Here is a 144179-nt window from a genome sequence, read left to right on the forward strand (position 1 = left end):
ACTTTTCAAATATAGGGAAATAAACAAACACTTGGCGCCCCCCTGTGGTCACCCGAGGTGTTTGTGTAGCACCTATCCCGTTGTGAATGAGCTGAAACAAACACTCATTACAGTACACACTGGACTAGTCTCTAAAACTCAACTGTATACTTTAATACAGATGCATTTAAACCCAGACTTTTAGGATCTCGTGGTCACAGATCTTCTCAAAACACCATCAACCTCTTTTTCAAATTGATGAAGAAGTTTAAAGTCGCAGAATCCTCTGTACAGTAAACCCGTGGCCAGTGTCTTCATAGCCTCCTTCATTTGCCACAGTGAAGGTACAGTGACAGTGTGTAAATCGCCATTGAGTTGAGCAGTGACCACTGTTGGGTCGAGCTTGGGAATGACCAGATCCGTTAGTGATTCGCGTTCATCGTCAGATTGGTTCGTATCAGTTTGTTGCATTACACGCACGTGGCTGGAAACACTTTCGTCCTCGGTTTGGTCACTTGGTGTCTTTTCTGAAGGCAACATCCCATGTACGACTCTCTCCCGGATTTTAAAGCGTCTGAACCAGTCTCCGCTTGACCGGAAGTCACGGAAGCCCATCATCCGAGCCAACCGAGTCGCTTCTGAACGAATCATTAATTCATTGACTGTGATGCCCTTCTCACGAGAATGATCGATCCATCTCCAAAGCGCGCCTTCCAGTTCCCGGGTCTTTGTAGATGTAAAATCCATCCTTGGTACCGCCGTATTATTATTAGATGTCAGATTTTTTCGGCCGATCTGGAACATCGCTCGTATTACTCCCTCCCGGGTTTTAAAGCGCGTGAACCAGTCTGTGTTCGCCCTGAAGTTACGGTAACCCACCGTCATGGCCAACCGAGCCGCTTTTGAATGAATCATTGATTCATTTACGTTAATACCGTTCTCACGAGAATGATCGATCCAACGCCACAGCGCAGCTTCGATTCGATGCGTCTTTCTGTCTGTGGGGTTTTTCTTGTGCCCTTTAAACCGCTCTGCCGCTTTATTGACGGATTTTGGCTCTTCCGGTTCGTCTTTCCCATCAAACATCTTCTCTCGTATTACTGCCTCCCGGATTTTAAAGCGTGCCAACCACTCTGTGCTCGCCCTGAAATCGCAGAGACCCATTTCTGTAGCCACCTGAGTCGCTTTTTTACGAATCATTAAGTCATTAACTGTAATACCGTTCTCGAGACAAGTATCGATCCACCTCCAAAGTGCAACTTCTACTCGAGGCGTCTTACGAGATGTAAACACAGTCCTAGGAAGTTTAGACTTGGCAGTTTTCATGTCCCTATTCCGGAGCCAGATAGAAAGCAGCGGTCCCGAGACGTTTAGAAGACGCGCGGCAGCGTTCTGGGACATTGGAGGAAGCTGGTCGTACTTCTCCAGGAGACGTTTTTTTTCCTGAATTGATCTACGAACATATTTCCTCGTGGCCATGTTTGGGTGCTTTTGAAAAGCGATGGAGATTCGGACTCTCGAGACGATTCTTATTTTCATCGAATCAGTTGAACCGATTCGGTCAGAATGATTCGTTCACGAATCGCACTGAATCGACACGAGCATTGAGGAGGGGAAAACAAGCATTTTACAAATAATAAAACATAATGGGAATGTGTTTATGACGAGATTGTATGACAGTTTATTAACACAAATACGAATTATTCAGCGTTAATTGTAAATATGTGTCCCAATTCATTTGTTATCCATTCCTTTCTTAACAACGTATGTCATTAAGGACCTAGATTTGAATAAACACCCATGTTAATATATAACCACTATACAACTAAAGTATGCGTTTATAATTTACTTGAATTCATCATTTTAGAGGGTGAGATAATCTCCTAAGACCCAGGAAAACAAAGTCTTTTGAATTTAGTATTTTTTTAATGACGTTACATTGTTTATTGCATAAGAAACACATTGATTTTTTTTTTGTTGAAAGATTATGATTTAGTCATATGTTATGCTTTGTCCTCAGGTGGACACCAGGGGCCTGTACCATGATGGTAGTTTAACAAACTCAGGGTTACAGGATTAGTTTCAAGTTGACAAAACCAAACCAATCTATTCAGGCTTTGTTGGTCCCATGATGCTGATCATCAGCTTTCTCTGTCAACTCAGGCTTTGATCCTGAGTTTAGGATTTTAGCTGTGACATCAGTAGTGAACAGCCAGTCACACGATGTGGATCAATGAAACTGACATCTACTTCTCGTGAGAGAAGCAGCGAAATTGATTTCTCTCTTTTTCAGAATATTACATGATTGAAAATATTAAAAATTTAAACAAATTTACTCAGGAAGAAGAAAAGAGCTGTCTATGAAAGTGGACAAAAAATCTTACTTAGTCAGTGCAAGTAAAAGTTGTGAAGTTAGTTTAGTTGATATATAGAGAGAATTGAACATTTAACTCACATGTAGTCATTTGTATAGCTTTATTTATAGATTTTAAAGCTTATTTGTATGACCTTTATATCGGCTATTTATATTAATTTTAACTATGTGCCTATTAATGATTGATTAACTAAAATTATACATGTGCAATTGATTAAGGGTATAATAATTACTTAAATGATATCTAAGTCATTCAAAATTATTATTATAATAAATAAGCATTGTTAAAAGCCAGACACTTTAGTCTTTAAAAACCATTTGCTATGTAGTGACCTTTAATTTGGAGTAGAAACAGGGGAAGTGACTTCACTGCATCAGAGGTGTGTCACTTTGCTCACAGCTGATTGGTCTAATTTCAGTTTGAGATGTCTTATCCAGAACATAACCTGTCCTGGACCAGGTTAGCCATGAAGCGTAAGTTACTATGGAGATGAACACTGCTAAAAGCCAAACCACTTTAATGTATACCTAAAACCCAGGATTGGCACAATATAAGCTTAAACATATCTGGCTAGCCAGCTAAACCGGCTTCATGGTATAAGCCCCAGGACTCTGTTGTGTAAAAATAAAAAAGACATGAAATGACATGGGTTGTTTTTTCATGCACCAAGCATTTTTCAGGTTTCAGTATTTTTTTTTTAACCAAACTTTGTTTAAAGATGATTCTCAATATAGGTAAAGATATGAAAGATATAACGTAATTAATTGATATACCATTTTACTTTATGCAATATGTGGGTAAAAGGGCCATATTTTCCCATTCAATGCAATCTATACACTTGATCTAATTTGCATATTAATGTATTCTTAGAGCAACTTGTAATGAAAAAAGTAGTGTAAGAATGGGTGTAATAGTTGGCAACATTTTCATAATATCTAATATTTCAGAAACACTGACATGTAATTTATTTCCATATACACTTGTTGTGTCTCACAAAAACATGCTTTAAGTCCCGGAGTCCTCTATAGAGGATGTATGAAACCATTGCCCTGTTTTGTAACAGAAAGTCATTCAGGCATTTTTAAAGACCAAGGAGAAGTTGTTGTCCTGGTGAAACCTAAATAAAAGGGTATCTCTGAAAAGCCCTGAATGTGCTCTTTACAGGACGAATCATCATGACGAATCAATACAAAACATTCAGCGTTTATTTTAATTGTATGCCCCAATTCATTTGTTAAATCCATTAATCCTTTCTTAACAAGTCATTGAAGACCTATGATTTAAATAAACACCCTTGTTAATATATAATCACAATAAAACTGTGTTATCCTTGTTAATATAATCACAATAAAACTGTGTTATCCTTGTTAATCACAATAAACCTAAAGTATGTGTTATTAACCCCTGTTAATATATAATCACCATAAAACTAAAGTATGTGTTTATAAATGACTTTAATTGGTGGTCATTTTAGAGGGTGAGATAGGCTAAGGGAATGAAGTTAAATAATTGCTGAATTGTTTGTTTGACCCGGTTCTTTGAAACAAACTGTTTGAAAGAACCGACTCTCTGAAATGAAACAGACTCGTGAGTGAGGAACACAATCGACATCATCCAAAGGCGCCTAAAGTGGCGTGAATCGCACGCGACGCGTTCTCGCGATGTTTGAAAACACGCATGTGTTGAATTCTCGGTTGAAACAAAGATCTGTAGCCAAATCGTTTACAACCGTTTGGTATTTGTACAGCCATCCTTGATTTAATACACAGGCGGAACATCACCGTGTGCCCAAGAGGGGTAAGTTTAATGAGATATGAAAAATACCGCTCTAGTTAACAAACTCGGAAATACAGTAACGTTGCATTAATTTAATCCTAGAAATTAGTAGATTCATAGATTTATATGTGCATGCATGCAATGCATACTTGTCTGCAACCTACTGTGCTTATGCAAGAGAGCTGCAGGATGTCAAACAACGTATTTTTGTGTGAGTGTGTAATCATTGTTGTATTGTTCCACCCACAGCTTGTATTCAACATGTATCACAACAGCTCACAGAAGAAATTCTGGATTTATGATAAAGAGGAAAGTTTAGATAAATTAAGAGTAGAAGCTAATCAGAAGTACTGTTCAAAAGCCCGATCCAGTGGTAAGGTAAGTCACAATTTGTAGTTCTTCATGAATTCTTTTTACATGCAAGCCTACAAATTATATATATATATATTATATATTGTTGATTGCATTATGGGATTTATATCCCGCCACAATGCACCGTAAACCAATCAGTTACCAATCTTCATCTGTTTTTCAGCCTGGAATAAATGAATCCATGTTTCTTGATGGACGGGAAGAGAAAGTGCTTTTCAAACACTATGAGAAGAGATTGATGGACTTCTGTGCCATGTTCAAGCCTGTGATGCCTAAATCTGTTGTGGTAATCAATATCAGTTGTATATCAGTTAAAGATGGGATCATCTAGTTCTGTTATTCAGGCTTTTTGTATTATTTTTATTTTTTTTAAACAGTGTATGTTTTTCAGGGAACAGCCTGTATGTATTTTCGAAGATTCTATTTGAACAACTCTTTAATGGAGTATCACCCTCGGACAATAATGTAAGCATACCGACAGTTAAATACGTTTTTTTTGTATATATATCTTTTTTTTACCTTCACGCCTTATCTTTGCAGGTTGACGTGTGCATATCTCTCCTGTAAAGTGGATGAGTTTAATGTGTCCAGCACTCAGTTTGTGGGGAACCTTCAGGAAAGCACAGCGGGGCAGGAGAGGGCTCTAGAACAGATTCTGGAGTATGAGCTGCTTCTTATTCAGCAGCTCAATTTTCATCTGGTTATTCACAATCCGTATCGGCCGATGGAGGGTTTTCTCATTGACCTGAAGGTGAGCTTAAAGCCTGGTTGCAGACAGTCCCACTCCAAACGCACGCCATTGGCTGAGGCAATGTTATTATGTCCAGTGTTGGGGAGTAGCAAACTACTGCTAACTCAACTACCTTTTTTCAGTAGCTTGAGAATAGCTAATTTGTTTTTAAAACAGTGTAGCTTTTCCCAGTAGCTAACTACTTTTTCCAGCAAGGCTTAGCACGTGAGCAAAAGCTACATTCCGTTTTGCGTTTTGACAAACCTACAATGCATTGAAGCAGCACAGTGTCGTCGTCTTATTAAGGCCTGTTCACACCGGGACGATTTTCGCGCGCGTTTATCGCCGACGATTAACGCCTCGTGACTAAACAATGGGCGCCAATGTGAGTGTTCACACCGACGCGTAAAACGCCAAGCGTAAAAGCGTCATTTTTAAAAAAACGCCTCGGGTTCGTTTTTTTATTTTGACGCGGCGCGTTAAAAACTGGCCGACCAATGAGATCAGCGCTTTTGTTCACGTGCCTGGAGCTGCTGAAGTGACAGTAAAACACGACTGGGTGGCGCTCAAGCACAAAATCGGTCTTGCCGAGCACACATTGATACGAAGAAGAAGTAGTAAGTAGACAAAGAAGAAGATGGGCTGCTAATGCTGCTTGCCAGTTAGCAAAAAGTGTGTGAATGGTTTTGCCATAGACATAATATATCTGTGGTTTTGGCAAGCACGTAAATACTGTCTCTCCTCTTCTTTTTCTGTGTGAGAAGCGAGTGTCAGAAGCGTAAGTGCCGCAGCACCACCTTGTGTACCGGGAGCGCATCTACTGAATGTGCACGTTCACTCGGCGCATCGCCAGTGGAAATCGCTTGGGTGTGAACACTCAAGACGCGCCGAAAAACGTCACGAAAAACGCTGGCGATAAGCGCGTGCGATATTCGTCCCGGTGTGTACAGGCCTTTAGACCACAAACTAAAATTGTGTATTTAGTTATTTGTAATATACAATGTCATTGTAAAAAAAGTAGTTTAAATGTAGCTAGCTACTTTTTGATAGGAACTTGTAGTGTAGCTAACTACTTTTTCAGAAGGGTAGCTTGATTTGTATCTTAAAGCTACACTGTGTAACTTTTTTAGTCTATTCTTAGCTAAAAACACTTAGTTCTTTGAAAAATATATGTGCTCATTAATGTATATTTACTTCTTTCAAGTAATAAAGTATTCTCGTAAGTTTATAATATGCCATTGAAAATACATAAGGTAATGGGATCTAACGGTAGTCGCCATGTTGCCCCTCCATCTTGAAAGTACATTAGCCAAAGAGGGACATACCCGTAAATTCAAGCTTCGCCTTTTGCGTTTCACTCGATGGCACTGTACAAAATTCTCTGCCTCGCGCATGTGCGCGTCAACTTGTTCAGACTTGTCTGGTGCATGTGCAGAGAGTTTTCATCTCAGCAGCTCCAGTAACAGAGTTATACGGAGTTTTCCTGGCTTGTTTATTCCTCAAAAGTCTGTTTTTCCTTGTGTGGTATTTCTGTGCGTTAATAACTCCGTAAGTAATAATAGTTATTGTCATTGTAACGTTAGATGTGTTTCAGAGTGTGTCATCGCGTAATTCAGTTGATGTCACCTCAGAAGTATTTTTGTGTCAACATACAATAGCGTAATGCTCACCTATTTGAATAATCATTCAGTTATTTTGTTATCAACAATGTTTATTCGTTTTTAGAAAATATTTGCTTGTAATGTATGTTGATGGAAATATGTATCAGGTCTGATCGGCATATTAACAATTGTTATACAGAGCGCACTGACTGCAGTGCTAACGTTAAAGCGGCGCACACTTTTGTAACCGGACACCGCTTGTTAGCAGCAGCAGCTCCGCTCCTTTTAATGCAGCTGCATTTAGCGCCTATATATGGTACAATAAGCTCTGGTTTACGGTTACATTATACAAATGTAACTTATAAGTATAATTATACAGTTCTTAACTGTGTATATTTACCATCCTTATTTGTTCTCTCACAGAAACCACATTTATGTACATATCCACGCAAACCTGTTTATGCCTTGCAATTGGATGACTGAATAAACATTACTATCATCAAAGTTCACTCTGGATTAGCTGCAGTTCTTTCTAGCCGAATAATTAGGCCAGTTGAGTTCCAACCATCCCACTGCGCACAGAATATCCCACAGGCACCGTGTCGAATGTGGACGAGGTCGAACTGGAAGCCATGTTAATCTTGGACTAAATCGGCCACCGTAGGAGTTGAAACGAAATCGGAATTGAGAAGAACTGAAACTAAAATTCACTGGATGGTCATATACCTTTTAACCGCTAGATGGGGGAAAATATCACACAGTGTAGCTTTAAAGGTAGGGTTGGCAATGTGTTTTATAAACACTTTTTGTTATACTGGTTGAAACTCAATAATAGAAGTGGTGCAAATATTAAAACATATACATATATCTTCTGTGGAAGTCTCAGGACAAAAAAATGTTTGTCCAATCATTGCGATCATGATACAATGTCCTTCCTGCCTGTCAATATATATTTCTATACCTCCGCGCTCCCTGCTTGCGCAGACATCACATGTCATCAGCACGTAAACAGACAGCAGTCATAAGGAAAAAGAGACATTAGGTTTTTTAACTTTTCTTGTCTCGTGATGCTTTGCAAACTCTGCTCTGTGTTCATGTGTTTTGAAGGAGGCGTGGCTTTGGAGACACTCTGAAGGGAGTGTGGGATCTCATGCTTTTAAAGCTAGCTTGCTATTGCTAGCTGCTCCGAAATAGCTTATCCTGCCTTTAACTACTTTTAGTTTATGAGTAGCTTGTCAAGTTACAGGTTCAGAGTAGCTTCCCCAACACTGATTATGTTGAGCTGCTCAAACGGCGCCAGTGAGGCAGAGATTAGTCACTTCATTTTTAAAAGTTGCTAAACAGATCATTTAAGTGAGTCTGAGTGCATGGTTTCTGCATTCTCAGACCAGATACCCATTGTTAGAGAACCCAGAGATGCTGAGAAAAAGTGCCGAAGACTTTCTCAACAGAGCAGCAATGACAGACGCCGGACTCCTCTTCTCTCCGTCTCAGATCGCCCTCACCGCCATCCTCAACAGTGCGGCACGTGCTGGCCTGAAGATTGAGGCGTAGGTTTCTCCTTCAGCGTTCAGAGATTCTAACACTCGAGATGGCTGGATATTAAAAAGTTTTTTGTTGTTGTTGACATTTACAGATATTTGACCGAATGCATGGGGCTTAAAGAGGATAAAGAGACCCTCTCCAAGATGTACGAGTCAATGAGACGTAAGTATTTGTCCTTTTTTGTTTTACTGTTAAAATGTCACTAGATAGGAGGTGCATAACACTCCTGCAAAATCTTTATAACAGGTCCTTCATAACACGCATTCAGCTGGTAAATCTGAAAAACAGTGGGCTGAAAATTAATCAAAGGTTTATGTCTTTAAGATCCATTTTGCTATGAAATGGCATTTTGAAAATATTATAGACTATAAAAGACCCATTCAAAGCCTTCCATGCTGTAACCCTATGTGGACTTAAAGGGTAACTAAACCCTAAACCAACTTTTTTTAGTTAATGATCTGTAATACTGGGGCTTTATTAATGCTGTTCATTGATTCGAGTAAATGTTTTGACATTTGAGTATAAAGTGTTTTAATTCTATAAAATATGGTGTAAAACCACCAAAGTGCTGCCCTCTTAAGGTTGAACGGTGGCTACTGCAGTTGAATTTTCCTATTGGACGTTGTGGTACATCGTGACGAAGGATGGTACTTCCAACGACTCACTATCCGCGCCCCTAGCACGAGCTCACCACGCCCTCAGAAATGTTTTTCCGAATCACATGAGAGCGGCTTCACTCCCGTATGAACTGTCATGTTACATGAAGTGGAAACTTTATGAATGAAACTGACTTGACACTTGCTTTAACATTGTAATGAAGAAAATACGGTTAAATAATGCAGTTGTCAGTACACGTCAGGCTTTTCTTGCGATATTATTGCCGCCTGTCATGTGTACAGATAATTTTCATACATGAGACGCGCTTTCAAACCCTGACACACAAGTGGTTGCCGCGGATGCGGTAACGAACAGCAATACTGTAACGTGCTGGCGTATATAGTCTAACTTATTTGAGGAAATCTGTTTATAATAGGCTTTTAGGTCTGAACAGCTCTGCTGTTTCACTAGCATCATCGGCATCGGGAGTTAACGCAGTTTGAGCAGCGGCTCGCATTGATAAGGCTCTGGGTCTGTGTCTACAGACAATTCACCCTCCTCCAATTCAGGTGAAGGTAGGAGAAATGACCGCTCTGTTGCAAAGCTGGCGTCACTCCAGTCATTCTCCATCTTTGCGACTCGCGAGTCAGACAGCTGTCAATCAACCCGTTACTGCGGGTCTCAGGTGCACACCCTCCGCTCAGCCCCGTCCTCGGTTCGTCCCCTCTGTCTCCGCTGGGCTCTGCCCACTTTTCCAGCATTTTTCAAAATTTGCCAGTGGGTGGAGTTAAGCTCTGAGCAGGGGTTTAGTTACCCTTTAAAGGTGCGGCATGTAGGATTCCCACAACTAGTGGTCGAAATAGGTACTGCAGTCCAAATTCAAAATATTGGAGATGTTGTTTATCGTTGATCGTTGTTTACCCCACCCCTCCTCAAACTCGACGCTTACGTGAGCACAATTGACAATGAGCACGTTTACATGCACACCAGTAAGCTGATAACTCACAAATATCAGCTTATTGAAATAACCCGTTTTCCCCGTTTACATGCAAACCAGTAAACTGACAGCGCAAGTAAACCGCGGTTACATTACTTTATTAATAAATCTGATTATTTCCTTGTAGTGACGTCAAAAATAATAATTTCCGTATCTGACTCTTGAGTATTCCATATGTTATGTCAGTTGTGATGTTAAATAAACTTTACAACGTGTCAGCAGGAAACTTACGGCTCATTTATTACTCTCTCGTGCAGTTACAGATGAGAGATGAGAACACATTTTTACAATTTTCTGGGTCTCAAAAGAGTCTGCGTTTGTGACATATTTCCTTCTTTCTTTCATGCAAACGCTCGCTCTGTCTAGATGTGTTTAAATCTGCTCTAAGTATGCGTTTCTGTCACCTATCACACATGTGCACTTCAATAAGCCATCAGAAAGCAGGTTAATGCGTTTACATGCCGCGCAAAATCAGGATAAGAGGCAAAAAACGACCTGTTCCGACCGGTTTATGCCGAAGCCGTTTATGACCTTACTCTGATAAAAGAAAACGGGTTACCGCGTTTACATGACCATGTTCGCTGTCGGCTTATTAAGCATAATCGGCTTAAGAACGTGCATGTAAACGCACTCAATGAAAACCACACTGCAAGTTGATTTATCCACGTTTTTATATGCTCTCGTTCATATAGAGTTTTAGATGGATGCCGAGGCTTTTTAGGTCGGGTAGAATCTGCGATCTCTGACCCAGTTTGTTTGCTGGCTTCCATGGCTGCAATACACTGTGTTTTCCGCCAACTGCCAACCTGTGGTGTCAATCCACAGACCTAAACAAAAACAGACGTTCCGTGTTGGAATGCAATGCACATTTCAAAGTAGAATAACTGACTGTAGCATTGTTTTTCTGAGAAACAAGTAGGTGAATTTAGCATGTTTCCTAAATATCTGCAAACATATTATGGTATTTTTATGCTTTAGTAAAGTGAAAAAACTTACACAACATTTACATTTACATTTAGTCATTTAGCAGACGCTTTTATCCAAAGCGACTTACAAATGAGGGCAATAAAAGCAGCTAGAGCAGTCGAAGGGCAACAATATCAGCAATATGCAAGTGCTGTAACAAGTCTCAGTTAGTCTAGCACAGAACAGAAATTTTTAAAAAAAAAAATAATTTTTTTTTAATAAATTAGACAGACAGACAATGAATAGAATGATAAGTGCTATTCTCGATTGGTCAGGTGTTGCTGGAAAAGATGTGTCTTTTGACGTTTTTTGAAAATGGCTACAGACTCGGCCGCACGAATTGAGATAGGCAGGTCATTCCACCAGGTGGGAACGGTCCAGGAAAAGGTCCGTGACAGCGATTTCATGCCTTTTTGGTATGGCACCACAAGGCGTTGTTCACTGGCAGAATGCAAGTTCCTGGAGGGTGTGTAAGTCTGAATGAGCGAGTTTAGGTATATTGGTGCAGAGCCAGTGGATGTTTTGAAGGCGAGCACCAGTGCCTTGAATTTAATGCGAGCGGCTATTGGTAGCCAGTGCAGACTGATGAGGAGAGGCGTGACGTGTGCTCTCTTCGGCTCACCAAAGACCAACCTTGCCGCTGCATTCTGGATCAGTTGCAAGGGTTTGGTAGTAGGGATGGGCGATATGGACTTAAAAATTTATCCCGATATTTTCTAGTATTTATTGCGATAACGATATCAATGACGATAAATGTAGTATCATTCCCCATGTTTTTGGATACAAGTGAAAGCTGCATGCATTCTTGCGAGTTTCAGAAAAACAAACAATGATCTAAAGTAAAACGTACATGTCATCAAATAGGCTCCTATAATACATAAAAAAATTATATATTATTATATATTATATATATATTTAATTAATTATTTTTTTTATGTAAAATTCCACACCAGCCTTTTCAGAAATGGAAAAGTTGCAGATATAATTGTCTTCTGTAAAAGTGCAGGTAATGTTTAAATAGTCCAACTGTGCTAAAAAACATCACACAATACAAACAATAATAATTCAAATCAATGACAAGTTTTACATGTAAACTGATTCTGTATTCATTCATACACTCATGGTGCAAACAGTGGTAAAAATAGCAGAAACAGCAAAAGTAATTATCCCAAAAATGTCTTCAGATTACAAAAAAGTTGAAAATAATGATAGAACTTCAGTAATTTGAGTTGATAAGATAATACCACGAATTCTTCTACTAATAAAAATAAACTGCACTAAGGATTAATGAGCTTCTGGGTTCATGAATATTAATCACGTTGTCAGCGCTCATTCTTACTGATTTGCTGAAATCAAAACAGGCACCGTAATAGGTGCGCGCCAGCCAATGAGATCCCCGTCGGTGCATTCGTTTCTTCCTGTTCATGAAAGGCTGAACAATTCCAAATAAACGCCATTATTTTACAGGAAAATACAAAAAAGGATATTGTTTACATGTAGCACGTCAATTCTGTGTGGTATAAGACTCTCTCGCTCTCTCTTTGAGTGTGTGTGAAACACTGAGCGCTCTCAGTCGCGCGCCTCACACTAGTGTTTAATGTGCGTCAAATACACTGCGCATTCATTGAGTTGAACTGAAATAGTGTGCTTTGCCGATCGATTGAGACAGAGCGAATCTCTTAAGCGCTCAGTCCAAGTGCTCAGCGAGTGAAAATACATCTGTATGTACAGGTTCAGACAGGTGCCCCTCGTTTAGCTATGAACTCTTCCGCAGCTTCTAGTTGTTTTCGCTCTGCACGTGAGATGCGGATTCAGTGCCGCCGCGCAATGGACACCGAGTGCTGTGGGGGGCACCACAAGAAAATTCTCTCTCCAACCCCCGTTCAGCTATACAAATTGACGAACGCAGCCACCGCGGCCATCATAAAGTAATAACGCTTAGGGCATCAAGAGACGGCCAGCGGTGGCACGGTGCGGATGGGTCGCGCTATCAACTAGGCTTTATCGTTATTATCGCGGGAAGACAAATTCTTATCGTGGGGAGAATTTTTACCGGTATATCGCAAACGATAAGATATCGCCCATCCCTATTTGGTAGTGCATGCCGGAAGGCCCGCAAGAAGAGCATTACAGTAGTCCAGTCTGGAGAGAACGAGAGCTTGGACCAGTAGTTGTGTGGCATGATCTGATAGGAAGGGTCTAACCTTCCTAATGTTGAATAGTGCAAATCTGCAGGACCGGGTTGTTGCAGTGATGTGGTCAGTGAATTTTAGCTGATCATCAATCACAACCCCAAGGTTCCTGGCTGTCCTGGACGGAGTTATGGTTGATGAACCTAGCTGAATGGAGAGATTGGGGTGAAGTGCTGGGTTGGCTGAGACCACAAGCAGTTCTGTCTTTGCAAGGTTGAGTTGAGGCATCCAGGCTGAAATGTCTGTTAGGCAGGCAGCGATACGAACACCAACCGATGGATCATCAGGTTGAAATGAGAAGTAGAGTTGAGTGTCGTCGGCATAGCAGTGATAGGAAAAGCCATGTTTCTGAATGACCGATTCCAATGATGACATGTAGATGGAGAAGAGAAGTGGTCCAAGCACTGAGCCCTGGGGAACTCCAGTAGCTAGATGATGTGACTTAGACACTTCACCTCTCCATGACACCCTGAAGGACCTACCTGAGAGTTAAGACTTGAACCACTGGAGAGCGGTTCCTGAGATGCCCATCTTCATGAGAGTTGCCAGGAGGATCCGGTGGTTCACTGTGTCAAAAGCAGCAGACAAATCCAGTAAGATAAGTACTGTGGATTTGGAAGCTGCTCTTGCATGTCGCAGTGCCTCCGTAACTGAGAGCAGGGCAGTTTCAGTTGAGTGGCCGCTTTTGAAACCGGATTGGTTGATGTCCTGGAGATTGTTCTGTTCAAGAAACGTAGAGAGCTGATTAAACACAGCCCGCTCAAGTGTCTTTGCAATGAAAGGTAGAAGGGATACCGGTCTGTAGTTTTCTAAAAGTGCTGGGTTTAGAGAGGGTTTTTTAAGCAGTGGGGTTACCCGAGCCAGCTTAAATGCTGTGGGGAAAGTCCCGGTGTGAAGAGAGGTGTTGACAATGTGAGTGAGTGCAGGAGTAACAGAAGAAGAAATGGCCTGAAGGAGGTGAGTGGGGATAGGGTCAAGCGGACATGTAGTGGGATGATTGGAAAGGATGAGTTTGGAGACATCTCCTTCAGAGAGCAGAGGGAAGCGTGGGTGTGATGGTCGTTGAGATGTGTGTGTCGGTTTGTGGTGTGGAGAATTGGCTGCTGATGGAAGAGGTCTTGTTTGTAAAGAATGATGCAAAGTCATCAGCTGTAAGGTTTGACGAAGGAGGGGGGGGAGGAGGACAAAGGAGCGAGGAGAATGTTTTGAAAAGTGCACGAGAGTTGGAGCAGTTGTTGATTTTGTTGTGGTAGTATGTAGTTTTAGCAGTGGAGACATTAGTAGAGAAAGAAGCGAGAAGAGACTGATACAGGGTTAGATCAGTAGCGTTTTTAGTTTTGCGCCACTTCCTCTCTGCCGCCCGGAGTCCAGAGCGATGTTCACGAAGAACATCGGACAGCCAAAGGGCAGAGGGGGTGGTGCGGGCTGGCCTGGATGAAAGGGGACAGAGGTTGTCTAAGCAAGATGTTCGAGTGGAGCAAAGAGTGTCAGTAGCACTGTGAGTGTCTAGTGCTGAGAACTGAGCAGGTGGAGGGAGTGAGGATGAAACCATAGTGGATAGACGGGAGGGAGAGAGCGAGCGTAGATTACGCCGAAAGGTGATCTGCGGAGGAGTGTGTGTTGTGTCTGGAGTCAGTATGAGGTTAAGAGTGATGAGAAGGTGATCTGAGGTGTGCAGTGGAGTAACTAAAGTGTTGTCTGTGGAGCAGCAGCGTGTGTAGATCAGGTCCAGATCAGGTCCTTTGCCACACAAAGCACCTTTAATGCACACAACACTAGCACTCAAAAATACTACTTGTATTAACATATTAAGCAGCAGAACTGTTTTCAATATTAATAATAAGAAATATTTCTTGAGCACCAAATCAGCTCAGCATATTAGAATGATTTCTGAAAGATCATGTGACACTGAAGACTGTAATGATGCTGAAAATCCAGCTTTGCCCTTCAAAGGAATTTACTACATTGTAATTGGTGAGCGAGACTACTTTCAAAAACATACAAAAAATTGTACCAACCCCAAACCTTTGAATGTTAGTGTATATCATACATTAGATGGTTTGATTCGCCTGTTGTGTTGCAAACAAATTGAAACTTTCATCTTGGACAAACCAGTTACTTTTTTGCTTGAAGCTTGTCTTGTTATTGTGTGCCTGTAAGGGTAATCTTTGGATTATCAATCCTTTGTTATTGGTACATTTAAGGATATAAGGTACTCAGCTGTACTTTTAATATTTTGTCTGTTTTATTATAGGAATGACAAGTCTTGTTAAAGCGTACGAGTTTCCCAAAGCTGAGGAAGTTGATGCCTGCAAACAGAAACTGGAAAGGATTCATGCTGAATTCGCTACAAACTTGTGAGTATTTGTGGGAAAAATAAAATGACACAGTACTTAGACCTTAAACAGATCAGTCAGTTTAAAAAGCACACCAAACTAATCATACTAAGAGTTTTATTCAGCCAGGTTAGTCACTTGGTGTTTTGTATCTAAGATGCAAAAGTTTTTTTTTTTTTTTGGAATATAAAATAGAAAAATAAAAATACATGAGCTACCTGAAATACAAAAAAAAAAAAAAGAATAAAAAAAAAGGTAAATCTGCGTCATGCTTTTCATAGATTTGCTGGGTCATAAAATGCAGCTAAATGTACTGTAGGGAATCCCCTACATCAGCTGTAGATGAAAACAGGAAACGAGTATAAACTGCTGTTTCAAGTCAGTGGTAGTGAATATACACCTTATAATAACATAAATGTATCAGAGTAGGACACAGTACAATGCTTAATCCAGTTTTTGTACCATGGGGATCTTTCATTACAATGATGTATGTCAGAGTGCCATGGAATTAGCATCAGATATCACCACTGTACAATGGTACCACCTCAGTACTTTCTTTGTAAGGGTCTTGGCGAGTACAGGACAATGCAACTACCTGTTCAACAAAAAGACATTGTAGAATCATCTAGATAAGTTTTGCAGTTTTACATAATTCAGGGAATAATAATACACATCAAGAAACTGCCAAATTAACTCCTCAAGCAAGTCTGATAAACACGAACAGGCTGATATAATAAAATAAAGTTGATAGTCAATAGGTCTTTCTTTAATGATGTGAAATGAACCAGGAAGCCCATAATCCATTCGGCCCGTTCTGGGGAAAAGCTATAAAATAAATTTGAGCTGGAGTTTGTTGCTGTTGCTTCGAAAAACAGGGGGGCAGATTATTAAAAGTGGACACATGCACCAACCTTGTGTAATCTATCCTCCAAAATTGAACCGGCCTCACTGATCTTGCGGTTTGAAGATAAAAGCCAGGATGCAGCATCTTGTCAAGCGAAGCGGTTCAGAAGGTAAGATAAGGGATCAGTTGCTATCTTTAGGATCTAAGCCTACCTGCACCTGAAACCGCAGTCGAAAACAGGAAGAGGTTGTATGGTAGAATTTGAGTGTAGAGACGGTTTTTAAGGCTTGCACCATAAGTGCATCTTGCTTCCCTGATGGTCAAGAGCAATGCAGTGCCGAAGTTCTTGCCTGCTACAGATACCAGTCCAGCGTGTCGGCGGCTCCCGTCGGTTAGACCAGTGGTATGAATCCAAGTCCCAAGATCCACGTTTATTTTGCAGAAGTCTCCAAGAGGGGTTGAGTCGACGAGCATTTCCGATTCGCACTCAATTTTGGTTATACTCTTGGAGTGTTCATGATTTTCAGTCTTGGAAAATCCAAGATCTAATTTTCGACAGACATAACCTCTAACCATCTATTTTGATTGCTTATCTGTGAGTTCAAGTTTTGAATCGGTTGGTTTGAGAGATTGAGATTGGCAGTATGTTGCCTATCTAGAGTCAGAGCAAAACTTGGTTCGCGCATCCACCTTCTTCCTTTGCATCTGTTGAGAACAAGTCTTGCTGTCTTTGCTACCAATCCTTTCTTTCAGAGGATCTGGATAGTGGTGGCTACAGCCATAAAGGTACATTCAGTTCTGCAAAATAAAGACAAAATGGGCATAGTGACCTTTCAGGATTATGTAAGTCTTGAGTGATTTATAGTGAGCCATAAGAAATTCCAAGCTCGTTCAGAAGGCCTACATGCAATGGATCAGCTTGTTTCTCAGCTCTGTTTCTTCTTATTCACAATAGTTTTTAAATGCCTATGTTGAGGCTACAGTAAAACGACAAATTGGCACAGACAGAAACCATGTATGATCTATAACTACACAGTTATGAGCTACAGTGATGCACTAGTTTGCATGCTCGGATGTGTGTGTGAGAGCGAGTCGTCAAAAACAGTCACTAAATGAATGCAGTCTTCAGATGATAAGTGTATGGTTCTGATGCTTTCCTCTGTCCACGTCCTTCAGGAAAAGAAAGCATGGATATGAAGATGACGATCACGTTGTGAAAAGGCAGATGGTTGCTGAGGAAGTAAGTTTAGATTTGTTCCTCAAATGCACATCTTCTGGCTGCCGCTTGAAGCTTATGGATTTTCTGTTTTGCAGGAATGGACTGATGAGGATTTGGATGCATTGTGATGATGAAATCGTTTTTAAATCGGCAAAATCCTCGACAGTCATTTTATGAACCGCTTGAGTGATTCCATTTGACACTCGCCGTCATTGAGAGAGGACGCATTTGAAACTTAATTGTAAATATTTCAGGAAAATGTCATGCAAGTCTGTGGAAATAAAATATATTTTTAAGAAATACTTTTATTCAGAAAGGATGCAATTAATCTTTTATGTTGTTACCTGCAAATCTTTCAAATAAGTGCCATTTGTCTGAACTTTCTATTAATCAAAGAATACTGAAAAAATGTTTAATGGTTTCTACAAACATATTAAGCAGCACAAATCAGCATATTAATATGATTTCTGAAGGGTCATGTGTCACCGAAGACTGGAGAAATGATGCTTGCAACAACAGTCTTAGCTTTTAAATATATTAATCTCTTACAGTACACTTATTACAGTGACAGTCGTCTTAAAGAAAATGGGTGTTCTGTGTTCAAATTCAAATGACATGTCACAAATGCTGTCGATAACCATAATAATGGTTCTTTATTTAAAATCAAGAACTGAAAACGAAGACAAACACTAGAATATTTTTCCAGCACAACAGCGGTCTTATTTTCAAAAGCTGTATTCACGAGCTGATCTGAGACATAAGCCAGTCAGTACTTTATAAAACATGTTTAATAAGTGCATGCATTCCTGATACAATCTTTACTATTGTAAATTTTACTGATGTAAACATTTTTTTTTTTTTACCTTGAACGTTTCTCCTGAGAACGTGTCTGGCTTTGAATTAGTCTCAGGGAAGACTGAACCAATCAAACAAGTACAATATGGAAAACAAATCAGGTTACCTCAAATTATATACTCATGATTCCAGCAAGAGAATTTATTGTTCTGATATAAAAATCATACTCTCTGAGGATGATAAAAAGAAAAAAACAAAATCCAGTCTACAGCACAATTCAAACTAAACAGAACAGGGAAAAGGACAAAGAACACTAGTCTGAGCACATTTTGCATATTCATAGCCATGTAAATCAGTAACAAATTACAGTATAAAAATCATTTTAGCTCGTAATCCAGTTATAGAGAAGAATCGTCGCAGCCTTGTGTCAGTTCAGTTTCAGATCAAGCAGATGAAGAGATACACTTTGGCAACATGTATTCAAAAACAATTTTCTGTAGACTTAATGAGTCACTGGTTGGTCGACCCATCTGTTAATATGTACCCAATATACTGCGAGCAGTCAAACCGAACGATTTGGGCGTGTGATTATAAAGTCATTGGTGTCAGACTCCAGGAGTCCAGCCGTTTTGTTTTGCTGCTGTGGTTTGCATAGTTCTCGTGGCACAGACAATGAGGCGCAAGGCAAAGGGATGATGGAAGATATGGGGAGGGTGGGAGCTGACATGGGGATGAGGGTGGAGCATGCTGGGGTCCCATTGGCTACTCCAGGAAGACGGAGACAAACTGACAGACAAAATGACCGAGGTGGAACTACCTGTTGCTGTTGGACATGGCATAGTGCACCTGTTTCTGCTGGAGGAGCTCAGTGATGGCCAGCAGCTTTTTCAGAACGTGCTGTGAAGAAAAAGAGACAACGGGCATTATAATCTTCACCTGCTGGGCTAAAAATGTCACAGCGAAGACTTGTTGTTACGACTTCTTGTGATGGTGACAGTCATTTTCTGATTCTCTGGTGGCAACAACAGTATTTTGCACATAGTGGGTGGCATGTCAGACTCATCGAGCTTCAATGATAGAAATGGCTAGACTGAGCACAACGGAACTGAAAAGAACACCGGGATCATGGGATGCGTTTTTCAAAGTTGACTTGCACCACATATATGATTCTCAACCAGGGGACCTCGTAAACTTCCAAGGGAGCCTCAAGATGACTTGCATTTTTTTTTTTTTTTTAAATGAATACAAATTTTTGGTAACACTTTATTTTACAGTGTCATTGTTACATGTACTTGCCATAGTAATAACAGTAAATTATGCATAACTACATGCAACTAACCCTCAACCAAATCCTAATCCTACCCTAACCCTATAGTAAGTACATGTAGTTAATTAATATTAATGAGTACTTAAATATATAATTACACTGTAACAATGACACCTTAAAATAAAGTGTAACCCAATTTTCTAGGTATGCCAAGCTCTAAAATATTTTATTGGGTTGAAATTGTGAAAATATTTGAATTGAGAAATATTTTCTTATTCAGTATATCATGAAAGACTATAAAAATCATAAAATGTATTAAAATAATGTTGAAGAACATTCATCTCTTAGGCCCCGTTCACACTGCAGGCAAAAGTGGCCCAAATCAGATTTTTTTGGGGTCAAGTGACCAGGTCAGACTTCTTCAGAGGTAGTGTGAACACTCAAATCTTGCCCAGATCTGATTTTTTCAAATCAGATTCAGACCACATACATATGTGGTCCTGAATCAGACCCAGATCTGATTTTTTTCAATGCGGCCGCAGTGTGAACAACCAAGGCGGATTTGATGCGACTTTTAAGTCAATCTACGTCGACATTTGTCACAATTATGCGCCGGCGAGTTAGCCCTAGACACAACAGACACAGACAGTAACATTAAAAACTTGACTAGATATGGAGAACAGCGATGGAGCGAGTCACTGGAGGGAGAGTGAGGTGTTAGCCCTAATTAGTATATGGGGAGATACTTCAATTCAAGCTAAACTAGAAGGATCCTACCGTAATCGCTCCGTTTTTTAAAAAAATAGCACACGAAATGAAAGAACGGGGACACAGAAGAACGTGGCTTCAGTGCCAAAGGAAGGTAAAGAGTCTTAAAGGTTAATTTAAAGAAGCAAATGATTCTAACAACCAAAGCGGTCGTGGTCGCATCACCTGCCCATTTTATAACGAGATTAGCCGTGTTATGGGCGATAAACCCAGCTGTCAGCCGTTAAACCTGCAAAAGGCCAAAATAACCAATTTTGCTCTCTTTCTCTTCGTTCTTGTCCTCTTCAGCACCTGCTCATTAATGTTACGGCTTCCATTACACAAACATTTTGAAATAAAAGCGAAAATGCTTGCTTCCTCCATAACCTCCCGAACTTTAGTGCAACAGCGTGCTGGGTCTGATGTCATTGTTATTGTTCTTTTGCGCATGCGGGTTAGTTTGAAACCTCAAACAGTTCACACTGGAATCAGATATAGGCCACATTTTAAAAGGTAATGTGAACAGTCAAACAAAAAAATCGGATCTGAGCAACAAATCAGAATTGAGCATTAAGACTTGCGGTGTGAACGGGGCCTTAAAAACGTCTGGAATCATAACATGTAATTCAATATTTTAATTACACATTTTTGTATTATTTATATATATATATATATAATATCTAACCAATGAAAAGTAGTAAAAAAAGTGTGTGACTTGACTCCTCAAACTGTCAGTAAAAGTCTCTATCATGAATGAAGTGCCACATGCAGTTTGGACCGTCTCTGCTTGTTTGCAATGCAAGAGTAAATAAAGAACTGGTTATTTGAATAAGTTGAGAATTTTCTTTACTCAAGAAACATTATATATAAAGTCTAATGTTATATTTATTTCGGGAGTGGAGAAGAGTGTCTTAGTCTAGCATTTGTAGTCGAGTCATAGCCAATATGGTTTAAATAGCCTGTGTGTAGCACACTTCATCTTTTTATAAAATAAGATTTTGGATGACAGAAAAAAACTGAATGGCCACATAGCTACAATAAACTTTAAAACATGCATGTTGATAAAAACTTAATGCGATGCACTTAGGGCCTCAGATGGGGCCGTTCTAACAACGGACAAAACTCAGAAATTCGCTGATCAAAAAACTCATAACACCATTTGAGATTGATTTTGTAAAATAAAATAAAATAAAAAATGTTTGACACATAGCAATGTGTCCTACCATTTATAAAAGCCACAATATCAACTTTGATGACGCAGTTTAATTATTACAAAAAAAGATTTTTAGAGATTTTTATTATTATAAAATATTATGTTATATATAATATTATGCTGATTTTGTGAATTGAAGGTACAGTATTGTCACATGGCTCTTTGGAATACTTGATTTTGACTGGCCAATCAATACATTCTGTGGTCAAATGTTTGTTTGTTTATTTATTACATTTTTAACGGCATGTTAGCATCAGGGCTATTTACATGGCAAACTCAAGGTCACAATCCATAAAATTTAAATGATTATATAAAACATTTCAACTAGATGTAAGATAGAAAATCCAAAATACATTCAGGTGATACATTCTGAAATATGGTGATACATTCTGAAATATTCCATGTAAACATGTTTCTGAATAAAGCCGTTTTCCAGCAGTATCATAAAAATCACAGTCCAACAGAATATGTTTAACAGTCGGTCCAATGTTTGTGTAATGACCGCTAAACTATATACCGTCTTTGAAGGTTTTCACTGGTAACCTATTTTCTCCATAGCTGTGCTAGTTTCACGTTTCTCAAAACAGCCCTTTTCTTCTAATGAAATAAAATAATTTCAGCTACTATTTGACAAGTAGTTGTGTAATAAGCATGATAACGTAAAGTCAGTCTATACATTCATGTCAGGGACAATGACCAGCTGACTGTGCATTATGTTTTATACATTTCTTACCATCATGCATCATGATAAGAGACACATACCTGCTGTGCTCCTCTCTCGTTGCTGAGGGTGCGGAGTTCATCAGAATGAATAGCACAGATCTCATGCAGGGCAGCAAGGTCACGGGACAAATCAGTCCTAAAGTGCTCGGTAGATTCCGGAAGATCAGGAACATTCTGGAGAGACAGCACAGAGAGAATGTTATAGGAAAGCTACTTCACACAGAGCTCATAAACTGAGCCGCAGGCAACCCATGCTGCTTTAAAAATGGATACAGGGCAGTTTACCCCCAGCTCATCCAGAAACATGATCATCCTTTGTTTGTTGTTCTTGATGAAAGGGTTCACCCCCTCCATGTAGGGCTCCTGCAACACAAACGCATCACAACAAACGTTGATATGCCACTGCTGTAACATTAGTATTCACAGACTCGTTGATGTTTATTCAGGGTAACTCATTTTCTAACACAGCGTGAAAATCAAAACACCTTAGCACCAAATTCCACCAGGTTGGCCAAGTTCTGCACAGACTTTGCTACCAGGGTGAGCGTTCGACCTGCTGTGGAGGAGGGAGGGTCTGCAAATACAAGACACATTTTCATCATTGTTAGTATTATAATAAACTAGCTGTATTACCAATGTTAATTTTATTTTTTACACTATTGTCAATTTTGAAAAAAAAAAAAAAAAAGACCTAGTCTTTGACCAAAAAAGACTTGCGCTGCATTCAAAATTGCTTACTGTCTTGAGTATAGCCTAGAAATCTAGACGGACCCTAGCGGCAGAAAATGTATTTTGCCGCGAGTATAGTCTAGAAACTCGGTAGACATGAGAGCTGGAAAAACCAAACTCTGGTCAGGCCAATCACAGCGTGTGTAGAGTCGGTGGGCGGGTTTAACATAATGACGGCACGTCATGGAGTTGCGGAGGTTCCGCGTGCTACTCGTAAACATAGAAGCTGACGAACAGCGGTCTTTTGAATCGGCTTTGGCCGCGACTCTGGAAGACTTGGAGTTAAGCTTTTCTTTGAGAAAAGAACAAAGAACGGCACTGAAGTCATTCTTAAGAAAAGAAGATGTTCAAAGTGTTGCCTACCGGATACGGCGAAAGTTTATCAACTAACAATAGCTCGGCTTCACCTTCTTCTTTGGTTGGTTGTGGCGCTCATGGCGCTATCCAATTGCGTGCAGAGGGAATTTGAAAGACAACTGTTTATCCCGCCCCTCGGATTGAGCCCTGTCAATGGTGAGTTTCCAGACCCAACATCTTGATGTGGGTCTGGCTTGTCAGGCTAGTCTGAGTAGGTACTACATTTGAATTTGTACTTTGCGACCGTTAAAAAAGTATGTTCTATATAATGTGAATGTAGGTAGTATGAATCAGAGCCCGTCTACGGAGAGCCTGCCCACTCCCTATTAAGCCCTGTTGTACAGAATTTTGGTTGTAGTACCACCAGAGTTCCACTGGGGGCGATCGCCATGAGTGCAAAATGAATGGAAGTCAATGGGGCTTGACGGCTAAATTTGTCTCTTTCACCCGATTGCCGTTGAGAAATCTCAGAAATGATTGTAGATTTTGCAAGTTCAACATGGGTTTTAGGTCGAAAGTTGAATGAACGAGTACTTATGTCCTTTTGATTTCTTACAGGTTGAGTTGTTGTTGTCCATAACACGCTAGCATTCTGCTAATGAACGCTGATTGGTCAGTGAAGGACTGATTACGACCAGAGATCCCGCTTGATGGCATCGTGTCATCTGAAGCAGGACCAGAAACAAACAAAACAAAAACTCTTCTAGCACGTGAGTTACCTGTGTCAGCTGTGTTGTCGATGCCTCGAGAGAAAAGAAAGTGCAGAGCGCGAAAGCACCAGAGCGACTGAAGGATTGCCGTTAAGCAGTATCTCTGGTCGTACATGTGTATGACGTCATTGACACTTTAAAAGACTTTTTAAAGCAAATAAGTGACTCTAAAAAATCTAACACCCAGCAATGTGTAATTTATTTGCATTTCCTTTCGAATACAACATTCAAATTACTAGATAAAAAATTATATCCTGAGAAAAGTGGATTTTTATTGGTATAGCGCCATAGACCTCCATTCATTCTGCACTCGTCCTGTGAGCGCCCTCATATGGAATCAGAGAGGAACTGCAACCAGTTCAGAAGCCGGAAGTTCAGTGAGAGTGAAACTTCTCGCCATTAGACATTCTCTGGTATGAATAAAATTTGGACGTACTCCATCAGCCATGTTGTTACTGTCACGTGACCTATCAGCGTCAGTTGCATCGCTTCCAAGCCTGTAGTGCTTCAGTCAGAAATTGAAGCTTTCACGCCTCGATCGCCCCCCGGTGGCCGGTCCCAGTATAGCTCCTAAACCCCGCCTCTCCATGTATTAGAATGGGCGCGAGACACACTAAACAATTTAATTACACTTCAAATAATTGTTTCCTAAAGATGGTTTCTGTCATTTTAGGCAGTTTTTATTACAATAATTTCATTTCAAGTGTTCGTTTTTTAAATAAGTTTAGTTTTAGTGAGTTATTTGATGCTATAAAAACGAGGGGTGTGACGTCATGATTGACAGCTGAGATTGACGGCTTCTCTGAAACTTGTGAACTTTTGAAACTTGAACTTGTCACTGAGGCACTAACTGACTTTTTTCTGGATTTTTGGGAGGAGATTGGAGCTTTAGCTTTAATTTCTACACTTCCATAACTGTTTATTTCACACCAACATAATGAATTGTTCTGCATCTGCGAGAGTGTGGGCGGGCTTTTGATAATCGCGCCTCTACTTCCTGTTCTCTACTGCGCAACTCTGGTCCCGAGATCGCTACTGCGCAGACTCGGTCCCAAGATGTCAGCGCCGTGAGCGGGCCTATGAAAGCTTCAACTTTGGTCAGCGGAAGTCAATGAAGTCGCGTCGTCCATATTTTTTTACGGTCTATGGTCGCTTCACTGCCATAAATCCTCCCCTGTGGCCTCATGGGATAGTAAAGTTTACTTATGTGCACTTCAATCTGGCTGGAAGTAGTAGGTCATCTGGAGACTTCTCACCTACTGTTTTATCACTACTGTGTGAATTCGGACACACTACTCTGTTGACATACTGTTTTTTGCATACTATAGTAGGGAACTATTTGAACTAATTTCGGATGCAGCGTAACACCGTGTCCTAACTAGACGCGATGCGATAAGATTCCAGCCTCAAGCAATTTGTCTGTCCACACCAGACGCAACGCGACTACGAGATGTGACCAAATCAATCAAAAACCACAGCCAATCAGAACAGCGTGTGTGCGGGCTCTCGCTGCCAAGTGTATGACACCAGAGATTAATCTTGACGGCACTTGCATTTATGCAACATCACATGATTTGCAGCTGTTCTATTGTGAAGTATACTTTGGCCTTTATAAACAGTGTTGATATTCAGCACAATAGAACAGCTGCAAATCATGTGATGTTGCATAAATGCAGCCTATAGACATAAATCCTATACTTCATGTCCTAAAATAAGAGGCTTATAATTAGTATGATCAAGTATTAGGTTCTTTTTAGAAGTCAACTAAATCAACTATATTGTTTCTAGATTGTTCTTTATCTTTGAAAATCATGCAATATATTACAGTGTTATTTTTGCCTTGTCATATTTTAGCCAAAAGTGTATGTACATTTCATTCAAAGTGCATTACAATTGAAATAGTTATATTTTTGTTATGATCTTACATTTTTGTTAGGAAGAACCCTTTGTTAACAAATGCATTTAAAAAAAAAAAAGTGCAATACATCCACTTTCCTATAAAAATATGAAATAGCCTGTCAACTGTCACTATGACATGTTTATGTGTTTACACATTTGGACCGTTAAGTGCTCTTCTATCTGAAGCTCTAACAGGTGCAGACTGAAATATCGGAGTGGGTACTTGACCTAAATGTGTTCCATCTGGAAAAAGGAGCATGTGATGCAAGCTGTGCACTCACCAGCGATGATGTTGAACATTCTGGGGTTGAGAATGGCAGGGCAGATGAGCCTCAGGAAAACGAAACCACTGGGGGACAGAGACAAACACATTTTGGCACTTTGCAAGATGTTCCTCTGTAAACATGCGTAAATGTAGCTTGACAGCTTGCTACCTCACAACTCTGGTCCTCATTGTAGTGTTGGTAGACCATTTCTGCTGCACAGACTTCTGAAGACAGCCATAAATGTACCTCAGGGTCCTTGAAAGGGAGGAAACAGAAGCTATGAATACTAAGACTGTAAAAACAGCATTGTACCGTAACAAAATTAAAAATAAAAATCAATGTAGCACTACATGGACAGGATGATAATACCCTAGGGATTTTAGTAGGGATGCACTGATATAAAAACTCTGGCCAATATGATAAGCTGATGTGTTATGGCTGATGACCAATAAAAAGCAAATGTTAAAAAGTTTTAGTATTTTGTCTAACAATCAAAACTTGATATTCTGAAAATAAGAGGATTGCAATTATTATTATTAATCAAGTATTAAGTCCTTTTTAGACGTTAACTGGACAAATGGAATCAACTATATTGTTCTTTATCTTAAAATCATTGTAAAAGCACTAACAATATATTGCAGTATTATTTATTTATTATTATTGTCTTATTTTATCCAACAGTATATGTAGATCACATTCAAATTGCATTACAATTTAATAAAAAATACATTACAAATAGTTACATTTATGATTTTTTTTAATTTTTGTTAGAAAGAATTTCTAAAACTTTGCAGTTAAATGTTGCAGGTAAATTTGTTGCAGTTATTTAAAATTGTGACAATATTTTACAACATTACTGTTTATAAAATATAATATATTATTGTATTTTTGAAAAAATAAATGCAGCCTAAGAGACTTCTTTCAAAACATAAAAAAATAAATTAAAAAAATCTATCAAAATCTATCAATTAAATATCTAATCTTAACCTATAAAAATCCAATATTTACCAAAAAATAAAAATAAAATAAAAAAATAAGGATGCACCAAATTATCGGATGCCGAAAATATCATTTTCTATTTTTGTCCGAAAGACAAAAAAGGTTGAAAATATAAGCCAATAACTGTTGTTATTGTGTCAAGGCAGTATGTCAATAGTCAGTATAGACAGTATTTACAGGTGTTGGTCATATAATTAGAATATCATCAAAAAGTTGATTTATTTCACTAATTCCATTCAAAAAGTGAAACTTGTATATTATATACATTCATTACACACAGACTGATATATTTCAAATGTTTATTTCTTTTAATTTTGATGATTATAACTGACAACTAAGGAAAATCCCAGATTCAGTATCTCAGAAAATTAGAATATTACTTAAGACCAGAACAAAGAAAGGATTTTTAGAAATCTTGGCCAACTGAAAAGTACGAGCATGTACAGCACTCAATACTTAGTTGGGGCTCCTTTTGCCTGAATTACTGCAGCAATGCGGCGTGGCATGGAGTCGATCAGTCTGTGGCACTGCTCAGGTGTTATGAGAGCCCAGGTTGCTCTGATAGTGGCCTTCAGCTCTTCTGCATTGTTGGGTCTGGCATATCACATCTTCCTCTTCACAATACCCCAAAGATTTTCTATGGGGTTAAGGTCAGGCGAGTTTGCTGGCCAATTAAGAACAGGGATACCATGGTCCTTAAACCAGGTACTGGTTGCTTTGGTACTGTGTGCAGGTGCCAAGTCCTGTTGGAAAATTAAATCTTCATCTCCATAAAGTTGGTCAGCAGCAGGAAGCATGAAGTGCTCTAAAACTTCCTGGTATACGGCTGCGTTGACCTTGGACCTCAGAAAACACAGTGGACCAACACCAGCAGATGACATGGAACCCCAAACCATCACTGACTGTGGAAACTTTACACTGGACCTCAAGCAACGTGGATTGTGTGCCTCTCCTCTGTTCCTCCAGACTCTGGGACCCTGATTTCCAAAGGAAATGCAAAATTTACTTTCATCAGAGAACATAACTTTGGACCACTCAGCAGCAGTCCAGTCCTTTTTGTCTTTAGCCCAGGTGAGACGCTTCTGACGCTGTCTGTTGTTCAAGAGTGGCTTGACACAAGGAATGCGACAGCTGAAACCCATGTCTTGCATACGTCTGTGCGTAGTGGTTCTTGAAGCACTGACTCCAGCTGCAGTCCACTCTTTGTGATTCTCCCCCACATTTTTGAATGGGTTTGGTTTCACAATCCTCTCCAGGGTGCGGTTATCCCTATTGCTTGTACACTTTTTTTCTACCACATCATTTCCTTCCCTTCGCCTCTCTATTAATGTGCTTGGACACAGAGCTCTGTGAACAGCCAGCCTCTTTTGCAATGACCTTTTGTGTCTTGCCCTCCTTGTGCAAGGTGTCAATGGTCGTCTTTTGGACTACTGTCAAGTCAGCAGTCTTCCCCATGATTGTGTAGCCTACAGAACTAGACTGAGAGACCATTTAAAAGGCCTTTGCAGGTGTTTTGAGTTCATTAGCTGATTAGAGTGTGGCACCAGGTGTCTTCAATATTGAACCTTTTCACAATATTCTAATTTTCTGAGATACTAAATTTGGGATTTTCCTTAGTTGTCAGTTATAATCATCAAAATTAAAAGAAATAAACATTTGAAATATATCAGTCTGTGTGTGATGAATTCATATAATATACAAGTTTAAAGGTGAACTATGTAAGATTTTTGCAGTAAAATATCCCAAAACCACAAGGCCAGTGTTATATATTTTGTTCAGTTGAGTAGTTAGAATATCCCAAATGTTTCCAACTACTTGTAAATCGTGAGAAATTGTCATTTTAACCAAGGAACAGGGACGTGTGAGCTATGCGTTTGAGGGAGTCGCTTGTCGATTGCGTCATATCTGCGTTACCCTCGGTTTCTGGTTTTATTTAGCAGAAACGCTGTACTCTCACTGCAGTGTGAACAAGTGTCATAGCAGTCGCCGAGCGAACGTCATAACTTCCTTTTCAACACACTCAGATATATCTAATACGATAAACAGAGTTGCGTTACCTCATACTCATGACTGGAAAAGAGGAAGTGGCGCCGGCGACCGTGTCATAATAAAAGTCCCGCTGGCGACTATGCCATAATAACAGTCCCGCTCTTCAATCGCTCCTGCGGCCTTGCTCAGCTCCACAACACTCGGTCCTGCTCTGCTTCATACTACAGTAACGTTAATAATCGCATCCATGAACATGATTTCTGCCCGAGTCCTATCGCGATTCTTTTCCACCGGCTGTGAGGTGAAGACCACACGTCCCAAGATTCTGCGCTCAAACGTGGCGTCATCAAACTACGCCTTTGTTTTGAACAGGCGACCTCTAGTGGACGGAAAAGTTACATAGTGTAGCTTTAAATTTTTGAATGGAATTAGTGAAATAAATCAACTTTTTGATGATATTCTAATTATATGACCAGAACCTGTATAAGGTTGCACTACAAGGCAGTAATGCTGATAGGAAACTATATGGTGGTGCGCTATCATGCTTACGGGGGCAAGATCTCAGCAGCCATAAATATCTTCTCCACCAGCTCCGACAGGATGTTGAGTAAATGAGCTAGATTCAGATTAACATCCTCGTTCTTCTCCAGTTTAGATGGGTTCAGCTACAGAGGGAGACCAGAAGACACTCCACATGAGGGACAAGGATTTTGACTGCTAGTTCAGTTTATTCACTATCCAACAGAAACCTGACAAAAGCCAATTTGCTCAAGGCCGGAGCTTTGGAGAGAACCTCATGTTGACACATTTGGCTCAGACATACTAAACACAAAACATCAGGACAAGGATCAAATTTACAGATCTGAGGCACAATGGAGTATGATGTGAACAGTGAGACATTTTTTGTCTGTTGAATGTTCCTTTTAGTTCCATTACCTCACAGGACTGCTTGCTCTCCATGATCTTCAGTATGGTGTCTTTGAGGGCGTGGTGGACAAACGGTGTGGCGGTGGCCTTCATGTACTGCTCCATCAAAGTACTGGCCAGAGTAGTGGCACGGAACAGTGTCGTGGCTTCATCTACAACACCAAAACAAAAAGCTACATTTTTAGGGATGTTCATTATATGATCAATGGCAGATTAAAAAAGTAATGTCTGAAATTATCATTTACAGCAATAAATTAACATTATTAACCATTCAAATTAATACTTAACAGTTGAAATATTTTAAAATTCAGAGACAAATGTAATGAGGATAATACTTCATTTTATAATAATTATTATTATAGTTACAATTACACTACTATTAAAAAGTTTGTGGTTAGTAAGATTTTGTAAATGACTTTGTAATAATATTTTCTAATATTTTGGCTGTATGTTTTTATCAAATAAATGCAAACTTGGTGAAAGACTTCTTTCAATGCAAAATAGCATTTCTATTTTAATATACAGTGCATCCGGAAAGTATTCACAACGCCTCACTTTTCCCACATTTTGTTATGGTACAGCCTTATTCCAAAATGTATTAAATTCATAATTTTTTTTCCTCAATTCTACAAACAATACCCCATAATGACAACATGAAAGAAGTTTGTTTGAAATCTTTGCAAATGTATTACAAATAAAAAATGCAAAAATCAAATTTTTGCGCTATAGTTTGTTGAAGCACCTTTGGCACCAATTACAGCCTCAAGTCTTTTTGAGTATGATGCTACAAGCTTTGAGCAGTTTCTCCCATTCTTCTTTGCAGGACCTCTCAAGCTCCATCAGGTTGGAAGGGGAGCGTCGGTGCACAGTCATTTTCAGATCTCTCCAGAGATTTTCAATTGGGTTCAAGTCTGGGCTCTGGCTGGGCCACTCAAGGACATTCGCAGAGTTGTTCCGTAGCCACTTCTTTGTTATCTTGGCTGTGTGCTTAGGGTCGTTGTCCTGTTGGAAGATGAACCTTCGCCCCAGTCTGAGTTTTCAAGAAGGATGTCTCTGTACATTGCTGCACTCATCTTTCCCTCGATCCTGACTAGTCTCTCAGTTCCTACCGCTGAAAAACATCCCCACAGCCAGGTGATGAGCGGTGCCTGGTTTCCTCAAGACATGCCGCTTGCCATTCAGGCCAAAGAGTTCAATCTTTGTTTCATCAGACCAGAGAATTTTGTTTTTCGTGGTCTGAGAGTCCTTTAGGTGCCTTTTGGCAAACTGCAGGTGGGCTATCATGTGCTGTGATGGAGGCCACTGTGCTCACTGTGACCTTCAATGCTGCAGAATTTTTTCTGTACCCTTCCCCAGATCTGTGCCTTGATACAATCCTGTCTTGAAGGTCTACAGACAATTCCTTGGACTTCATGGCTTGGTTTGTGCTCTGACATGCACTGTTAACTGTGGGACCTTATATGGACAGGTGTGTGCCTTTCCAAATAATGTCCAATCAACTAAATTTACCTCAGGTGGACTCCAATCAATTTGTAGAAACATCTCAGGGATGATCAGTGGAAACAGGATGCACCTGAGGTCAATTTTGAGTGTCACGGCAAAGGCTGTGAATACTTATGTACATGTGATTTTTTTTCCTTTTTTTTTTTCTCGTTTTTAATTAACACATTTAATTCATAAATTAGGAATTTAATCCATTTTGGAATAAGGCTCTAACGTATGCACTGTATATTTTAAAATTTAATTAACTGTTGTCTCCTTCAGGTCCTCAAGAAACATTTCTTAATATTTTTGTGGACACTGTGATACTTTATTTCAATATTCTATGATGAATAGAACGTTCAAAATAATTTATTTAAAATAGAAAAAAAGCATGTATTTGAAAATTTATATTTTTTGTAACATTATAAATGTATTTACTGTCATTGTTGATCAATGTTATGCATCCTTTGCAAAGTAACTAACTAGTAACTAAACTATTAATCTTACTGTCCCCAAACTTCTGAACCGTAGTGTATATTTAAAGGGATAGTTCACCTGTATGAATTTCTTTCTTCTGCTGAACACAAAAGAAGATATTTTGAAGAAAATGGGTAACCAAACAGGCCCATGGACCCATTGAATTCCATAGTATGGAGAAAAGATTATAGATTGTGTTGTTACCCATATTTTTCAAAATGTCTTCTTTTGAATTCAGCAGAAGAAAGAAATTAATTCAGGTTTGGAAGAACTTGAGGATGTGTAAATGATGACAAACTTTTGGGTGAAGTTTAAATTAACAAGTGTGTTGTGTGCACTTAGTATCTAGATTTATCCATGTTCTTTCTGCAATTTAATCTTTAACAATTAATTTGAATTGTTAATAGTTATTTCACATCAATACTACACTGTCCCATCCACTCAGAATTAGAGATGCCAAGATGGATTAATTAGATGGAAATTTTAAGAATGCTACTACAGGCTAAGCTTATAAATATTAACTAGGTCATTCTGTTGTTGCTTCATAACCTTCCTGCAGATTTAATGTTCATGAGGCAAACTTTCACCATGATTGAGTTTGTAAATTCATCCACATACCAAATTGAGTCAATACTACTAATACTGGTATGAACACACTGAACATTTTCAAGATGGTGTTTGATTGCTTAGTCTATTAAATGAACAATTGTTCATTGCTTGAAAAGAGGAACTGTGTAAAATGCACAAAACTGTCAAAGCTTTGTTCTGTAGCTAAAACATGATGAACAAGCCTGAGGGAAGCTGCCCAGCCTCGATGCAGCTGTGACATCTGTTTGCTGTTGGATACTGAACTTTGAATAATAAAAAGAGAGCCCTACCCTCCATATTAATTTCTCTGTCATTCAACGTCCTCAGTAAGGGAGCTTCAGCTCGCTCATGTCTTAAAATCCGGAGCAGGATGCTGGCCAGCAGGGTGCGGTCCTGCCCACAAACGTGAGCCAACGCATAGATCACATGATAGTCTTTCTGCAGGATGAGCTGGGGACGGACAGCGAGAGCATGTCAGCAAAAGATGCTTTTAGCAACAACAAAAAAAATGTTCTAAGAACGTTTTGCTAACATTCACAATAAGTCCTGAAAACATTATTTCGGAATGTTCTCTGAATGTTCAAAACAAAAAAACAAATTCTTGGTAAAGAGAACAAAGGGAACATTCAATTTTATCATTTTGCAATCATTATGGGAATTAGTTTAGTTAATTTTGTCAGATTTTTTATTTTATTTAGTCTTAGTCCTGTGTCAAATGTTCTTTTTAGCTTTTATCATATTTAGTCAACCTTGTCCTGTTTTTTGTTTAGTCAAGTTTTAGTCGACTTAATGGCTGAACATTTTAGGCTAGTTTTAGTCAATGAAAACTTTTTTGTTAAATTGATAATCCCGATTATTTTACACAAAATTATAATCAATTATAATAAAAAGAAATGTATTTTTACATTTAATCAGAATTATTGCACTTTCACCTATAAGCACAAATCAAGAGAATGTTAACCCATGTGCATGGATTATTTTACTCTTAGTTTCCTGATTTATTATAGGCTATTTATCATATTTATCAAACAAGAAACTCCTCTCAAAAATTAAAACAGTGAGTTTTTCTATTAACACAGCAACAACAACAACAACAACAACAACAAAAAAACTGTAGTATTGTCACTTTTTGTGTAAGTGCATTTATTTAGCAACCACAATCGCAAATTATAGCCGAAAAACAGCGCAAGCAGCACAGACAGACTGAATGATATTTAAACACAAAATCTCAAATGGAGATCGGTAAACTGCAGCTTACTTGTTTGTTGGTGTTTTCAGATCATCCACACTTTTTCTGCAGTGTAGAGAGAGCGCATGTGCATGGCTGTCAGATTGCAATTATTAAGTAAAAAATTGGGTAGAACATTTATTTTAAAAGGTTCTTAAATTCTTTAAATCTGGCCAACCATAAGCATGAAAGCTCATAGTGGCTTTTTAGTCTGTAATGTTTTGTATCCTCTTTTATTCGAGAAAAACAGAGTGATTTTTGGTCAAGTTTCTATGTTTTTAACTTAATGTTAGTCTTGTCTTTTTTGTCAATGATACTGCATGCTGATATAGTCACAATTATCATTTAATGATGTTGGTGTCGTCTCGTCAAGTCAAGAAAAAAAGGTCGTCAACAAAATTTTTCCTCATTGATTTTGTTAATTAACACTAATGTGAATGTTACTAATGAATGTTCTTTGAACATTCAGAACAAAGATCCAACTACAAAATTTTTTTGGGGAAAAAAAAACCTTCCATGAATAATGTATAAATAATGTTTTTGTGCTAACATTTTGAGAACATTATTAAAGACCAGATAACTTTGAATAAACGTTCTATTAATGTTACTGGAATAATGTTTGTTTATGTCTTTGAGAGAACCTTGACAGAATGTTAGAATGTTAGTTCTGAGGATGATCCCTGTTAGCTGGGGAATCTAGCAAAGTTTTTTAATTGTTAAATTGTTTTAACTCTTTTTGTCACCGCTCAACTACACGGCCACATCCCCATCTGTGTGTAAAAAATGACCATGTGCACACTCACTTCTTTGAATTCACTGTACTCTTCCTCGGGCATGATCTTCTCCATGGAGTATCGCACTCTTACGCGGAGTGAGCCTGGCTCGATTCCCTTCAGCGGCACATAGGAGCTCAGAGGAAACCATTCATCGATCATCTGGCCCCTCTGCAGCTTACTCAGCTGGCAACGCATGAACACTGAAACAATACAGAAGAGAAACAAATTAGAGAAGAGTAGTAGTCATGCTTTGCTCTACAAAGTCCCAGCAGAGGGCACACTTGTGCAAGGAAAACGAATGGAGGGGTTTAAAGGAATGCTGCAGGTTCCACCAAAAATTGAGCTCTATGTATGAAGCATCTGTGATGTGCTGTCAGTTACCACAGATAATATCTCTGATGAACATAAACCAATGATGCAGTACCACATTTACAATTAAAATGCACAGCGTCCGGCAATAAACAAATAAATTATATCTACTGTTGAAAAGTTTGGGGTCAGATTTTTTTTCTCAAGAAATTAATACTTCAGCAATATCTATATCAGATTTCCATTTAAAAATAAATAGGTTTCTTATCCGAAGAAGAAGAGTTTCATGTGACAATGAAGATTGAAGTAATGATGCTGAAAATTCGGCTTTACCATCACAGGAATAAATTATTTTATATTGTAATAATATTTTTCAATATCACAGTTTTTTATCAAATAAATGCAGCCTTGGTGAGCATAAGAGACCCTAAACTTTTGAACAGTAATGTAGATATAAGGATACCAGAAACTCCACTAACAGGAATGATGTCAATAAGAAATGACATAAAAAGTGTATGTACAGTTGTACAGCTTACATAACCACACATATTAGTGATTTAACAAAAACATAAGTTTTGGATTTGCACATGGCTGTGCTTTTAAACCCTCAACATTGCAAGTGCATTATTATAACCGCAAACACCAAAAACGGAAACCTTTTCTGTGGTAACTGACATTATGCCACAATTGCTATCGACAGAGTTTCCAGAATATTTAATTGAAAGGTCACAGTCCAAAATAAACATTTTTCCACACTTGCCATAAATGTCTTATAAGCTACATTTAAATTTGATTAAGAAGTACATTTTATATTTGAGCGCTTAACACCAAGACTGCCTCACACTACATATAGAGACTGCACCTTTGAACCGCTTTTTCCATTTGCTTCAGTCAGACAATCATTCTTATCATTCAGCTCAAAAATAAATAAATTACTACAAATTTTATGGGAAAGAACAGATAATGATACTCACAGATGTCACTTTCTTTGCTCTTCTTGGTCTTGTTGCTTAAGCTTATTTCGAATCTGTTGATGTCGCTTGACAGGTCACTGCGAGAGAGGAATGGTAGTCAGAACGTTAATCAAGCAACACTTTGAAAACCTCTAAATGAGTCGAGTCACAATGAACTCACTCGAAGATGAACTCTTCAGTGAACACAGGGTTCTGTCCCTCTCTAGGGTGAGTCTTCGCCACCTGCACACTGTTCAGAGAGATGTTGCAGTAGGGGTTGGTGAAGTGTTTGATGGGAAGTTTGTGGGCTTCCTCCACATACAGGACTAAACTGCTAACCTAAGGTGAGAGATGACACACAAACGTTAGATTTGTCCGTGCTCTGTAATGAATAAGTGATGAGATGTCAGAGGCAGATGACATGCAGAGATCTTTTTCCAAAAATATGCCTGTGGTAATGAAGATGACGATGTTCTTTTTAGATTTAGCCCAAATGGTTTGTCTGGGATCAGGTGCTGTGAAAGAGGTTTTCATCCCCCTGCTCACCGGCATCTAGACGGTTCAGCTGTGGCCCGTTCTGACAGCACACTCAGAGCCATCTGAACACCTGACCTCATGATTAAGGGAAAAGGCAGCTACCGTTTCATGAAAACAGTGAGATTTCACACTCGATGGCTGGTCTCTCTTACCTGACGCAAACGCTTGTTGAATGTGGTCTGTAAGGGTTTCCTAAGATTATTGCAGAACGTCTGCAGGCATTTCATCCAGTCCTGTGGATGTAGGACGTAACATTTTGGTTATGTATTAATTTCATGTGGACATGTGTCATATGTATATATTTAGTTATAATAAGATAAAGCAAGGATGCATACAATTGATCAAAATTGACAATAAAGACTTACTTTGTTACAAAAAATATTTATTTCAAATGAATGCTGTTCTTCTGAACTTTCTATTAATCAAAGACTGAATAAAACCTCCCCCGGACCACGGTCCGGACCAAATAGACGAAATTTGGTCAGACGAAAAGAGGTAGTCTCGGTCCGGTTCAAACTGAACAAAGGTTTGGTTTGTTTCTAGTGTAAGAGCATTTCATTAGCCAATTGCCTGGATTTAATAAATAAGAAGCAAATAGGCTTTAGCAGACAACAATCGTGACATGGAGGCGCCGGAGCGATCACTGGCATTGCTCTTGAACATGTCCGATAAATAAACCGAAACTCAGCCTCACAGACATGAGAAATATGTGTATAGAAAGCTTGAAATGTCCACTTTTAACAATTCAAACGAAAAGAAATAGTCAAGCAACGCGCACTGTTCACTAGTGGCAACAATATGCGTCTGTTCATTCGTTCTTGTCAAAGTTACCCGAAGAATTGACAACACGCACGTCCGTTTACAAACCAATCAATGTCAAGATGCAGCCCACATAGATGATGACGGCAGGACGCAAGTATGTCATGTAAAGTTCTTTAGTGCGCTCGCATAATTGCAATGTGAAACCAAACCAAAACTAACCGACTGTGTAAAATGTATCAAAACATGAACTTCGGTTTGGACCCTGGTGCGGACTTTCAGGTGTGAAAACGCCCTTAAAAATAACATTATAATATTTAAACATAAACAGGAACTTCCTGTAAATGGTCTGAAAGCCCGAACCATACAGAAAATGCTTTCACACTAGAAATGAACCAAACCTTTGTTCAGTTTGATCCGGACTGAGACTACCTCTTTTCGGACCATGGTCCGAGGGAGGTTTCACACCTGTAATTTTGATTCGGATCAAACTGAAAAGTCCGAAAATCTGGACCAAACAAGGTAGGTGTGAAAGGGCCCTAAGACTGGAGTAATGATGCAGAAAATTACATTTTAAAATATATTCAAGTAGCAAATAGTTACTTTAAATTGTTATAATATTTCACAATATTTATTGTAGTTTTGATCAAATAAATGCAGCCTTAGTGAGCATAAGATATATATAAAAAAAGCTTACCAATCACAAAGTTTTGAATGGTAGTATATATGTAGAAGTGATATTTACCTGTGCCTGCTCAGGTGTCTCTCCAGCAAAGTAGAAAATGTACTGCTCCTCGCTAAAGTGCTGAATCACAATCTGGAAACAGTTTGGCCTGAATAAAAAAATAACATCAACAGAAAACATGTAATGTCTATCTTTGATTGGCACACTGGCCCCAAACATCACAGACACTTAAGCTGTACTTGTTTGAATGTCATCAAATTACAAACAAAAAATCCAACCAAGCATCATATGCAAGCAAATAATGGCCCGAATTAAGGACCCCAGTGGCTTGGGTTGCATTACAATCACATACCTGCCAAACAGACTGTCGTGGACCCCGTACACAGAGCATACACTCAGATCGATTAGTCCTTTGGGTTTGGTGGCTCGCTTCTCACTCTCGAAGTAAATGAGCTGCGCGTCGTTGCCCTCCAGGATGAAGTACAAGTGCTTCCAGCGCTTACCCTTACCTGTGGAAGTACAAGTGAAAAGGTCAGCAAGATGCTCACATTACCTTCTCGAAGAGTTAAAAAAGTTCAGTTCAAGGGAACCAAACTATGGGAGAACACCTGATTTATTTATGACATACATTTTTAAGGGACAAGCAAATAAATTTTTCCACAGGGAGCCTGTATAATAAAAGATTTTAGTACACATCAAACTAGCTGAATACTAATGCAAACAACAGCTGAATGCCAACAAGAAAATGCATCAGAATTAGGGGTGGGGAATTTACAAATTTCAGGTTTATATTCGATTTACAAGGTCTTGATTCAATCCCGACTTTAATATTGATTCATTTGGATATTGTCAGGTAGCCTGGATGCCAGCCGAACTTAGCCCCACCCACTACATTTGAGCTCGGGCAGTTCGGTCTGGACTTCATCTGTAGAGGAGTAATTATGCCCGAACAGAAGCTGTTCGGACCAAAGAAATTGTCAGGGCGGGCTTTAGACGATGATGGACAGATGATAAACAGTAACGTAATCATTCGTCATCAAAGGCGCTTGGGTTGAATTTGTTCTAATCCTAAACGGAGAACTTGTTCGTATATGCATTCACCTTTACTATTTCTCTCAAAAATGATGATCGTGTTGGTAAGTACTCTGTGCATCCTTAAATTCTTTTTTTACAACACCGGCAAAGATCGTTTACACTCATCTTTTTCTTCTAACGTTACTTATTCCAGCGTGCGTGCAGACAGGGTTGCCAAGTTTTTACAACAAAACCCGCCCAATTGCTACTCAAAACGAACCAAAAACAAACCCAATAGCTTTCCGGAGGGGTTCTCCGGAAAAAAAGGTGTTTGGGGGGTAAAATATGTGTTATTTTGGCAGGGCTGCCTGCTAAAATTCACATTCCTGGGTCTATATATCACATAATTGGGGTCGCTTCAACCCGCGGACATGGAAAACAACCCGTGGACTTGGCAACACAGTGCAGTTGAGTTCTGTTGATATTTGACAACTAACGTTATGCGTCGCTCCGTTGCTCTGATTGGTTGTAGGTCTATCCAATTGAGGTCTTTCCTGGTTCGGTTGAAACACGCCCCATAATCACAGCCCAACGGAGCAGTATCAGACTCATATTCTGACTAGAATTGAGTATGACGACGTCAGGCTAATTGTCAGTTACAGTACATGTCAATTTTCCTTGAGGATAAAAAGTCTCTTTCAACAAAAGCTGTAAACTCTACAGAAACCCTGTAATTTTTTATACAATAATCAAATATCAGAAGTTGTATACAAACATTTAAACGCATCAACTTTAATAGTATAATTATGTTTGTTTCCACATTCTACAATGTATAACATTTAAACAGTGGCTGCCATAAAACATTGATTTCATAACGGATTTATTTAAACATACATGAAATACTAAAAGACATATTTAGCAATATGCTGCTCTCTTAAGTTTTTTTTCTAGTTTACTAATGAGCTACAAGCTTTGAATGGATTGCCTGAGGTTAATACAACATTACATGATTTTACACAGGCTGTTTTATTGCTGTCTTTCAGCGGTCAAAACATTGATTGAGAGATTACATAAAATATATTTTCAGTAATTGTACTGTATCTTTTGTTCATTCATGTTTATTTCTTGCTATAACTGGTAGTAAAGAGGAAGAGATGATCATTTCACATGCACTCTGCGCTGCCGCTTCTCTTGAACTGATGCACTTTCACGAGTTCGCTTGATCATATAAATCATAATGACACAGTATAGGTAAACAGATTTGGCTTGCTATCCATGATTAAAAGTTTGCTTTTAAATGGAGATTTTTAGAATTTAGGTTCCCCCCCTATGTGAAATATATAGAAAGATAAATGTAGGCTTAAAGGGGTCATGAACTGCATTGTTTTATAATGATTTCTGGGGTGCACTTATGTTAGTATGATTTTCACAACAAAAATTGTCATAATTTAGAAATAAAATTCCTCTGATTTGAATGCTCTGTTTGAAGAGTCATGTCTGCTGTGAGACGTCAGTGTAAACGCCCACTGCTGTGATTGGCTAACATCTTTGCATATGAAATAGCTAAGTATTGCATGTGTATCTGTCTTGAATACTTTTAGCACATTTGTACTAATACAGCTCTCAAGGTCAATCACAGTTTAAATAACAGCTTATTTTCATCCTACTAAGTGAAACAATTTGAACTTCACCGTTTAGTCACTGGTTTGATTTACTGACACAGACAAAGAACATCTGACTTCATGAACCATTACAAATCAGAAATCACTGGTCACAGATCAGGCATTAGAATTAACACAGTTAGCTACTTGCTTGTTGCCGCATTACTGTCAAGTCCATATCATAAAAGTCTGTTTGCCGAAATTGTGACTGATATACCAAAGAATCCACAGTGAAATGTACCAAATATAAATTAAAGGGGGTGGGGGGGGGGAATGCTGTTTCATGCATACTGAGCTTTTTACACTGTTAAAGACTTGGATTCCCATCCTAAACATGGACAAAGTTTTTTTTTTAAAGTTGGACGTTTGATGGAGTATTTCTGTGCCAAAAATACTCCTTCTGGTTTCTCATAAGTTTCGGAAAGTTTTTTTTGAGTATGGGTCTATCTGACGTCAGATAGGGCGGAATGTCCTTGTACAGGCCGTACGGGCTCTTCTCCCGGAAGGGCGCGCGCGGGACTAGAGCGAGAGCAAACGCTTTAGGGAAGCCGGCTGTGCTGCAGTCACAGGACTTCACGAAATCAACAATATCACCAAAGATGTGTGTTTTTGGTTGTCAGGGCAAGACAACCCTGCACAGCTTCCCAAAGAACACAGTGTTAATGGGACAGTGGATGGAGTTTGTTTTTCCGGAGCAGCAACGGAGTTGTGCAAGTATTTTTGTTTGTTCCCTGAATTTCGGAGACGATGGTTTATAAACAAGGTATAGTTCAACTCTGGATTTATAGCTCGTCTAATGCTGAAAGATGAAGCAGTCCCAGCGATTAAGGTTCACGGTCGTATGTTGGAAGCAGGCGGTGAGTAAAACTGCTTCATATTTTTGTGTTGTTAGCTATAGACTTGTTCATTAAAATGCGCTACTATTCCATTGTTTTTCTATGTAAACACGCACTAGTCTGACGTATAAAGCCATTCCACTTGCTACTGCTAACATTAAATAGCATACAGTCCATAAACCAAATGATGTCCTCATAAACCATGAGTAAACCCACAAAAATGTTGAAAACTCGCGAGCATGACAAGCCGCTAAGCATATATAAGTTACAGAAGTACATACCATTGAGACGTCCTGCTGTAGTCGTCGTTGCTGCTTCTCCTGCTCAATTTCAGACTCTAGATCTGATTCTGGATCATATATGTATGGCTAAATCTGATTGATCGCAATGGTTTATTTAGGATAAAAAAAATGTCTCCACGTTTAAGGATGTCAGAGCTTTCAGACGCTCGTCATTCTTTAGCTCCGCCCACACGATACGCCCCCAGCCGCTCTGTTTTTTTTCGGAAAGACTCGGTACAGCGTATCTTTCTTTTATAAATATAATAAAACTAAAGACTTTTCAGAGATATGAAGGATGCACAACTACACTATAGGTACTCAAGATTGACATGAGATTGATTGAAACTGAGTGATTCACCCCCCCTTTAATAATGCTCAACTGAGACATTCACATTATTGAAAATAAATAAACACATTCCTAGCATTAGATTCCCTGGGGTTTTTAGTCCAGTGATCCAGCATCACTCTTCTCTCCTCATCATCTTACTAACGTTAATAGTGAGCCGGCCACTGGTATAGTCGGCGGGGCCAAAGATGCAATGATGAAGTAGGTGTTGATCTTCAGCAGAGGCGGTCTTTCACCTATCTGTTATAGATAGGCACATTCCACAACGAGTCATTCTCTAAGCTTTACAATAAAAGCTGTTTTTGGACTAACAAGGAAGTTTTCAGTTCTGAGACGTACAAGATATTCTTATAGTATGTTGACCTCTTTTATGTTAGAAGCTCAAGGAAATTGAAGTCTCAGTTCATGACACCTTTAAGATGAAGGAGGGGAGAAGGAAAGATGCTTGAGTGATATCATCTGAAGATGGTAAGCTAAGACGCTGCTTATATCCCCTTTGGAACATAACTGACTGGATTAGATGAATATGCTCCTCCCGAAACTTACGTCATTGAACTTCATATAGAGATCTCTCACATCACAATAAAGAGTGTAAAAAAAGATCTGTTTGAATTTTGTAATAAAATTGACAGAATATGAAAGCTGAGATTTTGTTTCACATCAAAAATATTCTGATCATTCTGATTATTGAATGGCAGACAGACTACAAATATTATACATTTTTTATAGAGATGCTCCGATCAGCATTTTTGGGGCCGATCACTGATTACCGATCACCAAGATCATGATCTGCCGATTGCCGATCACTGCCGATCACAGAATGGCAGGGGAATGGCAATCTTTTATCTATAATCTTGCAGAGTTTGCACCATTTGTAGAAATGAAACTAACTCTAAATTAACTGAGTCAAGATCTTGAAGAACCACCAAGTGTTTATTTTAGAAAATGAGATAACTTAAGGCTACTGTAGGCCATCTTTCACAAATAAATGTATACAATAAATGTATATAATTATCTCACGGTATTTGATCATGCAGTGCATTTTTGTTCTTCGGTGCTTGGCCCCTAATTAATATTGGTCTTCCCTGAATAAATTAAATTAGATTAATCCTTACACTTAAGGTTGCAAAAGTTAGTCATTCAAGAGCAGTGAGTGTCATAAAGGTTCATCAAACAACACAAGACAAAAGAGAAACTCAGAGACAGCAGCAGTTTATTCTACAGCTGTCACTTTAAGAGTGAACACGGATACGGTTACATGCAGTTGCACAAAACGTTCACTCGCGAGTCACGACGGGGTTTACGTGCATACGTGTCAAGACGGTCATTTAGTACATACATTTGTGTGTATCTGACCATTTCAGTGCAATTTGTACTCGCAAGCTTTTTGTGAGATGGCCTGTGTGTGTGTGTGTGTGTGTGTGTGTGTGTGTGTCTCCAGACCGTGCGCGCGAGTGCTGAGTGGTTTGAACACTGGCAAGACTTTAAAATAAATGCAAATGATAAACTTTAGTGACGATGCGACACTGCCTCGATTGTGCAAAGTGGCAAATCCTGTGTCAACTGTGCAGCTCGATTTTAGTGCACATGCGGTGCGATGATGTGAAGCCATTTGAGCATTTTGAAAGGGAGAGAGAGAGCACGTGCACGCGGTGATTCACTCACGCTGTTTGTGAACTTGCATCTCACAGAAAGTTTTCAAATGACTGCGTAAGTTATTTAATATAGAAATATGAATTGTACCTCACCTTCAGCATTATAATTATTTTACCCGCGCTGGAAAGAGAATGAGACGGTGTCGCTGCATATCATGCCCTAGTTCTCACGGCAGGTGCGGGTTTTATGTGTCGTCAGCTGCGATCGGTTCATGAGATCGGCCTTTTTGGAGACCGCCGATCAATCATCCCAAAGCGATTACTGACCGATCGAGATCGGTTGCCGATCAATCGGAGCATCCCTAATTTTTTGTTCACGCATTAACAGAAAACATTATAGACTAAACGATCAATCTTAAAATTTAAGAATAATATTGATTAAAATTGTAGTGCTGGGCGGTATACCGGTTCATACCGAATACCGGTGTTTATTTTTGTTATGATATGAATTTTTGATTATACCGCAATACCGGTATATATCGCTTAAACAAGGTTCGGAACGCGGTGCAGTGCGACACTGTTTGAGAGGGGTCCCTTTTCACTGTTGCACTGTAGTGAGGACACAGCTGAGATCGCATTACAGCCTATGGCTGAATCCCAAATCGCCCCCTAAACCCTCATTCACTATTCCCTACGTTATCCACTAATATAGTTCACTTGAAGGAGTGAATGAAAACGAGTGTGTGAATTCAGACAGCCGTTGTGTGTACATTGGCTGTACACTCGTTATTGCGGTGCAATGTGCGATTGAATGAGTGTACTCAATAACGTCCACTATGGTTTCGGACACCACTACAAATGGCTGTCCCCTCAAATAATGCTCTGTTTGAGGGTATAGGGGGCGAGTGCCACGATGAGATTACCAATGCTCACCACATGGATCATATATCAGATATATGAAACGAGCGTGTTTAAGTTTTTTTTATGGACATATTTCATATACTCTACTGCTCTAAACACGAACCATCGTATGCAAACAAGGACACTGATACAACAGCCGTACGTCTGATGACGACAGCAATGACACGATGGGTTATTCTGCTACACCAAAGACAATGATGCGAGTTCATAAATAGACTGACAATTCAAAGAAGAATGGGCAAAAAAGTAAATATCCTTAGATCTTTTAAATGTTCTTCCGCGTTTCTCCCTCGTTTTGGCAGTTTGTTGTTATATAGGGTTAGATTTTTAAAATGCTTAAGGTGCCCTCAACAGGTCTGTGTTTTATTGGTTGTTGTCTCCCCACAGCATCATTTTGTGGGGCTTTGTATTAACTCTAAAAAACCTGTATTAACTCTAGAGTCGAATTTTTGTACAATATTCACTCATCATGACAGTAAAATAGGGCATTCTAGTCAATCTACTGCATTAGTTCCTCTCTCAGTCAGTAGAAAATGTGGTTAACACCCAGTCATGCATAGGGAAATAAAATACCGTCATATACCGCGAAACCGGTATAATTTAGAAAAATACTGGTATATACAATTTTGGTCATACCGCCCAGCACTGTTAAATTGATTAAATTATATTGTTAAGCCCTAATCATAACTATATGAGATTCATTTAAAAATGTAGAACACTGAGGTACATATACCATATATTGGTAACAATGCCTCTCATTTCTTGCAGAACACCTAATTTATTTATGTCTTCAATTTTAGGAGTTGAGAAACGTAACTTGTACACTGGGAGCCTGTATAATACAACCAGGATCTGAGATATAATGATTTCAGTACACATTAAACCACCTGAATATTAAATACAAACAACAGCGTAATACTAACCAGGCAAGATGCCAGAACTAATTCAGATTCATACCCTTTGATCAGCGAGCAAACCCCACAGAGCGCCAAATCTCTTATTAAGCAAAGCCACTCTCATTGAACTGGGCAGATCTGTGTGTTCAGGTAAACGCTTTGCTTTTTGTTCTGCACAGCTCATCCTGAGCTGTCTGTGAAGAGCCTTGCTGAGTGTTTCACAGGTGATCAAAGACTGTCAAGGTTTGACAAAACCACACTCAGTTGGAGCTTATGTGCTACAAATTACCCACATCCTCTCGTGATCAACCCAAGTCCCGCTGAGAAAGATTGAGCACTGAAAACAAATGTCAAACAGCCTTATATGTTGATAATCAGTAAAAGGTCAATGGATGCAGTTTTCTGCATTAAAAAGTAGCCTGTGGTACCTTTGTTGAAGAGAAGATATCCTTTCTTGACAATGTTTTTGTAGAAAGCATCTTTTGTTTTTCGTCGAATAGTGTTATAGATTTCTCTTCCATCGACCATATCAGAGAGGACCTGTTCTTTTTGCTAAACGGCGAAAAGGACACAGAATTATGCTTGTTATTGAGATGATCTTCAGCGATATCTGAACTTATTGGAATGACCTTTCATTTACCTGGACTGAGACAGGATCTTTCAGAGTGTAACCCTCCACGATCTGCTCTTTTCGGTAACGTTCGATAATATCGTCGACACTGCCAGGAAGAGCATTATTTAATTATAGACCAGCTGGATGACTTTTTCATTACTGTGTGCAAAATTAAAAAGTATTACATTTTAATTAAATCAACCCTGCGGCACAATATATGGGACAGGGTTTAATATCAAAAATGCTTTCAGACAGGCAGCAAAAATCTGATTTTTGGAGCATAAGACTGAAATCTCTTTCGTTTATTTGTAGTGTGAACAGAAATGATGTTTGCAGGTAAATTCATATTTCATTATGTGTATGCATAAATTATTCAACTTTGTATGCAATAATCATAAACGCTTGAGGTGTTTGTTTGTATTAGAAGTAATAAATGTGGAGCCATCTGCAATATCTGCAACCAAATCATTAATATTATTGATAATATAAGAACTACAATATAATTACTAAAAGTATAGTACCAGTCCAAAGTTTGGAAAAAATAAAATTTTTAATATTTTTGAAAGAAGTTCAAGCCTACATTTAAAAAAATAAAAAATTTAAAAAAATACAGAAAATAAAACAGTAATGTTGTGAAATATTATTGTTTTTAAATCATCAGAGAATCCTGAAAAAGGTTATAAAAAATATTAAGCAGCACAACTGCTTAATTATATTATATTATATTATTATGAAGGGTTAATGAAAACACTGCTTAATAAGATTATTAATGCTATCCTGACAATGGGAAGGGGTTTCAAAAAGGTGTTTCAGAGCAGGATATAAGTTATGTCATTTTCAGCTAGATCTCACATAAGCAGAGTTCAAGGCACTTTAAAGCCTTTGCCTGCAGTCCTACCTGTTATAGTACCGCCCTCCCATCATGTACTGGTTGTTGGGAGTGGGGCTAATCTTGAACCTTTGGATGTTTTCATTGGTACGAAAGAAGAGAGAGTAGTCGCCTGGTGTGTTGTCTGACGGCCTGACCAGAAAGCTGCAGACCTGGCCAACTAGACAGCAGAGAAGCAGTGTGTCAGAAGTTAAAATGGAAACAATAAGAGCTTCTGTTTTACTCTAACGTAATCAATTATATTTGATGAATTTGCCCTTTTAGGTTTGCAAATAATACAAGTTTGGAATCTATGCTAATGCATGTGAGACCAAGTCTGGCCAAATATAACAAATGATGCATATAATGTCTTAATAAATCATAGCACTAAACAAATACACATGATTTAAAGGAATAGTTAGCTTAAAAATGGAAGTTATGTCATTATCATTAGAGGAGAACTGGCACCCCGACTGAGCCTGGTTTCTCCCAAGGTTTTTTTCTCCATTCGGTCACCTGATGGAGTTTTGGTTCCTTGCCACCGTCGCCTCTTTTGTCTTTGGCTATTGGCTTGCTTAGTTGGGGACACTAAATATTCAACTATATTACTGATCTGACCGCATTGACACTATATGAAAATTGAACTGAGCTGGATGACATCACTGTTTTCTCCAGAGCGGCTGTACAGCCGAATCAAATTCTGTTGCATTAATTTCCTGTTAACACTGTGTAGCTGCTTTCAAACAATCGGCATTGTAAAAAGCGCTATATAAATAAAGGTGACTTGAATTATTTAGTGTGTTCCTCCCACAAATCTATTTTATGGCTTCAGTACAGTTTGGAATGACATGAGGGTGAGTAAATACACTAATAAGGCAATAAAGTAATAAAGGAGGTATCATTCGAAAGTTTAAATACTCAAAATTCATCTTGTGATGTTGCACTACCATAGAAACGACACGTTAAATCCTTTTAGTGGGTGGTGTTATGTTTCATATTACAACATTTACTGCACTATTTTATAATCAAATCTTTTTCTAATATTAACAAAACGCATATAATTGGAAAGTTCTGAGACTCAAGGTTCCATGTTTGGCAACTGTTTTGTGATAGAAGTGATATGGTGAGACATGTATTAATTTTTGTGAGGAAAATGCATTAAAAAAGGGTATAATGGCAAAATCTCACAGTCTCTAGCAATTTTAGCCAAAATTATTTTGTAAAATATAAATTACAGTAGATTTGCTTAACAGGAAACATCTTTATCTTTTTGAAGTGTTTCACTTCAGCAATAATCTGACCGATCTTAGGGCTGAATTCCAAAGCATTCATGAATTACAAACATTTCATGTCTATGTTCAAAAAGGGGGGTGACAGTTAATAGGTTTTAACTGTTAACTTTAAGTGGGTATTATATGATGCAAAGGTAATCTAAATGTAAATATAGGTGACAAGCATGAACAATACATATCCAATTGTTGACAATGAAATGTGAAAAAAAAGCTAATATTTGCAAATAATTTGAAATGTTCATATACTAGTGAAATGCATTGAGCACATCACCTGAAATCACCTGTCATGGTGTTTTATTATGCTCATTACACAAACATGTAATAGCCAGCGTTTTATATCACGCTCATGTACCTGTCATTAGCAGGTTGTACGCCTCTTGTTTGCTGATCTTCCTGTGGTACCAGCTATGAAGATAGAAAAGGAAAAACAAGGGGAAACAGGAAATGAGACACAAGTAAACAGGGCAGAAAGGGCAGCACCCCAGGCTCTGTGAGTCAGAGTAGTCTATTACGGTCACAGCACAAGGAATCAACTCTGATCAGATACATAACCTCAGGATTAAGCGCTCACTTTCATATGCATAAGTGTAGCATTGCTCCTTGATTCAGACAGATGTTTGTTCTGCTATGGCACACTGAACTAACTAAAACTAACTGGGCAGAAGAGATACACATGAGAAACTAAACAAAGAAACTAAGCAGCAGAGAAAATTATCGTTTCATGATTCTGAGCAATTTAGTCTGGTCAATTTGGATAGGATTAGATTAGACCAAGGAGTCAAATGTTTGGCTGGTTAACATGGGCAGTTAACCTTTGCTGGTAAAAGTCGTAAATACACAATTCTGAGGGCAAAAATCATGTTTCTCCATTGACAGGCATTCAAAAGTAACCATGTATCAAAAAAAATAAACAGGGCTCCAGACTGCAACCTTTTTTTCCTGATAGTGCGACTAAATTTAGTTAATTTTACAACGTTGCCCAACTGATAAGAGCTGCTATTTCTGTTACAAATGATAAACATCAAATGGCAAACGAAACAAAAGCGGAACGGAACCACGCTACTCGTTTGAGCGGCACTGCGACGACCGTTTATCAGCTTGGAGCAATAATAGACAGCGCAGCGTGAGCTCATACATGGGCAGATTTCGATCATGCAACACCGTTACTACACAGTGCTGGGAGATCCAGTAAGAAAGCGTTTGAATTTGCCACAGAATTAATAACGTCACTACTGCGAGATCTGGTGGGATGCGTTCGGCACAGTTCGGTGGTAATTCTGTTATAAACCTGATATCAGATTAAACAGTGCTGACGTGGAAATCTTGTGCCATGAACAAAGTTAAGGGATTTCAGTCCACAAATCATAAACAATCACCATGGATTTAATGTAGTAACACCCCATGGTATTGTGGAAGAAATAGTCGAATGTGTATTTGAATGTTGTCATTATTCATCTCAGGGTTGGTACAACCTTTTAAGAGTGAAATTCAAGCAGTTTTCAAGGGCTTTCAAGTGCTTCAAAAAAAAAAATTCAGCAATTAAATTTTTTTTAAAGCTCTACATATTATCCTATTTTAATGTTATTATTAATGATTTGTAAAACGAAAAGTTTGAAGGTGTAGGCCACTTTGTGGCAAACAAACACTTTTATTTCAAAAAGACATGAAATTACCACTATAAACAGTAGATGGCGGCAGAGGCACACTTATTGGCTTATTAGCAATTTCCACTACTTAAAGTGGCTACAGAAAAAAAGAGACTGCAACCGGGCCTATGCGAAAACAGGGATAAAAAAGGCTTTTGAAAGGTGGCGTGAACTCCGTTTTTTAAAGGGGTTCAAAACGGACGCGGAGACAAGCGTTTCTGCTGGACAAGACATTTCAATGGTTAAATTATGTAACAGAAGCACACTTGTTCGTTTAATTCATACAGTTTTCTTTGTTGTGCCTTTCTCGTTTTGCTATGTGCATTATGGTAAATATCAATTATTTTGTGCTAGCTATAAGAGCAATTCACCTCTACTCCACATTCATTTGTTGATATATGACAGTTAGAAATTAGACTGCACAGAAATGGAAACTAAACTACAGGTAGCCCTAATACACATTAAATGTAATCACGCTATGCTGATGTTGTTAACATTGACAATTTGAAAACAAAGTATAATTTGCACAGTTTGACGTGATATGATAAGAGATCGTTTGATTTAATCATCGCAATTCATCGCTAATTTTAATGCTTTTTTCCCCTTAGTTGGTCAGAACAAAAGTGGATGTTATCTACTTGTTCATATGACATTTTCCGGTGAAAATTCTTATGTTGGTCATACTTTCAAAAAGTATAATCTGTGTTTCTGAATGACAATATCCACACCGCGCAGTGACTGACAGCCGCACTTTCTCCTCAAAACATTAAATTCCTACACGCTGTGCCGTGCCGAGGCACAATTCACGTAAAGTTGATAATTCCGCGAATAACTGCAATTGCAGATTTCGAACAGAGATGGCGACAAAGAGGAAAAACTACAGACTGCAGCTTTAATATATGTAAAAAAGTGAAAAGTCAAATTGTAACTGAATTACCCAGAACACAAGTAAATAGTGCTCCTTTTATCATCACTGAAGCTGTCGGTCAGTTCAGTGTGATACTATAGGCTAGAAAAGCAATGGTACAATTAATAAGAGTAGATAAATTCTCCCTATAAATATTAGGTTTTTGAACCTAATAAAAGTACATTTTATTTGCATATCAATTCAAGCTCAGTGCTTCACTGTTAAATTTCCAATAAACAAACATGTATTAATATGATTAATAACTGCACTTATTAACAAAATGTAAAACAATAGTAATTTTATGATTAAATTAACTTTATGATACATTTTCCGCCAACGCTGGTACCACTGCTCTCAAATGTTAGTCTGGAGCCCTGCATTAAATTACAGTAGATGTTTTACCATTGCCCATGTTTGGAGGGCTATTAAAAGTGCAACAGATATATTGTTTTATACTATATGTACTTACATTTTTCCCTCATGTGGATCCTCTTCCCGTCCCTGTGAATATATTCAAATACATCAATTATTTAATGTGCAATTTCACAGGAAGATAACTGAAACAGGATAAAAGCTCAGAGACACTTACCACCTCCTCCACAAGATCATCCACAATAAGGCCCTGTTCTTCTGTCCGAACATTGGTGACCCACATCCAACCATCCTCCAGTTCATTGTGAACGATAAACATGTCCCCTTTGAGAAAACTTAAGACACACAATAATGTAGAGTAAATAAAGTACATTTTCAATAAATAATGTTAAAAATATATAAAAAGTTATTCAATCTTTTTAGATAATCGTTTAGAAAAATCAGCATTTTGAATGTAAAAGTAAATATAAATGTGACAGGCAGAAAACATCTGTTTTTCAGATAAAGTTACTGGAGGGTCCCTGTGGGAAGTAATACTTTTTTGATATTTTGAAATTGCTTTTTCGAAATAAGTTGCCTTAAAATGCTCCCAACGTTATTTTTTAAAGGTTTTAAATGTAGGGTGGGATTTAGTCTGTTATACAGGATTTTCCAGCTTTTCTTGCAATCTAAATAGCTTTCCTGTACAGTTACTTTTTGTAGCTTCCTGTAAGTGCCACTGAACACCACAGAGGAAGATTATGCAAACCAACTACTAAAATGAACCAGGTCCAGGAGTAGCCCAGCACTGCACATTTTGGATGTCTCCCTTATTTAACACAAGTGATTTCAATCGGCAGCTCATAACTAGAGGCATCCGAATATGCCTGCTTCCCTTCTATACAGTATGTGAAAAGCAGCATGTGAAATGAGTAATATGTCAGAATACTCAAAATACTAGGAAAAAGTACCGGAATGACCTACTTCTTCCGCCCAACATTCTGAAGTCTGACAGACACTTTAATATTGCATAAGGCGACAGGGAATTCATCTTATGCATAAATGGTGGGAAAGTGTGACACGGCTGACATTGTAGGTCACATGGTGGATGTGTGGTATGTCTGAATTATAGTTGGATGGAGAAATGGACGGAGTGGTATTACTGAATTGAAATCTAGAATTTGTTTGAAATAGGGTTGCACTATAATGGTTAAACTGATAATCAATTTAGTCAACTTTTATAACAGATTATTAATCAAGATTTTAATTTGAGAAATGTATTTGGTTGCACTTTATTTTAAGGTGACGTTACATTGTACTTACTGAAATAAGTACTGAGTATAATTAATTAACTACATTTATTTACTATAGGATTACGGTTAGGGTTAGTTACTTGTAATTATGCATAATTTACTGTTATTACTATAGTAAGTAAATGTAGTAACATGTAACTACGTCACTTTAAAATAAAGCGTTACCATTTATTTTTACATTTTTATTATTGCACTTTCACGCAAACACGAATCAAGAGAACGCCAATTCACATGCAGGATTTTACCTCATCTAGTTTCTTGAATTATTATAATTGTCATATACATTAAGGGGGTGTGCACACTTGGCAGGTTTGGTTCAATTAAAGCAAACTCTGGTACGATTGCTAGTGCGGTTCATTTTAGTGCGGTTTCACTTTCATTTTAAAGTGCCACTCTAACCCTGGCACAAAAAAAGTGGGCCGAGACCACTGAAAAGAAGGGTCTCAGTCTGCTTCCAAACAAACTCTATTGCGGTTTGACTAAAATATGAACGCAACAAGGACCAAAGGAATTAGCGAAGCAAAAACGGGATGTGATTTCACAAGATGCGACCCTAAAGACGACAGAATGCTCAAGAATGCCTGTTTTTTTCTCATCATAGGAGCCCCATTGCCCATTACAATTCAGTACAAGCTTCAGACACATGCTTCCTTGCAGCAGATATTCATTTATGTGCAACACATTTTATAAGCTCTTTGTGTGTTTTCAGCTGGTAAAAATACCATCATATGTGTACACAAATGCATTGAGTGCCCAGCACACAGCATTGTTTTGGATGTTTGGTAAGTTCCGTCCCAAAACATACCTCATAAAAGCAGTTTTTTCCTGTTTTGTTTTGTATCTTTAGGTTCAGTCTTAAAACTGACACTGTGAACGCTAAGCGAACCAGTACTAAATGTATGTTTTCTTTTTTAGTCCAATATCGGCGGGCCAATATCGCAGAAATGCTTAATTAATAAGAAGCAGAAATCGTGAACGCGTGATCAATCGCGCAACCCTTGTTTCAAACGGGTTTAAATTCCATTCCCTCAAACAGGCAGGACACAGACTGTTCCTGCCTGCCACAGTTCAGACTGGACCGTGAGATGTGAGACGGGATGATTTTTAAAAAGTTTTCTATACCTGATCTCATCAGTTTCTGGCACTTTGGTGTATGGAAGTATGGCCCTCACTCGTCGCCTGTCCTCCACTGGCTGGAAGGAGAATAAGAGGTTATAGCAACACCATAAGGACCATGGCACATATTACTGCTATGATAATCAGCACTGAATCCTGCTTCTGGATCCACAACCTTAGGTATAGCGACAAATACGAGTGTTCATTCGTTAAGTCAGAAGTTCTGATCGTACCTCTGGGGGAGCCACTGGAGACGACAGTTTTTCACCTTTCAGTAGGCAAGACACATAGCTGTAGTAACCAATGAGGTCTGACAGGGACGAGAAGCGGCGCCCACCAATGTAGTAATCTCCACACATCGCAATGATCCTGCACACGCACACAAAGAAGAAAGTGTTTTGCCTTACTTCATTAAAATGATAAAGCCTGACTGAATCAGACTGACATTTACTGGGATAAAGTATTTACTTCTGTGAGTCATTCCAAATACATTTAACAAGAGCAGAAAAGCACTTGCAGTGGCTGTAAAGCGCAAGTTGTGCAAATGGTCATGTTTATTTAAATGTGACAGCTTTATTTTACTGCAGCAAGACAATGTAACACTCTATAAGCACGTGTCATGGAGAATAAGATAAATGTATTGTTAAAACACTTTGGTTTGTTCGTTTATTGCTTGTTTCTTTATAAATTGATCCTTATGAGCTGAAGACGTTTGTTCATTACTGATGAAAGACATCTTGTAACCTTTGCTATAAATACCAGTGTTTATCATTTAGAAATATGATGTTACTGCACTTCACTTCTGCACTAGCTAGTGTACTAATAGCCTATACTTGAAACTTGGCATCGGGCATTACTGCAAAAATTAGTGGCTCTTATACCATGTCCTAACCAGAAGCGATGAGAAGATTCCAGTGACAAGCAATTTGCCTGTCCACACCATACACGACGAGACTATGAGACGTGGCAAAATCAATCAAAAATCAGCCAATCAGAAGAACTGCAAGTGCATTGCATTCGCAACGGAATTGATAAGTAAGTACATTATCAAATTCATAAATAAAAGGCCATTTTAACCTTATTAAAAATACATATAGTGACTAAAACAGTCTAATAGACTTTTTTGTTCATATTGAGTTGACAGTTTGAACATTCTTGTTTCCTTTCGTTTATTTTCAAGATCTGAGGTGAATTATCCATTGTCACTTTCAGTTTGTCTATAAACGTCACGCAAAACGATTTTAAAACTCACAATAGATGCTTATAACATTAAATAAAGCACATGCATACAAACAGCACCTGAGATTGTCATACTTTGTATGTTGTTCCAGCTGTGACGTCACAGAAATAAAAACCATTTCTACAATAGAATCATCATGTATAGCTGTCACGGCTGGTTAGGACAAGAACTCTGATTAACATGGAACCTTTTATCGCGTGTTGCAACGCCGTGTCGCATCTGGTTAGGACACGGTGTTATGAATTTTTGCTTGCATGTTCCTCATTTGTAATTTGCTTTGAATAAATGTCTGCTAAACTACTAAATGTTTACTACCGTTCCAAAGTTTGGGGTCATCAAGATATTTTTCTCTTTTTTTGTAAGAAATAAACACTTTTATTCAGCAAGAATGTATTAAATTGATCAAAAGTGACAGTAAAATACATTTATACTGTTACAAAAGATTTATATTTCAAATAAATGCTGTTCTTTTGAACATTTGTCAAATATTTATCACCATTTCAACAAAAATATTAAGTAGTACAATTGTTTTCAACATTGATAATAATAAGAAAATGTTTCTTGAGCACTAATTAAGCATATAAGAATTATTTCTGCATCATGTGACTCTGAAGACTGGAGTAATGATGCTGAAAATTCAGCTTTGCCATCACAGGAATACAATACATTTTTACAAATATTTAGTCTATAGATATGGCTTCAGTGCCACCATTAATCCAAGTATAAGGGTTATATTTGGCTGTTTTATGGTTTACCAGGTGAAAATCATAAATCTAATCATTTAGAAAAGTAAAACAACAATTCACATGATTTGAGGCATCAGTCATGTCAATAGTAGATACAGTGCAGGACAATGTATGTTTAATAGTTAACAAAGACTATTGTACAACAGCTGTCTGCTTGATGGGACATAACATTTTGTGAAACGTAATGGGGTTTTGTGTACATTAGTGAAACTGTATGGTCCAGTCAGCACTGCTCACCTGAAGTGATTGACCACATTGGTCACACTGAGAAAGGACAGTACGAAGGAGCCAGGCCGGCGGTCACTTTCCCTGATGAGGTAGCTGCCCGGTGTTCGAGCCTGACGCAATCGCTCTTCTGCAATGGTTCTGTCCAACATTCCATGGTACCATCTGAAAGAAAGCAAGCACAGATCAAGACGTTAGCAATAAATCAGATTTGAGTGTCTCCCTCTATTTGGTCCATCAGCATCGATTTTAATGCAACCCTGAACGTAAATGCTGAAGTAGGTTTTTAAAGGCTCTTTTTGGCATGCTGACATAAGCCTACATTTAGTGGATCTTATTCCAAATCACCTTCCAGATTTGTGGAAAAAAGCTTTGCTATAATGCAGTAACTCTGTAAAAAGAGACCTGCAGAGATTGCATTGGAGTTTAAAAAAAAAGAAAAGCATGCAAGCAGCCCTCTCACTCCAGAGAGATGTGACAGGGCTCTGGCTGCTGAATTTTTCTCGACAAAAACTCATGCGGAAATATTGAAAGTGAAATCTTGCTCTAAAAAGGTGCCTCAGCACAGGAAGACATTTTAAAAATCTTTTACTGCAGAGCCTCAGCCACTAAAAACATGACGGTCTCTAAATTAAACAGTAGTTTTTCTAACAACACTGGTTAATGTTTCAGAGATTTTAGATCTCTGGAGAGAAAAACCCCCCCACTTGTATCTGATTTTAGTGTTTTGCAACAGGGGTTAAGGACAGAAGACAAACGAGTAAGAGTAAGATACAGAGCTGACGTGTATTTAACCCTACAAATGTTTAATTTGAACCACTGTGTCATGTTTACTTCGATAGACAGATGGAGACTGCATGTAAGCCCATTATAGCTTGTAGGGCTGTGCGATTAATCGGAAATGAGTTTCGATTTAAATTTTGGTTTCCAGCTATTATGAAAATACAATAATCAAGAAAATGTTTTTATTTTGCCCTATTCTGTCCGTCTAGTGATGCGCTTTCACTCCTCCTTAAAAGCCCAAACATTGTGCAAATCAGTAAAATCAAGTAACATGACTTTCATAAAATGTGACTTGCTTGATATTAAAAGCACCAAAGAGCGAAAAAAACTTGCATTGTTCCTCATGCGGCTTTCTGTGCGCACGTTCCAAGACGGAGCAGAACACGGACAAGCAAAGTAAACTTTGCGCTTCAGGTGCGTGCCTAAATGGTCAATCCCACACAAAAATATGTTAAAATGCCGGGCTCTATGAGTATTCACATAAACCTAGTGGGTTATATCTTAAGTGAATGTAAACAGTTCAGAGAAAATAGAATGTGCATCAGTATATAGGATCTGTGCCTTTGGTCTTAAAGGGTTAGTTACCCCAAAAATGAAAATTAGCCCATGATTTACTCATCCTCAAGTCATCCCAGGTGTATATGACATTTTTCTTTCAGACGAATACAATCAGAGTTATATAAAAAGGGAGAACGAAAGTCCTGGCTAATCCAAGCTTTATAATGGCAGTGAATGGGAAGTTCTGTTTTGAAGTCCATAAAAGTGCATCTATCCATCATAAAACTGCTCCACGCGGCTCCGGGGGGTTAATTAAGGCCTTCTGAAGCGAAGTGATGCCCTTGTGTGAGAAAAATATCCATATTTAAAACTGTATAGACTAAAATAACCAACTTCCGGCGGACCACTGCATGCATCGATTTACAGCAAAAGAGTAACCCTTGAACCCTTGACGCATGCGTATTGACGAACACGGAAGCTCAGAGGATAGAGCAGAACAAAACACCGGTCATGAATTAGAAGTCTAAAACTAGAATTTTTTTAAGAGAAATGGTGGAGGATTTCGATATAAAAGAAGAGGCTTGAGTTTTGTTGCCCAGCACTATCCGCGAGAGGCGTCAAAGCTTGCGATGCTCCTGTACATCAAGTCAGGGGTTACTCTTTTGCCGTAAATGGACTTGTGTACGGCTGTCCACCGGAAGTTAGTTCTTTTAGTCCATAAAGTTTTATGTACACCTAGGATGACTTGAGGGTCTAATTTTTGTGTAATCATGGGCTAATTTTCATTTTTGGGTGAACTATCCCTTTAAAGCGACAGCAGCCTAATAAACCTGCTGCCGTCTGTGTCCTTAATATTAATCAAACAACAAAAGACAGAGAAAATCACTCACTGCTCTTGACTGAAGGACTTTAATTCTTACAGTGAAGACTGTGCTGTACTTTATTTTACATTTCATTATTCAATTTATGTAGTAGGTTGCTGGCTGAATATTTGACATAAACACTTTTTTCTATTGTATTTGTCCTACTGTATGTAACTTTTTTTATTGTATCAATGACTGTTTATTTATTTTTTGAGGACTTTTTTAAAAGATTTTTTTACATTAGTTAGCCAAGTATTGTGCTGTTAATCTGTTGAATTGCTGGTATCTAAATTTTAGATGTAATAACCTTATTTCCAGCAAATATATACTTCATACAGTATTTACAGCTATAGTTAAAAAAGTTACTCATGCAAGCTTTTGGTCACATGGCCCACTCATAATTGTGTTAAATATTTGTGATTCCAATATTGACCAAAATAATCATGATTATGATTTTTGCCATAATCCAGCAGCCCTAGTAGCTTGATTATAACTGGGTGGGTACATAAACGGAACGAAGCAAAAAACAGCATGAATGATTCGTGCGGCATGCGGGCGTTAAGAGTGAGAACGATTCATATTAAATGCAGCTTTTATTTTATTTAAGAAAAGTTGAATTCCTCTTGCAGTAATCATTCCTTGTCATTCGCTGCCTGATTTATTTACTTATCAGCTGTATGGGAGCCAAATGCTCCAACTGGATGGCGCATTGTGGATGAAACATAACTAAAACAAACAAAACAAGTAAACATTTTTTTCCAAGTAAAGTGCTTATCCAGTGGGTCCTGCAGTGCCACTTGTGCACACGGTAATGTAGTTTGGTCTGCTTTCTTATTTGCTCTCAAAATAATACTGTCTAAAATGAGATATTACAGCAAGAAATGGTTTAAAATGAGGATCTCTACAGAATAAGATTATCTTGTGATGCATATACACTTGAGACACATTGATATTATATTTTGGCTGATACTGATAATAAGCACGCAATTTAATTATATTCATGTCATGGCCAACAACCAATAAGGAATTTTTTGCCCTGTCCCAAATGGCACCCTAAACACTCGGGGTCTCCCTACGAGTCCGCGCTTTCGTGACGTAACAGGTCGTAGTCGGGATAAAGTCTACATTTAACAATGTTACTAAATGTAAATATAAATGTTAAAATAACATGCACAATTTAATAACCAGATAATAATTAAAAATACAGATAAATAAAAAGCTGATAACCAAAATGTTACTGAAAATTCTTGCATCCTTAAAGGGATAGTTCACCCAGAAATGAAAATTTCTCAAGTTGTTCCAAACCTGCATGAATTTCTTCTGCATGAATGAATTTATTTCCTTTCTTCTATCTTCTAAAGAATATGAGTAACCAAACAGGCCCATTGAATCCATAGTATTTTTTTCCCCATACTATGGGAGTCAATGGGGTCTGTCAACTGTTTGGTTGCCCATATTCATCAAATTATATTTTGTGTTAAGCAGAAGAAAGAAATTCATACAGATTTTAAACAACTTCAGGGTGAGAAAATGATGACATTTTTGGGTGAACTAATCCCTTTAAATATGCCCACTCCTGAAATAAATAATGTAAGTGTCAACCATAAGTCCTTACTAAAACAAGCCAAGCTGAAGTCTCCAAATCTAATGATGATTTTGCATTTTCACTATGGTTTAGGGTATAAAACAATATGTAAGCCAACTCAAATTTTTGTAAGCCAACTCTTTATAATAAAATAAAAGAGAAAAAAAAAATTCACAGTATGTATGCACTTACACTTTGTTTAGACTCTATATATGCATGTGTTATTGTTGATGTGTATATATGTGTGTTGTTGATGTGGTGAAGAGAAAGTGATGGGAGGTGAATGGAGGAGTTGATAGATGAGAGTGAGACACAGGAACAACTGTTATATTTTCAGAGTCTGGCCCATGTTGAAATATCACACTGACTGCAGACAGCATGACATCATGTGGGCATGCAGCCCTCCCACACTCAAACGTATTCATGGGAAAGCATATGCACCAGAGAGTTTCATTTGTGCTGAATGTCAGTTTTCGGTTTAGATTTTCTAAAGTTTTGCTCAGTGTACAAGAGATGCTGCAGTTCAACTTTTCACATTTCTATTGTACTCTGTGTGTACAATGTGGCAAACTGCTCATGGCGGTGTGTTGCAGAGGCACTGGAGAGGTTTCTGGTTTCGATAATTTTGTGTTTGTCTATACAAACGCTGTTTTGCGGTTAAAATGTGGGACGCATGTCAGTGAAATGGGGGGGGGGACCCTTGAGAAGTGTTTTTATTTTTTCCTTGAGCGCAGTGGCATAGCGGAACACAATTTCAACCAGGGGCCTTTATTTTTGGAAAGCCATGTCGTGTGAGAGGTGCGCCATCAAACACATCTATCTAGTACATGTTTACAAAGAAAATGGAAAAGTAGTGCAATGGAATGCAAAGCTCTCAATCTACAAGGCTCAAAATTGCGACCATTTTGGCCTCATATGCTCTGGAAATTGAATCTGTGCGACCTCAACATTTATTTGGGAGCATTTGTGCAAGTGCAAATAACTGTTGTGGTGCGAGCTTTTTCTAGATGTGTAGCGGTCGACAAAAATCGGAAACTGTCCGTTTGTGCTCTAAACAAGCGGCCGGTTTCTAGTTTCATTTTGGCTGATCTCTATTCCGGACTTGCACACAAAATGCCATTTGTGTGAAAATATTACATAGTCTGTTAACAGGACGTTAACACAGGCCAGAGATTGGACACGCTGAATACGGACGCAAAGAGGAGAGTGCAGAGGCGCAGCAGAGAAAATACCAGACACAGCACGATCACTGGTCGTGATGCTTGAAATATAGGAAGAAATTTTTAAATATTAAATTAGGATGGGGGTTTATACAAATGTATCTCTGAAGGAAACTGACTGTCTTCAGAAAAGTTACGATGGCATTTTCTTTTCCTCTTACCTGCGTATAAAGTAGTGTTTATAAGCGCAGCTGCTTTGTTTACAGCAGTATACAAAGAAACGCTTCTTTTCCAGAAGTGCCACCTGCTGTCAGAGAGTGAATTTTCAATCTCCATCAGTCCGTCTGTTTTTGTTTTGTGTAGCTGTGCCTTATGTAACAATTTAATTCTGTATTTGCTCAAAGTCTTGAACTAATTTTAAATAAAAAATGACTGCTCAAGCTTCATTTGGATTTTGTTCAAAATGCAGTGGTTGCCTCTAATTTCAAATGGCTACAGATGTTTTTATTTTATTGAAATTTCAAGGCCAGTTTAGAGTTTAAGGCTTGTTATTGAGCAAATAAACAACAAATAAATTTGCTTAAACAAAGAAAAACAATCGGCAGCCGGTATCGGAATTGGCCAATTTGCTTGTATATATATATAAAAAAAAAATCGGACATGAAAAATCATGATTGGTGCATCACTACCGTTTTTATTTCTCTACAAAACAAGGTGTTGTTTTTAAATAAAATAAATATTTTAATATATATAAATTGTAGCTGTTGTGCTTCATAATTTTCGGTTGGGATCATCAGTGCTATCGTGTCTCTGGTTCGGAGCGGACTGTTGCATGCCGCGGCGGTAAGTGTTGGGAAGAATACTTTCAAAATGTATTTCGTTACAGAATACAGATTACATGCCCAAAAATGTACTCAATCAGGGATTGCTCTGTAAATTAAATATAGAATATAACTAATGCATATGCTATTTTAAATACTGTAGTCTATGCCAGAGACGTGCCGTGTCAGGCTGGCAACACAAATATTGATCTTGACATTGTTAGCCTCCTGTCTTTTTTACATGCATTTAACTTAAAATATTTAATTTTGCACAAGAAAACAGTCCTTATTAATGAATTATAAGTAGCCTATTGTAGTGTCTCATGAGATCATGCTCATTGTCACACAATTCTTGCTCCTGCACTGAAGCTGCAGTTTAAGATAAACTGAGACTTCAACGAATGTCAAATAACTTTTGTCTAGTTAATGCTTTTAAAGACAATTTGCCTTAGCCATAATGTCAAATCAAATAAAGGTATGAAGGTAATTCTGATAACACAAACACACATTTATTAAAACACAGAAAAACAACAGATCAAGAACAAGAAAACGGAAACAAAACTCGCAACCGAAACTCTGGATTTACATTTCACTTAATTAGCAGCACAATTAACTTTTTTGTTGCGCGAAGCATACCATTGGCTACAAAGAGGTGTTTACATGAACTACATGAATGAACGTTTAAAAAACAATATACAAAATCAAAAAGCTCTGTAACGGATTGCGAAAAAGTGCGTGTAACCTATTGGAAAGCCACCAATTAGTTGAGTTAGTTAAAGGGGTGGTAAACAACGATTTCACTATTCTAACTTTAGCTAGCGTGTAATGTTGCTGCTTGAGCATAAACAACATCTGCAAAGTTACAATGTTCAAAGTTTAAAGCAAAGGGAGATATTTGCTTTTAAAGAAATCAGTTTCTAAGAACTACAGCAAACGGCCAGTAGGCGACTACACACATTCCTCCAGGGTTGGTGACATCAACAGGCTCAATATTTACATAAACCCCTCCTCCGAGAATATTAAATAAGGGGGGGTGAGGCCATTTTGTATCGCGGCGCTGTTGTGGTTAGTAGGCTGGAGTGTTGTTGCCGCGATGCCGAGGAAACGCTGTTATTTTCATCCGGATTGCAGGTCTGGGGTACATGCTCTGTTCAGCCTTCATAGGGACGGGTGTGCGTTGCAGAGCGTTTAACATACAGCATGTTATATGCACGTGTGTTTGAGTCAGCGGGGAATCAGGCGCGCGCAGGGCTCTCTGCAGCACATCTAACAGAGGAAAACATCCACCGTCTTCGCGATTTCAATGCCAGATTTGCACAACGTCAGCTGCGTGAAAAAAACACTGCCGGTGCGTGGATGCACGACGCGCGCGCTGCACATTTCACGGAGGACAACACAAACTTCCACAAACTTCGCGAGTTCAATACAGGATATGCACAACGGCTTGTCCTGAAAGCTGGATTTACAAACAGAAGCTGTTCACGGGCCACAACCTGTAAGTCTGATTTATATTTCATCGATGTGTTTTCCTGTAATAGGTTAATTGTACGTTGTAGCAAGGAAGTAAACAGATGACAACGCTGTTCTGCAAACCAGTCTGTTAAATGCTCATTCATACTTAACGTTATCCAACGAACACCTAACGTTACAAACATTAACGTTAAAATCTCAACAGCGAACCTGGCATTAGTGTAAATGATTCTTTGATTAGAGCTTTTATGTATTGTTTATCTACAGGCTTGCTAAACATGCTTCTGTGTGTGATTTGGCTAACTTACTAGTTAAAGCCAGTGCTTAGTGTTCGTTTTGGGTTAACGTTAGTTCTTGCGACAGATATTTGGCTATAATCGTTCTAAAAATACAAAAGTTAAAGTGCCATTCAGTAGCGATCATTATAGATCCGCAGTCTTTACTCTCGAGGACTGAGCAGGTTCTGCTCGATCATCTTCACTCAAATGTTCTGGGTCTGATTCGAGCTCATATGGTTTTATTGACGCCGTTGTTTCTAATACTGAACAGCCTCCGGTAAGGGGCGTGACGTTTCCGACGTGCACTGCGGTTAGTGAATCACAACACACTGGGCCAGCTAACCAATCTGAGCCCACTGCATATTTTTGAGGGACTGGCTTCATACAACCCGGAAAGCATCAGACCGTTTTACAAGGAGGGACAGAGCAGTGTAGAATAAAGGTCAAATATATGAAAAATAAGGCAATTTTTTTTTAAACGAAGCATGAACACATGTTACAGTGCACCCCACAAACACAGCCAAGCCTTCAAAAGAATGTGTTTTACCACCCCTTTAAATAACGAAATTGTAGTTTAAGTAGAAAATAATATTTATGTAAAGAGATAAAAATTGCTTAAAAGTGCACAACTCTTCTTAAGTGGAAGAACGCTACGTTTTTCCCCTCACGTGCAACCTAGGGCGGATGAGTAGCCATATCAGCTCACAAACACTCGACTGACTATATGAAGTGAGTTAAAACGTGTTATTAAACGTTGTATTTTGTTGGACAGGTTTATGAACGCTTCGTTTTACTAGTTAGTGAAGATGTTTGACGCGTGATGGTTTTTTAAACTCACGTTATAAGCGACTCTAACTCGCAGTGCTTTCAGACGGAGTAGCGTTTACTACTGATCACAGAGCCGCTCTTCACTGACACGCTGGGCAGCACAGTTTTATTTCGTTCTCCCTTCTCTTTCTTTAAAGGTGCACTATGTAACGTTTCAGTCCGCTAAAGGTCGCCTGTTCAAAACAAAGGCGTAGTTTGATGACGCCACGTTTGAGCGCAGAATCTTGGGATATGTGGTCTTCACCTCACAGCCGGTGGAAAAGAATCGGATAGGACTCTCACTTTACTGTAGTATGATGCAGAGCAGGACCGAGTGTTGTGGAGCTGAGCAAGGCAGCTGGAGCGATTGTTAATGAGATGAAGGCAACACACGGCTCCTGAGCAGCGGGACTTTTATTATGACACAGTTGCCGGCACCACTTCCGCTTTTCCGGTCATGAGTATGAGGTAACGCAGCTCGGTTTATCCAGGGCTCGACATTAAAGGGGCTATATGCGTTTTTCTGAAATTTAAACTCGCGACTGACACCTGTGGCCAAAAAACAGAACTGCTCTTATTTTCTGCTCGCTCTCGCAGCGGTGGTGACGTCACATCCGCAGACAGCGCGGGAAAAAAACGACCCGCCAGAAAATAGGAAAAATAGGATACAGGCTTATAGGTGCACCCACTGTGAGCAAACAAGGTGTCAGTATGCTCATCAGGAGATGTTTGAGTCATAAATGGTAAAATAAAAAGGCTATTGTTACTTTATTTTGGGGAAAAAGTTGCATATAGCCCCTTTAAGCCTGTTCACGTGCTTGAATCTGTCATTCACTTGTCCAAGTGCTTGTCCGGAAATGTTTTTTTTGTTTTAAATATAATTTATTCTGAAGCAATATTCTGACCAGTGTTCAATAAGCTTTGACATATTTAAATCTGCATATTTGTGATATTTGTCCCTAACCCTAACCCTTTTTATAAAGGGCATTTTTTTTCTTATTAAATATAGGCTATGCTTCAGCTTTCATTTTATATTTTTTAATTTGATCTAGAAATTAAATTAGAATAAGACAATATAGGGCTGTTACCAATCAAATTAAATAATTTACACTGAAAAATTACTACTGCATTAAATAATGTTATGAGATTATTTTAAATATTTTTGAATATACAAATAAGAAATGTTGGAAAGAATGTTTAAACATGAAACTAAACAGCCAGTAGGGGGCGCAGGTGACCGTCTTAATGAGCGTGTCATTGAGTCGATTCAGTGAAACGGCTGATTCATTCAGTAACAAGCTGTTGCTGTGAAGTGCGTTATGGATCTGCTGTGATCTTTGTTTGGAACTATTTTCGCTGCTGAAATAGAACAAAAACAATCAATATTGCATTTAAAATGTAATTGTTTATGGAGCTGGCGTATGAAATTAGTGTCATGTTTAGTCGTAATGGTATTCAGGAAAACAGCACTCTTGTTTGTGTGATGTTGCTTAACTGTATCATATGTTATAAATATAAAAGCACAATTTGTAATTTTAACAATTTGTAATTAATTGTAATTTGTGTATGTTAACTGAGTTTCTCTGTGTGAGCGGTGCACATTTGTTTAGATTTCTTCTCTAGAGGCTGCGCGAGCCTCAACAGCTCAACCTTGTTACTATCAGTACGTTATACATTATATATTATATCCACCATCGATCGCCACTTACACTAAATTAATGCAGGATAATTCTTGCATTTTGGTGATTCCCTAGTTATTTTTTGTTATTGATGTTTTAATCAGGATACTTGTCCGTCGGGCAAGAAAAACTCTTTCACTTGCCCCTTCAAAAAATCCACTTGTCCCGGACAAGGGGACAAGCAGACAAGCGTTAATGTCGAGCCCTGGTTTATCATATTAGAAACCGAGGGTAATGCAGATATGACGCAATCGACAGGCGACTCCCTCACACGTCCCGGTTCCTTGGTTAAAATAGCAATTTCTCACAATTTACAAATAGTTGGAAACATTTGGGATATTGTAAGTACTCAACTGAACAAAATATATAACACTGGCCTAGTGGTTTTTGTATATTTTACTGAAAATGTTTTACATAGTGCACCTTTAATGTGAAATGCTGTTTGAATTTCCAAGATAGAAGCGCATTTTTGCCCTGGCTCTGTTCTCCTCTGTTGTCAACCTCTAGCTCACCGCTGCTCCTCTTCCGACTCCATTGTGACTGATCAAGCAAACCACGTGTTTTCAGGGAAATACATGGAGTTTCCTTAATTTATTTAGAGAGTGAATAAACACGTGAAACAGAGAAGTATCGTTATGTGATCCATTGATTACAACAATGTAACTGTATTCTAAATACCAACTATTAAAATTGTAACTGTAACGGAATACAGTTACTCATAATTTGCATTCTGAATACGTAACACCGGTACATGTATTCCGTTACTCTCCAACACTGGCGGCGGTTCGCACGACAAACGCAAAACCAGACTTCATTCGCCCAAATGGAGAGTATATTTACAGTTTACACTGTCTGAAATTTGAATCCTTCCCCATTAATTTGAACTAATTTAGCTTCCAAACTCTGCATGAACACTTGGATATGCACCTAAGCGCACATTTATCTAGGTTCACATTGAAGTGGATAAGGTACTTGCATGTTTTAAATGATAAGTCATGTTTGAGGTCGCACATCACCTTTTTGTGGTCATTCTTTACCCTCTCGAAATGTTCCAACACTTCAGAAATGTTCCAACACATTTTCTGCCCAACATAATTACTGCATGAACCAGCCCTATTAACAATTTGTCACTGTGTGACTTCGGCAATTCATGTGGAGTTTTATTTCTGCGACTAACTGACTAACTAAAATTTAGTCGACCAAAGTCTTTTTGACTAACATTAAGGGGGCAGCTTCAAAAAACTACATCTTAAATTTGCCATTATTTAACATTATTTAGTTATATCAAGCAGAGATGTAGTCAAAAAAACATAGTAAAAAATTGCAAAAGACTCTAAAGGAATTAAGCAAATGCCATGAAATATTATTTTGCATGTCTTTTTTTCCTGTGCAGTAGTGCGTTACGAGAGCACTCCAGTTGACACTTGAACTCTGACACTTGAACACCTCTGCAGTGCTCTGGTGTGCATGAACGAAGGTTGAATTCTGAACGCATCATTAATTTATTTTAATATTCGCATATATATTTTGTATATATTTTTACTATTGCATAATAATATAATATTCATAAAATATTAGTATTTATAACAACAACTTTAATATTTAAAATAGTATTATTCTTCATGTCATCCCAACCCTGTACAATATTTGTTTGCAAAGTTCAATGTGAGTAAATGATTACTTCCAACAGTGTAAGTGGCATGAACAAAACAGATATTAAATTATTTGTATGATAAAAATGGTGCTATATACAAAAATATCTATAACACATAATATGTAGTCCGAAATGTAAAATGAGAAACACATGTGAACTGTTGACCCATTTGATCAACCACAGTGATAGAGAGTGTAGGCATAATTTGCACACTGCAGGCTTAACTAGGCTAAGCTCCTCTTCTCTATATATTAATTTATTGAATAGACAGGCTCTATGAAGCAGTCCTTTGAGTAAAACTGCACTGTTAGCAGAAGGAGAGTCCCTCATAATTCCCAGAGGCTGCGTTTTCTTCTCAGCGGGACTGCCTCGCAGCTTTGTACGCTATAAAAATGACATTAGCAATACAGGGTTATTAGCAGACTGGATAACGTCCTCTATTAAAACTTATGTAGTCAAATGAATAACAGGCTTCTGAAAACACAGATGTGCGAACCAGAGGAAGAGGCACCGTGATACTGGCCATGACGAAAATAAGATGATGTACAAGCAAACACATAAGCAACAAAAGTCACACATCCTTTTCACACCAACAACTAGTGGTCGACCAATATTGTTTTTTTGTTGGCCGAAGTCTATATCTTAGAGAGCAGGGTGACCAATGGCCTATATAAAGCCGATATATAATATATATCATTTATATTTATTTTAATTAATATTTATATTATATGCATATGCTTAGTATATGCTTATACTTTAGATGGCAACTTCTTTTTTTCTGCAGTCATATTTTTCACAAATAAAGTAATTGTTTAAAAATACATGAATAAAAAGGAAGTAAACACTTTAGGCTAACACTTTAGGCACTCACTAATCTTGTTTGTTTCAAATGCAGACAAGGTAGTACGAATTTTACATACAGCACTGTGTAAATTACATTAATATGAAATAGTGGTCAACTGAATATAGCGCAGCAAATTTTAAAAACAAGGATTTAAAGTTTGTGGTGTCTCCAGTAAAGCGAATCTCTCCTGTCCGCATTCACTTTGCACAGTGCGACCGTCAGAAACACATTAATGCAGGATCTCACGGCTGGATTTGATTCGATTTGAAAGGATTGTGAAATTAATGTATTAATTAATAATGTATTAGATATGACTGTTTAAAGGTCCCATGGCATGGCATTTACAAAAAAGTATGATTTTTTACATCAAAAAATGTCATAATTTTGAAATAAAAGGCATTTTTTCTATACTGTTATTACCCCTCTGGCTGAATGCCCTGTTTCAAGGGGAGTGTCTGCTGTGAGACTTCAGTGAAAACCCCCACTGTTGTGATTGGCTGACATCTTTGCATTTGAAATGAGTGTTAGATTATGTTGCAGAGGGGGCGTGGTTTAGCGAGAAACTGCACGCACTGCAGGAGAGAGAGACTGACTGGGCACTCATGAACCAGAGACGGAGAGCTGGAGGAAGTTTTATTGTACTGAGTTGTTGAGAGCACTGTTAGCGCAAGCTTATTTTGTTTGTATCCGAGAGTTTTGAATAAACAGTACTGGTCACGTCTTCTTCCACCTTATTCTATGAACTTTGTAAATGTACCATTCCAGCAGTCGAGATGAACGAATTGTCAAAGTGTGAATTATAGCATTATTTTTAGATCTTTTCTCATCACATGAACGGCTCCACAGGTAGTCTGTTGATCGCGTAAATGTGGTGATCTCGTCATTGCAACGCGTTTTCTCTCACAAAATGCTTTAACCACAACTAACAACAAACACGACATCGATATGAATACAGTAAGTTCGCTGTGCTGTGCTGCATAACAGCGTCATTCCTTGTAACGGCAGTTTGGACAAGTGTGCAGATACACTCGCGACGTGTGATTGACAGATCCGAACATTATAAAGAGTGTTCTTTGATCGCTCTCTGCAGTTTAACCTGTTAGCCTGCAGCCCCGCTTTTGAAAAAATCCTAAGAAATGGCATAATCAGACTAAAACCGTTACAGTTAATGATTCCTTTGCACTAAAATCATAAGTATGGTGTCATTTGAAAGCAGACACTTGGCAGTTTACTGTAAATTCTTGTAATTCTGTAAATTATTTTCATAATCAAAAATAGCTATAATAAGCTTCAAAGTTTTGTAAAGTTATTAGAAATATATTTGTATGAAATATCTTTATGAAAATAAAATTGAAGTTGGTATTTTAGCAATCTAGAAGTGCACTACAGCTGAAGCCACATGTCTGACCATGTTATATTTCAAATCTGAAGATGATAAGTTTAAAACTCTGAATTTTATTAAATGTTTTTCAAGATCATGTCATATGATTTTATTTTGAGATTTCTCTAAAATGTTAACTGATGTTTATTGCCATCTCTTCTGAGCTACCATTCATTTTATTGTCTCTATTGTTTTGAGGTGCAAACTGCCCATTCAGTTTCAGTCTCCCCAGAACACTATCTCTGGCCGGGTTATGGCTCTAGTTATCTAATTATTTTGTCTTCATTGTAATCACTGTCTCACGACTCTCTATTCAAACTGTTCTATTCAAACCTCATTTATGATCAAACTTCTCACTTCACCTTCTAAAGTGCCTCAAATGCCGTTATTGACAATAGAAACATTTCAGTTGGTTTTTCATTTCAGTCTATTCAAAATTATTATTAAAAATAACGTATTTGCCCAAGTGGCAGGTGCATTGGCTAGCTAGCATGTTAGCTTAGCGCACAATCAAAATACAATAAAGATTAAAACCATGTTTTTTCTCCAAAATTACTTTATATCACAAGTGGGATGTTTTAAATAACCTTCTGTGGTCTTATTTGGCTTCGGATCAAAAAAATCAGACAGAAAATATATAATTTTACAATATTCTGCATATTGATAAAAGCTATGTCGAATAGCATTGCATTATAAATATAATCTATTATGAATACACCCAACATGGTATAAAGAACACAGACAAACCATACATCGTCGCGATTGTGTGTTTATTGTCTTCAAATGTCTCTATTTGCATCTTTAGCGATCTCAGGAAGCTTTTATTATGGACTTCTATTATGGCACATGGTATCTTCTTCGTCTGTCTGTACCATATATGGACTACATGTGCACAGAGCGCCCTCCGGCTTCCAGTATGAATCGAAAACAACACATAAGAGTCTCCATCGCTCATGATTAGGCTACATCTGCGCATTTTGAGGAAGTATTGAATAAAAAACACTCCTCTGTTTAGAAATTTGACACAGACATATGAGAATCTATCAATATTTCTCCTCATCTGCACACTTTTGAACTAAAAGCCCTGAGGGATGTTGATTTGTCGCGAGTCTTCGTGACGAGAATAGAGGAGTTTTTTATGAATGAGAGCAGCTGAGGCTCATATTACAATCAAACGGTACCGACGCGGTTTTCATATTCATAACTCCTGACATATTAACAAATTACTGTCACTATAAGACTTTGAGAATAAAACAGAGGTAAAAAAATGGAAGCTTGACTCTTAGATCTTTTAAAATGATGTATAGTTTGTCACGGTAATTACTTACATCTGACAGTCATTTGAATGACTTGAATACTTGAATAACAGATTTGTTACTTGAATAACAGATTTGTTTCATGCTACTAAAAGAAACAATCGTTTTTAGTCACTGGCTTGATTCACTGATGCATTACGCTTAGGGCATCAAGACGGCGATCATTAAACTATCTAGATCTAGAAAGAAAGTCTGAGTGAACTTAAATGATTAGATACACATCAGAAATCACTGATCACAGATCAGGCATTAATAAACACTGTTACTCACTGTTTGTCGCGGTGCTGTCGAATCCATATCGTAAAGTCTGTTTGTAAAGTCTGTGCTGACATAAACTGAATCAATTTTCTCCGAATGCTCTGGGCGGGCAAACAGAGGAAGGGGAGGTAACCTTTCCTGGTATGACGACATAACAGGCACAATTCCAGATCGGCCTGTCTGAGCTGTCATTTTCTCAAAGGCAGAGAAAGACAGCCAGAACTCGGTTTACACCCATCAAAATTTCTAGCCACTTGGGACCATATACAGGCTAGGGGAACTCATATTAATGTTAAAAAACCTCATAAAATGACATTTTCATGCCATGGGACCTTTAACAGGCCGTAAACGAATGAAGACAGAGAATAGCGGCGTGGCTGTTCTCAAGCACTGGCTATTTCAGCGCCACCCATCAAAATAAAAGTCCCGCTTCTAACACATCGGCCAATCAGAAAAACGTAATCGGCCGATGGCGATATTTTAAAAATGTCAAATATCGGCCATGGCGATATATCAGTCGACCACTACCAACAACAACAATAACTTCCTTCATAGCAGTAGAGTTCAGTTCCTGTGTCGACAACAAGGCCTATGGGTAAATAATAGATCTCTCTGCACTTCCAGATGGGATATAGACAAGCACAGCCTTCATCCTTCTGAGGAATGCCTGATCGTGTCAGTGCTTGATAACTAGCTGGTGCCTTCACTGAATAGAAACTGAAGTGTCAAAATAGCAAATTACGTCATAGTCTCTTTTCCTCTCAGGAAACTGATGCTTGCATTAAATTAGCTGACATGTACTGTGCCAAGCTGTCCAGTGTAGTGTACTTGACAAAGAGCAGGTGAAAGTCTCATATCCGCTTGTGTGAGATTTGGTCTATGGCTGCATCCGAAATTGCATACTTTATATAGCAGGCGAAAAACAGGTGACAAAAGAAGTATGTCCGAATTCACAGTACTCATAAAAGAGTTGTCAAAAAGTACCCAGATGACCTACTTCTTCTGGCGAGAATCTGAAGTGTGCATATGATGGGCACTTTACTATCCCATGAGGCCACGGGAGATGATTTGTGAATGAGAGTGAAGAGTAGGGTTGGGAATCGTGAGAAATTTTCCGGTTCCGGTTCCGGTTTCGGTTCCGCCTAACGATTCCGGTTCCGGTTCCATTAAAATTATTACACAAATAGTGGTAAAGGAAAAAGGCACAATACGCAACTCAAACAATCCATTTTGTGTTTATTACTTGCTCTAAAATTAATTTACAGGTTGGCAATGTCAAAAAAGTCCTGTACTGTACATATATTACAGAATTAATTAAGCCATTCTTGCAACACATTGTTTTTCAAATGAACACCTCTGAAATTGTCTTATTACATTTTATCTCTCTGTCTCTGAATAAAACCAAGTTATAAATTATATTTATTAGTTATATTTATTAATTAGTTGTATATTAATTTAATAGTAATTCAGTTATTCAGTGAACTTGTAAATAATAAATTGCAATTCAGCATTACAAAGGTAATTGTGCCTAAACGCTTACCTAAACCATGGTGACTCAACGGTTGACATATATATATATATATATATATATATATATAGGCCTTACACTATAAATCTGGTATAAGCCCTGCCCCTGAGGCACTTTGTGCTGTAGCAAATGTTTTGTCAAATTGCTAGTGCAGCCTCCTTTGCATGTTATTAACTTTTCACATTTTGCTTCATTATCATTCATTCTTTGGAAATGAATCCATACTTGTGACTTTCTCTTCGCCATGCTGGTGGTCAACGAGAAAATATCTGACGCAAAACCATAAATGTGTAGCGCGAGGGCTTTCAGTGCTGAACTGCGTTGCACTCCTGGAAGCGGCAGGCAACGTAATTAATATTCATGATGAGGTGAGCCAGGGTTGCCAGGTTTTCACAACAAAACCCGCACAATTGCACAATCGCTTCAACCCGCGGACATGAAACACAGCCCACGGCAACAGTGGAAAACGGGAAAGCGGGAAAACCACGGACTTGGCAACACTGGCTGTCACTCGCTATGAAAGGATACGCTTCCAGCTCTTCGCACACACATTGCACCAGAACCGTTTTCGGAACCGAAACTTAGGAATTTCGCGCGGTTCTGGTATTTTTCAAAAATCAGTTTCGGTTCTGCATAAGAACCGGTTCTCGGTTCCCAACCCTAGTGAAGAGACACAACAAACACTGGTAAGTCACATGATAATGACAGCATGGCAGATGTAGTAGCCTAGCCTATGTCCAGATTACATTCATACTATATAGAACATAATTCATAGTGGTTGTGAAGTTACTACTTATTCAAAACAAGTACCTACTCAAGAGTATGCGATTTTGGACGCAGCCCCTATAAATGGGCTACACTGATGGCGCTTAATGCGAAGACTGACGATTTTTTTGTTTAGCACATGGATTTTCTTAAAAGGGCACTTCAGCGCTGGGAAGATGAATGTGTATTTAAACTGTGTCATTTATATAGTAGAAATGTGAAATTATTTTTGAATTTGGTGCCTTCTAGACTGAGAAAAGACAGAACATTTATTTTTGTCTCATGTGGATGAAAGACAACAACTCCCAGAATGCACTTGCTTCGCTGCCCTACGAGGCTACTCCCTAAACCGCCCCCAACGTCGTTTTGATCTTCATAATAATACAATAAATATGTTCAGTTAGAGAATAAACACTACAATTAAAAACTAGGGATGCTCATATTGACCGTTAACCGAATTTTGACCGATTAATACTATCAGTTAAACGGTTTAAAAGGTTTTTTTTTTTTTTGCTGCATGGTCATCACATTTTTATAAGAAACAATATCGAGTCTATAAAACACGAAAGAACAACAAATATATCGGTGAGAACACTCGTTTAAACAGCCTACACACGGGGACTGCATTTGACTGCATATCATATTTTTCACAATGTTGATTCTTCTTGCAATCGTAATGCGGTGGACTGTGGCCTACATTAAACCTTTAAATAAAAGGTTTACACAGTCATATACAATAAACGAGCTTGCACAGCGACAGGAAATAAAAATTAGCAAAAAACCTGCCTACCTTAACAGAGCATGCGAGCAAAGCAAAGTGGAGCTTCACTCATGAACCGCTCACGGGTAAAATGACGTGCGCTCAAATCCTGCTCCGACATGACATTTCTCTGTAGCCTACTGTAGCCTACTATACTTGTAGCCATTAAAACACGTAATTAGTTTCAGTTTAAATATTATAATGTTTTTTTTTTATTTCATTTACGTTGAAAAGTGAACAGGACACAAGATGCATAATGTCAGAAGACGGGAGTCTTCAATAAGTTCAATAACACTTCAATAAGTTTTGTTTTGTTGAAAGCATTTCTTTAAAGTGAAACAAAATTTCGTTTTGTATAAATTGATATTAAAACAAATATTTACAGAACTATCTAAATTGAGAAAACTATTTTAGTTTCAAATGGACCCTGCTTTTTTTTTTCTTTACTTGTACAATTTAAAAATTCATTAAAAGTAAAAAATCCCTAAATTCCCTTTTATTTTTCAGAAATACAGTTTTAATGGTTTGATTACATTTTGATAAAAAGTGTTTCTAATACATTTTATTAGAGTTTATAAGAAAGAAAACAGATAAGTGTCAATGTGTCATTTATATTAGGCGTGTGCATTCGTCTCAAAGGGACATCAGCCTAATATACCCACAGCTGTTTGTGTCACCTATGGTAATCAAAAAATAAAAGAGCAAATTAATTTTGTAGCTTTAATAAAGATACATTTTATTAAAGCTGCAGTCCGTAGTTTTTCCTCTTCGTCACCATCTCTGTTCGAAATCTGCAATTGCAGTTATTCACGGAATTATCAACTTTACATTATTTGTGCCTCGGCACAGCACAGCGCGGAGGAATCCAATGTGTTGAGGAGAATGTACTTTTCACCAGAAAATGTAATCTGAACAAGTAAGTAGATAACATCCACTTTTGTTCTGACCAACTAAGGGGAAAAAAAGCATTGCACTAGGCTAAATCGCGATGATTAAAGGTCCCGTTCTTCGTGTTTTTTTGAAGCTTTGATTGTGTTTACAGTGTGCAATATAACGTGTTCATGTTTCGCGTGTAAAAAAACAGTATTTTTCACACAATTTACTTATCTGTATACCGCTGTTCTCACCGTCCTAAAAACGGCTGGTGATTTCCTTGTGCTATGAAGTCCCTCCTTCAGAAATACGTAACGAGTTCTGATTGTGCAAGCGGTTCCCGTGCTGTGATTCGACCACAGCTTAGCGCACGTGAAAGCGGTTCCTGTGTTGTAATTCGACAGCAGCTTAGCGCACGTTGGAAAGGTCACGCCTCTTAACGGGGAGATGTATGCGTTCAATAATCTCTACAGCGTCCCTGGGAAAGCCAAACAACGGTGATTTGACTCCTGGATGAAAATAACAGCGTCTCGATGACATGGCGATAAACACACTCAACGCAACAGTTCCTTTTCTCCACGCGACCGTCCGCTTCTCCACGTGGGACAGCAACAAGACCGCGCCCCCTTTTTCGCGTTTCTTTGTGGGCGGAGGTTAGTCTGTTCTACTGCTCTACTGACGTAATTAAAGAAGGAAGTACCAGGATGTAGTCCAAGCCAGCCGTTCGCTGTAGGCTTTGAAAGGGAACTTCTGTTAAATAAAATATCTCGCTTGGCATTGAACTTTGAGCTTTATAATTTTACAGGTATTATTTATGCTCTAACAGCAACATTACACACTAACTAAAGTTTGAACAATGGAATCGCGAAGAAGGGGACCTTTAAATCTAACGATCACTTATCATATCACCTCAAACCATGCAAATTATACTTTGTTTTCAAATTGTTAATGTTAACAACATCAGCATAGCGTGACTAAGGGCGTTTTCACACCTACCTTGTTTGGTCCGGATTTTCGGACTTTTCAGTTTGGTCCGAATCAAAATTGCAGGTGTGAAACCTCCCCCGTACCACGGTCCGGACCAAACAGACGAAATTTGGTCCGATGAAAAGAGGTAGTCTCGGTCCGGATCAAACTGAACAAAGGTTCGGTTCGTTTCTAGTGTGAAAGCATTTTCTGTATGGTTCGGACTTTCAGACCATTTATAGGAAGTTCCTGTTTATGTTTAGATATTATAACATTATTTTTAAATTCAATCTAGGCTACATTGATTATGAAAAGTGAAAATATGCGCAATATGTCAGTAGACAGAAAGTCAGAAATAATTTTGAACGAAATTTTGTATGATTTTGCTTAGAAAGCATTTCTTTAATGGGAATTTCGTTTTGTATAAATTGTATCTTAATTGTAATCAACGTTTAATCAGATAATTGCCTGGATTTAATAAATAAGAAGCAAATAGTCTATAGCAGACAATAATCACGGGAGCGATCACATGCTTTACACATGAACTGGAGCGGGTCTCAAATAAACCGAAACTCAGCAGGCTACTTGCCTCACAAACATGAGAAATACGTGTATATAAAGCTTGAAATGTCCACTTTAAACGTAACGAATAAAAAAATAGTCAAGCAATGCGCACTGTTCAATAGTGGCAACGATGATATGTGTCCGTTCATTCAACTTGTCAAAGACGCTGACGTCAGACGCACGTCCGTTTACAAACCAATCAATGTCCAGATGCCGCCCACATAGATGATGACAAGTGGACGCAAGTGCGTCATGTAAAGTTCTTTAGTCCGCTCACATAATTGCAATGTGAAACCAAACCAAAACTAACCGAATATATAAAAAGTATCAAAACATGAACTTTGGTTTGGACCTTGGTGCGGACTTTCAGGTGTGAAAACGCCCTTAGTTACATTTAATGTGTATTACAGGTAGCCCCTGTAGTTCAGTTTCCATTTCTGTGCAGTCTAATTTAGGCCTGTCGCAATTGGTCGATACAATCGACTGCGTCAACGCTGTTAATTAGTCGACTGGGTAAGTTGGGTACGATATGAAATTGTATTAATACTGGTCCTTTAAAAATGACTCTAATAAGAGCAGTATTTCTTAATTTGCGTCGATGTGTGACAGCAGGAGTGAGGACGTGTGTGTGAGCTCTGCTTCCACCGTTCACTGAACAATGGAAGCAGAATAGTCAAATATATACGCGCAGCTCAGGGAAAAGAAAGCAACAGAAAAGTGCGACGCGGCCGGGACGTGCTCGCGCACGCTTCCGGACTCTGACCTGAAGCATGCGCAGCAGCGCACATGCCTTTTACTCAGACAGATCGTGACACCAGTTTCGCGGATTATTGGGTTTTAATGGAAAAAAAAATATGTAAAACCGCACGTCCTGGCGAGTATTCGGTTAAACGCAGTCGGATATGTCTTTAGTGAACATTTACAGAGTTGAATGAGAAATCGGGTGTTACAATGAATTTGGTCCGTGCAGCTCTTAAAGGGTCGGACCTAATATTCTGTGTGAAGCAGGCCAGGGCAGGAACATGCCGGCCAAGTGTGTTTTTAGGGGTTTTTTTTAACACAAAAACAATGATAAAACAATGAAAAGTAAGTTTTGTCATATTATTAAATTACTTTTACTGTTTTTTGCCATGGTATTGGTTCAGTATCGGTATTGAGGTATTTTAGTCTGGTATCGTATCAAAGTCATAATTTTGGTATCGTGACAACGCTATTCAATATAAAAAGTATTTGCTGATATTCTCTTTTTTTTGTTATGTTGGTTTACAAATTTGTACCTTTTTACATGTTTACTCTCTTAGTTTTACATTTTGTCAAGGGCTTGTTTACATTTATACTTTTTTATAGTACACTACTGAAGGCCAACGTTGCAAGTTAAATTAAATGTTTTTAAGTCAATTTTTTGAAAATTATTGTGATAAACTAGTCGATAGATTAGTTGATTAATCGATAAATTAGTTGATAGATTAATCGATATAAAAATAGTCGTTAGTGGCAGCCCTAGTCTAATTTCTAACTGTCATTTACCAACAAATGAATGTGGAGTAAAGGTGAATTGCTCCCTCTCACAGCTAGTGCAAAATAATTGATATTTACCATAACGCACATAGCAAACCGAGAAAGGCACAACAAAGAAAACTCTGTAACTGTATGAATTAAGCGAACAAGTGTGCTTCTATTACATAATTTAACCATTGAAATGTATTGTCCAGCAGAAAAAAAAAGCGGTCTCTGCATCCGTTTTGAACCCCTTTAAAGCACGGTGTTCATGCCACCTTTCAAAAGTCATTTTTATCCTTGTTTTCGCATGGGCCAGGTTGCAGTCTCTTTTTTTTTTGTAGCCACTTCGAGGGTGTGTCTCAATCAGCTCCCTAGCTCAGTAGTCAGGGCACTGATCAGGGAGTCTGACTACTGAACTAGGGAGCTGATTGAGACGCACCCCGAAAGTTATAAGTCTTTTGCATTTTACAACGGGTGAATCTCCAGTTGTCACTGGTGATTTGTCGTTCGAACCTTTCTGGATCATATAGCATATAATTATATATTGTATGCTGTGAGTAAAGGCTATACATTTCCACCTCCAACATCCTCACACGCAATATAGCCTACTAGCCAGGACACCTTCTTTATGTGTACAGATGTGAGGTAATGACGCAAAGATATGCTTGAATTTCCCGCGGAAATTCACCAGTACCACTGGAATTAAAAACATTATTACAAGCTTACCGTTGTAAATCGAGCTAAGGTAAGCAGATAGTATTGAACACTGGCTGTTTATGTACTTGCTCAAAAAATTATTTTGGATAATTGCAGCTGCAGTTTTAAATTATCCATTATATTAGTTATAATTCATTTATACAATGTACTTTTACATTTGATTATTCAATGTCTGCACCTGAATACTGTTGGATTTACCTGAAAAACATAAACCACTGCTTATTTCAATTGTATCTTTCTTCTATTGTATTTATCTATGCTTGTAATTTGTTTATAATTTTCTATGCAGATTTACTCCCCTACAAAACCAGACCAATTATTCTAGAATGATTAATTCATTTTAAGTATAGCTATTCACATCATCTGGTTAAATTGTTTAAAAAAATAAAATGCAGAAAAACAATATCGCAATGCAATTTTTTTCCAATATCGTGCAGCCCTAGTATAAACACAACAATGAAAACTGATGCTTCAGGTTTAAAATCTCAATAACGGTTACACTGTTTTGCGATAATCTGCCTATTTTTCAGTACAGGCCGTGTCCTCAAATACACTCTCAGAAGATCTGCAAACATGTTTGCATTTGAGATGACTGAAGCTAATATACATCGAGCATGACTGCAAAATGCTGCTTGCCTCAAACCCGATTCATGCAAAAGCAGAGGAACAGGAAGTGTGTTGAGGGGGACAGGTGGCACTTTCTTAATAACACTCAAACCACTCACACGGCTCGACACTCACTACCCCCTTTTTGTGCCTTGCTGTAATGGAAATCAACTGATATGTGTTGCATGGCGGACAAAAATAAATGGTTACAACCACAGCAGCATGTCATCAGCAACTTCATTCACAGCCTTGACACAACAGAGCTCTGAACCATAAATAGGAGTGCAAAATATGCAGTGACTAGTTAACCATGTGATCGTTAGCCCACAAACAGGACATTATAATGACACTTCACAAGAAAAGTGGTACTTCACACGTGAAGTGAAAAGGCTTGTTTGACTGCAAAATTAACCTAATAAGAGAGTCAATGTTCTAGCACTCAGGCACTTAAACCTCACCCTGAAGCACAAATCTCTCGGCACTTGAATACGTTATGATTTCCAGACAATGGCTGTATTTTTAGATCCATATAGCTTTGGGGTAAAAAACTAGAGCTTTGAATTATTCACCAAAAATGCCATGAAAAGATCCTGACCAGATACCAGAGAAATATTCTTCCTGAATGTTTCATCTTCATAGATGGCTCACTGAAAACAGGACATGACCTTTCGGTGGTTAGTCCATGCCAGCCATCAGGGAAGGAGTCGGACCTCTCAATTTACAACACTTCATCTGGGAGGAAGCAAGGATAGAGCGGGCTTGTTGAGACTTGATTGAGGGGTCGTATTCGCACTCTTGCACTCTCTTAAGCACTTTCAATACATCCGTCTCTCTTGATAGGTCTCGACTACCTCAAAAACCTCTAAAAATGTCACGTCATTGCTCATCAGTATGACAATTATGAAACTGCAAAATAGCCTTACGTTAACAGTGCCCTTCAACACATCTCTCATTTTGCACAAGTAGGACACAAATTAAACACATGATCTCAATCTGAACCCCCAGAAAAATAGCATCACTGTTGTGAAAACACCCTGACAGTTTGAAAGTCACGAATAAGCAACTTTGTCAGTTTGAATAAAGTTTTTATTGATACCATTGACATTTCCTAAATCTCATCACCAATTTCAATAACACAAAAAATGAACACTAGCCTAACTAACATAAGTATATAAAAAAACCTCTCAAGCTCACTGAAACAGTCAGTGATAAAACAGGAACTAAACCAATCACAAGCAATAAAACAAAAAACTACTACAAATGAATAGACCTACCTGGAAAAACTTTAGGAAAGTGAAAGTGACATGACGTGAAGGCCAAGTTTGGTAACCCATTATCGAAATGTGTCCTCCGCATTTTAAGTTAATGCACACACATTAGGAGTAGTGAGTAGTGAACTTACACACTACAAACCGTACACCCGGAGCAATCGGCAGCCATTTTTGGTGCCCGGGGAGCAATTGACCTATCGGTAAGCCCCACCCCCCTTAGTTACTGTTGCTAACTCGAGACCGTATGCCTTTTAAATATATAAAAAGACTTTAAAATAAATGTAGGAGATTAATTTGGAAGCTAGGATTTACAGATCACAATGCAAACGAGAGAAGCCTCGTGTCACAGTCGTCACGATCGCTACACTGTACATCAACACTGTTCATGTACCGCAGCGTAAGATTAAATGAATGTACATTTAACCAGTTTAATATGGAGAGGCACTGAAATGTAGACCTTCGTTTATGTGTTTTTGACTTTCACTGTTAACGTTACATGACGTGAGAACAGTTAGTTATTTCGGTTTGTATGTTAGCAGGGAATCACTAACTTTAATCGTAACTTAATGAGAGTGTGACCACCAGAAAATCCTCTCAGGATACCTGGAATCAGCGTTGCAGTACCCCAGACATATCGTTTTGCCATTTTTGTAGCATAAACACCATCAAACCGCTAAGAGCTTCGGATTTTCCAATGCATCTCTATGGCGCTGAAACCTAAAGATGTCCGAGTTCCGGTCCTAGCGCAACTGATACTCAACTGCCATTGGCTCATCTGCGTTCAAGGGGCGGGGCTTACCGATAGGTCAATTGGTGGTTTCGGTGCCTTGTTCAAGAGCACCTCAGTCACGGTATTGAGAATCGAACCCGCAACCTCCGGGTTACCAGTCTGACTTTCTAACCATTACTTCAAGCATTAGAAATAAAAAATAAAACTACAATAGAAGTAGGGCTGGGTATTGACACAAATTTCACAATTCGATTTGATTTCATTTCACAAGCTTTCTTTTCGATTCCATTCGATTCGATTTTCGATTCCATTCGATTCAATTTCGATTATTTTAGATATATCAGGTACAATACATGGCCAATTTTCTCAAGGAAAACAAATCTCTGAACTAATGTTGTAAACTATGAGAGTCATTTGGTACTACATTAGCCTACTAATAGTGAAGGTAAAAATTAACTGATTTGTATACAAACACTTAAATTACACTAAATGATTTTAGTTTTTTATAATAATAAAGTTATAATATTAACTTTACAATTATATAATCATATTTCTACTCCAATTAGTTTCTTTTTATATAAACATTTGGCTGTCATAAAAACTTGCCAGATTTATTCATAGGCTACATTCATGCATTAAATATTGAAGAACATTAAAAATGACAATCAATAGCCTATATGGTGCATATAATTAGCAAAATGCTCCTCTCTAGAGTAAATTTTTCTAGCTGACTAAAGCTGACAAACGTGTTTATGGACACTGGATATGGTTTTTCTCAGCTATATGTGACGTTACATGACATTGTTTACAAACCATTTTACTTACGTCTTTCTGCGGTTAAAACACTTGAGCTATTCTATGTGACATGATACGGATTTCAGTAAGTTGTCCTGTATCTTTTAACACACTTTCAGATGCTTATTCATGTCTATTTCGCGCTGTAACTGATCTTAAGGCGGAAGAGAAGATCCATTCATGTGCGCTCAGTGCTGCCGGTGTTCTGTCGATTTGTCCTTGGTTTTTTTCATGGGTGCTTAGGTGTGTATAAATGTATGATATAATATAAGTATATGGACTCCTTATATTTGGTTATTTGGTGTCCTTTTAGAGTCTCTTTAGAGTCTTGTGATCCTTTAAGCTTGCAGAACATACAGCTTTGTGAGAATCGCACTTCAATCTGATTGTTTACTTTGGATATAGCAAATTATGACAAAATAAATGTGTTTAATGAGATAAATGGCATATGCTTAAAGGGGTCATATAATGGTACATTGCCTGTACACAACCATCCTATAATGATAAAAATCCATCCAGTGTTTTTTTTTATCTCCTTATAAGTTTTTCCCCATCTCAAATCGAGCCGTCTGACTCCCACGATTGTTAATTGACAGCAGCGTTTCAACACAGACCCGCCCTGAGCGAGCTGTCATCATAGTCCGCCATTGTTGATACGCCTAGAGCAGGATGGCGTCTAAGCAATTGTGGTGTTCTGTTCTTGGGTGTAATAACGAACACAGCAGTCATTTTGATGTTCCTAAATCCGAACCGCTGAAGACGCAGTGGCTGAGTTAGGGAATATTCCCCCAATCAACGTCAATGCTTTCATGTTTGCGCAAATCATTTCTTACCAGACTGCTTTATAAACGAGGGTCAGTATAAAGCAGGTTTTGCTAAGAAGCTGCTCCTGAAAAAAGGTTCGCTACCAACTATTCGTGTTCCTGCTGCACCTCCAGAAGAAGTGAGTGTAACGTTTTATTAACCTTTATATTAATCTTTGCAAATCGCTTCACGATGAACGCGGCTAAAGTTTACTGGGTAAGTTACATTATGGCATGTTTTCTATGTATGATGATGTTCTGAATATAATTCATAATAAACCAGCAGCCATATCACCCTGTGGCCCAAGACTGGTTTCCCACTGAAGCTAAGCAGGGCTGAGCCTGGTTAGTACCTGGATGGGAGACCAACTGGGAAAACTAGGTAGCTGCTGGAAGAGGTGTTAGTGAGGCCAGCAGGGGGTGCTCACCCTGTGTGGGTCTTAACACCCCAGTATAGTGATGGGTACACTATACTGTTACAAGCACCGTCCTTCGGATGAGACGTTAAACCGAGGTCCTAAAAATCCCAAGATGTCCTTTGATAAAGAGTAGGGGTGTAACCCTGGCATCCTGGCCAAATTTGCCCATTGGCCCCTGTCCATCATGGCCTCCTAATTATCCCCAGAACATATATATATATATATATATATATATATATATATATATATATATATATATACGATTGGTATCATCACTCTGTCTCCTCTCCACCAATCAGCTGGTGTGTGGTGGGGCGCACTGTCGCAATATGGCTGCCGTCGCATCATCCAGGTGGATGCCGCACTGTCGCAATATGGCTGCCGTCGCATCATCCAGGTGGATGCCACACATTGGTGGTGGTTGAGGAGATTCCCCCCCCTTCTATTTAAAGCGCTTTGAGTGCCTATATAAATGTAGGAAATTATTAAATTAATTAACTGTTGTCAAGGCAACACTCCACGTGTGGCTCATTATCATTTAAAGACACATGCACTGAAATGGCTTGCTGAAAACAGAGCCGTTTTTGACCAGGTAAAATTTGTGTTTTCTTACAATACTAATGAGAATTTTTAATTAAAGAATAATTACAAACTTTTAATTTAGACACTAAAGAATCATATTAACTTGTACAAAAATGACTCCTTTAATATCATGATAAGTGTGCGATTAATCACGATTAAAAATTTCATCTATTACTTAAATTTCTTAAATTTCAAACACTTATGTATATATATATACATACATATATACATACACAAACACATATAAATGATCTATATGAAATGTATGATATAACATGCAACGAAAAAACTTACATGAACATTTTTGAATGATGACGAAAATAACTGAATCAGCATGTTTAATTGATTCGAAGAGTCACACAAAAATTAATTGAAAATACCAACTGTAATGCCATTTGTGCTGCTTATTTTAAATCAGAGACGATGTTAAAACACTTGTCCTATATATCATGAATGTGCAATAAATCAGCTATCTGTGGCAAAAACTGTGCTTATCAATTTCAATAAAAGTGAGTACTTTATTATATTATTAATATTTTAAAAAAAAGTGAGAACAGAACAAACTAGGCAAATTAGGCAAAAAAAATAAGTTCTTGACTCCATATTCTGCCGGTCTGAGCTCCGAACAGCAGCATTAGTGTCCCACTTACGCTGAATTCATCCTCTGCTGCATCCTGGGCTGTCCGGCTCGCTCTCACTCACTCACAAAGTAATCCCGCTCAGCTGCCGAATTGCTGGGGTCTGTCTCTGCCTCACCAGACAAACATCCCATTTGGTTGTCGCCATTTCCCAGAGAACCTGCTGTTCGACTGCGATCACCACACGGCTCTTGAAGTCAGTGAGCAGAAACTGTCTGCATGTCGGTGATGGTGAGGGGGGGTGGGGGGGGGTGGAGGGGTGGTTCTACCTCACATATGGTTGGCACAGTTTAAGATGATGTCCAAAAGCGAAATAATCCACGCTGGTTAACACTCCTTCAAAAGTACGGTTTAACTAAGAGATGCTGGAGAATGAAGACCTTTCCCTTGAATTTGCCTTGTCTGCCATCCTTTGCTCTGTGAAGGCAGTCACTCAGATAATGCAAAGTATGAAACGGCTCAGCAAAAGACAGCAGGGAGGGAGGGGACAAACGAGATGCGAGACTCTAAGAACTCTAAGGTGGGAGGAAACATCCTGACCACCCCTCTTAACTCGCTCCCCTATTTTTGAGAATTTTCTGAAAACGACATACCCAAATAAAAATGTCTGCAGCTCTTAAACCCTATGGTCTATATTCATAAATCTGGTCTTATTTTAAACTAGACACTTGAAATGTTGTTACCCAAGTCAAGAGTCATAATAACTCAAAGTAGTATAGGAACGGAGTAAAACAAGGTAAAATATACATGCAAGTGACTTTTTTTGAAATTTGAAATTCACTAAGGGAAAAGTGAACAAGACTTTAATGTTAAAGGCCTGAAAATAACCTAAATATAAAACTGAATGTCTGATCAAGTTTTGATTCAAATTTGAGGGTGATACTCTCAAAAATGTAGCTTCTGTAAGCTTTTATGTTAAGAAAAGTCTAGGCGTTGTTTCAAAAAGGCCATTTATTTCAGAACATTTGTAATTGTAACGAGTAGTTTTTCCATTCAAATAAATCTGCAATAAACTGCTAATTAATTATAATGGATATACAGTTACTGAAAAACTAAAGCAACTGGTTACTACGTCCATCCATCAAAACTTTGCTGGCAAGACATTGGCTAGGCATTAAATGGCTTTATCCAACGAAAACCATGGATGCTATGATTGACACCTCGCCAAGCCTGTAATGCGCTTCCAGGATATATCGAGTCACGCCTGTGATTGAAGGAGAGAGACGAGGGACGACTCATTTTCAGCGGAAGAGTCTAAGCTTGCATGGGAGAATACGGATTAGAATAGATATTTCGTTGAAAATGATTGATTACTCTAATTCAAAACGCTCAGGATTTTTAGGGTTTTTTCCCCCTATTTTTTCATTGTTTTGGATTAAAAAGCGGGATGCATTTTGATGGGTGGACCCTTAAATTGAAACGTATGCTGGTGTTTTTTGGATTCGTCCAATCTGATCTGCACGATAGGAAATGAAAGATGAGTACTGCGTTTATTTTGTACATGTTTACATTGCCGGTCCTTCAGCATTTTATTTAACCTTTTCCTCTCTGGTGTCTTGGTGAACTTAACAAGTTCAGAACATGAATCCCGAGTGTTTTAGCTTTCAAATGATGCATAGTTTGTGATAGTTGATTGAATATTTTTTATAAAACAAAAGTAAATAAAAGTACAAACACGCCCACTCCCGTCAATTTTGGACTACTTTTAATGGAATTTATGGATCAGACAACCTTTATGATCACACCTTTCCTTTCCTTCAAACACCACAAAAGCATCACACCCTGTAAGCGAGCAAACTCAGCAGGTTGGAACATCAGTAAACTACTGGTTTGCTCAACGACCAACCATTATGTCGTGGCCTAATGGTTAGAGAGTCGGACTTGTAACCCGAAGGTTGTGGGTTAGAGTCTCAGGTCTGTCAGGAAGTGGGGGGAGTGAATAACCAGTGCTCTCCTCCACCCTCAATACCATGACTGAGGTGAGACCATTGAGCAAGGCACCGAACCCCCAACTGCTCCCCGGGCGCCGCAGCAATATGACCGCCCACTGCTCTGGGTGTGTGTGCACTTGGATGGGTTAAATGCAGAGCACAAATTCCAAGTATGGGTCACCATACTTGGCCACACGTCACTTCACTCACTCACTCACTATGTAAAGTGCCTGAACTAGCAACGTCATTTTTCAAAAGTTTCCACACTGGAAAAAAAGGTGGAGATGAACAGGGTCTATGAGCAGCTGCCAAACAGCTTTGTTTTTCTTCACACATGATGGAGTGTCACAGCTTGTTAGAGTCAGCACACGGGGACTGTCCTTCAGCACACAGATGGATGACTAAAGAGCCCATCTTCAGCGAGCAGTTACAGTGCAGCAGGAGCCAAAAAGGGGTCACACGAAGGATGGATTATACGTCCTCAAAGTGCTGCACACTGATTCACGAATCTGCTGTTAGTTGAAATGGGCTTGTGTCTGCTATGTAAAATTAAGTGTTTTTAAACTTGACATTGTTCCTAAAGTTATATAATTTGATTGTCTGCAAATCTCCTACCAACTTCTAGAAATTAAAATCATTTAGCATCAACTTTTTAGTGTTAATAGTGACCAAATTTAAGTCTGAAACTCTGAATACATTAAGTTTTGACTTTCTTTTATTATATTACTAATATTTTTGGAAAATGTGATTTTATATCTTAATGAAAGTAAATGAACTCTTATTTTAAACAACAGCTCTATACCAAAACTAACTAATATAAAGAAAATTAAGAAAGTTGTTCCAAACGTTGGATATCTTAGATATATATACCCAAGATATCTTTCTGGCCAAATTCTAAATGTTGTTGAAAATACCAAATTTAATACCATTTTTGCTGCTTATTTTAAATCAGTTGACATTAAAACATATGTCTTATATATCATGAATGTGCAATAATAAATAACTAATCAGTAGGGGTGTAACGATTCATCTACTACATCGATGTACCGATTTATTTTCCTATGATCTAACTACATCGATCTGTGCTCGGCAAGATGGCCTTCCGGACGACATATATCGATCTAACATCGTTTGAAAAGGTAATCAATCGATTGTATCGATCATGGGAAATAACGCATTGGATTTAAGCACGTCAGACTTTATATGGATATTTTTTCTTAGCACTTTTAATGATAAAGCCGTTAAACGTTACTCGATTAAGTCTGCCTATCTGTGACATCATCGCAACGCACGCACCAGCAGCAGCGCTAAGAAAACAAAACATAGCATGGCGGATGACAGAGAAGCCAACGTGCGAGAAATTATCAAGCCACCAGGAGAAAGAGCTAAGTTAGTAACGTTTTACCTGTACTTTCAACCCTTGCTAAATGTTACCTGTGCATTCCTGACACCAGTGTGCCTGCAGAGCGAGCTTTAGTACTGCTGGCGACATAGTGAACGCACAGAGAAGTGTTCTGAGGTCAGATCATGGTGATATTTTTGAAAAAGAAATCTGTAGAGTCATTGAAGAGTAGTTGGTTACATTTTATCTTTGTTAAATATTGTTTGTTTATTAAACTGAGAGTAGTAGCAGGTTCAGCCAGTTTATTCAACCTGAAGAAATGTTGGTTGCACTTTATTTTTGATATTAATATTGTATTTGTATTATTTTAATGTTGTAAAACAACAGCAAAAATAGCAGGTAAACCTACTATTAATTAAACCTGAAGAGTAGTTAGTTGCACTTTATTTTTTATACTAATATTGTAATATTTTTATGTTGGAAAACAAAAGCAGAAGTAGCAGGTTAACCTACTGTTGAAATGTTGGTTGCACTTACTGTGCTTTTATTGAAAATGTATTGAAAATTGAAAATGAGAGCAGAAAAGGTTAACTTCCTTTTAATTCAACCTAAACTGTTGGTTGCACTTTATTCAAATAAAATTTGAATGCATTTGCCATTAATTGTTGTTTACTTGTTTGTTTATATCCATAATTAATTGATACCTGATTCCCTTACAAGAAACAACAGGAATCTAGGAAACTTCACCTGCACTGACCAGTATCCAGATATTTATTTCAGTCACACAATTTTTGGCTAAAAAGTTACTGAATCGATTTCAAGTCACTGAATCGTTTCGGATCGTATCGTTCTAAATGAACCAATATCGTCCTTGAATCGTATCGACAACCTCAAATCGTGATACGAATCGAATCGTTGTTAAAACGAATCGTTACACCCCTACTAATCAGCTATCTGGAGCAAGAACTGAGTTATCAATTTCAATAGAAGTGAGTACTTTATTATATTATTATTAATATTTTTGGAAAATTTGATTTTATATCTTACTGAAAGTAAATTAACTCTTATTTTAAACAACAGCTCGGTCCCAAAACTAACTAATATAAAGAAAATGAAGATTGTTCCAAACATTAGGTAATTATGTTGCCTCCTAAGAGGCATTTTTGGCCAAATTCAAAGGCACCATAACAACTATCCTTCACAGGAATGACAATTCCAGACTGTACTGAGACAAGCTCAGTGAAAAACTAAATCCAAGATGGTGAATAACAGGATAATTGTTTGTTATAAATACTTAATTAAAAACAGACTTTATTCTTAAGTCTAGAATACACTACATGACTTTTAAAATCTGAACATTTTAAAACACTAGGCATCATACACTTGTCAACTTTGTAATTGGCTACAGAGGAAAAACTGGGCATCAAACACTATATCGAGGATTATACACAGATTTGAAATCATTCCGAACACAACAAACTCACACAGACACGTATCCTGTTGCTAGGAGTATCGGTATGGACTCGAAGGCTACGTTCACACTGCAAGCCTTAATGCTCAATTCTGATTTATTACTCAGATCGTTTTTTGTTGTTTTATTAGCTGTTCACATTATCTTTTAAATGTGGCCAATATCAGATTTGAGTGTGAACTGGTTACCGGTCCGAACTGAACCGCATGCGCAAAAGAATGATAAAGACGGCACACAGAACGCTGTCATAAGGAAGTAAACACAGAGGTTACTGAAGTCAGCATTCATGTGTTAATTTACAAGATGATGTGCCTAAGGAGGATGCGGAGAAGCAAAATTTTTCTTGTGCAGTTTTTCCTTCAAGATTTGCTTGTATAGTGCGGTCACCATAATACTTACGAGTATAACAGCTCACCCTGACTAACTTGGCTGCTGTCTTCCTCCAATCTTTGGAGTGATGCCCATCAGTGCAGAATTGTGACAAACGCCAATCTAGAGTGATGTAAAAGTTGCATGAATTCTGATGCGACTAATCAGACTGAGGTCGCATTGCAAAATATCTGACATGTATTGGATTTTGGACCACATATGGCAGGGTCCTAAATCAGAATCGAAACGATCCAATTACATGAGGTTTGTGCTGTTAACACAGTGTGGATTTGGGCCACATTTGCCTGAAGTGTGAACAGCCTAACAGATTACAATGGGAGTTAGAGGCGAGTGGCTTAGTCTATGCTGATTAGTCAAATATTGAGGCTAATTTGTTATGAGTGTTCTGTTAATTGTATTGTTTTTGTTTTTGTATTTGTATTGCATTGTATTTTATTGCAACACTGGTAGATAGAGTATAGATTTGGTTGCGATCCATCATACACTATGATAAGTGTTCTAAAATTAGCTCAAAATATCAAAAAGTATTTGATATTCTCCGACTGGATGGAATCGGAGTCTGAAGAAAAATTGGATTCTGTGCCCATTATACACTACACATTTTTCTGTGAAATCTGTCAACTGCCCAAAATCTGCAGACTGGCACAGACTTTCTGCAACTATTGTCGACTCGTTGCACTGTAAACCCTAATGCTCAAAATGCTTAATTGGTTTGAGTAGGACAAACTTAAATTAAATAAATTAGTTCAGTTAAATTAACTGTTATGAGTATTCAGAACTTTCTTTTTCTTTAGTTCACAGCACTGACATATTTCAAGTAAACTGAACTGTTTCATTGTTTTGAGTAATATGAACTAATTTCCTTTCATTTAGACTAAATTAAGTTGAACTGAAACTGGGCTGGGATTTTTTATTTCCCAGCATGCTTTGCCCATGGCAATCGAAAGTAGGGATGCACCGATTGACCGGCCAAAAATCGGAACCGGTTCCGGTTTTGGTTTTCTTTGTATTTTTCTGCCAATTTTTCCGGAAGTGCGCCCGCGTGCACATACGCCTATATTGCAATCATTCGCGAACATGTCACTTGTGTGTTACAAACGGAAACTGGAGAACTGAGGGAAGAGACAAGATACGCTGAAGGGAATGAAGAGCCGCTTTCCTGCGCGAGCTTACCTCTCCGCGCCCTGCACAAGTGTACTTCTTTTTGTAGCCTAAAGAAGAACATGCATGCACGTTTGAAATGAAATACTATCAGTTCTGTAGCCTGATAGATGATCATTTTTATTTTACCTTAAAATTACATTGACTTAATTTGATTTAAAAAGCACCTGCTGTAGCATCTGAGTTTTTTTCGTTGCACTAAACATTATTTGATTTAACATTTTGGAACAATTATATACTTTGCTTTTATTTAATTTCACTGGCAAAGACTTTTTTTCTTTACACTGAATTTAAAAACAAATGCTGATTTAAGTATCATCTTTGTTTGGATTGCAGAATATGCAGTTGTTGCCTTTAATTTCACCTTTCAGCCTTTTCATTTCCAATTCAATTTCCCGTTAATTTCAGATTGCGGACTTGTTTTCATTAGCCAAAAGCCAATTTAGCCTTTTAAATACCAAATTAACATCTTGTTCATGTATACTTTCATTCTTTTATTGTGTAAAAATAAAAATAAAAATCGGAAAATGGTATCGGAATCGGACAGTTTTCTTGAAAAAAAATCGGTATCGAAATCGGCCATGTAAAATCATAATCGGTGCATCACTACTCGAAAGGGAGAGTAAATGCTAAAATTAAGTGTTATATAGTGTTTTTTTAATGCAAGATTAATGGTAAGGGAGATTTACATGGCAGGCCTCCACACACACCGTACCAAAGGCCTCACAAGACCAGGGACCAGAAAGCCCAAACTCTGCATGCCATGTACAACTTCCTCTATGGAGTCGAAGCAACCACGTAAGCTCATAATTTCTTCTTCAATCGATGCAGAAGAACTTGACTGCCACTTCAATGCCATCGGACGGAATCAACAAACTTTCTCCAGCGATTTCACATCGGACGGTCTTCTACAGCTCATGCTAAATGAAAGTAAAGTACGAAACAGAAATCGCTGTGTAGAAGTTAGTAAAACTGTAAACTCTTTGTTCAGACAAAGAAGTTTATTAATGGTGGTTCTTCCAAAAGGTTCTAGGCTTTCTGCATAACTTCATCAATCTGTTCTGACCCTTTTCCCTCCAACCACTTTAACCTTACCTCTTGTCATGTATGTCTTTTGTTAGTTGTAGTCTTGTTCCGTGATTTAGTTATTAAAGTTTGTGCACAATATATGTTGGTCATGACTCTGTGCCTCCAAACATATTGTCCCTTAAATGATCGATATTGCTATGCGCTCTAAGCGCTTAGGTAAATTCAAAGATATAATAATTTTTCTGTGGCCATGAAAAATTTTCCTTTTCTAAGAATTAAATGAATAATCAATACTGAACGTCCTTAGGACGAACTGATTGAATGATTGTAATCTTAATAATGTTATGTAGCTACATCAAGTTAATCTATTTAACTGATTCAAATATTCATAATTAATCATAATGAATAATCATAATGAGTTATGAATAATTATTAATATTTCCCCTCAGAGCTAATTCGCTACAGTTTGTTTAAGAACAGATTTATTAAAAGTTCAAATAAAAATATATGGAAGATGTGTACTAGCCAATGACAAGGCTGTTGGCAACTGACAAATTGGCATACTCAAGAACTAATAATCTCAAAATTCCCAAATTGGCTGATTAATCTTCTAGTTTTTTCACAATATATTGCTAATATTCATGCAATATCATGAATAAATCGTGAAATCTAAGAAATGGAGCTTTTACAGCATTAGACCTTTTTTAATGGGGAAAAGCATCATATCAGCTTGGCCTACATGACCTACATTCTTCTCAAGAAAAATCAATAGATGTCCAGAAACAGTAAAGAAATTATATGAAACATGTGCATTGCTCGAATGAATCCTAGTGCTTTTGTTTTTAAAAAAGGAGGTGGTTAAAGGTAAATGCAGAAGACTTTTTAAGAGCAATATAGAGATGGTTGAAAACAATCCATCCAAAAGAATTGTTGCTCTAACTAAACACGGTCATGGTCATGATCGCAGTCAAAATGAATTGGAGAAGTTGTTCCAGGCTATTTTAATGAAAAAAAAAGAGGAAAGAGAAGACTTTTCTAGTGCAAAAGCCCCTCGACAGCATGAAGAACATATTTCAGCGCAATACGCTAAGCCGCAGTTTCAGTTCGCTGTACCACTTGGCAGGGGCGCCGCTAGCGATTTTGGGCCCTATGAAAGAATATGAGGTTGGGCCCCCCCAACACACCCATTCTGCACCAAACATACAAGCCAAGGTAGCTATCCAAAATCTAATACTGACCTCGAGCTTGCTCATTCCGCTCAGCGCTGCTCATCCCAGAATGCACATTGTAGGATGGGGATATTTAACTTTTATTGCCAAAATAAGTAAAATCAAAGACATCATTCATTTTATTATTATTTGAAATATACTCAATGATGATGGTTTATATAGTGTATAATATAATAAAATAATTTAATTTGTTTTTACCAATTTGTTGGGGCCCGAATTGTCCTAACTTTTCCCCCCTATACATTGCCCCTGCCACTTGGCATTCCAAAGTCCCTGTATTTAATTTAAAAAAAAGGCAAACAACCAGCATTGGTGCTCAGTTAGCCCTTGACTGAGAGTGAGTTTGTTGAGCAATTGCTTATCTAGCAGACACAATATGCACTTCTGTTGATCTCCAAATCAAACTCTCTCTCTCTCTCTCTCTCTCTCTCTCTCTCTCTCCCCAACTCTTGAGGGAAACCGTTTATAACTCAAAATCCTTTCTAATCTTCGTGGAAACAAAATCAACCTGCTCTTTTCTCCACAGTGCTGTTTGTTTGCGTTTAAAGCCCAGTGCATGAGAGGAGCACTGCCCCGCTCTTCATACACTCTCCTTTTTGTCTTTGTTAAACAGCAGAAAACATCTGTGAAATATTTATTCCGCTGCTGGCGTCATTGATTATGAATGAAATGCACAGTAGTGAGGCGTGAACGATCATGGCTGTCTTTTGTGCGCTACTAAAGCACTAACTTTAGTCACACATTCTGACAAGCAGGACCGCATCCAAACGGGAGAATGTGTACCACACTGCACCGCCATTCAACCTACTACTGTGAGAAAACATTGAAACAACCTCCGTTGAAAGGAAAACGAAAGCGAAGGTGGAAATGACGATATACAGAATATACACCTAAAATAAAAATGATAGAGCCAGCAATTTTTTAACGTCACCCGCATTGCATGGGACACTTGGGTGCTTCCTCTTCACTGCAAAGGTGTTGCACATTTTAGACGTGCACTGAGCCATAAGCCGACACAGGCTTCTATTATGTCACAGCCTAAGCCATTTTGAGCAGATAAGGGCTGAAATGTGAATAATACCTCATCATGGCAGAAAACTTTGCAGTCGCCGAGTGCATGCAGTAATATAAGCTTATGGAGCACCTCTGGTTCAGCGTTGGTGCATCAGAAAGCAACTTTGCCCAGCCTTATAGGCAGTCGAGTCTGTCAGAGTCAATAATCTGGAAGCTCTGAGGAAACTTTCATCCAAATTGGGTCACCACCAGTCTAAGGCAACAGTGTATCTCAAGAGCTAACAACTGAGCAGAGCAGCAGTGCACAAATCGCAGGTCAGACGTTTCTCTTTTACACTGTGCAATACAAAAAAAAGGATCTCCAAAGTATCTATGATACTGAAAGTCTAGAAAAAATTCTAATTCATGCCCACACTTTCTGACAAGTTTCAGCACTTTCAAGGAAACCACTGACAACAAACAGGGAATTATATCATATACAAAGAATATGCATCATGAATTTGGTCTCACTGTCTTACTACATTAGTACTTACAAAACTATGAAAACCATTGATAGAAAACTATGAATATATCTGCACATTTCTGGATAAATTGAGAAACATGAATTTCATCAGGATTCTCCCACAAATCTGAAACGACAACTAGGGCTGAGATTTTAATAGAACCGCAAAGGCTGCGATTTTAATTAAATAAATATATGCCCAGCGTGTTAGTGAAGAGCGGCTCCGTGATCAATAGCAAACACTGCTCCGTCTGAAAGCACTGCGAGTTTGAGTCGCTTATAACGTGAGTTTGAAAAAGCAACGCGTGAAACATCTTCAAAAACGAGTAATGCGCTTTGAAGAGTTCATAAACCTGTTGTCCAACAAAATACAACGTTTAATAACTCACTTCATATCGTCAGTCGAACTTTTGAGTAGAAAATAAGAAAAATAATACTTCTATATAAATGTATATGACAATCCCAGGGTTTTTCCTACATTGAAAATTGTTTGGCGGCCGCCAAAACAAATTTTTGTCCCGCCAAAGCCTTATTTGATCAGTTATTGTGATTGATGATTGATGTAGTACAGGGGTGTCCAAAGTCAGGCCCGCGGGCCAAATGCGGCCCGGGGATGAATTTCAAACGGCCCGCAGCGCGTCTATTAAAATGTATTATCATTATCATTTACAAATTATGCAGTTTCACGATGTCACCGCATGGTGGCAGTACTGGACTTTAGGCCAGGGAAACAGCGCCCAAAGCGGAACGAAACAGCGCTGCTTGTGCTCTGCGCGAGCTCTGACTCTGAACAAATGTGTTTACCTGCTGAGTGTCTCGATCACGCGCCCACTAAACAGCCTTCCGAAGCCCGTGAGAAGTGTTCGAGTTCAGCGCTGAGGTCTCCGGTACTGAATCTCTCTGTGATTGGATTTAATTTAAATCCAGTTAAACAGCGCTGACTTAATAAACAACACTAACGTGCAAATCAGCAGAGCCGATTCAAAATCATTTTCAAACAACAATTCGCATTTCGAATTTATCATGGATTTACTGTGGTAACACCTGTAACCGTGGTAATTTGTCAGAAATGTAGGTTAATATCTCATTTTATTTAATTTGTAATGTAGACATGTATTAAATGAGTAATAAAGGCCAAATTTAATAAAGACTATTTTTGTCATAAACTTGCAGTTTTGTGCATTTGTATTTATATGTCTATAGACTAAATACCATTCTAGATTATGATATTATATATATATAATGTATGTATTACTTTTTGCCTTGTGTGCACTGCAAAAAATGTTGTCATTTAGTATTTTTGTCATTTTTCTAGTCTAAATATATCTAAAAATTCTTAAATCAAGATGTTACGAGATAAGTTAAATGACATTAGACATTTTTTCTTGTTTTCTGGAAAAAAAATTTAATTGAAGTGAGTTTTTGTTTAAAACAAGCAAATATATCTGCCAATGGGGTAAGAAAAATAATGTTTCTGTTTGGAATCTTTAAGGAAGCTTTTGGAAGATTATTTTTCTAATCCATTGGCAGATAATTTAGTTTGTTTCAAGCTAAAACTCTATGTAATTTTCCTTAGTAAAAGCATCTTGATTTAAGAATTTTTTTATATTTGGACTGGAAAAAAGACAGAAATACCAAGTCAGGAAAGCATGTTTTGTAGTGTGGTTTTACCTGTGGTGATCTAAATAGAGCACTTATTAACCCGGGTATGTCCACAACATCGAATCCGGCCCCCTTTAAAAAAAAATTTGGACACCTCTGATGTAGTAGATAACTGCTGCGCTTGCGTTAACGGAGAGCTCCTCCCCCGCTCACACTCTATCTGTCTTCAAAATAAGCATTCTTAGCTATTTTATATTTCACATATTACATTAATCAAAATCAAAAGGTCGGAAGACCGAATCCATCTTGCACGTGGCACTATCAGACTATGTTTTCCTTTAATTACCGCTGGGTGTGAATTGCGCTCAAAAAACATTGACTCTTCTCTGACCAGCTGACATAAACCACACTTTCAATAAACGGGAAACAAATCCTATCCGGTTATGAAGTGTTTTCTGTGTGTTGACAAATCTTTTGCGATGTTCTAACAGACAGGATTCGCACACAACGCGTCTGCCAATGTCCGATTCGCGACCTAATGACACCTTTGAGCCGAATCATTTTAACGACTGGTTAGAACAACTGATCTGTCCAACACTGAACTCACAAATCAGTTTAATCATTTACTCAGAACACATCTGAAATGAGAACACAACCAATTTAGCAAGAGTGGGTGTAAGAGTTAGTTTTAATTATCCAGTCTTTCAGCTTATTTATGTTCACAATGTGTAGTAAAATATATAGCCTATAAATAATTTCGTTTACACTGGAGTGAGGTGAACCCAGAACAAAGTTGTTATTAGCTAGCTGATAATTGTATATGGCAGAAAATTAGGCTATTTGTTCATTTTTTAATACTACTTTTTAATATTGATATGATTATATACCAAAACAATTATCTGTAAATAGTGTCAAAAATTAGGAACAAAAACAAACATAAAGGTATCAAAATAAGATAAGCAAAAATTACAAACTTTCTTTGAATTTATTTTAAATGTATTGTCAGTATTGCGCTTGCAGATCACGTGGGTAGGGTACTTTTTTTACCGTGTGTGTGTGTGTATGGATGACCATGTCTGTCAGCCACCACCGAAGACCATTTTTGACCCAGGAAAAACCCTGAATCCATATGTTTTTCTTCAATGTACAGGAGTTTTAATCCCCATAGTGGATGCATAAGGGGCTCATATTTCATATTAAAGACATCCAATTTAAGAAATTGATATCACAGATAAAAAGCACAGATTTTTATAATAATATATTTTTTTTACAATAAATCCTTAGACCTTTCTAATGATTTTTAGTCATAGGCTGTCTGCATATTAACAGTTAACCCATAATTTTTTTTATAAAATAAGTTTTCTGAAAAATATTATTATTATTATTATTATTATTATTATTATTTTTATATTGTTATTTTTATTCTTAAATGCTCTATTTTAAATTTTTAATAATGAATGTTATTGTAATAGTAATATTTCTTATTTTTATTTAGCAATAATAATAATCATAATAATAATTAGTCATATTAATATATAAACACAAAATGTTATATACACACTTTTCTTTTATTAATAATAATAATAAATCGCATTTTAAATCGCAATCGCAATTTTAACCAGAATAATCGCAATTAGATATTTTCCCCAAATCGTGCAGCCCTACCGACAACTAAACAAAATAACATGTCAATTATTAGAAGATTCGCTAGTGTGTACAGAAATTAAGTTTTGCAATGACGAGATCGCTGTTTTCATGCCCTCAACATGTGTGTGATCGGCTACAATGATCATCACTGCAACCTTTCATTTTTTTTTTTATTAAATTAAAATTTTGCTTTTTTTTTTATTTTCTTTTTTAAATATAAGGTTTTTGAGTAAGTTCACCGATAAGGTTTGTACTGTAAATATTTTCTATTATTAAAGGTGGAATTTTTTTTCTAATGAAAAAGTGAATTTCTTTGTGATTTTAAAGTACTTTCAGCAGTTCTTGTCTATGGGGCAGATTTCTGCTTGTTTTACATCAGATGCAGATAAATTAACATAGGCCTACATTACATTTATTTGAATGCATTAATGAGAGAGTGACTGTGTGTGTGAATTACTCATACCGTCTCTATTCATTATGAAGCTGTGGTTTGTACTTACTTCAAAGGTATTCAAATGTATGCCTATAACGGTTGAGTTTCTAAGCTACTTTAGTGACTTTACTTTAGTCACAGGACAGCGTTGACACGCTGTGACTCTCTACGTGCTGTGTGAGCTTCTGTCTGAGTGCTCGTTTGTCACAATATATCAGGCATTAGTTCAACATAATACACATCTGATGGTCGAAAACTGGCAGGGCTTAAACCACAGACAAATAACAAGCTTTGTGAGGACACAGGTGGAAGAGGTCTGCCTTCAGGGCGCGCGCGTTGTCAGAGACGCGACACGGCTCAGCTCTCTGTGTCACAGAAAAAAGCTGAGCCCTGAACGGATACATTGTCCGTATTGTTGTTTTTGAATAGTGCACAATCGCTTTAAATGTTGAAACTGGCAAGCCTTTAAATGCATGTACTTGACAAACTTTATGAGCACGAAAGTGAAAGCGATCTGGCTTCGGGGCTTGCGCGCGCCGTCTGTGTGTGTGTGTGTGTGTGTGTGTGTGTGTGTGTGTGTGTGTGTGTGTCAGCGCGTAGGCTATAAGAACAGCAATTAACTGACCTGTATAAAAACTGTAAAACTTGCAGTTACTATAGTGATTCTGGGCTTCTATAAACACAGATAACTGCTCCTGCATCTCTCTGTGTGCCTGCAAACTGCACTTGATGTGACTGACGGGGCGGAGTCACGTGAAAACCGAAATAACCGACATGGGAAAAATACGTCAGTTAGAGGTTCTGAATGTCGGTTTTGGTTATTTTTATTTTTTTGGTTATAAATCGCACATCCCTACCGTACATACATTTTCAATGGAGTGACAGAAAGCTCTCAGACTAAATCTAAAATATCTTAAACTGTGTTCCGAAGATGAACGTAGATCTTTCGGGTTTGGAACGACATGAGGGTGAGTCATTAATGATATAATTTTCATTTTTGGGTGAACAAACCCTTTAACAAGGTATTGCATAGCGCATTTTTCTTCAATATCGCACAGCCCTAGTTTCTACAGTAGCCCTAAATGGACAAACTTCTCTACAGAGTGCTAGCTACTCCCTGCTGTCTCAGACAACGACATATTTGTCGGCCACCGAAGCTTCTCTACATGCTTCGTAAGGGAGGGGTGAGCGGTGGGCAGTCATCTTTATTTGAAGCGCCATGTTACTTTCAAAAGGGGATATAAACTTTTATCCCGGTACTTCTGTGAGACAGAAATAATGATACTGTGTGGTTGAGAAGACTGTTTGTGAAGCTGTTTCAAACCTATACATGACAACTTCTCTCTTTGGGTCAGTGGCAGCGCCAACGCAGATCTGAAAGTGCTGCTGTGATTTTGTCAAAGGTTCATTAGACATCGTAGTCATTTTTGGGATAAGATCGCGTGGGTGTTTGAATCAAGATTGCGATCTTTTAACGATTAATCATGCAGCTCTAGTGCACAATATTAAACTCCAGGCCCAATTGTCAACATGCTCTTGAGCAACCAAAGATATGAGAGAGACATAATAAATTACACACTATATCATTTAGCTTATCGGTCGTGACATAGACTAGGAGCAGGGTGTCACCACTCTAACATTCTTCATTCAAGATTCAGCCAACTGATCTTGTCACCAGTATTATAATGAAAGACAGAAATCAATCACAACCATTTATCAGTAACTGTGGTTTCACAATGTGTGCAGAAGGAAGGTCTGGATACATACAGGCAATCAAAACACTGCATTAATGAAATTCATAGGTCAGGTCACAATTATTCTCTACAACTAAAAAAACACAATGATGCAGCGGAGGAATATAATGAAAAGACTTGACATGACACTAATATCTCGTGAAGGAAGGTGGTAAAGTTATATGGCTATCCCATAATACAAAATAAATAGCATAACAGCTACATAATACATAGCCTCACATTCTACAATACGAGAAAGTAAAATATATCATATGAAAGTCACAAAAGTGACCTCATAAAAGTCTGCTATGAGCCTATGCATGCATGTATTGACACATATATATATATATATATATATATATATATATATATATATATATATATATATATATATATATATATGCGATATAAAATAAGTGTAGGTTGCCCTGCAATGCACAGTATGAAATATTATATTTTAAAAATATTTATTTAATTTTATATTTTAATTGAATTTTAATTATATATTTTACATGTGCTTTTACTCTAAAATTATTTAAAAACGTATGAATTGTGCAAACTTATATTATACAAAACAATAACAGGAAATGTTGTTTTAAACAGTTGTTAAAATTCTGTTGGTTTTTGGCATGGGGCATATCAAGAATGCTATGGACAAAATGTAATTTAATGGATAATAGTTGAATATTACAGGTTTTATTTAAAAGTAGTTTCTTCTTATTTTGTTATCAGTTATGTTTATTGTTAGGATGTGTTTATGTATACGTTTATCGTTAAGTTAATGCTTTACTGCGTTATTTTAATGGCGTTATATCTTTGAGTTGGTAACAAGGTGTACATTTTCTTGAGACTTAGCATGTGGTTTTTCATTGTACCACCTGTATTATCACAACAGGCAGGTTTTAATATCTGATAGATGCTATTTTAAAAGTATAGAGTTATACACGTCGTCTAATACACTGTATTTTACAGTAGATTCCTGGAGACAACAGCTGCCAGTTATTTAACAAAAACAACATGACTGTAGAAGACAGATTCAAAACTATAGATGTAGACAGCTTACTAGCTTTTGAGAAACAGCCAATGGGATGATGCTTTCCCATCATGAATTACTAACAAAAAAGATAGATGTGTGAGAGATGAATCCTTACTGGTTGGTGGGCGGCGCAGAAAGGGGGAATACAACCTCCTCTTCCTCATATTCTGGCCCATCCTGTTGATCACTTTCATCCACACTCCCCTGCGCCCCGATTCCAGACGGCGGAGGGGGCGGCGGTAAAGGTGGGAAGGCAGAGGGCCCGTCGGTGGGTGACATCCGGCTACTGCCCGGCCCATCAGAGGAGGGAGACTCGCAGCCGGCAGCAGCAGCTCTCACCGTGAGATCTTCTCCTCCAGCGCTCGGGTAGATCATCATGTCAGAATCCGTGACCCGCGCTCGCGCGGGTTTGTTGTAAAGAGGAAAGTGGGTCGAGTCGGGGCCTCTGCTGCCGTCCGATCCCCTGTCCTCGCCCCTTACCTCCATGCAGAAATCTAGAAGACAGCCTGAGCTTCTTCTCCAAGTCTGTCAAAGCTTCTTCTGCTTCCAGTCTTTTAAAGCGAAGGGAGAAAGTTTCCTGGAGAAGAGCACACACTCTCTCACACACACATACACACACTCAGCTCAGCGGCTAGCACATGAGTTTAGGTCTTCATTGTTTCCTGAGTTTCACAAAGAGAAGATGGGCTTTTCTGAAGTGCTGCAGGATAAATGTCCGAATAGATGAGAGGATGATGTGTCGAGGCCCTGGTTCGGTCTGGTGTCAGTTGTGGGCTTTTATTGTCAGTCTTTCGATGTTGTTATTTTGTTTGCATTGAGTTCAGTGAACGCGCCGATCTGCTACTTTGAACGTTTCGCGGATTATCGCGGACGTCCGACGCGCCTCGCCTCAATCGATTCCGCTCAAAATGTATGTTAAAGTGTTTTCTTCTGCCGTAAATTGTCTTTTCGTCTCGAGATTGCTGGACTGTTGGAACATTTGCCACAGCTGCTCCCAGTCCCACTCCTCTCCTTGCGCGTCCCCGCTCATGCGCAGACCAAGGTAGCCGATCGCCGAGCCGGTGCATTCACATCAGTGAGCTCGGCGATCTCGGAGAAGGAAGGAAAATAGATATTTGCCCATATTCAAAACACACAGCCTCACCTTTGATCCTGAAATAAATGTTGACCGCAGCACAAATATGTATATATCAATAGCTTGTTCTTTCAACCTAGGCTAATAAAGACTAGGTGCTTTTTGTTGTTGTTGTTTTTAATAAAATAATACCATAGCTGAGTCATGGTTTCTGCATAAAATATATGTTTTGACACAATGCCTATGTTCAGATCACTGTTTGTGGTCCCTGACTGTAAATGCCATACACAAAGCATTTGTTCTTAAATGAATAGATATATCAGACCTTTGGTAATATTTAGTGTTATTAAAGAACTAACAAGAATAAAGCAGAGCAGACTTCTCTTGCATCTGCTTAATTGTATACAGTAGCCTATTGTAGGCCTAGTCTATGTGCTCTTAAAATTATGTTGAAAGCTGATTGTTGCCCCCATGAGTGAACTGTCCGATGTGACAGGTTTTTTTCTGCGAGTGAATAAGTCAATTTATATTTCAGTTTACAATTATATATTAGTTTATTATTTTATTTAACATGAATTAAGAAGGCTAAGCTAAGTTGAAATGTGATTTAATTATTTCCATTTTTATTTTTGAATTATTAAATTGTCGACTTATTTAACTTGTTTAGTGTCACTCCTAGACCTCCATAACTGAGCTGGTTTTTATTACTGTTGAAACCATATTTCACAGCTGTGCCTGAGAGGTAGAGATGTTGCTGGACATAAGTAATCAGGCAATGATCTGATGTAGCCATGGGACCTTGCAGGGCTTGCAGATGCATCTGTGTTCATTGTTCCTCATCTACAGTCAAAACATATCTGCCTAAGGGCAGAAGACACTATATAAAGCTCAATGACATTTCTCAAATGTCAGGTGACCAGACACTTGCCTCTGTCATGTTGATATAAACACTGCCTGTACATTGTAAATTTTTGTGACAACATTTCATAGGTGAACTGATTTTGTTGATGATTTTTATTGGATCTCATTAGGACCCTTAGATTATTTTTAAATTATAATATTATAATATATAAAATGTATTAGCAAACCTATACATTAATCTACATTTTTTCCCCCCTAGGCAGTCAGAACATTGTAACATATTGTCAAGAAACTCTGTTAGACAATCATCCTCTGCTATACAGTCTGTAATAATTCATTCTTTTGTGCTCAAAGTAGGAACTGAAGCCGTGTTGTCTCAGTGGTGTGATTGGGCTGCGCTGCGGGAAGCCAGCTTGTATTGTGGATGATTTGTAGGGAAGAGGGATGGCTCTTTGTCCTGCTGCTGCCATGGCGTCTGCCAGACCCACGATAATGAGATTCAAAGCAGGGTGCAGCTAATCGTCCATCTTAGAGTGTTAGCCAAGTGGAGGAGCACGAGCACCTGCTGTTGAGTACCAGCCCCTCACTTTGTTATTATGGACATCTTTGTGTGTGTGTGTGTGTGTGTGTGTGTGTGTGTGTGTGTGTGTGTGTGTGTGTGTGTGTGTGTGTGTGTGTGTGTGTGTGTGTGTGTGTGTGTGTGTGTGTGTGTGTGTGTGTGTGTGTGTGTGTGTGTGTGTGTGTGTGTGTGTGTGTGTGTGTGTGTGTGTGTGTGTGTGTGTGTGTGTGTGTGTGTGTGTGTGTGTGTGTGTGTGTGTGTGCGCGAGCGTGCGTGTGTGTGTGTTTGTTGAAGAGACTAGATTAGAGGCATCTCTTGCACCACAATTGCTATATACAAATGTCCATAGTCTGTATACCAGCAACAACCAGTAAGGTCAAGAATATCCACCCCCCCCCCCCCCACACACACACACACACACACACACACACTTTTATGTCAATAAATCAAAATGTCAAAAATAATACCCAAAAAATTGTCACTTGATTAGATTTTGTTTTGTTTTGTAATGCAATAACTAACATTAAAAATATACAAAATCATTTTTGAAGAACATTTTAATAACCTAAAGAGACACTTTAAATAACTTTTTGTGGAATTAAAAGATTCCATAGATGTTAAAGGTTCTTCATGGAACCAGAACCTTTATTTTAACCCTCTATGGCATGACTTTTTACTTTTTGGGGAAAAAAATATTTCACCCCATTTTTTGGGAGCTTGGGGGTCCTTGATAATATATCCATCATAAAAAGTATGCCATCCCCCAAGGTTTTCTACATAGATTTCCAAAAGGGAAAACAAGCAATATATGCATTAGATAAAGTTTTATTTTGAAAAACATCAAACAATACAAAAACACTACTACTAATTACAACTAACACCTCATGTATTATATTCAAACACCAATCAGGCATAACATTATGACCATTCATATATATGAATATATATATATATATATATATATATATATATAATATAGGTCAAGTGAATAACACTGATGATCTCTTCATCACGGCACCTGTTAGTGGGTGGGATATATTGGGCAGCAAGTGAACATTTTGTCCTCAGAGTTGATGTGTTAGAAGCAGGAAAAATGGGCAAGCGTAAGGATTTGAGTGAGTTTGATAAGGGCCAAAATGTGATGGCTAGACGACTGGGTCAGAGCATCTCCAAAACGGCAGCTCTTGTTGGGTGTTCCCGGTCTGCAGTGGTCAGTATCTATCAAAAGTGCTCCAAAGAAGGAACAGTGGTGAACCGGCCGACAGGGTCATGGGCGGCTAAGGCTCATTGAGACCCGTCAGGGTGCCCATGCTGAGCCCTGTCCACCGCCGAAAGCACCAACAGTGGCACGTGAGCATCAGAACTGGACCACCGAGCAATGGAAGAAGGTAACCTGGTCTGATGATTCACGTTTTCTTTTACATCACGTGGATGGCCGGGTGCGTGTGCGTGGCTTACCTGGGGAACACATGGCACCAGGATGCACTATGGGAAGAAGCCATGTCGGCTGAGGCAGTGTGATGCTTTGGACAATGTTCTGCTGGGATACCTTGGGTCCTCCATCCATGTCGATGTTACTTTGACATGCACCACCTACCTAAGCATTGTTGCAGACCATGTACACCCTTTCATGGAAACAGTATTCCGTGGTGGCTGTGGCCTCTTTAACTCTTTCACACTTCCACAAAGCAAAAATGGTTCAGGAATGGTTTGAGGAGCACAACGAGTTTGAGGTGTTGATTTGGCCTCCAAATTCCCCAGATCTCAATCCAATCGAGCATCTGTGTGATGTGCTGAACAAACAAGTTTGATCCATGGAGGCCCCACCTCACAACTTACAGGACTTAAAGGATTTGCTGCTAATATCTTGGTGCCAGGCCCAGGCACCACAGCACACCTTCAGGGGTCTAGTGGAGTCCATGCCGTGACGGGTCAGTGTTGTTCTGGCAGCCAGGGGGACCAACACAATATTAGATTAATGATTAATAGATTATTCATAATGATTATTTCAGATTATTCATTCAGTCATAATGTTATGCCTGATTGGTATATATATATATATATATATATATATATATATATATATATATATATATATATATATATATATATATATATATATATATATATATATATATATATATATATATATATCACACACAGCTAAATGTATAAAATCATTACAGTTAGATCGAATCTTTCTCTACATTAATATAAAACTTTAAAGCAGCCTGTGTGTCATAATAAAATGTCTAGGTCAGGAGGTCTCTGTAAAGGGAATTTTAGCATTATCACTATCTTCTTGAAAGTCTTGTGGAAAAATGTCCAAAAACAGTCAGTGCTCTTAAAAATAAATGATGTGAATTTTATATTCCTAAAATGAGGAAATCCATGAATGTTTAAGCAGTCTTCTAGCCACCTCAATGCACTAGAGGATACGAGTGCTTTCATACATAGATGAAACATTCTGGTTATGGACAAAGTTAAGGTCAACTCATGGACAGTTAGGTCGCATCATCATCATTATCCTGCAAATCTGTTTCGATATATACTGTATTTCTTTTGTAATGTACAGTCTTTGAAATAAAAATCAATGGGGTTCTATATACGATATGGGTTCTTCAATTTGAAAGAATACTTTGGCTAAAAAAGATTCTAAGAAATAGGGGAAGCCCTAGAAGTTTCTATGTATGAAGATTCCTTGAAGGTTCTATATAACCTTTTCAATGCTAGTGTGTTCTTAAGACCATGACCAGAATATTTTTTCTGCTACTCACCTGTTAAATCACCTCCATGTCAGATTTACCCAACACATATACTGCATAGTCTGTCTTCTGTGTTTTTTTAATTTATTTTTAAATAGGGCATCTAAAGCCTCAGTCCCTCTCTTAATTTGTCTCGGTCGTCCCATTCTTGTCTTGACTCACATGTGCTAGAAAACTTATCAGAATTCCCCTGAGGGACCGGTAGAAGCAAACAGGCACACACCCATGATGCTTTGCTGCTGGGACACATAGCGTGGTGTTCTTATTTTATATTGGTCGGCAATTAGATTTTTGGTCGCTCTTGCGATAGCTTCATGAAATATTTATAGGGCACACAGAGAGCTCTCTAAAGTATGGCTGTACAACAACTAAAAGCAAGAACTTGGCCTGAAAAATATAATAAGTATATAGAAGTATAATAAAATGACATGATTCAAAAGACAGTGTATCACACTGAAAATAATTTCTGACTGTGATGTGCTTTTAATTATCACCTAAAATGCAACATGAACATTTCACTGTAAACAAAGACACCAATAGATTTCATTAAAAATATTGTTTCTGGTTTATTTTTGATAAAATAAGTAGAACAAGATACTGTTGTCACGTCTTAGTCCAGATGATGATGAAAAAGAGTTCCAAAAAGTTCAAATAACAAAAGGTTTATTGAACAAACAAAGGTAATCCACATGTAAAGGACAGCGTGACAGTGTGTAGTACACAACATAACACAACAATACCGACAATGAACTGTAAGCCAAGAGGAACTTAAATAGACAATGACAATATAACAAACAGGTGAGATGATTGTCCATAGGGCAAATTCCAATCGGAAGTGAGCATCCCAACCTGATCTCATGGCAATTTGTACGTATTTTACGAGGTGGCTAATTCGTACGAATTTGTGACATTTTTACTAAATCGTATGTATTTGACGAGTTGGTCAATTCGTATGAATGACCTACCCCAAACCCCGGCCCGAAAACCTACCCATCACTGCATTAGACAAATTTTACGAATTCATATGAGGTCGTACAAATTAGCCACCTTGTACAAATATGTACGAATTGGTCGTGAGATAGTGTTGAGCATCCCTATGCATAAATTCCTTGAAGTGACCATTGCATGTTCCCTTCGCTAACGGGCCTGTGGAAGGGCCCTTCATGAAGGGATTTATTTTTCACTTTCATTTGGAATGCTCCAACAAAATGGCGTCCCCTTCCCAAAGTGCCCTTCTAAGGTGCAAAAACGGCGTTTGGAATTCGCCCCATGACAACCGATGACTGACACGAACAAAGGAAACACAGGTAACTGATGAATGCAAACTAACATAACATTAAAAAAAGAAACTAAATATACAGGTCATGACAACTGTGTGTGTGATAATCTTATTTATTACCATATTGAGCACATATCTAATTTATAAGGTATTCAAGAATCATTACACCTAACAGATCTTTGTCACACTAAATGACACATAGGCATGGCTGATTGGGATATTCTGAGAGAACTCTTTTTTTTTTTTTACAGTGATTAAAAAGTGTGGATATAAACACGTTTTACTAAAAGCCATATGCTGCAGCACTAATAAAACATACTCTGTTATATATACAATATACTGACACAAACAGGACTGGGAAAACTCACAGGTCGAAGATTCAAGTCTCAGTGCTGGCAGGAAATGTAGGTTGGGGGAGTGAATGAACAACTGAGGTGCCCTTGAGCAAGGCATCTAACCCCCAATTGCTCCCTGGGCACCTCAGAAAAAAAAATATATATATATGGCTGCCCACTGCTCCGGGTGTCTGTTCATGGTGTGTGAATGCCTTCCCAGAAAAGTGGAAGCTATTACAGCTGTAAAGAGGGGACCAGCTCCGCATTAATGTCTATCTATTTAGAAGGCAATGATATTAAAGTCCATGTTGGTGTACTGCTCAGGTTTCCTCAATACTTTTGTCTATACGTACTCTAGGGTATAGGGACACTATGTGTTGGTAGCAATCAGTTTGGCCAGCCCTGTTTGTGTCTTGTCTCTCCTTAATTCAATTTCTTGTATGCGATCAATGTCTAGAACTATAACAAAAGCCTTACACACATACACACACACACACACACACACACACACACACACACACACACACACACACACACACACACACACACACACACACACACACACACACACACACACACACACAGTGAAGGAGTTTTGTCACTTTGAGAAATGCATTTTATGGCACTGCGCCTACAGTAGCTTTAATGCAATTTACAGATGATTTTATACCAGCATTGCACAAGCAGCTTACCTCTCTTCCCATTTGGGGTTGCCATGGCAAGAGGACTCGTCTCTGGGAACCTGTCCCTCTTAAAATTTACTAGGTTGAGATATCCATAACATGGCAGACTGAAAGGCTCTCATGGACGACAGGCTTCTGAAAAATAATGCCAGCTGGATGATATCATCAGAGCATAAAAGCTCTACAGTCAACATCAATTCAAAATAGAATATTTATTTATTTACTTTCCTAATGCACATTCCTGGTCTTATTGCGCATGATTATTCCAAGTAAAAAAAAAAAAAACAGTTGCACTTTATATTACAGTACATACACCTATGTGTACTTTACAGTGTACTTACCTAAGAAAGTACTGGGTAATATAAGGTAACTACATGGGTTATGGTTAGGTTTAGGGATAGGTAGTTATTACCCAGTTATTGTAATAATAAGTGCATATGTACATGGGAAACAGGACTGTAAAGTGCTACCAAAAAAACTTTATATAATATATCTTTGTTTTTCTTTTATCAAAATGATCGACCTCTGAAATGTCTTTCCTTTTTGGATGATTATTAATTTTCATCCGTTCCCCTTGCTTTCACCTGGCTTTATTCTGGTATGTAAAACCAACATTTCATGATCCTTGGAAATGAAATACATCAGCTTATGCATTTCAGTTTATGCACAGTTTACAACATTATTTAATAAACAAGTTGTTGTTTCAGTAGGCTACTTTTTTGTTATTGTTGTAATCACTTCCAGTTAATATGTTAATATGCATTAGTCGTCATTCAGATATTTGCATTTGTAATAAAGCATTTATGATTCTTGCTTAATATATTATCTATTTGAGTTTAAGTGAATACAACAGCACAACAGTGTTCAAACATTCATTATAGATCATTAAAGAATAACCACATGGTCAATTAATCTTTTTTTAATATCATCTGAATGTAAATTAAAAAAATAAGTCCTGTTTGGTTATCAATGAATTTTTAAACATGTTTTGCATAAATCAAATGTCATGTCATGTTGTAATCTAGCAGCATGTGCATTGATGTTTTCAGTCTGTAATCCCTGCCTCAGACGAGACTCTGTGATGTAGCACACTTGAAATCTTCATTCCACTGGCGTACATTCAAAGACATAATGAGTGATATAATGAGGTATTAATATCTGCTGCTTGTTAAGACACATTGGAGCCACAGGGATTGACAATATAGAATCTTAATGAGATTGTGAAAAATGTTCAGGGATACTTAGCTCTCCTATCACCACTGTAGCCCTGAACAAGGCACTTAGTCCCAAGATGCTGCAGGGCTTCCGCAGGATGACAAGCATTCGTTAAATTAGCCGTAATTAATGTTATCTGCTTATGCAAACAGTGGGATCTAAACTCTGAAACCACTTAATTATTTACATTTGGAAATAAACAGAGAGTTTTAGAATTCTGAAAAATGAAAAACATGCTTGTTTGCATGTATAATAAATAGGAAATACTTAAAATGTTCCATATCTGCCGTTCACACAAGCTGTGTTTCTGCCATTTTTTTACAGTTAAGATACCACTCACACATTAGTATGAAAATACCGCTAAACTATAGGATGTCAATCATTGGAAATTACCGTTAAAAAATCCGCCCAGATGAGGTTTTACTATCTGTCCAATTTGTGACAAGCGTAAGGAGCCGATCACACCGAACTCATTTTTGCTTTTAAAAACATGAGATCCTGCACAATAGTACCATTTTTGCACTTTATGTTACAGTGATTGTTACACATTACATTTAGTTACTGTAGTAATAACTGTAAATTATGAATAATTACATGCACCACACCCTAAATAACCCTACAGTAAGTACATTTAGTTAATTATTATTACTTAGTTCTGAAATAATTACACTGTAACAAGGAGACCCTGTAAAAGGGTAAGAGAAAAGACATTTTTTCCCCACTCAAAATATTATTCTTTGCCCTTAAAGGGTTAGTTCACCAAAAAAATGAAAATTCTGTCATTAATTACTTACCCTCATGTCATTCGACACCCGTAAGACCTCCGTTCATCTTCAGAACACAAATTAAGATATTTTAGTTGAAATCTGATGGCTCTGAAAGGCCTCCATTGGCACAATGCACACAGTACACTCTCAAGACCCTCGGGTCTTTAGTGACCTGGGAAGTCATTCACTACCTTCCTCCTCTTTATTTTTTAAAATTTAGACATTAATCTTCTTAGTATTACTCAATCAATTCGTTTTAAACAATAATAATATATTTAAAAAAAATAAAAAGTCCCATTCCCGTTTTCCATTTTTTGTAAAAATTGTATAGGGTCATTAACGACCCGAGGTTTGTAACAGTGTAAATATCTTTTTTCTGCACAACAATAATTGAATCTTTGATGACTGAATAAGTGCAATTCACCTTGTCTGGTACACAATGATGAAGTGACGTTTTACTCATAGTTACTGCAGGGAGAAAACAAAAGTATAGGAAGTATCATCAGCAATACTGATGCAATCAAATATATTGTATCACTTGATAGTGGATCTAGTGAAGAAGATGTCAGCGATCAAAATATTGATTTTGAGGATGATGAAAATTATAGTTTTGAGAATATGTTTCAGATGGTGAATATGAGCCAGATGCTGAATGTACTGGGAAATGAGCTCTGGCGAGGACAGTGATGATGGTATAAAACATCTGCTCAAACGGAACCCTTCCAAGCTCCAAAAGGTAACAAATTATGCTTTATTTTATTCTTCTGTAATTGTAACTGTAATATCAGGAGAGTTTTATATTATTGTGGCAGGTAGAAATCCATCCGTGTTAGATATAGATCCGGGTCGCTAATGACCTGAATATGTAATAGGCTTAATGACTGACGAAACATTCATACATTTAATTGTTAATGTCATTTGTAATACAAATTTTGTACCACATTAAAAAAGCATGCAAAAGTAGTGGTCTCATTCTGGAAGACACTGTATATGCTGTATTTTATAAAGCATAAGACAGTTCAACAATGATACATAAAACTCTCATTAAATTAGTGTGATTTAGGTTTCAGTGAGCCCATTTATGAATGTATGCTGACACCGCTTTAGGTTTTACTCAAGCTTTTTTTTAGGAAATGGAGAGAAATAAGAAAAGTTACGGACATGAGTCTTGCTTTATGAGATATTAACTGAGCTCATCTCCTTTTTTCAAACCCCCAAAACCCATCACCCTTGGCCAGTGACAACATGCAATTCACAATCTTTGTGAATCCTCTCTTGCTTTTAAGCACCCATGGTTTTATTCATGAGCTTCTTATGGCTGCTGTCAACTCACATTGAGTCCACAGGAAGGCAGACTGTAAATAATAGAAAGTCCCAGAAGACATTTTCTGAACTGGCCTCCTCCTCTCCATAATCTGACTCATATAGTCAAAACTCAGTGCTGACCATTCTTAATGCTAATTGTACTTTACAGTGACACGAGTACAATATTTGGTGACACATCTTCTCTCATACAAGATAAGGAATGTTTACACTGATAATGCCGCCAATAGTAGAAGTATGTAGAGTATCATTTGTGAAATCAACAACAAAGCTAAACCACGGAGTGAGTTAAAATCACGTGATGCTAACAGTGATTTTTGCAGTCGATCAATCACAGAACTTCTTAAGCTGATTCAATAAAGCCACTCATGAGAGAGCTGGATCAATACACTTCCATCAGGCGGTCATGGAGTGAGAGAACATGAATCGTGCGTTTAAGATTTCCCTCAATGTGCCTTTGTTGTATTTATAGCGTATGACAATTTGTTGTTACAGACTGTACTCTCATGACATTTTGACCATATGTGTAGCATTATGTTTCTAATCTACTAAATGAAATGAATAATTATAAAATATAGTGGTGTTTGACTCTGCTAAATGTTCCGTCATCATGCTAATGTGTTAGCATAATGTGAGTTGTTGTTTATAGCCAGAGTTTAAAAAAGACGATCCCCACAAGCTTCCCTTGCATCAGATCTATGTGGTATTTTTCAACTGTTTTATTGTCCATCGTGCAAATGGCATTTGCAAGAACAGTAACCTTAACTCTAGTGCAAGTCGCACAATTTGAGGTTTCATTCATATCCATATCACAAACGGTAACAGACAAGATCCTATACAGTATTTAGCAGCTGTAATACTCAGTGTTTGGGGTTTGTTCAAACCCCTTTTCGCATATTCGCAATCTCAAACATATTCTCAAAACTATAATTTTGTGATCGTGACACTAATATTTGATTGTGTTCAGTATTTGCTCTGTAAATTGGATGAGAAGACGAAGAAGGACGAGAATAATTCACAACAGCTTCACAATGTGATGTAAAGACAACAACAAAGACTGAAACAGGGGTAGTATTTTGGTCTATACATTGGCCAACAAGAGGTAAACAAGGAACAGGAGGTATAGAAAATTAGTTATGGAGACTAACAAGGGTAACTATGGAAACTAACAAGGGAGCAAAAGAAACAAAGGAAACAGGAACTAACCACAGGAAACTAGAAATACAACATAAAGGTCATGTTTTTGTGTGTAAGTTTTTTTACCAACATTTTCCACTTCTGATGTAATTTCTAGCGAGAAATTACTAATGCAGTAATTAAATAGTTGTTTATTTCTCACCAAAGCTATCTCTATTTTGCTGTAGTTCATTGAACTGTAACGCTGCCTTAGAAGCCTGTCCGAAATTAGTTTCGTTCGAAGTGCCTTCATGCACAAAAACATTACATCACGTCATTGTCTGATAAGGCAGCGAGGCAACAAGTCACCTGCCTAGGTTTTCGGACGCAGATATGTTTGAGTTGTTTACATTATATGCACTTAGGCACCGATTGCCAACAAAACACAGACATTTGATGCAGTTTCACTCACCGCATGCGGTTTCGACTTATGACCAGGAACAAACAAACACACTTGCAGAACTGGACTTGCGGAACACTATATAAAAATCACAGTCATTGAGTTTTTACCGACTGATTAACATTAGTTTATCAATCTTTATTGAATAATAAGTTACAATGAATAAATCTTATTTAATCCTCCATATGAAGGTTTATGTACTTTTATGTACTAGTATTATTTCTATTGATTAAATATGTTCACAACAAGACATGGTTTGTAGTAGGCTACTGATTATTGAAGTCCATTCATCCGTCTTCCATGCCGCTTATACCATATGGGACACGGGCATTGCTGGACGATTACTGACAGGGTAAATGATATCAGAGTAAAGAGGTTAGGGGAATGTTCCGGGAATGTTCTGAGAACGTTCTGGGAAGGTTAGGGGAACGTTCTCCAAACCAACAGGATCGTTCTATTTACGTAAAGAAAACTTTCCTGGCTAACCAACAGAGAACGTTCTGAGAACCAAAAATATGGGTTGCAACTCCGTAAAAACAAACTGCATGCATTTCCTTAACGCTGGGTTATTTGGGAAGCTGAACAGGGTTATCTTTCCCTCACAAGCCAAAACACACTTCTTAATACACAGTTCTTTGAAATATATATATATATTCTGTAAATTTAAAAATATATTAAAAACAATTTCTGTAATTGTGCCAGTGTTACCCAGCTGGCTAATTTTCAACTGCAGTCCTTTGGCAAGATGTTTTAGAAATCATTAAAATGACAAACAAAATAAATTTACAAGACACGGACATCACAAAGAACATAAAAAAAAATAAAAAAAAATAAAGGATTTTCAACACTGGACACAAGCCATGCAGAGCAACAAGAACAGCAATACATCAGCACATTAACACAGTAACAACAATCAACATTTCCACAAAAATGGCAGACAAGGATACAAAGCAACAACACACAACCTTCTGTAGGTACATGCAGGCATGCAGGAATAAACAATAAATATACATAAAACACAGAAACCAGCACTATAGAAAACTCTTGATAAAATCCTAACAAGGAAATACTTGATTTATTGAGTCGCCCTGCTGACGACTTCCGTAACCCGAAAGAAAGAGGGTTGATGATGGCCGTGCTCTTGCTCTCGCTCTGGTTGATGTACACACATGCTCAGTTGGAAGAAGTGCCCATACAAGGAATTCCACCCTTTTTGAAGTAATACATGGCCATACTCGGAAAAAAAACTTTCCGAAGCTTGTGAGTGTATTTGGCACAGAAATACTCCGTCATATGTCCAAGTAATTTTGGGAAATTTTGGTCATGTTTAGCATGAGAATCCAACTCTTTAAACAGTGTAAGTAAGTCAGAATGCATGACCCCCCCCCCCCCCCTTTAAAAGTCCATTTGGTGTCAAAGCTGTCAATCACGCCGCGTATCTCCCGCCCTGTGGAAGCATCTCGCCGGTCTCGTGAAGTTTCATCGAAGCTCAGCACTGGATAGCCGAAAGTACGACATTGAAGCTCTCAACTGTTTAGTTCTAATCTAGTTCTTCACAGATTAGTTTGCTTGCTAGTATGTAAATAAACTCGGTCTCATTGATAAGTTTCAAACTTTTTTTTTCTTAGTCAAACGGATAAAATTATAGCCTGTAATGCTACTGTCATGATTGCCACTAGAACATGCCTCACTCATACTGCTATCACCGCTTGCCAGAGGCTGAGAATGTCCAGCAAGTATTCCTCTGTCAATATGAAACGCAACTTGGCCATTCTAATCAATGATCGGAAGAACGTGTATCGACCACCGTTACTTTAAAATATGCACATATGTCCATTTAAACTCAATTTTGGTCAAATGTGGATTATATCATTACACTGGCAAGAATATGGTTACATGTAAAGATGCCGTACCAAGTATGACAACGCTACATTCAACTGCTTTTGAAATACGGTGTTTTTTTCACTTCCTGAAAAGTAACCGTTTTGGACGTACGTGAGTTTCATCAGGCAGCGACGAAATACTTCATGTTATTAGTTTATTGCTAGTCAGAGGGACAACCGTTTAGAACGATTCAGTCCCATTTGGTGAACTGGTTCGATTGGTTCACTAAAAAGAACCGGTTCACTAAAAAGAACCGTTTCAAAGGAACGATTTGTTCGCGAACCGGACATCAATGGACCAGAGACGGAGCGATTGCAAACAAATTGATATTGTACTGAGTTGTGAGAGCGCTGTCAGCGCAAGTTTATTTTGTTTGTATCTGAGAGTTCTGAATAAACACGAGTCCCAGTCACGCCAAGCCCGTCTTCCTCCTTATTCTACCAACTTTGTAACACATGTAATGTACCATTACAGCTGTCGAGATGAGCGAGTTACGAGTAAGTGTTAATTATAGCATTATATATAGATATTTTCTTATCATATGAAATGCGTCAGTGACGCGCATTGAGTACACAGCGCAAACAAAGACACAACAGTGCAGTAATCGAATGTAATCCAGTTTATTGTGGGGATAGCTGGCTAGCCTAGCCCGGATACGCTCACGCATACCCCTTCTGCTTAATCTTGTGCCACGTTTGGTGCCTCCGCTGTGGGCGAGATGCAGTACTGGGGGTCGGTTATGTTGAAGGCCGGCTGGTCAGTGCAGCCCGAGCTTCGGCGTGCGTGAGGTTTATCTCTAAAGAGATGTGAGTCTGCCGATGTTGAGCAGAAACTAACGACTGTATCCACGTTGTAGAACAGATAGATGCGACGAGGACCTACAAAAACACTGACTCACAAGATAGAAAACACTGTTCTGTCGGGAGAGAGAGAAGCCGCAGCGTGTGCACGAATAATAAAGTTCTGTGTGAACTTGAATAATTAGCTACACATAAGAAATCACTGATCACAGATCAGAAGGAATTGAAAAAAGACTTCTGTTTTGATTTGTACATCCAAACACTGAGAAACTGCCAGCATTCACTCATTCACAAGCCATGATCTCTCGAGGACAAACAAATATGGCGCTCGCATGGGCGTGCCAAATTCTCTGGGCGGAGGAAAGAGAGGTAACCGGTCCTGTTATGACGTCATAACAGGAAAATTCAAGATCAGCTCGTCTGAGCTCTCATTTTCTCAAAGGCAGAGAAAGACACCCAGAACTCGGTTTACACCGATCAAAATTTCTAGCCACTTAGGGAAAATATTCAGGCTAGGGGAACTCATATTAATGTTAAAAAACCTCATAAAATGAAAATTTCATGCCATGGGACCTTTAATGTCAACAAATGATACCTTATTTAAAGTGTTACTGCAGTGCTGCCTTTTTTCTACAGTGTAACCTGTAAAAATAAGCTTACATTTGTACACTTGTGCCAGTGGCAAGGATTTACTCAAAATTGTGGTAAAAAGTGTTGTGAATGCACTGCTGACAAGAAACCATGTTGAGTAAAAAGTGTACAGTTGCTCCCACATGGTCCTGCAACATTTCTGTTGTGAGCAGGGAGAAAACTGCCACTAACATCTGTGTGTCCTTTCAAATGGCTGAAAAGCGTTGTCGATCAATGTGAAATCACATTTAGCCTATCATTCCTGTCCCTTCTTGAGGCAAACCGCTTAACTGAAGAAGCATTAATGACCAACAGCACTTTACTGAGCTTATATAACTTGTCGTAGCAAGCATTTTAACAAGATTCCTCTGATAAGAAAGGGCAGAATCTGTATTTTGCTGAGGGTGGAATTTACATGTGAACACTAAATAGAAAACACTTCCTCTTCCCTTTTTTGGAAATTGAATAAGCAAAAGGAATAGGCAAGACATCCAGAAGTAATGTGTTTACACTGCAGTGAGCAAGTCTTGTGTATACCACATTAAAACGATAATGATGAGGAACTCCTTTTATGACTGACTAAATCTCAATTAATCAGCTAATGTTTTGGCCTCTTGTAATTTATGGCCAAATGACTCATCAAAACACCTGTTGTAGGTCTCAGCTTTCACATTTTAGAGAAGATATTGATTTGCCTACAGATCACAAGGCATGTTTTTGTCCTTACTGGCAATACATGGGCTATTTTTATCCAAATTCAAACTGCTTGTCTTGAAATTCTCTTCATCAAAATGAGAAATGAAACTGCTGAGATAACTGATTATTTCTTCACATTTAATAAATACATTGATTAGGCAGTATAAATGACAGACCTTACGTGAGAGTCTGTGGTTTTCCTGCTACTTTGGGCTACTTTAACACTGTTGCTGCAGGCTGTTTTTCATGTCCGCGGGTTGAAGCGACCCCAATAATGTGATATTTAGTCTCTGGAATGCAAATTTTAGCAGGGTAACCCCGCCAAAAAAACACAGATTTACTTGTGAAAACCTGGCAACCCTGAATGTCATTCTGTGTGTGGGTTGAATGTGTGTTTTGGACTACCTGGATTCTTTTCTCACAAACTGCTATAAGATTTGCCAGCGTTATGGACGTCAACACCATTAGTTGGTGAAATGTATGTCTATCACGAGAACAAAAACGGTGATTGACATTGGTTGGTTTATCGCAACTCCAATACAGTATATACAGTAAGTGTGAACGGGACAGTTTGGGAGTCACACCTGTTATAAAATATGGTTGTCAATCCCAAATACTTGCTATGTTGTGAATTTATATATTTTGCTGGGACATACATGAAAAACATAATATGTTCCTCTATTGGCCTACATTAGAAAACTTGTTCGTTGTTCTGGAAAGTAAGAGAAGTATCTTCAGTGCAAATTCTCTGGACGGTTGGATGCAGGAAGCATTTGTGGCTCTAATGAGGTTGAGTGTACGTGACAGCTGCCCATCTGTGACTCCTGCCTGAACAGGAGCCCTGCGAGAGTACTGCTGTCCTAGCCTATGCAAGCCTTCTGCTTGCACAACAACACACACACACACACACACACACACACACACATACACACACACACACACACACACACACACACACACACACACACACACACACACACACACACACACACACACACACACACACACACACACACACACACACACACACACACACACACACACACACACACACACACACACACACACACACACACACACACACACACACACACACACACTCATGTTGGGTTTTCATGTTTTATGGGGACTTTCCATAGGCGTAATGGTTTTTATACCGTACATACTGTATATTCTATCCCCTTACACTGCCCCTGCCCCTGCCCCTAAACCTACCCATCACAGGAAACATTCTGCATTTTTACATTTTCAAAAAACATCACTTAGTCTGATTTATAAGATGTTTTCCTCCTGGGGACCAAAAAATGTCCCCACAAGGACGAGGATTTCGGATATTGCCATCTTTGTGGGGACATTTTGTCCCCATAACGTAGGGATTACCAGTCCACACACACACACGCACGCACGCACGCACGCACGCACGCACGCACGCACGCACGCACGCACGCACGCACACACACACACACACACACACACACACACACACACACACACACACACACACACACACACACACTCACTCACTCACTCACTCACACACGCACATCACAATCCCATTTTAGGCTTCATAAAAGCATGTCTGTGTACAAGAATCATTTATGCTGTTCTGATGTCACATGTATCAAAAAGGTTCGGGTTCCCTGCCAGTTCAGAAACAAGCTGTTCTCTTGTAAGTCTGTTGTGTATGTTCTCTGATGTTTAGTCCGCTCCACTCAAGTTTTTCATTAGCTTTCTCACTGAATGCCCTCAGGCAACCGCATCCAAGAGCTCCTTTATGAGAGACAATAACAATGACAGGGAAAAAAAACTAGATTGGCTCAGAAGCCTTTAGGCCTGCTTCATTTCTGAGCTCCAAGTACTGACCTATTCAGTGAGATGAAAAAAAGATAAATAAACAAACAAGCTGACTGAAAGCTACTCTTAGGGCTTAGAAAGTGAAACGCTTTGGCTTTATTAGCCTCTGACAAATTAGTTCATTAGTTGAGCAAGAGAAACATCGGATTCCATTAAAATGTGCACATCCTGTTAGAGGCATTCAACCCTCGTTTGCAGATTGCAGTGTGGTTGTGATGTTGTGTGCAGGGTCACACACCTTTCTAAAAAGTAAACTTTTTCTTTCATTTGTGGATCCATTTATGAAATATTAATTATTATTATTATTATTATAAAATATTTATTTTAGAGTTGCGGGTAACTAAAATAGGAATATATTCAATGGAAATTTCCATACATTTTTCTGACTGTGGCCATCAGGTTTTAAAGCTGTTATTTTATTTTTGAAATGTTAGTTCAAGATTCAAGAGTTTTATTTGTCACATACACAGTTATATACACAATATACAACTGGCAGTGAAATGTAAACAGGTCCGCTCCATGGACAGTGCAAATAACAGTTACAAGAACACAAGGGGAAATTAAAATAGAAATAGAATAAAATTAGAATAAAAAGTATTAACATAAGTAGAGTTATAAATAAATCAAGTAAGATAAAAATAGGAAATAAGATAAAAATAAAAAAATAAAATAAAAATATAAAATATAAAATAAGTGGATATGATAAGTGAGAAACTGTAGACTTAAAAATAAGTGGTTAACATAAAATATATATATATATTTATATATAGAGAAGTATGATGTGCATGCAATAGGTATAATTGCAAATCGGAGTATAATGTGCAAACAGGAGTATGATGTGCAAACAGGTTATTACAGGTTGTTACACAGTAACAATAGGAACGTAAAGTGCAGTGCAATGGCAGTATGTGGATGTTAATGTTTAAACTGTATGTTTATGCGTGTGCGGGGTGAAGTGAAGTCACGTGACTGAGTTCAGGAGTCTGATGGCCTGGGGGAAGAAACTCCTCCTGAGTCTTTCAGTCTTTGCCATCAGGCTACGGAAGCGCTTACCAGATGGCAGCAGGGTGAAGTGAGAGTTTGCAGGGTGATTAATGTCTCTGAGGATTTTAGTAGCTCTACCTCTGCAGCGTTTGGTGTAGGTGTCCTGCAGAGACGGGAGAGCTGAGCCTGAGATGCGCTCGGATAAGCGCACCACTCTTTGCAGGGCTTTGCCATCGTGACTGGTGCTGTTCCCGTACCACGCTGTGATGCACTGAGTCAGGACACTTTCTATCGCCCCTCGATAGAAAGTTTTCAGGATGGCTGGTGAAACCCTGAATTTCCTCAGCTGGCGCAGGTGGTACAGTCTTTGCCTGGCTTTTTTCACCTGTGTCTGGATGTGTGTAGTCCAGGTCAGATCCTCGGAGATGTTCACACCCAGGTATTTGAAGCTGCTCACTCTCTCTACCGGTGTCCCGCTGATCATGAGAGGGGAGTATGACCGATGCTGTCTCTTCCTGAAGTCCACAATCAGTTCTTTGGTCTTGTTAACATTCAGAGAGAGACAGTTGTCCTGGCACCATGATGTCAGTTGCTCCACTTCGTCCAAGTATGCCGTCTCATTGTTGTTGGAGATGAGACCCAGGACAACAGTATCATCAGCAAACTTGATGATGGAGGTGGAGCTGTGTGTGGACAAACAGTCATGGGTGTAGAGAGAGTAGAGCAGGGGACTCAGCACACAGCCCTGTGGAGCTCCAACACTCAGGGTGATGGAGGTGGAGGTGAACTGGCCTATTCTCACCGCCTGGGGTCTGCCAGTGAGGAAATCTTCAATCCAGAGGCAGAGAGAAGAATTCAGGCCTAGATCCAGGAGTTTGTGTGTTAGCTTAATGGGAACTATGGTGTTAAAGGCTGAGCTATAGTCAATAAATAGCAGCCTGACATAGTTCCCACTTTTGCTGTTGATGTGAGTGAGGCAGGAGTGAAGGACGTGAGAGATGGCATCTTCAGTCGATCTATTGGGACGATAGGCAAACTGAAGAGGGTCCAAAGTGTCAGGAATGGAGGAGCAAATGTTGTTTTTAATAAGTCTCTCAAAGACCTTCATGACTAAAGATGTGAGAGCCACTGGACGATAGTCATTTAGGCAAGAGGGTTTACTGATCTTAGGTACAGGGATGATGGAGGATCGTTTGAAGGAGGTGGGGACAACAGATGTAGCAAGGGACTCGTTGAATATGGATGAATATGGAGTTACCAGCTTATACCTGATTTTGATAAATTTAACTCATGAACTGAAGTTAATTCCATGACCTGCTGACCTTTTAGTAGCTGCAGTCCCATTAGCCATTAAGAAAAGTCATGTTTAATATCAACTGAGCCATATGACACAGGAAGCTGAAGTGACATGAGTGCAAAATTGTGTTTGTGTTGCCCTCGTTTGGTTAAAAGTGGTATTACAGTTCCGTTAACATAAAATGAGTAGCCACCATTAAATTAGTACAGGAAGGAAGGCTTTTTGAAGTGATTGTACTGTTCATTGTAAAATTGTACATTTTACACACTTTCATTTAGATCTATTTATATAGCACTTTTCTCAATACACATGGTTCCAAAACAGCTTTACTGGAAATAGTGCCTTAAACTCCCCATTGAGGCAGCTAAAAATGTCAGTGCTTACAGAAAGCTAAAGAAATTGATCCAAAACATGATTCAAAACCTCTACACACACACAAAATTAAAAGAAACATTTTTTCTCTCTCTCCAGCAGGGGTCCCTCTGGCCATAGCAACAAAGGCAGTTCAGTAATCCTAACAGCAGATAATTCAGTTCTCCTGATAAAGAGTGAGTGTCTTTTCATTCATGTGACATACTGAACTATTCCCACAGAAGCCATAGACAGTAAGAGTACAGCAGTAAAAGCAACGGGAGAGCAATTTTATGAATAATTTATTGTGAAGGACAATGACAATGTCTTTCCCAATAAACCCATCACCAAATCTCAGTATAACTTAAGTCACAAAGTTATATAGTTATCTAATATGGCATCTTCCATTAATGCCACAGAAAAGACTAAACTTGCAGCGAAACAGAACTCTGACAGGCCGTAATTAAATGTGACGCGTTTCACCTCAGTTTCAGCCTCAGTTTCACCTCATTACAGATATACAATATAAAGCATATACTGTCACCTGTGGCGTGTTAGAGATTTCTGCACTTTAATTCCAATTTAATTCCTCTCTCTCTGAGCATTTTCCTGCAGCCTTGGCTTCCATCCTTCCTGCCAAATCAGTGCCTTTTCGATTACCTGATCCATAGATTTGGCTGCACCAGAACCCAGCAGCCGAACAAATCAATGACGTTCAGATATAAATGTGATGTTTGCTCATGCGTAACATGTATGGCCGTGCAAGAATTGTGTCCTTGTGTTGTAGGAACAATGAGAGAGAAAGAAAAATCTAGAGTCCCCAGACACCAGTAATGGACCAATTCCCTCAGCCTAGCCTCTGTACTCGTAAATAAAGGTAATTCCAGAAACGCTTAATTAAAATGCATAAATCCTGTTTACAGTTTTCAACCACAAGAAAGATTTTAGCGGGGGACTGAAATGACACCCGCCTCTTTTGCTCTGTCTCCCTGGGAAATTCATAAAGTTAGTGTTGCACTGAACTGAATTATGCGTCTTGAATTAGGGACCTCGAGGGGTGATTTATTGATTTAATTAAGCTGATATGACAAAGGTGCCTGACATTGACTTGGCTCCAATGCCAAGCAATGAAACCAATTCAATCAGCCCAACACCTCTGAAATCACTGGTACAGTACATTTCTCCAGACATCAATGCCAGTTAAACAGAAGCTCTGATGTCAGTTATTTGTTGTAAAGCTCTCTTACGGCTTGCACTATAGGGATGTCTTTGACAGTTGGACCACTTCTCGCTGCTTCATAATTTTTTCCCCTTCTGGTCACCAAGAGTTGAAAAATGTCCAACTTTATTCATCACTGACACTTTTTACCCAGCAGTCCATTCACTGTGGAGGAGGCATGGGATAAGCAGTCACATTCTACTTTTACTATGACCAAACAACAATGGAGGAGAAGTTCATATTGCTGGTCTCCATGTATCCATGTCTGTACCAGATGACATCCCTGGCCTTTCACAATGTTAATATGAAAAATAATGCTTGGAGCATCAAGTGCCCACTGCTGGCCATTTTCAGAAGAGTGTCTGGCATTTTCAGCTAAAAACACTTTGGTAGACACACGGCCTAAAAAAACTTGAGAACAATTATTATTATCCATTCTGATACATTGTGAGCTAATATTAATTGTTTTTCTTTGCAAACATGAGCCAGAGCGTAGACGTTGTTAAAGTTTATTCACCCAAAAATGAAAATTATCCCATGATTTACTCATCCTCAAGCCATCCTAGGTGTATATGACTTTATTCTTTCAGGCAAACACAATCAGAGTTATATAAAAAATATAATGGGAGTGAATGGTACCTTAGATTTTGAAGCCCAAAACAGCACATCCATCCATCATAAAAGTAATACATATGGCTCCAGGTGGTTAATAAAGGGCCTTCTGAAGCGAAGCAATTCATTTTTTTTATGTATTTATAACTTATAAACTATAATCACTGGCTTCCGGTAACGGCCGCATGCGAGTCGAGGCATGACGTATTGAAAAACACAGAAGCGCAGAGGACAGAGTAAAACAAAACACCGCTTCTTAAATGGGAATTTAAACTCGACTCTTCCGCCGGAACTCGACTCGCATACGGCCGTTACCAGAAGCCAGTGACCTCTGACCCGATACATGACGTAGGATGTAGAAGTAGTGTGAGAGTTCACACAAATAGGGCTGGGCAACAAACTCAAGCTCCTCTGAATTTCTCTTTAAAAATTCTCATTTAAGATTTCTAATTTGTGACCGGTGTTTTGTTTTGCTCTATCCTTCTGCGTTTTTTAATACGTCATGCGTCGGGTCAGAGGTCACTCTTCCGCTGGAAACTTGACTTGCATACAGCCGTTACTGGAAGCCAGTGATTATAGTTTATTAAATTAGCACTTAGCTTCAGAAGGCCTTTATTAAACGCCCAAAGCTGTATAGATTACTTTTATGATGGATGGATGCACTTTTTTGGGCTATAATTCTTGGAATATTTTTTATTATATAACTCTGATTGTGTTCGTCTGAAAGAAGAATGGCATATAAACCTAGGGATAATTCAAATTTTTGGGTGAACTAACCCTTTAAGAGGTTAAAGCACATTTAAAACGTTTAAAGCAGATTTCAAAACCTTTTTCTTGTGTTTTTTTTCCCTTATTCTTCGTGAACTTAGTTCTGGTTTGATGAAAAACTTCCGATTTCCTCTGTGACTCGCCATCAGATTGTGGGATGAATATCACACAAAACGCATGAATAAATACAGTAAATGATGTTTTATTTTGTCAGTAGCTTCAGAATGGTCATTCCTATGATTTGAATTATTTCTACATCATTAGACATGCATAATGTGATTAATAGCTTACAACAGGAGCTGTAACCCAGGAACTGATGAGCCATTGTGTGCAAATCAGAAACTGTACACCCACACACAAACACGTTTCCAATGCTGAGGGGCTTTTAACCATGCAGAGCGATCTCTCTCCCTTCATATGCTGTTTGCCCCTCCATAAACCACTTCTTTCTGCTCTTACACTAAAGTCACTGAACAGTAGCTTTTGATTGATTGATATTAAATTAAGCTTCCTTTTGAATTTGCAGAGTTCATGCAGTGTGTTTCGTGCCATTAGCAGCATTCAAAAAGATGAATAGAGTGCATTACCAAATACCTAACATTCATTTATTATTTCTGTAGTGAAATAGCTGCAGCTTTCATGCTACTATATTGCGTATTGTGATTTGGACTTCAGGCCTGATGTTTTTTTCAAAATCTCTCCAGAAATTTGTCATCTGTATTATACACTATATTGCCAAAAGTTTTGGGATGCCTGCCTTAACATGTACATGAACTTTAATGACATTCCATTCTTAATCCGTAGGGTTTAATATGGAGTTGGCCCAACCTTTGCAGCTGTAACAGCTTGAACTCTTCTGGGAAGGCTTTCCACAAGGTTTAGGAGTGTGTTTATGGGAATTTTTGACCGTTCTTCTAGAAGCGCATCTGTGATTAGGCACTGATGCTGGACGAGAAGGCCTGGCTCGCAGTCTCCGCTCTAATTCATCCCAAAGGTGTTCTATCGGGTTGAGGTCAGGACTATGTGCAGGCCAGTCAAGTTCCTCCACACCAAACTCGCTCATCCATGTCTTTATGAACCTTGCTTTGTGACCTGGTGCGCAGTCATCCCTGAACTGTTCCCACAAAGTTGGGAGCATGAAATCAAGCATTAAGAGTTCCTTTCACTGGAACTAAGGGGCCAAGCCCAACCCCTGAAAAACAACCCCTCACCCTAATCCCCGCTCCACCTAACTTTACACTTGGCACAATGGAGTCAGGCAAGTACCGTTCTCCTGGCAACTGCCAAACCCAGACTCATCCATCGGATCGCCAGGTAGAGAAGCGTGATTCGTCATTTCAGAGAACATGTCTCCACTACACTAGAGTCCAGTGGTGGCGTGATTTACACAAAACTGCATTTTTACACCTCTGCACTTTGCTTTACACTTGGTGATGTAAGGCTTGGATGCAGCAGCTCGGCCATGGAAACCCAATCCATGAAGCTCTCTACACACTGTTGAGCTAATCTGAAGGCCACACAAAGTTTGGTGGTCTGTAGCTATTACTCTTCAGAAAGTTGGTGACTTCTGCACACTGCATCTCAGCATGCATCTCACTCTGTGATTCTACGTGGTCTACCACTTTGTGGCTGAGTTGCTGTTGTTCCCAATTGTTTCCACTTTGTTATAATACCACTTCCAGGTGACCGTGAAATATTTAGTAGTAAGGACATTTCACTACTAGCAACCCATTCTTTCACAAATGTTTGTAGAAGCAGTCTGCATGCCTGCCTTGGTGCTTGATTTTATACTCCTGTGGCCATGGACGTGATTGGAACACCTGAATTCAATGACCCCAATACTTTTGGGAATATAGTGTATGATGAGACTCCAAGTTTAATACACTTGGACTTATTGTTTTTACTTTCTTCAAAAAAACTGAAAAGTAATTCTGTCTTTTGTATTTGGGGAGATTATCCTTTCAAAGTTTGTGCTACCTCTTGATTTAGGAACAGTTTGGTATTGACGTTGGATTGTTATTCAAAGGAAGTGCCTCTGATTTAGAATAATCCTATAGGGAAATGCAGGACAAGCTGAGTGTCAGGACTCCTGGGTGATCGTGTGTGTGTGTATGTTGTCTTACCTGTTGGTGGTGGTTCCTCACTGGTTCACTGGCTCCTCCCACTCGTTTCAGTAATTGTTCACCTGTCGTGTCTCATCAGCTGTTCTCTTTTTATAGCACTGTCCTGTCTCTCGTCGCGTGCTCATTGTCTTGGTTGGTCTCAGTCATGCTGTCCTAGTCCAGTCTGTAGTTCTTGCTGTTCCTCTCCAGTTCCTCAGGTTCGGTCGCAGGCATCCGGAGGCTCGTCTTAGCCCAGAGTTCACACGCCTGTGGATATCGTGAACTTGACCTCGAGTGAACTGTGCTCTGTTTTTCCTGGTATTACTGGTGCGCTTTGTTTTTAGGCGAGATCCAGTATCTTCCAGGTTCCGGTGAGCTGCCTTTTCTGTTGGGCGTTGTTTTCCCTTCTGCCCAGTGTTTAGACGTTATCGTCAGTCATCTGCGGTGTGAGGATTTCTTCCCGGTCACCGACCAGAGTGGATTACTTCGTGGGACGCCGCGTGTGGTCTCTGCAACATTATGAAGCTGCAGACTCGGAGCCTGCTGCATCTACAGTCCCGCACCCAGAGTCCCGCATTCTCAGGCCCCTCGTTTTTCGAGACAGCGCCTCCTGCTGTTCGGAAGATCGTATAACACCTGCACACAGAGTCCCGCATTCTCAGACTCCGGATGCAATATAACGGTCTCGCTTCTTTTAAAGTTTTTCACATAAATTAACACAAAATAATTACAAAATAACATATTTGCGTTCCCTGCTCAGTGCATGTTCCAAAAAACACACTGTGTTCTCTGACTAACAAATTACCCAGTAGTTATTTTTTGTGTGTGGTAGGCTAGCCTAATCGAAAGAAAATTACTGATGGAAGAGATACAATTACAGATTGAACTATCTTATTATCAATATTAATATTGTGTGATTATTATATTGCCTCAATGTTTTTCAAATTCCAATGTTTCTTTCAGTTCAACCTAATGGTCTAATTAACATATACCATGCCAAAAACGTTTTTTTTTTATATTTTGAATGCAATGCAAAGCTCAACTCAAATAAGAATAGACAAAACACCAATAATAAACAATTCTGTACTTTATTTAACGATCACCTAAACATCATGTTGCTGTAAAAAGGACAAAGAAAAGAAAAAAGTAAGAAAGAATTTTGTTAGTGACTTTACTTTACATCTTCAATTACATAAGGTAAAATAATAACTTTACTCTCTGCTAGGTGACTGTTTTTTCATTCGTTTGGCAATCGCTCTGTCAAATTCCTTGACTTCACTAAAATGATTGCCATTGTCAAAAATATTGTGTAATAATAAATTATATATTTTTTGCAAATGCAAATTACAAGCATACCTAGGGTTATAAGTAAGGCCACTGAGGAACACCTCCTCAGCTCCTGCCAGGAAAATGCCTGCATCTCACATAGGCCATGAATGATGGCCTGTCCATATAAATTAATTAATTAATTAACATATAAAACATTGCATATATGGCAATAATAGAAACAATCCAATTGACAAACATGTTTGGGCCCACCTCAGGAAAAGAAAACTACAAATTAACTCCACTTCATCTGTGAAGTTCAGTTGAGTTTTAGACTTATCCAGCAGAGCTTTGAGGAGTTCAGAAAGAATGTCTGCTGTTGCTTATTGTCCATGTAGACTGGCACAGGTGGCTTTGGGGGAAACCACTTTGGTTTCCCATTGAGAACATCCTGTGGGGCAAACAAAAAGTGTTATTTTATATACATTATTTCATATTCATATTATATACATTTATATTTATATTCATTATATATATATATATATATATATATATATATATATATATATATATATATAATTCACATATGTATATATTCAGATACAGTTATTTCACCATTTGCAGGATCCTTCATATCAACAACTTCATATCACAGTTTAATTAACATGGATTAATTTTAATATGTAAGTTTTATAAGTATAGGCTACTCATTTAAGTAGGCTACATAAATTATATAAAGTAAAAAATTACTCCATTTGACATTAATTAATTCAATTTATAGTTTTAAGATAAAAGGTAATAAAAAAAGGTCAAACTGTAAATCTGATTAAATAATGAATGATGACATTCTTTGATATTAATCAATCACACTCAGTGTATTTAATTGGTCTACCTTAATTTTAATCGGATTTTACAATGGCTTGTCTACAAAAAGTCTGCTAAGCTATAAAAAGTATTTTCGGGAAAAAACTATCTTTACAAATATTAAATGAGCTATTCATGTTGGTGTCGATGAGCTATAAAGTGGTTTGATTAAAAAATAAATGTGTTAAATAAAATTGATGATACTCACGTTTCGGCCTAAATCCTTCACATTGCAATTGCATTGTTTACACGATCCAATTTGATAGAAGGCGCTGTCTCGAAAAACGAGGGGCCTGAGAATGCGGGACTCTGGGTGCGGGACTGTAGATGCAGCAGGCTCCGAGTCTGCAGCTTCATACTACTCGGTCTCTGTGCCGTGGACTGTGACTTTTGTGCTTCATCTGATCCTTCCTTTACTCCTCTAATTAAACTTTGTGAACTTGCATCTGGCTCCGAGATTTATTCTGACACTGAGAATCATTTTTGCTCTTCTTTCAATAGGATTTCTGGTATTGGTACCAAAACAGTGTTTTAACAATCTCTTGGAAACACTCTCAAACAAAAACTGAACGCTTGACGCTGTTTTATCATTACCTTTTTTTCCCTATTACATATTTTATTAATCATCATAAATTAGGTACCATTCGAAAGCTTACACCCTCAGTATTCATCCTGTGAACACCATTTTGAAATCGGACATTGTGTTACCAGGGAAACAGTACTTAAATAGTTTCATATTACAAAATTTACTGCACAGTTTTATAGTCTAAAACCTTTTCTAATTTTGATAAAACACATCTTTAGAAAGATCTGAGACTTAGGATCCATATTTGGTGATTGTTTTGTGATAGAAGTGATATTGTGACAGAAATTGATTCATTTGTGACAGAAGAACACATCAAAAAAAAAAAAAAAAAAAAAACAATGGAATGGGTTATATTTTCGGTACAGCGCAATTTTTGTGATATCAACTTTAAATCTGGAACACAACTTTGGTAGATATATTGCTTTAATTTTATAGCATTTTTAGATTAAAATTATTTTGTAAAATGTATAATTTGTATAAAAAAATTTAGTACAGTACATTTGATTTTTTGAAGTGCTTTCACTTCAGTGTCTTCTTTAAAAAGAGACTAATAGGTCCATTTAAGTTTGGATAGTGCATTTTCAAGTTCAGTAAAGGGGAGGGGAAACAGCTTCTATCTAAAGGGCTCGCTTACAGAATGGTGATTTCAGTGTAAAGTGGTGAAGCTTGAACCAAAAATAGCGTCCATCAGAGTGTGCTAAACACTTAAGGTGACAGGACAAGACCCCAGTCCATTTAAGCATTTAGAAAACCCTCTTAAAAGTCCATTTAGCCCATGTAACAAGGCTGGAATTATGGGCAGGAAAGCAGGACTAGAGAAGCTATAATTATAAGCTATATAAATTCAAGAGATGTATTTTTGGATGGATTACTTTGCATAGATAAATCTTGAGAAATGTAATTTAAAAGTGAAGTATGCGACTTTTAGAAATGCGAAAATATGAAAGACAATGTGAAAAAGGTAGGCGTTTTTGGGAAATAATAGTGGTCCATCAGAGGAAGCAACCCAGCACAACAATTCTACTTTATAATTTTACAAACATTGTGGGAACATAGAATGTTAAATAATTAGACATTTTAGACAAATTTTATTAATTGTTTTTTATATATAAAAATATTAGGGAGAGATCTGTGTTTGGAAGTGTATAATATAAAAAAAAAAATTGGTATTAAATTATATTAAAGTTATTTATATGTTTGATCAGCAGTGATTTGCATAGCCTTCACATAAAACTCTCTCAAAGGCCACAGATGAACCAGAATCCAGTAAAGAAACAATCATATTTTTTGCTTTTGCAAAATAAAGATTTGAGATTATAAATTAACAATGTGAAATGTTCTGTTCAAAAGATAATATTATCTCTTGAGATGTAAACTTTGCAGCAAGCAAGCACCTTAGGGAGAAAAATGAACCTCAAATAACCTTTAGATTTTGCAGGCTGAGACACAGACAATCTCATGATTTCAGATGAAATGGTGAACATACTCGGAAAAACTGAATTGTGATAAAAGCAGATATGGACTATTGAGCTCACAGCAAGGAAGAAAACACAACAGTTAATTTCTGTGATTTCATATCAAGGGCGAGGGAGGTGAAAAACGTTGATGTTTTTGCTGAACAACGGCGCATATCGTCCTCCTGGAGTTGGCACTCAGGTATAAGCAGTCAGCACTTCAGTCACATTCTGCTGCATACGCACACAGAAAAACCCTCCTCCTCTTCAGTTCTTCCCCTCTGAGCCCGAGCAGAAAAGGTCTGGCAAATTAAGGGGAGGTGCTAGATTGTATGGTGGAGAGGTGGAGGGGTGGAGGGAGGGGGAGAGAGAGATACAGTGATCAAGACACACTGATGACACTAATGATAATCAACTTGATTCATACAGAACATAGTATCCAGAACAAAAGAACACAATCTTATGTTTCATGGTGACCTAAATAACTGGTTGTAGAGAATCTGTGGCTGTTATTAGACTGTGCCTGCACACTTTTTCAGTGGTGTTGTTCCAGAAATATTTTTTTTTTCATGAATCTCTCCCATAGGATTTTAAAAAGTCTTTGTTGAAGGATAAGTTCACTTCAAAATGAAAACGTCCTGATTACTCACCCCAATCTCATCCAAGATGTCTTGTTCATGTCTTTCTTTCTTCAGTCGAAAAGAAATAAAGGTTTTTGAGGAAAACATTCCAGGATTTTTCAGAGGGCTCTGCACAATCCCAGCCGAGGAATAGGGTCTTATCTAGCGAAACCATCAGTCGTTTAAAAAAAAAATGTGTTTAATGCGCAACTTCTGTGTTGTGCTTCTTCACAACGTATGACGTCGTCACTTTGGAAAGGTCACATCAGTGACGTACGTGGAAGTACCAACCTAGTGTTAAAAAGAATGTGCAAAGACTAAATCAAACACCCTCTACATAAATAAAGGTAAAACAACGATGTCGGACAATTTTAAAGTTGGAGGAGAACATGAGATGGAGTTTTTTGTACGTCACGAATGTCATGACGTCATACGAGCACAACGGTCAAATGTTCGGAAAAGTGGAAAAGCAGTTGTGTTCTGTGTAAACAACTATGGCTCAGATAAGGAATTCACCCTTTTGGAAATTCAGTAAGAATGCGTGTTGTGTTTTTTGGGGAAAAATGTAACCACTTCCAAGTGCCATTCTACATTTTATTTCCCCCATTCTATTAATTCTGTCTTCTCACACGCTATCTCTCCTTTATTCCTCGTGGAGACTAAGATTATAAGAAGCAGACGGATAGAAGTCCTCAGTGGGCCAAGCTTCTTTTCATCTGAGGACTTTATCAAGAAGAACACTCTGTGTTAAACACACTCACACTCTGTCTCCTTTTCTCACATTCTCTTTCTCTGCCTCATACACACACTCCACATATCTCGTTCTGCAGCTGGAAGCAATGATTTGATTCAGTGCTTTTGAGAGATTGGACCCCCATCGTTCATTCGGCCACGGCCCATCCCTGAACTCTTTCTCGCTGTCCGCCGGGGACCTCACACTTGGTTTGTTAGATTGTCTGTCTTCATAGCTTTTGATATCTCTTCTCCCATTCAAAGTTGACAAACATGACACGTGCTGCCAGTTTGATCAAACAAATAACATGGACTAAACAGTGATGTTAAGAAAACCCATGCTTCGTAAGCTATGTAGCCTACAGATACTGTAGAACTTTAAAGGTGTTATGTCTTAGTGGGAAACATAGATTTTTGAAGTGTTGGGAGAATAACGTTTTTTTTTGTAGTATTGCTAATCCAGATAACAAAAACATTTTCTAAGAATGTGTTGCTAATGTTCTTATAAAGTTATGAAACTATTATTTCCTCTCAGAATTTGAAATGTTTAAAAAAATGTATTGGTTATGCAAACGTGAATCGATTTTCTATTTTAGCATTTTGCAAACAGTATGGGCATGTTACTTTTTAATGGTTTCCGTTTCAGTGAAGTTTGAGCAGATGTTTTATATCATCATCACTGTCCTCGTCAGAGCTCATTTCCCAGTACATTCAGCATATAGCTCATATTTTCCATCTTAACCTATGGAACTAAAACCTTAACTATCATTTTTAACATCTTCAAAATCAATATTTTGATCGCTGACAGCTTCTTCACTGGATCCACCATCAAATGACATTGACACCAATATTTGATTATGTTATATTTTCTCTGGAGTAAATCGCTGAGCCATTTCATGTTTTTCTGATGAAACTTCCTATTCTTTTGTTTTCTGCCTGCGGTAGTCTCGCGTAGCCAGACCATCAGACTGACGGCAGAAGGTCTGGACTCTATCGTAGCTTTCAATGGTCAAGGAGCGCTCAAGAGGAAGCTTGACTGACATTTAACACAACCAATCACAGTTAGTTTTGTTCCGCGTCATGTTTATGGGCGTGAAAATGTAAAAGTCGATGTCTCTGCAATATCAGACCGCCATGCATCTATAAATTATTCATTCAAGAACGTTGTGCAAGTTCGCATCGAAATCGCATACTATGTGAGTAGGTACTACATTTGAATTTGAACTTACTTCGCAACCGTTAAAAAAGTATGCTCTATACAGTATAGTATGAATGTGTGTAGCATAAATGTATTCCAGATATAATACATTTGCCATGTTGTCATTATCACATGACCTACCAGCGTCATTTGCGTCCCTTTCACCTCCACTCATAAATCCTCTCCATTGGCCTCATGAGATAGTAAAATGCCCATCGTATGCACACTTCAGAATTTTGCTGGCAGCAGTAAGTCATCCGGGTACTTTTCACCTACTGTTTTTAGAATACTATGAATTTAAATGCTATCTCACGACCCATTTGTACGTATTTTATGAGGTGGATAATTTGAAAAGAATTTTACGACCTCACTTGTACGAATTAGTACATTTTGTCTAAACCCCAGTGATGGGTAGGTTAAGGGGTGGAGTTTGAGGTAGGTCATTCGTACGAATTCATACAAATTTGGCAACTCGTCAAATATGTAAGATTTAGCAAAATTTATGAATTTGTACGAGTGAGGTTGGACAAATTTGTACGAATTATGAATTCGGACATAATACTCTGTTGGCATACTGTTTTTCGCATACTAAAGAGAGAAGTATTCGATTTTGGATGCATCACATGCCTGCGGTAACTATGAGTGAAACGTTACTTGATCATTGTGTATCAGACATTGCCATCTTGTGAAATAAAGGTGAATTGCACCTATTCAGTCATCAAAGATTCAGTTATTGTTGTGTAGAAAAAATACACTGTTACACACCTCAGATCGTTAGCGACAATTTTTTACAAAAAAAGGAATGGAAAAACAGGCATTCTTTTATAACTGTATTTTTTTCCCCTTGTTATATTGTTTATAATAAATTGATTGATGAATACTAAGAAGGTTGATGCCTAATTTAAAGGAACACGCCAACTTTTTGGGACTTTAGCTTATTCACCGTATCCCCCAGGGTTAGATAAGTCCATACATACCATTCTCATCTCTGTGCGTGCCATAACTCTGTCTGACACACCCACCGCTATCCTAGCTTAGCTCAAAGACTGGAGGTAAATGGCTCCAGCTAGCCTACTGCTCAATAAGTGACAAAATAACGCCAACATTTTCGAGGTGTTCAAATTCCCATAATTCTTGCTTGCTGTCTATTTCTGCACTTATGCTTTTGGGGGGCAATCGGAGCTCGGGTAGAATATCCTCTCCGAGCCCCTCTATAACAGACAGCAAGCCAAATCTGTTTACCACCTTCACCAAGATTATATGGGCACACAAACTCGTGTATTAATATTTACCCTTTGAGCTAACTCGCTACACCCAAACTGACGTTTGGTGCCTCCATACCAATACAAGAGAGCATGGTAAATATGTAGACCATGGTTTGGCAGAGCGTTGGTTAAAGGGCATATTGCAGGAAAATTATTTTTCAAAATCAATATATAACCTTGGATGAAAATATCGTATGAAAAAGTAATGCAGGATTTAAAATGTTTTAAAAAGACATAAGAGCACAAATTTAGTAGTTAAAGTGGCCGTTTCATTGGCTGTTTGTAAAAAAAATATATGTTTTTTTTCTTTCAACATCGCGGCATATTACGTCATGAGAGGGAGTCGTTTCTCCGTTTGCTGTGCTCTGTGTTGGCTCAGTGCAGGATAGGTTGGCATTTAGTACGAGTCTGTGTATTTTGGGTAGATTTTCTATTTCAAATTATTGTGTCCAGCCTGTCAGGACATCGAGTCCACAGGTTTCCTAAAAAAAAGTTAGAAAAACCTGCATTGTGGCGTTTTGTGCAGGTGAAGAGACAGGACTTCACTTCTTCATCTGCTTCGAAACACGTGGTGGTGTGTGCAGCGTTCACTTTAGACCACAGGATTATCATCCCCGCGATATGATGGAGTCAAACATTGTAATACTCATGTAAAGGATGGTATTAAATGAATAAACATCCACACGCGATGCTTCTTTGCCGTTGTTTTTATTTTTAGATGCGTAAGTAAAATGTTCTCACAAAAACGACTCTAAAAGCCTTAGTAGCGTATTTATAACTATATTTTAAAGAAAATCTAGTTCCTACATTATTTTTCTATACATTGACTCACTGGGGTCTCTAACCTGCAATATGCCTTTTAAGCAGACAGAGGTGTTTGCGTTCAAGTGTTATGATTTAGTTTTTTTGCGTATTCCCCTGTCCTATGTCTTGCATTTCTAAATGCTAAAAAATGTAAGGGTTGCAAGCATGCAAATTATATTTACGATATCTATATTTATATTAAAATATTATTATATTTAAATGTAGGGCCTAAAATATATTTTATATATAAATGCACATGGATGTATTGCATACATTTTATATATATGGGGCCAGATTTACTAAACAGGGCAAATTAGCGTGAGAGGGCAATACCAGAAATAGCGTCAATGGAAGTGAAAAGTTCAGTGCATGATCTATTGACGACGTGCAATTAAAGAACACAGACGCAGCGGGATCATTTCCATAATGGCCAATGCAATCTATCAAGTGCAGCGCAAATTAGCATCTGGTTTAAGGCATACTCTTTTGGGGCGGTAAATGGCACAAATACCAGTCAATTTTGCGGGTCTAAAATAGAAACTCCTACAAATGCATATGCAATAAAGTCAGCTGCAAAAATAACTCTGTCCATGCCTTTTCAGCGCCTTTTTGAACTGTGTCTTTAGTAAATCCTGACAGTAGTTATAAAGAGGGTTTGCGCTAGTGCAAGCTTAGTAAATCTGGCCCATGATGTAATAAAGTTTGGGAGGAACACATTTAAACGATCTACTCAATCATCACGAGAGGAGGCCTGTGTTCACCTATGTTCCTTGACAGTTCCCTTTCGAAAGGGAACTCGCGCTGCGTCAGCTGACGCTACGGGGAACGCCTCCAGCGTGACAGGTGCCTGAAATCACAATTAAAAAACGTCAATCCTATTGACCGGCGACAGCCCATGACGTCATCAAGGTGCAACCAGGAAGTATAAAAGGGCGCCTTGCCAACATGACCGTATCTTTTCGTCTTCAGGGACTGTTTTGCCTATCTCACGTAAAGCGTCAAAGAAAGTTTTGCAAATGAGAGAATGAAGTGTGCTCAGAAGCAACGCCACTTCCGCAGATGTGTGGACCCGTGTACCAGGTATCTTACACCTGAGGATACACACACACTCTGTATGTACTGTCTGGGTGAGGAGCATGCACGGGAAGTTCTCGAGGGAGCTTCCTGTGCAAACTGCGAGCGTTTTCCCCTGAAGACGCTCCGCTCTCGTCTGGCTCTCTTCTCGAGGGGAGAGAATTCAGCATCTGGGGACGGCCCCGCTCGAGCTGAGGCTGAGCGGCGTTTGAAGTCCTGGGGTTCCCAGATGGATCTGGCTCGTCGTCTGGAGACTGGTGTGGTGCTCGCAGATGACGATCCAGATCACGAGGGGCAGACATCGGAGGAGGAGCGGGATTTGAGCTCCTCCTCCTCGTCTGCGGCTCTTCCAACAGAGCAAAGGATGGATGAAGAGGTTGGTGAGTCAGCTGAGGCTGAAACCTTGCATCCATCCTGTCCCATGTACGGGGAGCTGGTGGAGGTCATGGAGCGCGCTGCAGGTAGACTGCAGCTGCCGTGGCAGCGCGCGAGGAGAGAGGTCGTGGGTCCAAATCGTTTGGATGACCGGTTTCTCTCCGCTCATGACCGCCCAGCTCCCGGGAGTCTTCCATTTCTTCCGGATCTCCATCAACAGATCTCGAAGGGATGGAAGAAGCCGTATTCAGCCCGCATCCATCGGCATCAGCGAGCTAACTTCGCTGATGTCGAGGGATGGGCTGAGGCTGGATATGTGTCGTTGCCGCCCGTGGACGAGACGTTTGCGAACTATCTCGCCTCTGGGCGGCCATCGACACTGAGGTCTCCCACCCTGCCGACCAAACCGCTTAGGACAACATCACGGTTGAACGGCAGGGCGTACATGTCAGCGGGTCACGCTGGGGCGGCTTTACACACCATGGCGGTGTTACAAGCCTACCAGGCGGACCTACTGAGGGACCTCGATCAGGGGGAGGGATTAACCCCTGATGCGGTGACCGAGTTGCGCCGGACCACGGATCTCGCTCTCCGGGCTGCCAAACAAACTGCGTTTGCCATCGGTCGTTCGATGGCGGCGATGGTAGCCACGGAGAGACATCTGTGGTTGAACCTGGCGGACATCGGGGAGAAAGAGAAGTCCTTTCTCCTGGATGCCCCGGTTTCGCCCTCTGAACTTTTCGGCACCTCCGTGGAGGCGGTGGTCGGAAAGTTCAGGGAGGCGAAGGCGCGCTCGGCGGCATTTAGAACATGCATCCCGCTGAGGTCCGGGACCGCGCCCAGGCAGCCGGGTGTCCCTGGCCCGTCACGGTCTGAGGACTGGAGACGGGACCAGCGAACCAGCGTCGCCTCTCGAGCGCCCCCTCCGTGGAGGACTGGTGCGCAGAGAAGGCGGGACACCCGCAACAAGAAGAGGAAGGAAGCCGGTGCTGGTAACCGGAACCAGCGTAGGCAGCGGACTCCTCCTCCCAGGGCACGCAGATGAGCGCTGCCTTTTTCCCTTCCTCCTGTGAAATTCCCCTGGGCGCTTTACATCAGGCCGGTGGGCCAATGATGAGCAGAAAATGTAAGATTCTGACGGCCCGCCTGGTTTGTTTGGTGAAAGCGCCCCCCTCAGGATGGTGGTCGTATACTAGCTTGATGGCTGGTTTGAAGCGCCGAGAAGAGCGAGTGGTGAGTCCCCCTCGAAAAGGGTGAAACATTTTCTACTAATGTTTTCAGGACTCCGTTTCTCGCTCTCCTGAGAGGGCTCGGGGGATTATGGAACATCGCTGGACATCGCAGGGCCTGCAGCTCCCCGTGAGTAAGCTAAGAACGATCTTCTTTGCAACATTATATGTTTGTACATAATGCTATACTTTAGCTAGTAGAGATCTACCGCCTCTCCGTGTTATCTCTATCACTTATGTGAGTGTTTGTATTGCCGCTCTTGCTCGCGGGCTTGTGGCGCGCGGGGGCGAGTTGTTTGTTTTCCTAGCTTTAAGTATAAAGTAGCATTACGACCGGGTTAAGCACTATGCGTGAGCTGTAGTGAGATCTGCGCCCAGCCCTGTTGGGCTTTTAAATGGGTTTCGGGGCCCCGTTGTTTATGTAAGGGGTGATAATATTTCTTTCCTGAGCCCTGGGTAGATCTAGTGCAGGTGTAGCACCGCACCACTTGGCCTAGGCTTTGCTAAGGATGGGGGGCGCTTCCTTTAAAAGCAGGTTTGTCGCCCTAGGCCTGTCTTTAAGTATAAGAACAGTGCATGTTTTTCTGCATCCTTGATTCAGCCTCCTCTTATTACAGAGTAGTCCGGCCAAGGCCCGCCCCCTGCTCTGCGTTCTGGGGTTATTTAGTAATGCAGTGTAGGTGTTGCAGCAGGGATAGCGACATTGCCAGTGGTCGTGGGGCCGGGCTGAGCGTCTTTCGCTGTGTGCGTCCAAGACTTTAGTTTTGCTGTGCCCCGCCTTTCAGAGCTGATGTGGCCACCACCTTCTGGTGGCCCCCGGCCTCATCCTGGAGGATGGTACGGCCGGTGGGTTACATTTTTTGTATGATGTGTTTACCCTCTGCTCTATGTCCTCTGCTCCACCTTCTTTAGGGCTCGGGTCGAGCTGAACATCGCAACCTTCTGCAAAAAGTGGCGGTTTGATCGAATGCTCCCCTGAGGCCCGAGCATTACCAATGGCTGACGTCCTTGCACGAACGGCAGACCGCTGTATGAGAAAGTAAGGCGGCCGCCCTGAAGCAGGTGACGTAAGTTGTACTCCCCGTGCTTTAGAGGGTTCCTAAGCGTTTGTTTGATGAGTACACTGCTGTTGGCAATGTGATTAGGTTCATGTCTGTAGGCACTGCCCTGTGAGACTGCGCTATCGCGGAGGCCCTTTAGCCTCTGGGATGGAGCCAGCCCCAGGTGCGGGCATATGAAGGCCAGCTGGTTGTGAGTAGCCAGCTTGGGCAGTCTGGGCAGCGGACTCCAGGACAAGGGAGTCTCGATGTCGTGGCCCATAGGTGGGCCCCTGAGGATTCTTTCCGTCGACGTCAACTTCAGCAGAAACCTCGTCAACCAGTAGGCCCTCTTTGGCCTCCTTGGGGATGAGTCCCCAGGTGATAACTGGATGTCCAGTTCTTCGTCAGCAGCAGACAGCTACCGTCAGCCCGGGTGCAGCAGCCAGCCTTCTTCTATCCGCGGCAGGGTTCATAAAACCTGCAGGCCTCCTATTTGGAGGTAGGCCCTGCCAGGCCTCCCTGAGGGGTAGGCTCCCGTTTTTGGGTTACCTTGGCTCAGATGGTAGGCCCCATCAGGCCTCCCTGAGAGCCTGCTGTGAGTAGCAGGCCTTGCCCGGTCTCCCCCGAGGGGGTATTCCTGAGCATTAGTCCCTCGACGGCTGGCACGAGCTGCTAGTAGGTGGTAGGCGCTACCAAGCCTCCCTAAGGGCCTGCTGTGGGGTAAGCAGGCTCACTGGACCTCCTCTGAGGGGTTGGTCCCGGGCCTCAGTCACTGGATGGCTAGCACGAGCTGCTAGTAGGTAGTAGGCCTCACCCGGCCTCCCTGAGGGCGAGTTCCCGGTTCCCAGTCTCTGTGGCGGTGAGCATGGAGTGCTAGCAGGTAGTAGGCCTCCCTGGAGGACTAGCACGTTCTGCTATCAGGTGGTAGGCGGCGAGCCTCCCTGAGATCGTTCCCCGGTCCCCAGTTTCGGTACCTCACGGTAGCACGGGTTGCTAACAGGTAGCAAACGGCACGGGCTTCCCTGGGGGATTCGCTATTGGATTGTAGGCCTCACCTGGCCTCCTCTAAGGGCATGTTCCGGTTTCGCAGTTACTAGATGAGTCTAGTCACTGTGGAAAAGCTATCTAGCGCACCTATTGTCAGGTGGCAGGCCTAACTAAGCCTCCCTGAAGGAATGCCCAACGACTAAACAGGTGGTAGGCCTCACTAGGCCTCCCTGACGGAGCGAGTCCCTGTTCTCCCAGCTACCTCGAGGGCTAGCTCGACTGCGGTCAGGTGGTAGGCCTGCTAGGCCTCCCTGAGGGCGAGCTCCGTGGTTTGGACACGCGAGCAGTCGGCACAGGTTACCAGGTGGAGGCCCCTTCTGGCCTCCCTGGGGGACGAGTTCCCTCGGAGGGAACACATAACTGGCTTTACGCTGACAGCTGGTGGTCACCTGCTATCCGGCGCCGGTTTCTAGCCGGTAGCACCTGAAGGCGGTGCATACCCTAGCATGACGAGACGACGCTGCTACTATGCGGTCCCTACAGGAAGGGACTCTCATAGATCGCCTACAGCATGGTTACCTACCAGGCAGGCTTGGGAGCTCCTCTCAAGTGAGAGTCTTCTGTGAGCTGATAGCCGCTTGGCACTGATCCGTCGGTTGTAGGCCCATCGAGGCCTCCCAGCAAGGATCAGCCTGTAGGCCTGTTCGGCCTCCTGAGCACGTTTTAAAATAAGTGCTTGGTAGATCCTAGGATCGAGTGGCTAAACTCCCCTCGCTAGCAAGGGTTAGAAAGCACTTCGCTGAGCGCTGCTCTCCAGGATAACCCGTCTCTGAGGTCCGGCTGGTGGAGGACACTGCCTTTTTGCAGTACCCTAGCAGGATGTCTCTCCGGAGGCAAGTACCAGAGGCTCTGTACTTAAGCAGACAGGGGTTGGCCGAACTGACGTGTCCCACATAGAGGTCGCTAGGTCAGGCCTCCCTGGTGGCATTCGGTGAATTCTTCCCGAATAGTGACTGGCGTGGGTTCCCTCGGGTCCCCCTGCCACGTTCCCTTATAGGAACCCCCTTCTGTCGAACGGGCTGGTTCCAGGCCTTCGAGCGGCCAGGGTAGGACTTCATGTAGTATGCGAAGTTTCCTTCTCAGGTTTATAGCTTGGGCTTTGACCGTAGGGAGCGCTGTCACTGACAGCCTAATGTGACCAGAAGGGGAGTGGTTCAGGCTTTTCAGTTGAATTTGCTTGTCCTGACAGTTGTCACTGCAATTGGGCATGCACTCCTTTCGGCATGGCGGCGTTGGTATATCGTTCCCCGTAGCGTCAGCTGACGCAGCGCGAGTTCCCTTTCGAAAGGGAACGTCTCTGGTTACGTATGTAACCTATGTTCCCTGAGAACAGGGAACGAGACGCTGCGTCGCTTTGCCATGCCGCAAGGCTTGCCTGCCAAACAGTCCCTTCAGACGTTTAGATACGGTCATGTTGGCAAGGCGCCCTTTTATACTTCCTGGTTGCACCTTGATGACGTCATGGGCTGTCGCCGGTCAATAGGATTGACGTTTTTTAATTGTGATTTCAGGCACCTGTCACGCTGGAGGCGTTCCCCGTAGCGTCAGCTGACGCAGCGTCTCGTTCCCTGTTCTCAGGGAACATAGGTTACATACGTAACCAGATAAGTTTTCTGCATCCCTCCGCCACCCCAACTCCTCAGTCCTAGCCAGGGATATGAGGGGAGTACTCTGAGCTCAGAGCCCTTCCCTTGGACAGCATGCCAAATATGCATACTCGTTTACTATATCAGATTGTTTGTAAGTTTGAACTCATGAAATTAAAGTATGCATTTACACAGTAATATCCCCTCTTTGAATAAGGACCAGTGAACCCACCGTGAATCGTGACAGCTTTTTACTATTGCTCACAGGTTCCCTATTTCTTTAAGATCTTAAGGTTAAATATAGACTTGGGGAGCAGCACAGCTGAACCTGGATCTAATTTTCTCATGTCAACTATTTCCCCCGAGGGAGTCTGACCAACTCTAGCTGAAATTAAATTAACGAACCGTTGATGCATATGATCAGACCATGGACTCTATTTTCTTCAGATTGTTCTTAAAGACATAAAAAAGCCTGGAACTTTTATTAACCCAATATCTCGGAGACTTGGACAGAAAGAGATTAACTGATATGAGGCAGAGATGGCATAAAGGCTATTTAATACTTATTCAATCTGCTACTCAACCCAATGGATACATCTTTAATGAAGTAATGATTAATCTATGTAATAAAAGTTCAGAATTAAAGAACACAGCTCATTTATCATAGACTAAAACTGAATGGTTAATTCCACACTGACTTTCTGTGAGACTGAAAAAGAAAGAGTCATTTAAAGCGTTAGTCTTCTAAATCAGTTTCATACGGAAGACAATTTTTGGCCTCTATAAAAAGTAATTAACTTCTCACAACCCTTTTCTCATGCCCACCCGTGCAAAAATCACACAAAACGATTCAGCAAGGAGAGACGTATCACATAGCTAATCTACAATAAGGCAAATCCACCCAAAGCTTAAGGATCTTGAAAATCCATTAGCATTGCAACAAAAGTTGAAGTAGTCTTCCATCAGGAACCAAATTGTCGAGACCTGGAGAGCAATTCAATAAATTAAATTAATTAAAGTATTCAAAAATAATTGAGTGGGTCACTGAGGCTGGAACTTAACTAAATGGAATTCAATAAAATATTACTTGTTTGTCATCTTTCACATAGCCTATTAAGCATTTGTTCAGAATAAGCCGAGGACAATAAAGGGCTACATAAGACTGAAATGGGTAAGCTATCACTGTCTAACAATAACCACTATTTCCTAACACTGTCTATTAATACAGATTGTCGTTCTTACTACAGTATAGATAGAGGAATTTGTTTTACAAACTTTAAAGGCCCACTGAAGTGCTTTGAAACGCACAGCATTGTTCAATGTGTTGACGTAATTTCCCCTGAAACGGCTCCAGCTGTTAGCAGCTCCTCCCCTTTTTTCAAACAGCCAATAGCGTTTCGTTAATACCACAGTTTGATTAGAGCCTTTCTGTTTGGTAATGCCAGTTTCCTCCTAATCTCTAACCGTTTATCATCATATTCTCCTCCATATCGCTTTGAAATACAGCATTCTGTGCAGAATTTAAATGGGTCTGATATGTTTTGTTGTCTGCGCCGACTCATGCATATGATCCGCGCTGCGCTCTCGAGTATCTAACGTTAGTCTAACTTTAGACCAGAGCCGTTGGTGTGTGTGTGTGTGTATGTGTGTGCGGTGCGCGTGAAACTAACAGCATTGCATGTCTCAATCTTTTCCAATCGCGTGTATAGTGCGCTATGTGCCATTCACCATGAAGAAATTAGTAAATGTGTGAAAAACTGACTGATTTCAGACGCAGCTTCAGCGTCTATTTATAATATAGGGGGCGGGACGCTTCAGATTCTAGAGAACATTTGATTGGACAGAAGATGTGATGAGAAGATGATATCTGCGATGATGTCATCAAAATCTGTGATTCAGTTTTGAATGCTTATATCTCCAAAATGCGAATTTTGTCATTGTTTTGGAACACACCAGCGTACCCATAACCTTAAGGCTAACAGTCATACTAAAAGCTAAAAGCTGAAAATTTAGATTTCAGGGGGCCTTTAATGTTACATCAGTCATTCACGTTAGCGCTCGGCTATGCGCTGTTATTGATACAGTTCCCACATGTGCACCTCAATAAATTAGAAATATACACATAACTTTGTTGATGGACATACACTTGTTATTGACAA

At 39.0% G+C, this 144179-nt stretch overlaps 3 protein-coding genes across 4 annotated transcripts in view; 1 reads left to right on the forward strand and 2 right to left on the reverse strand.

Annotated features, from left to right (window-relative positions):
* LOC307124923 (uncharacterized protein) overlaps positions 1-1476 on the reverse strand; it is a 1630-nt gene extending 154 nt beyond the window's left edge. The window contains exon 1 of the mRNA XM_079814425.1: positions 1-1476. This exon is cut by the window's left edge and continues 154 nt beyond it. Within this exon, the coding sequence (XP_079670551.1) occupies positions 181-1458 (1278 nt within the window). The 5' untranslated portion in view covers positions 1459-1476 and the 3' untranslated portion in view covers positions 1-180.
* A 2459-nt stretch (positions 1477-3935) lies between these two features.
* On the forward strand, positions 3936-18318 carry ccnh (cyclin H). Its single transcript, XM_079815048.1, has 10 exons — positions 3936-4151; positions 4380-4508; positions 4666-4788; positions 4894-4967; positions 5043-5253; positions 8220-8383; positions 8470-8540; positions 15385-15487; positions 17487-17550; positions 17625-18318. Exons 2-10 carry the CDS (start codon positions 4392-4394, stop codon positions 17655-17657), a joined length of 960 nt encoding a protein of 319 aa, XP_079671174.1. The 5' UTR covers positions 3936-4151; positions 4380-4391; the 3' UTR covers positions 17658-18318.
* Positions 15358-102289, reverse strand: rasa1a (RAS p21 protein activator (GTPase activating protein) 1a). Of its 2 annotated transcripts, XM_079815046.1 has the most exons (26): positions 101361-102289; positions 55824-55976; positions 53834-53969; positions 53607-53677; positions 51410-51527; positions 51290-51321; positions 48620-48672; positions 47006-47156; positions 46135-46213; positions 45923-46046; positions 38297-38453; positions 38005-38092; positions 36653-36733; positions 36145-36302; positions 35985-36061; positions 34729-34901; positions 32988-33147; positions 30160-30302; positions 29773-29888; positions 26404-26490; positions 26251-26318; positions 22760-22848; positions 22560-22637; positions 22314-22448; positions 19142-19221; positions 15358-17108 (listed from the first exon to the last, which is right to left on the reverse strand). In XM_079815046.1, the coding sequence occupies exons 1-26, from the start codon at positions 101729-101731 to the stop codon at positions 17060-17062; spliced, it is 3027 nt and encodes a 1008-aa protein (XP_079671172.1). In that variant the 5' UTR covers positions 101732-102289; the 3' UTR covers positions 15358-17059. The 2 variants fall into 2 exon arrangements, with proteins under 2 accessions (XP_079671172.1, XP_079671173.1); XM_079815047.1 differs by lacking the exon at positions 15358-17108 and having other exon boundaries at positions 18511-19221; positions 101361-102284.
* Positions 102290-144179: the final 41890 nt, after the last annotated feature.

This window comes from Gobio gobio, assembly GCF_949357685.1.
Source record: "Gobio gobio genome assembly, chromosome: 4".
Taxonomy (NCBI): domain Eukaryota; kingdom Metazoa; phylum Chordata; class Actinopteri; order Cypriniformes; family Gobionidae; genus Gobio; species Gobio gobio.

Bases quoted from the DNA above. Each gene is read 5' to 3' on its own strand.
- ccnh (XM_079815048.1), top strand. From the start codon at position 4,392: ATGTATCACAACAGCTCACAGAAGAAATTCTGGATTTATGATAAAGAG. The intron at 8,384-8,469 runs GTAGGTTTCTCC...TGACATTTACAG, and splicing joins GCTGGCCTGAAGATTGAGGC to ATATTTGACCGAATGCATGG. The intron at 17,551-17,624 runs GTAAGTTTAGAT...TCTGTTTTGCAG, and splicing joins GGCAGATGGTTGCTGAGGAA to GAATGGACTGATGAGGATTT.
- rasa1a (XM_079815046.1), bottom strand. From the start codon at position 101,731: ATGGAGGTAAGGGGCGAGGACAGGGGATCGGACGGCAGCAGAGGCCCC. The intron at 51,528-53,606 runs GTATAGAAAACT...GTGTGTCTTAAG, and splicing joins CCAGAAACTGATGAGATCAG to TTTTCTCAAAGGGGACATGT. The intron at 29,889-30,159 runs GTAATGGAACTA...CTCCCTCTGTAG, and splicing joins AGAGCAAGCAGTCCTGTGAG to CTGAACCCATCTAAACTGGA.